General features: G+C 59.6%; 4 protein-coding genes and 1 long non-coding RNA gene across 18 annotated transcripts in view; 3 read left to right on the forward strand and 2 right to left on the reverse strand.

The window, feature by feature from the left end:
- LOC133233792 (uncharacterized) overlaps positions 1-7,054 on the reverse strand; it is a 17,704-nt gene extending 10,650 nt beyond the window's left edge. For 2 of the 12 annotated variants that reach the window (XR_009731867.1, XR_009731860.1), the window contains exons 1-2: positions 1,472-2,822; positions 696-819 (exon numbers count right to left, since the gene is read on the reverse strand). Coding sequence is in view for 1 of the 12 variants with exons in the window: in XM_061393913.1 (XP_061249897.1) it covers positions 696-1,123 (428 nt within the window). In the remaining 11 variants the exon portion in view is untranslated. Of the gene's footprint in view, positions 1-165; positions 440-695; positions 1,343-1,471; positions 2,828-2,868 lie in introns of those variants that run through there. The other 10 variants (XR_009731859.1, XR_009731861.1, XR_009731858.1 and 7 more) reach the window with 9 other exon arrangements.
- A 13,154-nt stretch (positions 7,055-20,208) lies between these two features.
- On the forward strand, positions 20,209-61,664 carry LPCAT1 (lysophosphatidylcholine acyltransferase 1). The gene is made up of 14 exons (XM_061393914.1): positions 20,209-20,436; positions 39,192-39,334; positions 42,939-43,153; positions 45,466-45,578; positions 46,801-46,861; positions 47,132-47,190; positions 47,824-47,858; positions 48,651-48,705; positions 50,443-50,525; positions 53,435-53,560; positions 54,102-54,255; positions 54,536-54,634; positions 58,409-58,547; positions 59,606-61,664. The coding sequence occupies exons 1-14, from the start codon at positions 20,302-20,304 to the stop codon at positions 59,788-59,790; spliced, it is 1,602 nt and encodes a 533-aa protein (XP_061249898.1). The 5' UTR covers positions 20,209-20,301; the 3' UTR covers positions 59,791-61,664.
- Positions 33,968-38,277, reverse strand: LOC133233795 (uncharacterized). The gene is made up of 2 exons (XR_009731868.1): positions 36,783-38,277; positions 33,968-36,443 (listed from the first exon to the last, which is right to left on the reverse strand). It is a non-coding gene; the product is annotated as an uncharacterized LOC133233795 (long non-coding RNA).
- Positions 61,665-74,822: 13,158 nt separating the features above from the next.
- SLC6A3 (solute carrier family 6 member 3) lies at positions 74,823-108,888 on the forward strand. Its single transcript, XM_061393915.1, has 15 exons — positions 74,823-74,887; positions 76,565-76,891; positions 78,146-78,277; positions 82,048-82,273; positions 86,028-86,166; positions 86,775-86,909; positions 90,445-90,548; positions 91,885-92,009; positions 94,524-94,636; positions 95,737-95,865; positions 96,935-97,034; positions 99,650-99,750; positions 100,648-100,815; positions 102,140-102,211; positions 108,773-108,888. The coding sequence occupies exons 2-15, from the start codon at positions 76,606-76,608 to the stop codon at positions 108,794-108,796; spliced, it is 1,854 nt and encodes a 617-aa protein (XP_061249899.1). The 5' UTR covers positions 74,823-74,887; positions 76,565-76,605; the 3' UTR covers positions 108,797-108,888.
- A 21,891-nt stretch (positions 108,889-130,779) lies between these two features.
- The window catches only part of CLPTM1L (CLPTM1 like), a 12,423-nt gene continuing 5,792 nt past the window's right edge, over positions 130,780-137,410 (forward strand). The window contains exons 1-8 of one of the 3 annotated variants that reach the window (XM_061393916.1): positions 130,780-131,138; positions 131,486-131,586; positions 132,556-132,745; positions 133,908-134,056; positions 135,066-135,144; positions 135,976-136,093; positions 136,284-136,378; positions 136,847-136,931. In XM_061393916.1, the coding sequence (XP_061249900.1) occupies positions 130,977-131,138; positions 131,486-131,586; positions 132,556-132,745; positions 133,908-134,056; positions 135,066-135,144; positions 135,976-136,093; positions 136,284-136,378; positions 136,847-136,931 (979 nt within the window). In that variant the 5' untranslated portion in view covers positions 130,780-130,976. Of the gene's footprint in view, positions 131,139-131,485; positions 131,587-132,555; positions 132,746-132,773; positions 133,825-133,907; positions 134,057-135,065; positions 135,145-135,975; positions 136,094-136,283; positions 136,379-136,846; positions 136,932-137,410 lie in introns of those variants that run through there. The other 2 variants (XM_061393917.1, XM_061393918.1) reach the window with 2 other exon arrangements.

The following is a 137,410-nucleotide window of genomic DNA, read 5'->3' on the forward strand; positions in this document are numbered from 1 at the left end:
ACGCTGCCCCTCCGTCCCATCCCGAGGTGTGAAACCGAAACCACAGAAGGTGTTCAGGAGGAAACAGGAGACCACAGCGCGCTTCCCGCGAGCCGTGGGGAGGGCCTGGCCGTCGGCAGCTCTGGTCTGTTTTATGAAAACTAGGAAACTCTACGGAGTCATTACTGCGCGGTTGTATCATCCTTGTTTTGACAGAAAGGACAGCTTCCAAACTAACGTCCTATTTAACTGAAAGCCTCCCACATTGGACCGTCCCGGAGAAAGTCACAGCCACGTGGATGCCACATGGCCCCGCTGGGCCGCCCCAGAGAGAGTCACAGCCACACGGATGCCACACGGGGCGGTCAGAAAGGAGTGGCCGGTGGGAAAATCAGCCGCCGTGGGGCCCCGAGCCCACGGGTGTTCTCACCAGCCCCTGGGGCGTTGTCTTCCGGGGAGCCTTGAAAACACGGTGAAAATCCGCACAGGTGTCAGAGTGGGGGGGCCCAGCCCAGTCACCCCACGGAGGAGGACTCCAAGGGGTGGGTCCCCAGCCTGGGGCAGGGGCATGCGGGGATCCCGCCTGGCCTGCGCCACGTCCCGAGGCTGGGTCCGCAGAGCTGCTGCTTGGCACGTGGACCGCACATCCATCACCCGCCTCCACAGGCTCCTGTCCTCCCCAGGAGCCCAGGTGGCCACGTTCAGGACACACCCACCTGCCTGCGGAACGCCCACCGATGTGCATCCAGATGAAAACACCTGAAAACCACGAAGAGCCGTCGTCCTGCACCCGCCCACCCCTCAGAGAGGTGGGAACGGGTGAAAGTAACTCCCTGAAACCTGGGATGGAAAGAGAAGAGGGAAGAGGAGGGCAGAGGCTGGCAGACAGCCTCAGCACCACCCCAGCCCTGGCTGACCACCCGCAGCTAGCTCTGCAGACGTGCCCGCCGGGCGTCGCTCTGAGGACAGGGAGCCAGCAGAGCAAAGGAAGCGCGCCCTCTCTTCTTGCTGCCCGGCAGAGCGGACAAGGGGGCCCCCGCAGCCTCCGCTGAGAGGAGCGCTGGTCCCTCCTGGGAGCCAAGCTGCGTTGACTGGACACCCGGACAGCCCAGAAAGGCTGGATGGTGGCAGACAAGACCCTCATGTTCCAAGGCCAGACATAGCAGGACCCCCTCCGGGAGCCAGCCGCACCCCACCCCCTCAGCCCACGTGTCCTCCCGGCTCTGGAGCCCTCCAGACACGCCCACCTAGTCCCTTGGGGAACGGCAGAGCTTCCTCCGCAGCCTTTGTGGTGGGCCGTGCCTGGGACCCATCACCATCACGGGCGGCCAGTCTCACCTGCTCGGGGTTCCGGGGGGGGGGGGGGGGGGCGGGTCCCTCCCCTCCCTCCCCTCCCTCCCCTCCCTCCCCTCCCTCGCCCTCCCCTCCCTCCCCTCCCTCCCCTCCTTCCCCTCCCTCCTGGCGCAGGGAAGAACAGGAGGCCCGAGCTCACTCAGCAGGTGGCTGAGGTCCACGCGCCCCTGGACACGCTCTCCTCTCGGGGTCAGCGGATCCCCACTTCCCTCCAGGCACCCTCCAAACGGCTCAGGTTTTGAAGACAAAAGAGGACTGAGAACTGAATGCAGCAGTCACACAAAACCCGCAGGGCTGGAGGTCTGCCCAGGCCATGCCCTGGTCCCGGGTCTGGGGGCCTCTCACAGCCGGCACACGAGTACTGGTCTGACTCAGTGCCGCCTCCCCAAAAACTCCGCACTGACGGAGCGCCTCAGGAAGGAAAGGAAAGGTGGTCATGAATTCCTAGGTGCTGGAGACAGTCATGGGGCAGGGTCTCCTCCTCGGGTTCACCCACTGAACCAGAAGAGGGTGCCCCCCCACCCCACCCCCGGGCTGACCTAATTACAGAGCTTTCTCTCAGGTCCATCTGCGAATCCGTCCTGCAGCCCAGGCCAGCCGGGACCCTCTCTGTGCAAAGACCGTTGCGAGGACAACAGAGGCTTTTTGTTGAGCCGCGGTTTCCAGGGCTGAGCCAGGCTCCCGCACTGAGGGTCTTGCTCCGCAGACCGTGGCAGCCTGGCGGGCATCCAGCGGGGGACAGAGGGATCTGTGTGCCGCGCTGGGTCAGCGTCACAGCCCAGCCTTGGCGGGAAGGCGGGGCGACCGTTCCCAGAGCCCTGGCTTGTGTGAATGAGGTTCCTTTTCCCAAAGTCGCCAAAATGTCAGTCCACACTGAAAGCTCACTGCCGGCCAGCCAGGGTCACCGCAAATTCCATCTAAAATTAAAATATCGCAGAACCAGGAGCTGGTTTTCTTCCTTTCCTTCAACAAAGCCCCATGGAATAACCGAGACCAAACCCTCCCCATTGGAATCACATTTGGCTGAGAACCGTCTGTGCCAAGTGTCAGCCTGAAATAATCCGTCTGCTGACACTACAAAGCCCGTGGAAGGCCGGGCACCACAGAGGGGCTGACGCCACCAGAAGCACGGCTTGGGGAAATGAGATGCACGTTCTCTTCAGCTTTACTCTGGAAGGGGAAGCGCCTGGCCACGGAGCTGCATGCAGATGCCGCGGGCCGTCAGACAGCCTGCCGTCAGCATCTTACCTTCCAACAGAAATGAAATCTAAGGGCGGAGATTAAAACTACGAGACACCATAGTTTCAGTATCAAAAGAGCAAAGCTCAGGGCCTGAAGTTCACATTCCCAGTTCCATACGGACCACGGGTGTTCTCAGCACCCGTCCTGGGTCAGCCCGCCTGCTCCCCTGTGCCCGGGGCCCAGCCTCATGCTGCCCACCCCCACCTCCCATCCGCCTCTGTCCCCACTCTCGGCGCACCCCCCCTCCGCCCCGGGGTCATTTACGTCCCTTCAACTTTCCAAACGGTGTCTCACCACCTCCTGTGTCTACTGGTCAGGATCCACTCCGTGTCTTAGAAGGATCCACTCCGTGTCTTAGAAGGACCCAAGTCCCGTCGGAAGAGCTGTTAGAACTTGGCACCCGGCCACTCCTCAGCACTAACGCTGTGACTGTTTCGGTGCTTCTAGAAAAGAGGAGCAGCCCTGCTCTGCTGCGGCTCCCCCACTCGGGCCCAGCACCAGGGCTCCGGGTTCCCTGCCTGACGGCTCAGGGCTTCTTGCCAGCATCTTCCCTCGCCACTGCCCTCCTCCAAGGACTCTCACATCTCACAGTTCCCAAACCAGACGCTTCTCTACCGAGGGCGCCTCTGTGTGTTCCTGGATTGCAGGGCAGTGCGTCTCCACCGACTAGGTGTCTGCATGCTGGCTCCGGAGGGCCCTTCCTCCCACCGAGCCCCACGGCCCGGCCAGCCGGTCAGACCCCAGCACCGCCCCATCAACCCCTCTCACACATGTCCTGGGGTGCGTCTCCTGCGCGTCCATGAGCTCCAGCATCTCCTCATCCCTCCTGCCCTGTGGGTTCCCCCTCCAGGCAGGGCCTGTGCTCACTTTTCTTTCCCAGAGCCACGCAGACAGTCTGTAGGCTATCACAGAGTGCGGGCATTTCCCACGATGCTCACTGTAACTATTTTTTTTTTTTTGCCGAGTTGTGGCTTTTATTTTCAGCCGGTTTACAGTGAAACTTTTAACATGCTGTCTTTTTTAATAGTTTGCTTCTATTCATCCATTTGGTTGTGCCAGGTCTCAGCTGTGGCGTGTGGCGTCTCGTTCCCCAGCGGGGCCTGAGCTCAGGCCCCCTGTGCTGGGAGCGAGAGCCTTGACCGCTGGGCCTGCAGGGAGGTCCCCACCGCGTACGACGCTGTCTCAGTGTGCTGGTGGCACTTTGGCTGGTGCTCCTGGTGGACTTACTCAGAAATCCTTCCCTACTCAAAAGTCATGAAGGTAATCCCCAGCTTTCAACTTCAAGGTCAGTAGTGGAGTAGTGTTAGACACTCAGTCTTGCCTGACTCTTTGCAGCACTCTGTGCACTGCAGCCCACCAGGCTCCTCTGTCCATGGGATTTTCCAGGCAAGGATATCAGAGTGGGTTGCCATTCTCTTCTCCAGTGGATCTTCGCAACCCAGGGATTGAACCTGGGTTACCTGCGCTGCAGGCAGATTCTTTACCGACTGAGCCACCAGGGTCACACTTGCCACAATTGGTCACTAATTCGCTTGTGGGTTTTTTTAAATTTCGGTAAAATAACCACAAAATAAAGTTCACCATTTTAACCGTTGTGAAGTGGACCGTTCCGGGGCGTTTGTGTGTTCTCAGCGCGGGACTACCATCACAGGCTCTCGTCACCCCCGCTCACGTGTCCTCTAACCCATTTCTTCAGCGCACCTGGCCGAGCGTCTCCCAAGGGCCTGGCAGACGCGGGAACAGCCAGTGAAGGACACACACACGCCTCCCTGTCCTCAGGGGCCCACCCCCGAGGGCCCCCCTCAGAGATGAGATGCGGACCGCACCCGAGGGCGGAGATTTGTGCCCCCACAGCTGTGAGGTGGGCTGCGGGGCCATCCCCCCGGCCACGTGGGGAGTCCTGACAGCCGCTGTCATCTCAAGGAGCCTCCCCCAGAGAAAAGCCGCGCAGAGCCGCTGGTGACAAAATCCGCTCCGGATGTTGGCGGTCATCCAGTGCAGGTTCCTGATTTTCTGGAGCAGAGACGAGAAGTGGATGAGCTGGTGAGGAGGCCCTGGGCAGGCAGGGATGGCCACTGTGCCAGCGCTGGAAGACTCACCCCAAGGGGGCAGGTGGGCAGTGACGGTCTGCTGGCCGGCGCTGAAGGACTCACCTCGAGGGGCAGACGGCTGATCGGTTGGAGAGTGGCTTCCAGGGTGTGGAAGGCACCCTGGCAGGAGGGCCAGCTGCCAGGACAGCCCGGCCCTGGGGTCCCGGGGTGGGGACCATGGGGCTGGGGGCAGAAACCCCGGGCAGCCTCTCCACCTACAGCAGGCACGTGCCCACGGCACAGCCTCGGGGACTCGTCCAGCGGGCAGAGGCTGACTCAGCCTCTGGTGAGGCCGCCCGGCTCAGGACATGCCCTGGGCAGAAGTGCGGGGTCAGGGGATGACTCAGGATCAGCTCAGGGAGCCAAGGAAGAGCCCATGCCGGCCAGCCCCCTCGCCCACACCCAGCCCGATTTCCACGTCACTCTGGCTGCCCCCAGGCACCGCTGTTTTTAACGCGTCTTCTACGCAGCAACGAGACCCGTTTGATGTTGGAGACAAAGCTATGGAGAAGATGTCCCCGCAGCAGTGGAGGCCTCGCACAACCCGTCCCACCAGGAGAGGCTGTCCAGGGTCCCAGGGGCCCCTTTACATGCCTGCTCTCAGGCCTGGGGAGAGGTGGCCGCTCCGTGTCTCATGGGGCCTGGCATTCATACAACTGTAGGCACTTTCTTAGAGATTCCCAGGTGGTGGTAATGGTGAAAAGACATGCCTGCCAACGCAGGAGACATAAGAGACACAGGTTCCATACCTGAGTGGGGGACATCCTCTGGAGAAGGGAATGGCAACCCACTCCAGTATTCTTGCCTGGAGAATCCCTTGGACGGAGGGGCCTGAGTCCTTTGGACTGCAAGGAGATCCAACCAGTCCATCCTAAAGGAAATCAGTCCTGAGTGTTCATTGGAAGGACTGATGCTGAAGCTGAAGCTCCAATCCTTTGGCCACCTGATGGGAAGAGTGGACTCACTGGAAAAGATCCTGATGCTGGGAAAGATTGAAGGCGGGAGAAGAAGGGAACGACAGAGGATGAGATGGTTAGATGGCATCACCGACTCGATGGACATGAGTTTGAATAAACTCTGGGAGACTGTGAAGGACAGGGAGGCCTGGCGTGCTGCAGTCCGTGGGGTCGAAAAGAGTCAGACACAACTGAGTGACTGAACAACACCGGGCTTTCTTTAAGGGAAAAGTATAAAGTTACGACAGTAGATCAGGGATGACACTGAACGTTTGCTGAAAATGAGCAAAGGAGGAGCAGCACGTCACGAACGTTTTAAACCCGCAGGACAAGGTCCGGATGAAGGAGGAGCCGCCGCAGGACAGGGTCCGAATGAAGGAGGAGCCGCCGCAGGACAGGGTCCGCCGAATGAAGGAGGAGCTGCCACAGGACAAGGTCTGAATGAAGGAGGAAACACCCAGCCCAGGCCACAGGGGCCCCAAGCCCGGCCAGGGAAGCTCCATTCTGCTTCGCATGCCCTGGGGAAGGGCTTCCCTCTGACCTCAGCTGTGCGACCTTCTCACCTGGCCTCAGATTCCAGCTCGGCCAGGTCCTGGGTGCCTGCGGGCAGCAGACAGTGCTTGCTTGGATCTTCCTCTTTCAGGGGGCATCACAGAGGCCTACGTGGGTCTGGGGTCTGGGAGTGAGGAGGTCCTGCAGCAACCAGAACCTCACCCGGGGAGGGGCGCCCCCCCCCCCAGTGCCCCCATACTGCAGAGGATGCTCTGGAAGAGGAGGGGAGAGGGGCCCTGAGGCTTGAGGGTGACTGTGCCGGGCATCCGGGGCGAGGACGCTGTCCCTGGCCGATGGACACGAGCGCCTCCCAGGGAGGCTGTGCCAGTGGGGTGGGCACCGGCCAGAGGCCGCACCCTCGGGGCCAGTCCCACGGCTTCCAGGCTGAAGGAGGAGGAAGAGGGCTTGCTTCTCCGACTGGGGCGCACTCTCAGCGCGTGGACGGTTAACGCGCAGCTGTCGGTGCAGGACGGCATCGTCGTCACGGCGGGGAAGACCTCTGACCCCCTGCAGCCCCCTCACATGCTCCGAGGCCCACTCCCCTCTGCTCACCGGGGACCCCAGCCCCTATGGGGCCATCAGGTCCTTCCTCTCGATCTCCTCAAGCTCAGTCCCAAGGGACGGATCGACCCCTGGGTCCAGCGCCAGCAGCCTGCTTGGGGGTAACCCCGTGTCCCCAACATCTGCCTGCTCCATCTTCCTCTCCGGGGCTGTGTCTCCTCTGTGAACGCCGTCATCCGCCCTGTATCATTCCATCCGTGTCCTGCAGCCAGACCAGACCTGCGAGCATCCCTTTCAGGCCTGGCGGAGAGGAAGCTCGCTGGCTCTGAGGATCTGAAAGGGACCAGAGGCAGCCTGAGCGTCCCTAACAGTAAGGAAGTGGTCATGTGCTGATGCAGAGGGTGAGATTCTGGCGGAAGCGTGCAGATCCGGGACTCCGCGGGCTGTTACTCAGCCGATCGAATCAGAACCTGCAACGCTGATGAAATGGTAACATGTCCACAGACTTCATATCCGATGGAATCTCTTGTCGCTAGAAACTTTCTTTACTGCTGAGCTAACAGAGTTTTTTTAAGGATTAAGAAATAGATTTAGGTTAGAGCCTAAGAAACGTGTCATATACAGCACGGCGGGGCTGACAAGCAAAGAAGAGGGACTGGCTAGGGTGTCACAGGGTGGACACACAGGGCGGCCCCTCTCACAGGGCCTCTACATTTGGACTTTGGAGACACCACAGGGCTCTGTCTAATGTCCCCTGCAGCCCCGAGGATCCCGTCACAGGCCCGTCAGCTGACGACAGGCTCCCTTCAGGAAGCCCTCAGGCCCGGGACTGGTGGCCACTCTCCAAGCCCTGACTCTGAAGACGTAATTGCTTAGACAACAGGCCCAGCAAGCCCCTGCTCTACATCCTTGGAGTTCAAACTCACTGGGCCCCCTCTGCGGGCGTGGGGAGACCCATTGCATTTCCCAGCATGGGAACCCCGTTTTCGCGCTTCATGCCCGTGAGGCTCGGTGGTGACTGCAGAAACGCCTGGGGGAGCAGACGGGCACTGCACGGGGCTCCCGAGCTTCAGAGGCTGGGCTCGTCGCCACGGCCCTGCTGGGATCCTGCAGGGATTCTTCATGGACACTGCTGTCTCTTCACAGCAGAGAACGTTAACTCCTGTGACTGAAAAAGACGGGACTGGTGTCAACTTGTTCCCACGGTGGAGTCACCACCGGTTACAAGAGTATTTCCGGGATAATCCTTTAATTCTGAACCTGGCAGGGGGTGGGGAGGGGTGACTTGCTGAGACCGATGCCAGAAGACAGCCCTGCCCGCACCGGGAGGTCCACCCTGGCCGAGCAGACGGACGCAGCCGGCTGGTGAGGAAGCTTTCTGTGCAGCCCGAGGACGGCGACAGCAGAAGGACCGGGTGTTCAGCACGTACTCCAGATGGAGGCCACTCTCAAGTCACAAGATGACACGGAGTACGTGTGGCTTCAACGCTGACTCAACGCACTTCTCGGCACGCCGGCTGCTCGCCCGGGCACGTGCTCCAAGTCCTGGCTCAGAAGTCCTTCCGCAAACACGGGAGTCACTTTCCACCTCTTGTCTCAGGAGCCACACCCCCTTAATGAGTCTTGACGATCAAGAGGCTCGTAGAAGCCCTCTGCTCCAGGTCAAGTTCCCAGCTTAGCAATCTAAGTGCTGATAATGGGAACCCAGATCCTGTTGTGACCGAAAGCCCGACGTCAAGGAGCCAGCTCGGGAGATGCTCTGAGACCAAGCGCTTCCACTCAGCAGGACACCCTGTTTGCTGAAGCAAGAGCCTCTTACACAAAGTGAACCCCAGGGCCACCATGGGCATCAGGCCCTGGAGAAGGGAGTGAGGAGGGCGGAGTGTGCAGGTACAGGTGTGCACAGGCTCAAGTTGTGAGCAGCACGTGCCGGGTGCACAGCTGCTGCGCCCACTCCTCCAGGCTGAGCAGGGAATATGGCTCCACCCCTCCCCCACCTCCCCGTGCAAGAGGCCTTGCTGAGGACCCGACGCCCCGCACTCACGCGCCTGTGAGAGGAGTACAGGGAGGGCGGGGGCCAGCTTGCATGGACCCCACCTCCACCCCCCGGGCCTGAGTGGACGGCGTCCTCACCTCCCCATTCACTGCCCTCCTCCTGGGCCTCTTTCCAGATTTCCTCAAGGGTCCACTCCTCCTCGGAGAACTCCCTGACCCGCCAGCAGGAGTTGCTTCTCCCTTCCTCAAGTTTCTGGACCTTTCCGGCTCCTCTTTCCCACACGCACCTGCTGGCCACCTGTGACGATGCAGGTGTTACCCCTGGCTGGGGGCAGACCCACATTCACACCCCAGGCTCCCCCTCCCAGCCAGAGCTTGGGACCTACTATATGCTAGTTAGATCAAGATATGGAGATACATGTCACTGCACCTTCCAGAAGAAACTTTTCGGGTCTTCGAGTGAAACTGTTCCTCCCTTTTTCAGATAATAATATTATATAACCAAAATATCTCAGGAGCTGAGAGCGAAGGTGGCATCTTTGAGATATGTCTCCTGAAGACTGACAGCGTTCTAGATCTTTGAAGTGATAAAAAGGTTCAGGAGATGTCAGACCAGCCAGGGCAGGAGGCCCTCCTTAAGGAGAGAAGGGTGGTCTTTGGGGAATGAAGTGGTATGGGAAGGGGTGACAGGAACCAGGCCAAAAGGTCTTATAGGAGCTGGGAAGAGAAACAACAAGGGGATTGGAGAGGAAGCAGGAGAAGGCATATTCAGAGGGGCTTAAGGGGCTTCTACATCAATGCACAAAGATCAGTACCTAGATCTATGTCCATACAAAAAGATCAAAAGCACATCTTGTAGGTTTTGCTCAGGCTTTGTCTGTGTGTGTGTGTGTGTGTTTGGCCTGGGGTTTTTTAGTCCAAGCACCCCTAGTGGCCTCTATATTCATTAGGATTAAGTTTATGTGCAAGTAACAGAAAAATCCCAAACAATAACTTAAAGATAGAGAAGCTTACTTCTTCTCACAACCATAACTGCCAGCAGTAGCCACAGAAGGTTGGGAGTATCCTTCATGTGGTCCAGGACTCAGGTTTCTTCTTTTGGATTGGTCTGCTAGCATGCCTTCCACTCCCAAAATTGTCTCATGTCCCAGTATGGAGGCTGTGGCTCCAGCCATTGCATTCACCTTCCAGCCAGCAAGAAGACACTCTCTCATTACATTCACCCTTCAAGTTCCACACATCTTGTGCCTACATCCCATCTGCTGCCAGAGCTTATACTGATCACAGCTAACTGGCAGGTGGGCTGGGGAATGCAGTCTATCCGGCTGGCCAAGCTTCCCTCTGAAATGTGTGTGTTCTATTGCTAAGGAGCTGAGGATAGATGTGGCCTGGCCTCTGCCCCCTCCTCACAGTGAATCGCCTCCTTCTGGAGCATACCCTTCTTCTGAAACGTGAGGTCTCTCTTCGCAACTTCGACTGTAAAAATATTTCGACACAGTATTTCTCAGTGCCAACTGGAAAGAATTACCGTAAGCAATTTTTCATAAAAGATCACTCCTTTGAGAATATGTTTTCATATTTTGCTTTTTTTGACATTTTGGGAAGCAAAATTACATGCAAACATTTGTTCTGCAATTGCAATGTGTGAAGAAGCTGTGCCTCTGAGTTTCAAAATCTAGTTTGCACCGAGGCCCACAGAAGAGCGTGTCATCTCGGCTCACGTTCCAAACCGGGGAACACTTGCTCCGTGCCAAAAACTGGAACAGGTGATGCTGCTAAGGAAGAGGGTGTGGTGATGACCAAATTCCCAGGGCCTGCGTCGTCATGAAAGGGGTTTCAGATCCCCAGCTGCAGCCTCAGGGTTACCCCACGTGGGCTGAACATTAAATGACAGCTGGAAACTACACATGAGGTGTAGCATCCCGTCAAGTATCTAGATACTGACTTGAGGTCCAGGGTCTTTATCTTTGAGGAAAACAATCTTGTCTGGAATCCACGTGTTGTAGAGATAGGACCTCTCTCTGGAAGGCCACCTGCAGAGACAGGTGACCCAGGACACGGACCACCCTGACTCGTCCACAGGAGGAAACAGCTTCAGTCTTCACTGGTCCCGGATCGGATCTCAGCCGCTGTCTCCTGTGCCGCGATTTTCCTGTCTATGAAATGGCTCTAACCTGGTCCAGGTGAGAGGGACGTGGAGGAGGGGCAGGCGGGAAAGAGAGGCCAGGAGAGACGAGGGAGACTGGGGAAGGTGCTGTCGGGGGTGGATGAGGCGGGGGGCCACCAGCCCAGGGAGGGTGGGCAGAGACTCCAGGGGCGTCTGGGGACCCGAGCAGGAAGGCTGAGAAGGAGGGGGTCAGCAGAGAGATGCCCTTGAGTGTCCAGGCGCTGAGGGACCGGGGCGGGCCGGGTGGACGGCAGGAGCATCTCTGGGAGGGCGGGCAGCCTGTGGCGGGCAGGGGGTTCAGGTGCTCCCGGGTACAGCGGCTCCAGCCTGTGGGGCCCACAGTCCAAAGAAGGCGCCTCCACCATCCTGCCGCCTCCAGAGCTCCCAGGACCGCCCAGGTATCACGGAGCAGCCGTGCTGCGGGCAGCAGACCAATACAGTGGGACCGAGATGCTGGTCAGGCCGGCCCCTCCCGGGCAGCCCGGCTCTGCCCGAGACAGAGGCTTCCCGGGCCCATCCTCATCTCTGCCAGGTCTGCGGGGTAGGAAGGGCCCAAAGGCCATCCACCCAGAACCTAGGAAACACCGAGGGAGCCGTGTCGTTTTAAGGAGACATCAGTTAACATCAGTTCCTTAGAGCACAGAAGCAGTGCTTTCCTTGTGTTTCCATAATGGATTGTGCTCTTGAGACTGAGTTGAGTACAGAGAAAACGCCTCTCTTCACCAAGCACTAGATGCTTGCAGATACGTGCAAGAATTCTCGGCTGGCTGACGTTTATGAGCATCATGTGTGGACAGGTGGCAATCCCCAAGTAGGTAATATTTTCTTTTCTTTTCTTCCTTCAGGTTGCATCAGTGTCGAGTTGAATAAGGAAGCACAAAAGGGGCTCCTTCAGAGCCTCAGAAGCACACCCGCCCACACCGTCCCCTTTGCCCCCTGCCCTGGGGAGGGGCCCTGAGGAGGCGTCCCCATGGCTCTCAGGGGTTTTGCCGCCCAGAGACCTCCTCACTCAGAACACAGCCAGGACAGGATGGCCGGTGGGTACCCGGGGCAGCTCGGCCAGCGAGACGTGTGGGTTGGAGAAAGTAGAAACACCGCTGTGAGCTGGGCGCCCGGGCATTTCACGGTCGGATGCGTATGGAAAACTCTTCCAAAGGGATCACCGAGGGAAGCAAAGAAGGAGAGGGTGTTTGGGGGTGGGGTGAAGCCGCGGTGACCCCAGGCCCCAGAGCAGGAGGGGACCCCAGGCCCACGGCAGAGCTCGTCCAGGGCTGGCGCGTCCTGTGACTCCCTGAGCCGCCCACAAGGGTGCTGGTGCCGAAAGCTCGCTTTGGGACGTGGGCATCTTCGCTGAGCTGCTTCCACTGAGGTGACAATGCCCAACTCACATGGCACAGAGTCCCAAGCCCTGACCTCGACTGGTGATGGAGGGGATGGCCCTAGGGGTCACGTGGAGCCAACACAGGCTGTAGTCCATCCTTAACATCTATTCATGCATTTTGCCAAAAATCACCCGAGATTAGCTGGCTGCAGTGGGGTGGACTGTCCCTCCTCCCACCCCATACCCCTGCAGAAAGACGTATCCGGGTCCTACACCCGGTACCATGGGACAAGTGTGACCTTGTTTAGAAACAGTGTCTTTCCCAATGTAATTAAGACATCAAGATGAGACCCCCCCTGGGTTTAGAGAGAGCCATACATCAATGACTGGTGTCCTTCTAAGAGAAAGAGGGAGATTGGAGACCCACAGACAGTACCCTGCAGCTGTAAAATAAACTGAATCCAAGTTAAAAAAAACACTCACAGAAAGAAAACTGGACACTCGGAGGGCTTCATGGGAAATTCCACCAAACTCTTAAAGAAGAGATGATGCCAGCTCCATATAAACGCTTCCAGAATTTCCAGAGAACGGAAAACCCTGTCAAAAGGCTGGCATCGCTCCGATCCCAAACCCAGACATGGATGTTACAGGAAAGGCAGCAACACCATTTGTGAATATGGATACAAACCTTTAAAATGTCTGCAAACAGAAGCGAACAACGTGACGACGACTGTGCGTCGGCCCACGCGAGGAACGACAGCGCCTCCACCGCCACCATGTCTACCCAGAGCCACACGCGTGGGCCCAGCGGTAGGAGAGGAAGACGAGAGGAAGGCGTGAGACTGTCTTCATTCGCAGAGAACACGGCCTTCTGTTAGGAAAGCACAGAACCTGTGAAAAAGACAGTGGCCTTTCAGGTGGATCCAGTCAGCTCAGGACACGGAACCTGCCTGAGAAACGGATCACGCTCCCATATACCAGCGATGAACGATCAAAGCGGACGTCTTTCAACGAGCGTCTCCTGTGCAGCACAGGGACCCACGCTCATCATCTTGCTTTGTAGCTGTTTACTCGCTAAGTTGTGTCCTGCTCTTTGCGTCTCCATGGACGGTAGCACGCCAGGCTTCCCTGGAGCTTGCTCAGATTCATGTCCATTGAGTCAGTGACGCTGTCCAACCATCTCATCCTCTGCTGCCCTCTTCTCCTTTTGCCTTCAGTCTTTCCCAGCATCAGGGTCTTTTCCAGTGAGTCAGCTCTTCACATCAGGTGGCCAAAGTATTAGAGCTTCAGCTTCAGCATCAGTCCTTCCAATGAATATTCAGTGTTGAATTCCTTTAGTACTGACTGGTTTGATCTCCTTGCAGTGCAAGGGACTCCCAAGAGTCTTCTCCAGCACCACAGTTCAAAGGCGCCGATTCTTCAATAATTGGGAAAAAAACAGAAACTAACACAATATTGTGCATCAGCTGCCATTGCTGTTCAGTCGCTCAGTCACGATGGGCAGGACAGTCCTGGAATAGACGCGCACGTGTGCAGTGGATACTGACAAAGATACAGAGGCAGGTCTGCGGAGAAAGGACGGCCTTTACAATAAATCGTATGGAATCATGGATGCTACGTGCAAAAAATGAAACATCTGTCATCACATAACAAACGAGCTCACAGGGACGTCCCCGGGGGCCCAGTGGTTAACAACGTGTCTTGCAATGCAGGAGACTTGGGTTTGATCCCTGGGCGGGGAAGTAAGATCTGTCAAGCACAGATGCTTTTAGGTGTGACATTAAAATGCATGACTCACTTAAAAATGATGGATTAAAAAAAATAACCACGAAGGACAGAACTCAAAATAAGAATAAATATGATCAAGCAGAGGCTTGTCCAGAAAAATGAGGTTGGTTTAAGGTTGGAATATCATCTCCTTTAGTTCAGCATATTCGGAGAAGGCAATGGCACCCCACTCCAGTACTCCTGCCTGGAAAATCCCATGGACGGAGGAGCCTGGAAGGCTGCAGTCCATGGGGTCGCTGAGGGTCAGACACGACTGAGTGACTTCACTTCCACTTTTCACTTTCATGCGTTGGAGAAGGAAATGGCAACCCACTCCAGTGTTCTTGCCTGGAGAATCCCAGGGACGGGGGAGCCTGGTGGGCTGCCGTCTATGGGGTCGCACAGAGTCGGACACGACTGAAGTGACTTAGCAGCAGCAGCAGAAGCAATTCAGCATATTAAGAGGACTGAGAAGAAAAGCTAGATGATAGATCTTTGACAAAATGACAAAAATCCCCAGCCAGCTCCAGCTGGGACTAGAAAGGAACGTCCTGAACTTCACTGAAGGTGGCTGTGAAGACCCGAGGCTGAAGTCGAGATGGGATGCATTTCCCAGGACTGTCAACAAGGCCCCACCTCTGCTCAGCATCGAGACCTGACGCCACAGTCAGTGAGGTGACAGAAAATAAGAACAGAAGGCACCGTGTTCGGAGGGGAATGTAAAACTACCGCGACCCCCAGGGAGCGTGACAGGGAACAGGGGAAGCCCTGCGAACACGCCGTCAGAAGCGGTCAGTGAGGCCACCAGGGCTGCAGCACACAGTAAACACGCAAGGTCCAGCTGTGTTTCTCTGTATGAGCAGAAAACTGGCAGAGACTGGAATTAAAAAGCAGCGCCAGTCAGGACTTCCCTGGTGGCCCAGTGGTTAAGACTCAGCACCATCACTGCTGGGGCCAGGTTCATCCTTGGTCTGAGAACTAAGATTTCACAAGCTGCAAAGGGCAGTCAAGAAAAGAAAAGAAAATCCCATTTACAAGGGCACCAAAACATAAAATACTTAGGGGCAGAATTAGAAAAACAGGCAAGACCTGTAAGTGATAAGCAAAAGTTATAAAGCACTGCTGAGAAAAATTAAAGAAAACCTAAATCAATGACATATATACCACATTCAAGGACAGACAACAGTATTACTCAGATGTTGATTTTCCAGATTAATCGGTACATTCAACAAAAATCTCCTCAAAACCCCCAGCAGATGTTTTGAGACATTAACAAATGGATTCTAACATTTATAACAGAAGTGAAAGGCTCTGGAAGAATGAAAACAACGCTGGCAAGGAGGAACGAGGTTGCAGGACCCACGTGATCTAATTGCAAGACTTACCACAAAGCTCCAGCAATCAAGGCAATGTGATAACAGCAAAGGCTGTTGGCGTACAGGTGAATGGGACACGGGGTCCAAAAATGAACCCCAGATTCACGCCACAAAGCTCCCAAGGTGAGTCAAAGGGACAGACATGGTCTCATCAAGAAACGGTGCTGGGCCCCCTGAGAGAAATGAACGTAAGCGTCTGCCTCCATCCTCTCCACGGGGCCTCACAGGATAGCAAAGCATGATCCACCAAAGACCCAGGTAAACCAGGCTTCATCAAAATGCAAACCATCCTTTTTGAGGAACGTTGTTGATGCTTGGCAACCACACCAGCACTCAGGGACTCACTGCTTCTCGGAAGGCTGCGGTTTTCCTGGGAGGTTTGTGTCCTGCACAGGCTGGGGTCCCTCACTCAGCTGCGACGGCGGGGGAGTGGGGGGCTGCAGCAACCCCCACAGGGCCCCTCCTCCCCTGACTAACCTCACTCAGTCTTCAAGATCAACAGTCAGTGCTGTTCCTTCATGTGAGTCAGGAACAATTAGAAAAAGGAATAAGAAACAAGATTCCTTTATTTTACAACTGCAAAATTACAACATATCCAGGAATCAGTCTAAGAAAATGTGGAATCTTTATGTAGAAGAAATTTAAATGCTACCAAAGAATTAAAAGAAGACCAATGTAAATGGAAGCACAATCATATTGGTGAAAGGTAATGCTTAAAATTGCAACGTGTCTTATCTTCTGCATTAATCACGTTTTAACACAAATACTTTGACGTCTTGTGGAGAAGGAAATGGCAACCTACTCCAGTATTCTTGCCTGGAAAATCCCCTGGGCAGAGAAGCCTGGCAGGCTACAGTCCATAGGGTTTCAAAAGAGTTGGACACGACTGAGCGACTAAGCACACTTTGATATCTCGGGGCCTGGCTGACCCCGAGGGACCACCCTTAGGCCTGCTTTCGTGGGGCTCATCCTTCCCATGCAGACGGGCCAAGCCAGAGTCCACACCCAGCCCTCCACCACGGGGCTCAGACTCCCAGCCGCTGTCACAGCCAGCAACAGTCCCCTGAGACGAGTGCCAGGAGCCAGGGAGGTGACCCACACCAGCCAACTCTGGGCCTGTTCACCCCACCTGGCCCGTGCCCGCCTGCGGGCACCACAGGGGAGGGGCTGGCCCTCACTTTCTCCTTGCCCTCGGCCTCCTGAGCAGCTGGCACTTCCCAGAGGCCCCGAGGCTTGTCACCACTCCTGTCTCTGGGGACCCATGGGACCCGCTTCTTCTTCCAAGCCCGTCTTCCTGTATCTGTGTATCTTACCAAATACAAAACTAAGTCCGGGTCCCCTTACAACACATTCTTACTGAAGTAACATAAACACTTCACGCACTTCAAAACAAAACCGTCAGTGGGAGTCTTGGGTGACTGCATAAACGGATTCTATGCTGTTCAGTAGCTAAGTCCTGTCCCACTCTTGGCGACCCCATGGACTGCAGCACGCCAGGCGTCCCTGCCCTTCACCATCTCCTGGAGCTTGCTCAAACTCAAGTCCATTGAGTCAGTGATGCCATCTAACCGTCTGTCACCCTCTTCTCCTCCTGCCCTCCATCTTTCCCAGCATAAGGGTTTTCCAATGAGTCAGCTCTTCCCATCAGGTGGCCAAAGTATTAGAGTCTCAGCTTCAGCATCAGTCCTTCCAATGAATATTCAGACTGACTTCCTTTAGGATTAACTAGTTGGATCTCCTTGCAGTCCAAGGGACTCTCAAGAGTCTTCTCCAACACCACAGTTCAGAAACATCAATTCTTCAGCGCTCAGCCTTCTTTATAGTCCAACTCTCACATCCATACATGACCACTGGAAAAACCATAGCTTTGACTATAGGGACCTTATCAGCAAAGTGATGTCTCTGCTTTTTAACATGCTGTCCAGGTTTGTTCTAGCTTTTCTTCCAAGGAGTAAGCGCCTTTTAATTTTGTGGCTGCAGTCATGAAAACGATTCTATATTTAGATGGAAAAACTAAGGTCTATGAATCATTAAGACAGCTCTTCTTTTTTAGTTTGGCTTCCCTGGGTCTCAGCCATAGCACGTGGGATCTTCTCCGCGTCACTGGGGCTCTTTCGTCATGACCTGCAGGCTCAGTTGTTCTGCAGCAGGTGGGGTCTTAGTTTCCCCAGCAGCGATCGAACCTGTGTACCCTGCATTGGAAGGCAGATTTGTAACCACTGGATAGTCAGGAAAGTCCCAAGACAGTTCTTGAAACACCAACTGGAATTCTTCCTCCTGGTGACCATGGCACAATATCCCACAGGTATAGAGATTAGAACAGTGTGGAACCAGCACAGGAGCAAACAGACCAATGCGGTAAAACAGAGCATCCAGAAATAGCTTTATATAAACACTTCTGCTTGTACCCAAAGCAGGACAACAGTAGGAGAGACTGATCAATGGTGTTGAGAGCGTCAGTGTATCACGCGGAGAAGGAAAATCTGTAGCTGGGTTAGAAACAACCCCGAAGGGCAGAACTAAAAGCAAACACTGGAGCAAAATGAAGGGCCTCTCTCCCTCTTCCTTAAATAATTCCAGACTCCAAACCATACACAAACCCCACCACCCCCACCAGCCAGGAGCAGGCGAGGCCCGCGCGCGCTCGCTGACCGGGAGCTGGAGGTGCAGCGCCTCCGTCTCCAGCCCGAGCAGGCGCGAGCAGACAGCGGCAGGTCTGAGCTGCGTCCCCGGAGCACAGTCAGCACCCCTGGGTCCGAGGGTCCTGGAGGTCCCAGGCGACGGGCTTCAATGGTTCAAGGACACACCAGGAGGTTTCACCAAAATCAAGAAGTGAGGGCCCAAAGATAGCTGAAGCCTTTCTTCCTCGTCCACTGAAAGGAGCTGCTGTAACTGCCCACCAAGAGCAGCTTCTCCTGACCAAGCTTCTGCAACCTTCCATCTCATCATGAAAATCGGAGCCAGCCTGGGAACAATGACCAGTGTGAACCAGTGAGCTTCCAGGCCCCCGCCCCTGCCCCACCCAGTTCCCAGCTCCCTCACGGGGGACCCTCGCCCCCAGAGGCTCCCCCCAGACCCCGTCCCCTGATCTGGGACCCTTCAGGGTTTCCACCTCCCTTGTAGGGGGCTGGCTTTCTGCCTCCTGCGCCCAGACCCTCCCTAGGGAGCCTAAGCCCCTGGATCCTAGCCCCCTCCCCAGGCCTCCACCTCCCTCCTGCTCCTCCAGCCAAGCTTCCCCACTGCCCATGGCAAGCGGGTCTCCACCGTGTCGACAACCACGGAGTGGCCATCCCAGCTCTATCCTGGCCGGTCCTCCCAAGGGAATGACCCCAGACGCACACCTCACTCCCCAGCCCAGCTCTTCCGGAGGACGGCCCACCACCCTCCCCAGTCACTGGGGGCCAAGCAGGCTTCGGCCTGTGGTCAACAGGGATGCGCCTCCGCTCCCTTCCCCTCCGCCTGCCCAGACCATTGCATGGTCCCACCAGCCCTCCACGCCGTCAGAACAACAGGCAACTTAATGTTCAGGAGGTCAGCAGAGGGCCGGTGGCCTCAGAGAGTTTCCCGCAGCACACAAGGTCTGGCATGGCGCCGGGGGCGTTGGTGTGGTCGGTCACTGCTCTGCCGGCCTCTTACAGACGTGACTCCTGAGATTCTGCGGAGTGGTCACTCCCCCAGGCGAAGCGTGAGGCTTCGGAGAAGCCTGCACCCAGCCTGCACTTTGCCTTCTGTACTAACAACTCCTGTAGGACGCCAGAGACTTCGGGGGGACCCTCTCCCCCCAACGTCTCTCCATGGAAACACAGAAGGGCCTTCAATACAGCGAGTCTTCACCAGGTCACCTGGTGACGGCATCCGCTGGGTCATCAGACGGCCGACCACTCCCTGACTCACCGCCCAGGCCCAGAGTGGCCCGGAGCCCAGGCCTTTGCAGAAGGCCAGCCAGGCAGGGCTGTGGTTTCAGGCGTACACATGCCAGCTGATCCTTGCTCAGCGGACACCCACGGCCTGGCCCTCTCCATCTCCTGCCGTCTGGGCCGCAAGGACAGACCCATAGAAATGTAGCTGTTCGTGACACTAAGGGTTCGAGGCGGCTTTGAAATGGATAGATTTTGAACAGGGTGCACTTCCATTTGCCCTAGTTAGCACTGCGCCCACCACGAACCAGAGACCCCAGTGTCCCCCGCTTCGCCCACAAGGCCACGCCAAGAGCCAGAGTCATTATCCCCTTCTCGAACCACTGGGTCCCAGTCAGCAAACGCCTGGACCCTGTGATCGGGGTGGACCCCAGGCGTCTGGGATGAGGCCTGCCCTTGCGGCCGCTGGTCCCCCGCCCAGAGCCTGGAGGGCAGGACCAAGCAGCGCGGCGGGGCGCATCTGAGGAGGACCGGGGTCTTCGGCGGGCACGCAGTGGACCCTTACACACGCGGCGTGGCCAGGCGCGGCCCAGCGGTGTTCCTCGGGGTCTGAGCGGACAGCCCGGAGGCTCGGCGCCCCCAGCCCCGGGAGCGAGTGCCAGACGCCCCGGCTGCCCCCACGTGGCTGCACGGCGCCTCCTCTCCCGGCCGCGCCCCTGCTGGGCGCCCTGAGCAGCGGAAGGGGACAACGTGGCGGGGACCCAGGGGGAGCGTCCCTGTGGTCCCGCCGCCGCGACGGGCTCTCGGCCAGGGCCTCGGCGCCGCTCGGGACCCGCCCCCAGCGGTTCGCTGATCAGACCCGGAGGGGGGCGCCGGGCGCAGCGCGCGGCGCGGGGCGGGCGGGGCGCGGGGGCGGCCTCTCGGCGCCCGCGGGGCGGGGCCAGCACACGCCCCTCCCCGGCCCGCCCGCCGCGAGCCCCCCCCGCCCCGCCCGCCCACGTCATGCAGCCGCCCCTCCCGCGCCTGCGCGGCCGCGCGCCCGGCCCGCTCCAGCCGCCGCGCATCCTCGCCCAGCGCCCCGCGCCCCGCGCCCCGCTCCGCACCCGGCCCGGCGCCCCGCGCCCCTCGCGGCGGGCGGCGCGGCCATGAGGCTCCGGGGACGCGATCTTCGCGCCGCCCCCTCCTCCAGCGCTGGGGTCGGCGACGCGCGGCGGCAGGCGCCCCCGGGGCGGAACCCTTTCGTGCACGAGCTGCGTTTGGGCGCCCTGCAGAAGGCCCAGGTGGGTGTCCGCCGGGAGCCCAGGCCGCCCCGGGCCCGGGGCCGCGCCGAGGCTCGGGGATGCGCGGCCGGAGGGGGCCGGGAGGGGGACCTTGGGCGCGGCCCAGCTGAGCGCTCCCTGGGGCCCGCGACCGCCACCCTTCCCTGCGACCCGCAGCGCTCATCCCCCGCCGTCCGCGCCCCATCCCCGGTTCCCGCCGCCAGCGCCCAGAACCTGGCTCCGCATCCCCTTTCCCCAGGTCCTCGCACCCGGCTCGTCCCCCTTTCCCCGATCCCTGGAACCCCGCCTCCCGCCCACCCCCGTATCCCTTTTCCCTAGCCCCTGCATCCCGGCCTCGGAGCCACTCCCTGGTGGATGGGCGCCGCGCGGTCCGCGGTCCGGGCGCCCACTCCCGCCGTGTGCAGGCCCCGCGCCGAACCGCAGCGGCTCCCTCTGGATGTGAGTTTGTCACTTGATGCGCTTCGTGTGTGGGACCTCGCTGCTCCCCAGAGTCAGTGTAGCAGCGGTGGGGGCGGGCTCTGGGGTCCTGGGGTAACGGCATAGGGGTTTTGGGGGGTTTCCGGCCTGCCCCGGTTCAACTTGTTCTGGGGGATCTTGGTGCTTATCTAGGGCCTGAATCGGTTACTCACAAGCAGGTCCCGCCTGGTGAACAGTCCAGGCGCCTGCTGTCGGGCATGCTCTGTCTGTGGGATGCTCTAGCCCTGACTGGGAGGCGCTCGGGGGCGCCCCTCTCCGTCTGTCCTGCCTTCCGCTGTCCCTGACCTGGCGGGCTGCTTCTCTGCCCTGGTGGGACCCCTGAGTGGACCGCGCCGACTCTGCTTGTGAGCTTGTGAGTCTCTGTAGGACTGCCCACAGGCCGGCCTGTCTGTGACTCCAGAACTACCTGTAGGAGGAGCAGAGAGTTCCTGGTTCTCCTGGGTGGTGTGGCCCGTGGGGAGCACACCTCCGTCTGTGACAGACCTTTTGTAGGGAGATCGGGGTTTTTAACGTTAGAGTAACTCATCTGAAGTCATGTTAAAGCGAAAAGTTCTTGAAGTCAGTCTACGGTTGTCATTTCCCCGGACGCCTGCCTTTTTCTCTAAGTGCCAACTCAGCGGGCCTGGGCACTGGAGGCCCGCCCTAGCCCTTCTCACCGGCACGTGGCTGAGGTCAGGGAAGAGCAGGCGGGCCGTGTTCTCACCACCGGGCAGGGCAGGGATCCTTTGTGCGTCCCTGGTCGCCAGGCAGGGTTGGGGCCAAGTCCATGTTTCTGTCCAGAGGCCTGTGGCGCCAGGCCTGACGCGGGGTGTGCGGTCGCGGACTGTCCCCGTGCCAGTCCGCAGGAACGTTTTGCTTTTCACCAGCAGCGTCTTGCACAGCTTCTCCCCTTCATGTGCTTAGTTTGCAGAGCCGACTGGCCTGTCCACGCAAGGGCAGCCTTCCTCTCGAAATCAGCACATAAACGGACCCCTCGATGTCCGAGACGATCCAGGGCCACTCGGAAACTCGCCTCCCTTCATCCTGAGTTGGGATTGACCAGTCTGGTGCCTGTGTTTACCTGTTGGCCTTTGCTGGGGGGGAGGGGCTGGCGCCTATCTGGGGATTAATGACCCCTGGGCCCATCTGTCATTTAACGGCAGATTTAGTGAGGAGCTTAAGCATCTCTTGGGACAGAAACCAGCAAGTTGAGATCCAGGAGCTGCGACTCCTGGGCCATCGGGCCTGCGCGTGGAGATGGTGCTGCTTCGCAGTTGGGCAGTGGTCTCCTGTCCCCCCTGGGTTTGGGGACTTCCCGCTGGAAGCCCCGGGCCGAGCACACCCCGCAGCTCTGGTGCTTCCCCATTTCTGAGCCCCTGCACCGATGTCACGGAGAGTTTACTTCCTGGACAGCAGCCTGGTTTCCCGAACACCCTGGAACTGGGCCGCAGGGGTCACCAGGAGGGTAGGTCCAGGGACAGGCCTGTCCAGGGGGCCTGCGTGCAGCCTGATCGCCCAGAAGCGGGTGGTCTTGGTCTGCTGACAGAGCAACAGCAGGCACCTGGGGGCTCGTCGGGATGCAGCCTTAGTTAGGGGGGCTCTCCGGGAGGGGGCAGGGACGCTGCCGGCCGCTCACGAGGAGAAGTCTGATTCACATCTGTGGTTGCCCCAGTGCCCTGCCCCGCAGGCACACAGACCAGGCCCCACCCTCTCCCCCACGTCTGGGTGCTCCTTGCACCCACCCTGGGCAGCCCTTCATCCAGCCCCTCCTGGGACCCACAAGCCCTGCCTGGTGGGGCAGGGAGGATGGGTGAATGGGGAGGTGGCCTGGCCCGAAGCCCGTGTTCTCGGGGGCTGGCAATACCACAGCTGGGAGCGGATGCTGGGGGCCCTCCGAGAGCGCGAGTGTCCCAGGGCAGGACCAGGCTCGGCCCGAGGACCCTGTCACCTTCTGACGGCCAGGAGCGCAGCCCTGGGACCCGGGCAGGTGAACAGCCAGGCCGTGTCCCCGCATCCAGGCGAGGGGCCAAGGCCCAGGCCCCGTGCTGTCCCTGGACTCCAGGCCACGTGGGCTGGCTCCGGGTGGATGTCTGACCTACCCGCTTTCTCCTCCGACCCGCCGGGAGCCTCCTGTGACCCTAGTGTCATCTTCTGGAAGGGTCCGCAAGTGAAACTGAGCTGTGGTTAATGATGGGGACTGAGAAGGGGGTTCAGGGTGGCGGGCCCCCTCCGCTCTTTCTGTTTATAGACATTTATTTGGCCGTGCTGGGTCTTGGTTGCAGCCCGTGGGATCATGTCCCCACCCAGGGCTGAACCTGGGCCCCCTGCGTGGGGAGCGTGTGTTCCCACCCAGGGCTGGACCTGGGCCCCTGCGTGGGGAGCGTGGAGTCTTAGCCTCTGGGCCACCAGGGAAGTCCCGGGGCTTTTCCCTAACCACGCTCTTCTGTCCTGGTGATGCGCACGTGGACACGGTTTTCTCTTACCCCTGCTCTCATCTCTGAGCGTGGAGCTAAGCACAGTCCGCCTCACTCCTCATTGATAAAGCAGGATTTTGTCCCCAAGAGCGGACCCCGCCCGCCCGTCCCCGCAGGCAGGCCCATCCGAGGCGGTGCCCGGGGGTCTCGGCAGGGCCCCCACGAGCCCGTCACCCAGCTGGACCCTGCCCCCCGCCCCGGGACTGTCACCACACAGACAGGATGGGGCCCCCCGCCTCAGGGCCCTCAGCACACGGATGGAACAAGGGCCCCCCACCCCGGGGCTGTCACCACATGGACAGGACAGGGCCCCCCGCCCCGGGGCCGTCAGCACACGGACGGGACAACGGCCCCTTTCCCCAGCGGCCAGGCCCGAGCGGAGTCCTCGCGGGTTCGCTGCGGCCTCAGGGCGGGGCTTTCTGTGTCCCATAAATCCCTGACTCGGTGTGAGTTACTCTGAAAGGAGCCCAAAGGCAGTGTGTGTCTGGAAACCCCTTGTTGAGACATGGTGTGGCTGTGCTCCCCTGAAGCCCGCCTCGCCGCCCAAACGTTCATGCACATTCGCAGTGTTTTGCTCATTCACACACGACTCTGAGTTTTAACCACCTTCCAGCCTGTGAGCCAGTGTATGTGTGCCTGTGTCTGTGTCTGTGTGTCTTTGTGTGTGTGTGTCTGTGTGTCTGTGTATCTGTGTCTGTGTGTCTGTGTGTGTGTCTGTGTGTGTGTATCTATGTGTGTGTGTTTGTGTATCTGTATCTGTGTGTACGTGTGTGTGTCTGTGTGTGTATCTGTGTGTATCTGTGTGTGTGTATCTGTGTCTGTGTGTGTGTGTGTGTGTCTGTGTCTGTGTGTGTGTGTCTGTGTGTCTTTGTGTGTGTGTGTCTGTGTGTCTGTGTATCTGTGTCTGTGTGTCTGTGTGTGTGTCTGTGTGTGTGTATCTATGTGTGTGTGTCTGTGTATCTGTATCTGTCTGTGTGTATGTGTGTGTGTCTGTGTATCTGTGTGTATCTGTGTGTGTGTGTGTGTGTGTGTGTGTGTGTGTCTGTAACCGTGGCCGAGCGCCCCCCTCACTGCGATCTCGGCCTCCCGCCTCTGGGTCTCCCTCCTTGGGCACCGTGTCCTTTGTGGTGCTCTGCAGGGGTCCTGGGCGGGGGGCGGGGGGGGGCACGTCCGGTGGTCTGGGGCCTTAACAGTCCCCGTTTCGTCTCAGAGATAGAGGCTCTTTTTTTTCTTTTTTTTAATATGTTTATGTATTTTAATTGGAGGCTAATTACTTTACAATACTGTAGTGGTCTTGCATACATCAACATGAATCCGCCAAGGGTGTACACAGGACTTCTTTTCTCTAAAAAGTTAGTTGCCACTCCAGACTTGTTTAAACACTTTTTTCCGGACCTTCCCGTCCCCGGGGGTGGGGACACACAGCTGGGCTTCGCCATGGGGGGCTGTACTTGGGGTCCCGAGGTCTGGAGTGGGAGGATGGGCCACCCAGCGGACCCCAACCCCAGCCACCCTCGGAGCCCACACTGGCAGAGCAGCCTTGGTGCCAGGACCACAGGGTGCTGACAGGCGGCCAGCCTTAGGTGGGGGCCTCTGCTCTGGGGGTCCGTTTGCCGCCCTGGCCAGCCCCAGAGGACGGCAGTCCCCCGTCCAGAGCAGGTGGCGTGAGCCCTCTCCGTAGCAGGTGGCGCGAGCCCTCTCCGTGGCAGCGGGCGCGAGCCCTCTCCGTAGCAGGTGGCGCGAGCCCTCTCCTTGGCAGGTGGCGCGAGCCCTCTCCGTAGCAGCGGGCATTTCTCCCCAGCGGGGAGTCCCTGTCACTGCTCTACCTGTGACTCTCCACCTGACCCCGCCCCGGGCCCACCAGGCCCTCCAGCTGGACGCCTGTCCCCCCTCCCACCAGCTCCCTTCATGCTGCTGGTCGGGGGGCCTGCGATCACCCAGCGTGGAGCAGCTTTGTGGGACACGGGAACCCCCCCTCAAGTTTCCCCACTGTCCACAGAGGATTGACCCCCTGGCCGGGGCACAGACTGCCCGAACACCTCTCTCCTCCCGCGCCCGTGACCAGGACCGCAGTGTGCCCAGTGGGCGCGGCGCTGCCTGCAGCCAAGAGGGCAGAGTGGGGACGTTAGGTGGGGGGGTTCTGTCTGCTACTGGGGAAGTCCCGGCCTGGGGGTCACCTTCACCCGGAGGGGGTGTCCCGCCACTGCGATCAGAGCCAGGATGTGGTTGGGGGGAAACTCCTTGCATTTGGGGGGTGGGGACAGGATGTGGGCCTGAACCCAGAAATTTGGTTCAGGGCCTCTCCAGCTTGTGGGGGTGGGGTTGAGCTGAGAGGTTCGGTGAAGGGGACTCCCGGTACCCGAGGGTGGGTTGGTGTAGGAGGTGCCCAGCTGGGAGCCCGGGCCCCCACCCCTGCCCTCCTGCTCTGGGCAGGTATTTGCTAAACAGGTGAAACCCGCAGGAAATGCTGCAGGTCTTGAACTTCGAGATTCTTTTACTCAAACCCTGCAGTAAAGGGCCCTGTGGAGCAGGCATGTCCCGCACCCCCCTAGCATGGCCTGGCTCTGGGCGGCTCTGAGATGGGGGTGGGGGCTGGTCCGAGCTTGTCAGGCCCCTCCTCTGCAGGCGGCCCTGCTGCTGGGCTCTCTCCGCACCACCCTCCCCACCCCCCATTCCCATGGCTCCTGCTGTTGCTGGCCACCTGCCAGGGCACCCGCTTCAGACCGTGAACGTGTGGAACGCGTTCCTTAGAGCCCCGAGGGCAGGGCTCCCGGGACACTGCCAGGGCCTTGCAGGTTGGTAACTATGGCCTCTGGCACTCAGACCCCGAGGTGCCTCAGCTGCCCCCAGTCCCCTGCTCCTGTCCCCCCAGGGAGACGATCCCTGAGGCGGCGGGACACCCAGAGCCCGAGCTTCTGACCTGTCTGTAAGAAGTGTGGCCTCCTGCGTCCATTTCTGCAGGTGAGGTGCTCGGGACCATGGGCTTGCTATTCAGGATGTCCCAGCCCCACCAGCCAGCTGCCTATGGAAGCAGCTCAGTGGCTGCTGCATCTCTGAGCCCCATCTCTGGGGGACCGTCGGGCTCAGGAAGCCATCTTCCTGGGCACGGGCAATGCTGGGCTCAGGGGACCAGGCAGCCGCAGGAGGGCTCCAGCCTGGGGTTGGCTTCACTGCGAATGTCACGCCCAAAGGGGACAGGGGCTGAGGTCACAGTCACCAGGACCCCGGGACATGGGTCCTGAGAACCCAAAGGAGCTGAGATTTTGTACAAAACTTGAGTGATTTGGGAGAGCAAGAAGGCCTGAGAGGTTGCAGGCAGAGCCTGGAGGCCAGCCTGGTGGCCGCCCTGCCCACCCACTGGCCCACCCGCTCCTCCAGGCCCAGCCCCACGTGGTGAGCTCTCCCCTTGCTCCTCACATGCTTCCTTCCGTCTTCGCTTAAATCCTACCCACTATAATTCTAGAGGCCTTTCCCAGCTGCCCTGGAGATGTGGAGTCCACGTGGCAGGCTGCTGGCTCGCGGTGCCTGAGGGTTCGCCCCCACGCAGGCTCCTGTGTCCCGAGGGTCTGCCAGCCCCTCCGTGCGTCCAGCGCTGCCGTCTCTGCTGCAGTCCCCCGGAGGGCCCCAGTGGTCCCACCACGCTGACCACAGGCCCTATTGTTGCTTTCCTGACCCCTTCCCCTGTGGACCGTGGGCCCTGCTGCCCCCGGCTGCCTACGGGGTCCAGGAACTTGGGACCTGTACGCGCTGGCCCTCTGAAACCGTCGTTGTGGGGGCCGTGGGCCAGAAGGGCAGGATTGGCAAATGTGAAGGTGTGACCCTCCCGCCCCCTGCCCCAGACCGGTGGCCGTGCAGAGTCTCAGACTTAGGGGTCTGTTCCCCCAGGTGTGATGACCAGGGCTGCCCCTCCACGACCCCACCATCAGCTGCCATGTGCCAGGAGTGGTGCGTGTGGTCATCCGGGAAAGTCGCTCTGTGGTTTTCTCTCCTGTGGGACAGGTTTGTAAACTTGGTGAATTACTGAAAGACACCCGTTCTGTGGAAGCCTGCAGCCTCAGCGATCCGCGCTAAGATTTGAGTTGAAAGCTCTTGAATAGAGACCGGGATGGTGGGGAAGTTGAGCCTGCCTCATGGTTTGAAAGAAAAAAATAGCTCTTTTAGAAAAGCTATATTTAATTTTAGATTTGAGTGGGAGCACTCAGAAGAAACAGCTTCTGTATGCAGTCAGCATGGGCTCTGAAAGGAGAGTTTTCCCAAGTGGAGGCACAGGTTATCCCCGTAGACACACAACAGGGAGGAAAATCCAAGGTCAGAAGACACTCACACGTTAGTAAGAAAAAGTCAGTGAACCCGGTGTGAATTTGGGCACAGGATTTCCCTCAATGCCAGACCCCAGAGGAAGCCCAGATCCCAGCAAGCATAAGGTGCCCCCTTGGCAGGGGGCGGGACCGGGATCTCTGGAGCCCACCGGCCCTCCCAGCGGCCCTCGCTCACTACTGACCCTGGGCCTCTGGCCACACGCGGCGTGTTGTCCGACAGCAGAGAGGAGCCTTACCTCGTGGTCAGGCGTGTATGACGAGGTGCAGCCCGCAGCCGGGGTTCCGACGGCCTGCTCTCCCTGTTTCAGTCTGCTTTCGCGTCTGAACTACTCGAGCTACTTGTGAGAAGGACTGCTTGTTTGCTATTTGAAGATGGTGTACGGTTTGGACCGAAAGGCATTTTACCTTTCATAAAGGTGTTTTTGCAGATGGGGCAAGCGGAGGGGAGGCGTCTCCAGGTCGGTTGGCTGGGTTTGCACCTTACTGCTGGGCCCCCGGCTGGTGCTCCTCCTTTGCTGCTATGAATTCAGGGGCCTGGGGCTGGGCAGTGCCAGCTGGTGGGACCCATGGGACCATCACTGTCACTGTGCCCCCTCTCAGGAGAAAACAGGTGAGGTAGACGTGTCGCTCTTTTCTCACTGCTGCAGAAGAGTGTTTCCCTGAGGCTTTGCCCACCTCCTGCCCCGCACGGCTGGGGTGCAGCCCCCCGCTGCCAGGACATCAGTGTTGCCTTGGCACTTCCAGTGTCTTCTGCCCACTCTGAATCAGGAGTCTCAAGGACAGCTGGCTTCATCGTTTTTGACTTGTTTTTTAATATAAGGTGAAAGTGTTAGTCTCTTAGTTGTGTCTGACTCTTTCCAACCCCATGGACTGTAGCCCCCCAGGCTCCACTGTCCATGGAATTCTCCAGGCAAGAAGACTGGAGTGAGTAGCCATTCTCTTCTCCAGGGAATCTTCTCGACCCAGGGATTGAACCCGGCTCTCCTGCATGCAGGCAGATTGTTTACCATCTGAGCCACCAGGGAAGCCCTTTTTATTATAAGTGACAGCAAAAAAAAGAGGTGGATTTCCAGATGAGGCTCGTGTGTTTGTCCTGCGTGCCTCAGAGATCTTTCTGCGGAATTCGTGAGTCTCGTGTCTAATCTGCTCCTCGCGGGACAGCCTGGAGGTGCCCACGACCGGCTCCCGGGGAAGTGCATGGTCAGCCCCGGAATCCACAGCTCCCTTGCCTTCAGCGCTGACCCCTGACCCCTGGTCAGGTCTGGGTGACCTCTGCCCAGACCACAGCCCATCCGTGTGGCGGGTGGAAGGCGACTCCTCTGGTGTTTGGAGAAGGGCAGGGGCCAGGGGTCTGGCCCCTCACACTCTGGGGGTCTGGCACGGCCCTTCCCTGGAGCTGATGGGTGTGGGGGTTGGGAGCCCCTGTGGCGCTTTGGGGAAGACATCCCCTGAGGAGGTACCAAGATGGGGGAGGGGACCTGGGGCCTGAGGGTGACTGCAGCTCTGCATGCAGGGTGGGGAGGGGGCCTGGGCTGCACCTTGGGGTGGGGGCATGCCGATTCTGAATTTGGGGGCAGAGCTGGGAGGAGTAGGAAAAAAGGGTATTAAATATAGATGCCCAGGTGTGTGTGTGAGGAGCTGGCGGGGAGTTGGGGGGCGCCTAGGATGCTGGTTTGGGGCGGGTTTTCAGTGACCCCATTGATGCAGCTGGAGCCCAGGGCAGCTAGGACGGCAGTGTAGGGGCGTGGTGCCCATCTGGCCCACACTGTCCTGGACGTGCGAGTGCTTGCTGGAGGGGGTGGGTCCTGTCCTGGGCTCTGCCGGTGGCCCCTGCTCCCCAGGGAGGCCCCTCCTTCCCCCTGCCGCTCCTCAGACCCTGGCTTGTCTCTGACTAGCCTCCCTAGCTGGCCTCAGTTTCCCTGCCCGTCGGAGCCCACGCACTGTGGGTGCTTAACCATGAGGGTGGTCCACACTCCGCCTGCCTGGAAAACCTGCCTCTGAGCCCTGCTCCCCCTGTGGCCTGCAGCCTGGGTGGGGGCCAAGCCTGCTTGCCTGCGTCGCGCACGTGGTGCCCTCACCGTGTGGGAGCGGGGGACTGACTGGGGTCTCCTGGTGCCCGTGCCCTGGGGTCCTGGCCTCCTCCTGGACTGGGGAGACCATGGGTCAGGACGGCTTCTGTCCCCCGCGCCTTGGAGCCAAGCACCCTGGCGGCGGGCTCAGTGTGTCCCGGGCCCTGTGCTGCCTGTGCAGGTAGCACCCCCATTCATCCCCCTCCACCTGCCCGCCCAGGGCCCGCCCGGCCACCCCCATTCATCCAGGCTCCACCTGCCCGCCCAGGGCCCCCCGGCCACCCCCATTCATCCAGGCTCCACCTGCCCGCCCAGGGCCCCCCAGCCAGGAGAGGTTGGTGCCCTCTCTGCTTGTCCACTGAGGTCTGCTGTCCTTGTGAACACCAGTCCAGGCTGTGAAGCCATCCAGCTGGCTTGCAGAGGTCGGTCCTGTTTGTCTCTTACCCGTTCCCCCAAGTGTCACATCAGGGGGTGTCCTCTGAGGCCCATGTAGCTGGTGGCTCCTCCCCAGGCTGGTCCCTGGCATCCATCATGCGGGTGACGTTCGGTGCACCTGGCCAGGTGCCCATCCCGAGATCTCACCTGCTGCACAAAGGCCCCAGGGTCCTCGAGCCCGGGGCCGGCCCTGAGATGCTGCTCCTGGAGCCCCAGGAACACGTGGACCCTGGCGGCGGCTGTGGCCCCGGCTCAGCGCTCGGCGTCCACAGCGAGGCCGCGTGAGTCCAGGGCCGGCATGTCTGTGGTCCACACCCGCCTGTTGGCTCGCGGACCTGACCCACCGCCCGAGGATGGTTTGTGGTGACCATGGGCAGATCGAGTGCCCGGCACGTCTGCTCCTGTTTCTGTCACATGCCGCTCAGAACCGCTGAGTGCGGAGGGCCGGGGACGTGAGCCGAGTACCAGTGTCCGCGGCCATCGGGCCCGCGTGTGGTCTCGCTGATGTTTTCCTCTCATCGTGGGAGGAGTGAGTGCATTTCCCTCCAGCCTCTTGGAGGTGCGTTTCCCTTGGGATGGCGGGATTTCCCTGCACGGCCATGGCGCTGGGTGGGAAGAGGCCTTCGGGAGAGTCTGCTGTGCCCACGGTCAGCACGCTGACCACCGTCTGGGGCGGCGCCGGCCCCCCCCCCCCCCAGTGCGTCCGGCCCACGCATGTCCTGTCAGGGTCCTGCGCGGCTGACTGGGGTCCCCAGGGTGGGGGGCAGGCGCTGGAGGACACAGGCCGCAGGGCGCCCTGGGGCCCGTCCTCCCCCAGGACAGGGCGTGGGCCTCTGCAGAGGTCTTGGCTCTTCAGTAGCACGCGGGTGCCTCCATGCTGGTTGTGAAACACAAGGCACTTGGGCCGGTTGCACCTGGGTGATGCCAGTGACCCCGGTGGCCTGGATGGGGCGGGGAGTGCTTGCCGGGCAGGTCTGAGCCTGGCATCGGACCGCGGGTGCTGCACGTGGAGCGCTCCAGACCCGTGGGCTCCACACGCTCGCTGTGAGCTGGAGAGCGTTTTCCGTCCAGAACCAGCGTTGCCATTTTCATGGTTCTTACCACGAGATGTTTTAAACACAGCCAGTGTTTTTGCTTGGGCTACCGGATCGAAGCGCCGCAGGGGGGTGGCTTCAACAGCAGGAGTTCATCCCTCCGTACTCTCGAGGCTGAAGCGGAGAGCCAGTGTTGCAGGCTTGGCTCCTCCCGGCCTGTCGCCTGGGCGCAGCGCTCAGCTGTCTTCCCGGGTGCTCATGCGGCTGCCCCTCCGTGCGCGCCCCCTCCATCCGCGTCCCCTCCGTGCGCACCTGCTTGCCAGTCACATGAGATTAGGGCTGGCCCCGTGACCTTGTTTGCCTTAATCTCTTCTTTAAAGACCGAGCTCCAAAGACTGTCACATTGTAAGGTGCTGGGGGTCACAGCTCAGCCCCTAACACCCCCCACCTCCACAGCCCCCCCGATGGCCTTTCTGGACCCACTGACCCCGCCCCCACGTCCCCTTCCAGCAGTGATCCGGAAGCAGTGCGCAGATGTCATCACTGAGCCCGTAAAGATCCATGTGTATCTGCATCTCAAGGACAAGAACATCTAGCGGTCACCATGCGGGCTGTGTTGCCCTTGAAGGCACAGTCTGCTCCTTGGCACTGGGGGCGGGCGCTGGGCTCAGCCATCAGGTGCCCGGTTCTGGGTCTTGGCTGCGTCTGCACCCGCCTCCACCTGCACGCACACTCTGACCAGAGGGTTTGATTTTTATCTCGCACTGAGTTTGGGGTGTCTGTGTTTGCTGGTGTGTCCTGTCTTCTGTGTCTTCTGGAAGCTGGTGGCCTGACCTAGAACTGGAGGGCTTCCGTTTCTGTCAGGCTATGGGCTGGTCTGGAGGGAGGGCTCTGGACGCCCATGCCAGCCCCTCTCGGGCACGTCTGCAGACACGCCCCTTGGCTGGTGCCACAATCAGAAATGAGTCTTCTAGAGTCGTCCAGAGGCAGTTGGTGAGGCTGGGGTGCATGTGTGTGGGCGTGGGCGTGTGCCTGTGTGCTTCCCCCAACACGTGGACTGTTCCTGTGGCTCCATCTGCGTGGAGCCCTGGGTCCTTTCGGTGGGAAGCGGGGCACCGGGCTTGGACAGATCACTACTGGGACCCGCTGTGCCGGGGACTCATGGTGAAGTGTGCTGGCTGAGAGCGGGTGGCGCGCCTACCACTCTGGGTTAAACGACTGACTGACAAAATGGACGTGCTGGGAACACGCACGCCCAAGTCTGTTCTTGTTGAGCCCATTTTGTTCTGTTTACACCAAAACCATTTTGTATCAGGGTGTAGCCGCTTAAGTGTTGCTCGGGTGAACAGTGAATGGACTCAGCCATCCGTGTGCATGTATCCATTCTCCCCCAAACCCCGCTCCCATCCAAGCTGGTACATAACACTGAGCAGAGTTCCATGTGCTGTACAGGAGGTCTCTGTTGGTTATCCGTTTTAAATACAGCAGTGTGTACGTGACATTTGGATGGTTTCTCGTGAGCGACCTCTGATAGTTGCACTGAGTAGCTCAGCCCAGAACCCTGAGTGTCGCCCTCACGTGGCCTCCGAGAAGGGTGACCACACAGTCAACCTGGCACTTTTGAGGATAGTGGGCTCCTGATGATGGCGGCGGGGGCGAGACTGTGGGCTGTGTCTCAGGAGGGAGGCGGGTCCTAGCTTCTCAGGAAGCCAGGCCCTTCTGCACCCCGTGAGCTCCAGAGGTGCCCGCCTCCTCCGGGCAGCCTTCACAGCCCAGCGTGCTTCCTTCCTGCCCGACCCTCTGCGGACCCCGGGCAGGTCTACAGCTCAGGCCTCGTTCTCTCTGCACCTGCCTGTCCTTGTCTGTGGGTCAGGGCTGCGTGATCACTCACACGTGTCCTCCCCCTGCTGGCTGCAGAGCTCAGACACCAGGCCCGTGTCTCCGGGGCACACAGAGTGGGCACAGGGTGCGTTCCCCAGGGGGCAGACACGGTCACGTGTCACGTCCATGGGAGTGACCGGTGAGCCCTGTTGTGTTCAGGATGCTGTCCGCTCGTTAACCTGCAGCTTCAGCGGTGGTGCTTGTCCCAGCTTTGGGGCTCCCCCTCCAGGCCTGCTCACCACTCCCTGTTGGCGCAGATGGACTGAGGTGCTGCCTCCGAGCCCCTTCAGCCTCAGTCCTCCGAGGCCTGGGGCGGGGCACTGGCCACTGCTGCTCTTCCCGAGCTGCGTCGTTCCTCTGTCACCTGGAGGAGCAGCCGCCCTGGGCGTGTCACTGTGCACCCGTGAGCGCTCTGAGCGTGGCGGCCCCCACAGCTCCTGTCCACCCCGCTGTGTGCTTGTGCTCTGACACAGGCAGCAGCTTGAGTGCCGGGGTCCAGCCCCGGTGGATCCAGGGAAATTCGAAGGGGAGACGGCTTCGGCGATCAGGATACGATAGCTTTAATTAAATATTAATTAGAGATATAAAGAGTAATAGAATAAGGATAGTTCAGTAGGAAAATTCAGTGGAGAAAAAAGGCTGAATAACTTGGTTTATGTGGAAAGCTAATAAAATTCCAAAATAAGGAATTTACGTCACCTAGCCGCAGGCGTCCTCCCGTTCTCCCGAAGGAGAGGAGACACTAAGGCCTCCCCGGTCGGATCTTAGAAGCCCAGGCAAAATCAGTAGGCTTGACGAGCCTCCATGCTCCAGATGGGAATTCAGCCAGAAGGTGAGAGAAAAACGACATGGGGAGACCAGTCTTTCGAGGAACTGATCCCAAGTCTTTATTTTCCAGGGTCTGTTTTTATACTGAGATGTTATACAAAAGTCACGCGGGGTCAGCAGTCCTGACTTAATTAAAATCAGGTGCTTCATACAGATGTATACAGAGGTCTTAGGGGTGTTACATCATCTTCTGGCCAGGGGGCCTGCTGACAATTTATGACCCTCTCCTTGTGACAGTGGTCAGTCAACACTTATTTCTCTGTTTTGTTCTTAAAACAGACGCCACCTTCCGAAGGTACCAGATAAAGTTACATTCTTATAGGGTGAGGGTGTAGTGGGTTTTAATTAAGGAAAGAATTTGCTTAGCCTAAGGTCTAATGTGATTAATATCAAGGGTTAATACTTATGTCTCTTATATGTTAGTTATATTCATTAATGTGTATAAGGGGCAAGGGATATGGAGATGTAAACATTGGCTCAACAAATGAAAAACCCTTCACCAATACAATTTCTAATCAGCCTACTATACTATACTAATAGTTTTCTAACTTCTCTAAAGAACCTGTTTTTAGAAGGTTTAAAGCATCTCGTGCCTCTCACAGTTGGGAGGATGTGAGCAATTACATGTGGCCAGACAAGCCTGTCAGGCAGGCTAGAGAACCTTCAGAGGAGTTTGTAGGTTGAAACACTCCTATCACACCCAGGAATTATTATTAACTGGAGCTCTAAGTTAACTGCTTCTTCGAAAGAGGTGGTGGGGGACAGCCCCTGGTAAAGTCAGAGGTGTAGGTGAGAGCACAAAGTAGTAAAGTAGGCAGGCTCTGGTTATGGGGGTAGATGCTCGAGAATTTCCAGGGGGACTCCTGAGGCTCGATCCCGCCTTTGCGTATGTCGAGCCTTCTTCCTCATGACCTTTGCCACAGGCGGAGCTCCTCACGCCGGCTCCCGGCACTTGAGGGTCCATTTGTAGGGACACACAGGGGACTCTCCCTGGAGGGGCTGGCAGCCACAGGCCGTAGGCGGAGCAGGCTTGAAGCACGGTCCCTGGTGGGCCCTGGACGGTCTTCTAGACAGGCAGCCTGAGAGGTGGGGCCAGCGGCCGAGGAGGCGGGGTGTCTGCCCTCTATTTCTTTGCAACAAAGTTACAAGATAATAGTAAGAGTTCAAAAAGATATACCATTTAACCTAAATTTTAACAGGAAGGAAAGGCTATGTTTTAAACTGCTGCTGTTGCTGCTGCTAAGTCGCTTTAGTTGTGTCCAACTCTGTGCGACCCCATAGACGGCAGCCCACCAGGCTCCCCCGTCCCTGGAACTAGTGGAGTTGAATTTAAGTACTTATAGAAAGCGCTATTCTCCGTGTGAATTGGGGGAGATAAGGTACTTCTGAAAATAACGCTCCAGGCTCTTCCCTCAAGAAGTTAGAACAGCAGAGTAAACGCGAGTGGAAGAGAGAGGCGCCTGTGAGATCCAGAGTTCGTGCGGCTGAACGGTCCCAGCAGGGACGAGCGACAAACTGCACGGGTGGCTCTGTGAGCAGGTTGGTAGAGGAGGGGCCCGTGTGTCCTCTCAGCCTGAAACATCTTAGAAACACAAATCACGCGAACCGCACCCCGGGCGTCAGGGCAGGGTTCGTGTAACTCCAGGCCAGTGGCTTCACGTGATGACCCTGAAGGTGAATGACAGGAAGTCCAATGGGAAGAGCGCCTACCAAGGACCCCCAGAAACTTCCTCCCAGGCGAAAACGCAGGCATAGCTCCAGAAGGTGGGAAACCCAGGTAAACAATCTGAAAGCATGGGAACAGCCATCAGAAAGCGCCGTAGGAATTCCCCCAACAAGGTGGGCTGGTTTCTGGTGTGGTGTCCTCGCTGCAGGACTCCCCTGAGGACGGCAAGGTGGAGGTGGTGGCCAGGCTGGCCTTCCAAAGGCATGTCTACAGACAGACTCAGCGAGGCCTTCAGAGAGGTGCTTCCCACTGCTGGAGCCGAGGCTGTGATAGAAAAGCGTGAGTCATGAGGACTGGGTGACAGACGAGCACATCCTCTCCCCGCAGGACACAGGGATGAGGTGTGGCAACGTGACCCCTTCATGTTGACCCCAGAACAGGACCCTTAGAAATCCGGGATGGGGGGGCACCTTCTCACCAGCATGGTCCTGGAGTGGGACACACACCCCCGCTTCACAGGAAGCGCGTCACGACGGAGCCGGAGTCGCGGCCCCTGTCCCACCCTGCGCTAAAACTGGAGGGTCGTCCTGGGGACCCTGGCCCCTGAGGGCAGGGGAGGAGAGACAGTTCAAAGTCGTGTGGTTACCGAGTGCAAGTTACCATGCCTGCTTCTGTTGTTATGAAACAGCGGGGAGGTAAGGAGGTAAAGTGAAAAGGCCAGTAATCTTGCAGACATCTCCTGGCAGGGCCAGCCTTGGGGAGGGCCATGTTAATTCCTTCTTTCCTGTAACCTTCCACAGGTGGGCAGGGTTCTGTGAGTCAGGCCCTTATCTATGGACAGAATCCTTTTAGTGAACAAAAGCAACAGGAAGCAAAGGTTAAAGTAATAAAACAATTCCAACGAGGAGTCAGGATTGGCTCCCAAAACAGCAGTGTGTGGAGACGGCCCACACTGGCCGCGGGCAGCATAGGCCACCATGGCTGCATGGCGTGTGTGATTGAGATGCGCTGTGTCTGGATCCCTGGACGTGACGGGGGAGAGAGTAAAGCGGCTCATGCACTTTGTCCTGAGTGCTCAGATGATGGAATTTCAGGGGTGTTGGCTTAAATTAACTGCTTGCTGAATTGGTTTCATCACCTTTGTGTTTTTAAATGTGGCTGCAAGAAAATGTAAAATGACTCACGTGGCTCGCGTTGTATTCCTCTGCTGGCCTTGATGGAGACCTCAGGGATCAGGGATCCGTCAGGCTGCGGCTCTGCAAGTGGCAGAGACCAGCGGGGGCGGGGGTGGGGGCCAGCAGTGAGCTGCTCAGACCTGGCTCTCTTCCTGTCTCTGTCTCCTGTGCACCAAACCTATGTATCTCATGTGTGTATTCTTGCAAATCATCAAAAACTGCACCTATTGGTCATGAGACTCTGTGAGTCTTGAGTCTTTTCATCACTCCGCCCCCTCCCCATTTTCTAATCAGCCCCCCCCAATTTCAAGTTCATCACAAAACTCACTGGTCCTGAGCATCCCCCTCCCCCCACCACGTGGAACCAGAGCGTCTTTTGTACTGGGCCTCCCGCACAGCTGCCCATCCACTCGGCCTCCGCTGACCCCGTGGGTCCACCCTCACCAGCCCCCACAGACTTGTGGCTGTCCCCCTCTCCTGCAGGGCCTCCTCTCCCCACAAGCCCGAGCCAGCCTTCCCTGTTGCCGGGAGCCGGTGAGGCATTCCGCTCGTGACAAAGGTCATGAGGAAGGAGGCTCGGCATACGCAAAGGCGGGATCGAGCCTCAGGAGTCCGCCCGGATATTCTCGAGCATTTTCCCCCAAAAAACCAGAGTCTGCCTACTTTATTGCTTTGTGCTCTCACCTCTGACTCTACTGGGGGCTGTCCCCTACCACCATCTCGCTCTCTCTGTCAGAGTTAACTTACAGCTCCAATTAATAAAGTTCCTGGGCAATTAGGAGTGTTTAAATCCAAACCCCTCAGGTGGCTCTCTAACTCACCTGACAAGTTTACCCGGACTCCTACAGCTGTGCATACGATTGTTTACAGTCTCCCAGCCTCAAGAGGCACGGGAAGCTTAAGATATTCAAATAGCTTAGAGCCTCTCAGAGAGTTAGAAACTGTCAGAATAAACTAGTAAAGGATTTCATTGATGAGCCAATGCTTGTTGCCAAGTTTTCACATCCCCTGAATTGTATCCTTGAATATGTATTAATTAATAGTTGGTATGTAGAAAAAATAAGTAGTGGCCTTGGTGTTAGTAACTTTAGACCCTTAAGGCAATAAATTCTTTTCTTTGTTGTAAACCCATTACACATCCGCCCTATAGGAATGCAATTTTATCTTCGGAAGATGGCGCCAAACCTTAAAATAATTACTCTTAGAGAAAATAAGTCTTTGTTAATAAGTCCTTGTCAAGAGTCATAAAATGTTAATAGGCCTTCTGGCCAGAAGATGATGTAAATCACCTAAACCATTTGTATACGATAAATTTGCAGGAAAGAAACCCTGGTTTTTGATAAGAATCAAAGACTGCTGACTTTGCATCCCCTATTATCCTCTATGTGTAACTTAGGGTATAAAAGCCCCTGTTAAAAATAAAGCTATGGGCCTTGCTCACCAATGCTTGGTCTCCCCATGTCATTCTTTCCTTTAACTTCCAGCTGAGTCTCCATCTGGAGCGTGGATATCCTCTGCGACCACTTATTTGCCTGGGCTTCTTAGACCCACTTGAGACGGTGTCTATTCTAGACACCTCTAGACGCTATTCTAGAGGGCGCCTGCGGCCTCCGTGGTCAGAGCTAACCTGGTGTCACGGGTTATATTGATTTTCCGCGTAAACCAAGCTACTCAGCCTCTTTTCTCCACTGAATTTTCCTACTGAGCTATCCTCATTCTATTACTCTTTATATCTCTAATTACCATTTGAATAGGTCGCCAACGCCGTCTCCCCTTCGAATACCCTGGATCAGCCGGGGCTGGTCCCCGGCACCCTGTGTTCTCTGGACCAGACCTGTGGCTTTGGACACCCCATCCCTGACTTTCTGGGGCTGGGAAGTCCTCGGGTCCCCCTCTCCTTGCGGTCCAAGCCCAGTCCTGGCGGCTCTGTGCCTCCCGTGGCAGGAAAAGTGTGCCCATGTGGGGGCGCTGGGAGCAGGGGGCTCCGGTGGGCTCTCTGCTGGGGTGGACGGGGCTGTGTGCTGGGAGTGGGCGGGGCTGTGTGCTGGGGTGGGCGGGGCTGTGTGCTGGAAGTGGGCGGGCTGTCTGCTGGGGTGGGCGGGGCCGTGTGCTGGGAGTGGACGGGGCCGTCTGCTGGGAGTGGGCGGGCTGTCTACTGGGAGTGGGCGGGGCTGTCTACTGGGAGTGAGCCGGCTGTCTGCTGGGGTGGGCGGGGCCGTCTGCTGGGAGTGGGCGGGCTGTCTACTAGGGTGCTGGGAGTGGGCAGGGCGCCGTCCACCAGGAGAGAGCCCCCATCTCCAGGTCGTTCCCTCGGCGGCTGCAGGAGGCACCAGGAAGGGGTCGGGCAGCTGGGGAAGGGTGGGCCTGGCGTGAGGAGCCTGGGGGACAGCCCCCCGAGTGACTGTGCCCTGTCCGCAGGTGGCCGTCATGACGCTGACGCTCTTCCCTGTCCGACTACTGGTCGTCGTCCTCATGATGCTGCTCGCCTGGCCCCTGACGCTCGTGTCTTCGCTGGGACCCGCCGGGCGGGAACCGGAGCAGCCGCCAGCTTTGTGGCGGAGGTGAGTCTGTGTCTGCGGAGGCTCCGGGGTAGTGGGGGGGTGTCCCAGGGCCGTTTCTCCGTGGCTCAGTTCTCTTCCCTGTCCCAGGCACAAGCCACCTTCCCCCTCTGCACCCCTGCCGCCCCTGCTGCTGTCCTACTCGGAGGCTCCTTCCAGGGCTCCGCGAGCCACTTGACTGCTGTGCTGGGTCCTGAGCACAGGCTCCCGAGTGTTTCCCTGCCCCCAGCCCTCGAAGCCGTGTGTCGGCCTGCTGCCCCGGGTCTGCTCTCTGCTTTTACGCCATGGACAGTGATAAACCATGGCTTCGCATAGATGGATGTGTAAATGCAGCTTAACTAAAGCTCCCAGAGGGATCCGGCAAAACCAGATGAAGTCACAGCCTTTTCTTGTGTTAAGTACCTAATGCTGTTCCTTAACTCTCTTTGCTGAGCTTCCCTGGTGGTTCCCCGCCTGCAGTGCCCAAGCCACAGGTTTGATACCTGGGTCGGGAAGGTCCCCTGGAGGAGGAAATGGCAACCCACTCCAGTATTCTTGCCTGGAGAATCCCATGGACAGAGGAGCCTGGCGGGCTACAGTCCACGGGGTCACAAAGAGTCAGCCTGAGTGCACACATGCAAAAGCTATTCTTTAACTCTTTGCTGTTAGTGAAGGGAAGTGTTGAGCCAGTGGAAGGACTTTCCTGGGCATTTTCAGTGTCTTAAAAGACACTGTTCCTGTCCTAAAACCAGGGCACTCATAATCTGCTTTGTCTACATCTCTGATCCATCCTGAGGGCCCTGGGATGGTTTATTCAAAATAGAAATGTTATTAGTTTAGTTCGGTTTTATCATTAACTAATAATAAAAATGTTACTAGTTTAGACGAGCCCACAGCCCAAACATGCTGCCACCTGTTCTGTGAAGGAGGTTTTATTTGGATGCAGTGCTGCCCATTCATTTGTGCACCAGCCTGGGCCGCTGCTGGGCATTGAGGGTTCCTGTGGCCGAGGCCAAGGGCCCACATGGCCTCAGCTGCCTGCCGCCCCGCCTCCAAGGTCTACAGACCAGCTCAAGGCGCCCCCTCTCTCCTGCTGTCCGATGGCGCCCTCAGAGGCTGCAAAACTGGCATCCCTCCTGGGCCGTGGTTTTCTGCTGCCCACGTGCCATGGTCAGAGTGGCAGTTACCACATGCAGGCAGAGAGAGCCGGCTACTAGGCCAGGGTTTCCTTAGCCGTGGGTGAGCACTGCGCCCGGGGGCCCCTCACTCCCTCACGGTGTTTCTCATCCTCAGACCGTCCCCAGTCTCTAGTGAACCATGGTCATTGTTCCTCCCTCAGAACCGGGGCGGGTGTGGCCGGCTCCACGGATGTGTCCCAGCACAGCTGGGTCACGGAGCCTGCCTGGTGTCACGGAGTCTGTCCAGAATGAATGAGCGGGTCCGTGAGTGAGTGAGCGAGAGGGGACAAGAGCGAACCAGAGGGTCGAGGGAGCTGGGCTTTCTACTCTCTTTGGAAATCATACTTTACCTCGAAAGATTTTTTTAACTAAAATATGAGGGAGTAGGGAGTGAAAGTTGCTCAGTTGTGTCCAGCTCTTTGCAACCCCATGGAGTATGCAGTCCATGAAACTCTCCAGGCCAGGATACTGGAGTGGGTAGCCTTTCCCTTCTCCAGGGGATCTTCCCAACCCAGGGATGGAACCCAGGTGAATTTGGTACCAAATATATAATGAAGGAAAATAAATCCAGGCCAAAAAGGAATCAGAATTTCAGTTTCTCTGGATTAAGAACCCACAGAAAGCAGAGATTTTGTAGTTTTTACCCAGGAGGAGTGATTTGATAAAAGTGTCTCTATTCCCTGTTCCCTCCCTCTGCTCGGGCTGGGCTCCTTTCCTTCCTGTTCTCACCCGTGAAGAAGGAAAGCTCGCACGGCCTCCGACTCTGTCTTTTCACACAGGTGACCTGGGGCTCCTTGGATTTCCCTGTTCTGACTCCTGTGGCTTTTCTTGTCTGCAGTGATGCACTTGATCTCATCGGGTGATAAGTGGACCACAGCAAAGTTTAGTTCCAGCGGCCCACTTCACAGAAGCATCGCGTGTGGTGTGTGCATGTGTGAGTGAGTGAGAGAGAGAGGGAGAGACAGGCACACGACGTGTCCCACCTGCAGAGACATGGGGTAGTTTCACGGGAGGTCTGGGCGTTCGTGTCCACAGAGACTGAGTGTCGTTCTGAGTGTATGCGTGCGTGTACACGAGTGTACACGAGCGTGTACAGATGAGAGTGTGTGTGTGCGTGTGCATGCACGCGTTTGTGTACTGGCGTGTACCCCAGCGGCACACACACCCACCTTGTGTGGCTCTGCCGTGGCTTCCATTGCCCAGGGAAGGAGTCGGCCTGTCGGGGTCAGAACCCAACCCTGAGGGGCGCTGGGTGGCCGGCGGGTCTGGGGCCCCGGCTGGGCGATGCTGGCAGTCAGGGTCACCATGGGCTTCCCTCACACGTGGCTTCTTGAAGTCACCTGCAGGTCTGCCTGCTGTGTGAAGTCCGACCTTTACTTCCTGTATTGTCTTTTTCCGTTTTATGGAATTTCCAATTTTATGTTGCCTTTTATGAATAGAATGATGAGCCCTGAGCGTAGCCTCAAAATTCTCTGTCCCTGAGGTCCCACGCCGCGGCCTGGGGGTCGCTGTCCCCAGGACCTGGGGCCCTGATCCCACCCGGGGTGCATCCCTCCTCTGCTGCTGTCTCAGGCGTGGTCTGCACTTCCTGTTTGCTTTTTCCTTTTGTTTTTCATCCAAGATTTTCTGGAATGTCGGATTCTCATCTCGGAAAGAAGATATGCGGAAGGAACTCACTCCCCTTTCGTGTCTGGAAGTGTCTTTATTCTGCTCTGTGCATTGGTGGGTAGTTGGGTTAGGTGCAGAATTGACTCAGCGCTTTCGTGACGCGCCGCTGACTACCTGCAGCTAGATGCTAGAAGCCCACTTGTTCCTCTCTGGAAAGTTTTGAAGTCTTTGTTGTTGGAAATTTGAAAACTTTTGAAAGGAGATTGCATGAGTATTTTTTTTTTTTCTTAACAAAATACATTGTGGTCAGTGCCTTGACATGGTGCCGGGACCTGTGCCTTCCTTCAGTCTGAGAAGCTGTTTTCTTCGTGTCTCATGGTTCCGTCCGGGCTTTTTCCGGCATGTTCTGGGCGATTCCCTCTCCATTTTCCAGCCTTTCTGGGGCGCTGGCATTTCTGCAGGAGACAATTGATTTTCACACATGCTTTCTTTTTCTTGTTCTCTGGCCGATCTCAGAGCACCTGGCTCCGTAATGTACTGACGTGGGTGGGTTCTTCCACGTCTCTTCTGATGCCTGCCCTGGGGTCTCGGACCTTCCTCCTCTGCCCACACGCCTGAGTCTAAGGTGTCTACAGTGTGACGAAGGGAGGACGGTGGGGGGAGGGCGGGCCCCTGCCCTTGTAGATCTGTCTCCCAGCCCCGCTCCCTGGAAAAGCTCTGCGTCTCCAGTGTCATGGGTGCCCTTGCCCGTGAACAGGGGTGCTGGCACCATCTGGGGTCGGTGTCGCCCCGACGGGCGTGGGCCGCAAGGCGCTGTCCCGACGGCCGCGCGTCTGTTGCAGGGTCGTGGACGTGCTGCTCAGGGCCATCATGCGCACCATGTGGCTCGCCGGCGGCTTCCACCACGTGGCCGTGAAGGGGCGGCGGGCACCGCCCACCGAGGCTGCCATCCTCACCCTGGCTCCACACTCCTCCTACTTCGACGCCATCCCCGTCACCATGACGATGTCCTCCGTCGTGATGAAGGCAGAGAGCAGAGACATCCCTATATGGGGAAGTGAGTGACCCCCCATCCTGCTGGAGTGACCCCCAATCCTTCTAGGGGAGTGGGCCCCGTCCTGCTGGGGGAGTGGGCCCCATCCTGATAGGGGAGTGACCCCCATCCCTCTGGGAGAGTGACCGCCATCCTGCTGGAGAGTGACGCTCCATCCCGCTGGGAGAGCGACCCCCATCCTGCTGGAGAGTGACCCTCCATCCCGCTGGGAGAGTGACCCCCATCCCGCTGGGGGAGTGACCCCCATCCTGCTGGGGGAGTGACCCCCCCCAGTCCCCTCATCCTTGTGGCAGTGATCAGCACCCCCCATCCTGCAGGGAGTCAGTGAGCCCCACCCCTTCCATCCTGCTGGGAGAGTGACCCCCATCCTGCTGGAGAGAGTGACCCTCCATCCTGCTGGGGGAGTGACCCCCATCCCGCTGGAGAGAGTGACCCCCATCCTGCTGGGGGAGTGACCCCCCCCAGTCCCCTCATCCCTGTCACAGTGATCAGCCCCCCCATTCCTGCAGAGAGTCAGTGAGCCCCACCCCCTCAATCCTGCTGGGAGACTGCCCCCCATCGTGGTGGGAGTACTGAGCCGCCCCCCATCCTGGGAGCACTGACACCCGCCCTGCTGGCTGGTCCAGGTCACATGACGGTAGACACATCACAGGTCCCACCCACGCGAACTAGGCCCTGGACCTTGACCTCTGTGTTATGATTTCTTCTGATATTACAAGTACCCTCAACTGTGAGGTGTCACAGCGCTCCTTTAGCTCACAGAAGCGCTGGAAGCTGGGGCTAGCTCAGTATCTGTCCCGGAGGGTAGTTGCTGGGCTCTACTGGTTGGTGGGCTCCCCTGCCTCAATCTTCCGGGTGGTTCCACCAAACGTCCCTATCTCCTCATGGTCCTTTTTAGTAGCGTCAGGAATAATCCGGGAGGAAGGAGGAAATCGTTTCAATTGCATGAAAAAGCAGACAGGACAAAGTGTCACTGAGAGCCGCCTCGATTTTCTGAGCGCCGTGGATCCAGCTGGGAGAATTGTATTCTTAAAAACGTTCTCTTTTCACTTTTGTAAGACCTCCAGGAAATAAAGGTCATGAAATTTTATTGTTTACAAGTCGCAAAATGCTCAGAAAAGCAGCTCACAGCCCATCTTGGGCCCAGTGAGGACTGGGCCTGGGGCAGAGCAGGTGGACACCCACTGCTGTGGCCTCACCAGCCCGGAGGGTAACCGAGTGCCACGGCCTCCGCGTGCCATCAGGTCAGAGTTTTCTCTCCTAAGAAGTATCTTCCCACCTTTAAATGCTTATTCAAGGACCAGCGTGTTGGTTGTGGCCGTCAGCTGTGGTCGTGGGAGTCCTGAGCGTCCCCCGCCTCACACCCACACACACACACACTTGCTGGGGGCTAAGAACGGAGTCTCTATTTCTTTTGTTTTTAACCACGCAGCTTGCAGGGCTGTAGTTCCCTGACCAGGGGTTGAGCCCATGCCCTCAGCAGTGAAAGCACAGAATCCTCACCACTGGACCCCAGGGAATTCCTAAGAAGGGGGTGTCTGTGTCCTGAGTGGTGACCAAGCATCGCACAGCCTGGGGTTTAAAACAACCGAAATGCATATCCTCTCACTGTTCTGGGGGCCAGAGTGAAAGGTCCAGGTGTCAGCAGGTTGGTCTTGAAGGAGAACCCGTCGCAGGCGCCCCTCCGGCATCCAGTGTTCCTGCCCTCCTGGGCCCACCCCGGCCGTGGCCATGTCCCCTCGTCCCTGTCTCTGTCATCACCTGGCCATCAGTCCTCCTTAAGAGGACACCAGTCCCTGAACAGGGCCCACCCCGTGCAGCGTGACCTCATCTTGACTTGGCCATATCTGCAGAAGTCCTGTTTCCCAGGGAGGTCACCCACAGGTCCTGGGAGGTCAGCCGCGGGCCCGGGGAGGTCACCCACAGGCGCAGGGAGGTCAGCCGCAGGCCTGGGGAGGTCACCCGCGTTTCCGGGGAGGTCCCCCACGTTTCCGGGGAGGTCACCCGCGGGCCCAGGGAGGTCAGCCGCGGGCCCGGGGAAGTCACCTGCGGGCCTGGGGAGGTCAGCCAGGCACCCTGGGCTCTCTGGCTCTTCCCCCAGTGACACAGGTGACCGGCGGGTCAGCCCTGTCTCTCTCTCCTGACTTGTCATGGGTGGTCCTGCAGGTGGGGGGCTCCCAGCCGTCCTCTAAGACTTCAGTGCTGTCCCTTATCCCTTGTGGTCGGCACCCACGGGGAACCTCTGGGGGGCTCACCGCACCACGGGCAGTGCCCATCGGCCCCACCCCCCACGAGCACCCCGCCCTCTCTTTCAGCTCTGATAAAGTACATCCGGCCGGTGTTCGTGTCCCGGACAGACCAGGACTCCCGCAGGAAGACAGTGGAGGAAATCAAGAGGCGGGCACAGTCTGGAGGGAAGTGGCCACAGGTGGGCGGCCTTGCTTGTGGCCTGTGCGGATTTATTCTGAAAGGCATGAACGCAGGGGTCAGAGGGGAAATAGAGCCCTGAGGGCCAGAACTTGGCTTCCCTGGAGACACTGTGTTTCATATTATTTTTGATAAATGCAAATCCAAAAATGTGCTTATATATCAGGTATTTTTGGTTCTGGCATTTTAAAATAAGAAATGGGGGAAAATAATTTTCACATGCATCTGAAGTTCCCAAGTAATCTTTTAAGTTCTGCGTCAGAACTAGCGGGCTGGCCTGGCTCCGGGGTCAGCGGTGTCCGAATGCTGCACAGGGCTGCATCCCCTTGCTTCTCAAAGCTCGAGCCTGCCTGGCACGCTTCGGTTCCCTTGGGGCCCCAGGAAGGCTGGCCTGGGCTGTGGGGCAGAGTCCTCACCCAGCGGTAGCGTGGGTGTGGTGTGACCCCTGCTTTTTACATACGTAGTTTTTCTTTTCTGTTGAGCCGCCTTGAAAAGCTGGAACCCCACAGGACTCTCTGGGTTCTGGCTGCTCAGAAAACAGTGACGGCCTTGCTGGTGGGCCCCCTGCCCATGGATGGGCAGCCCCTGGGGGGCTGTGCTTCCAGGGTCCCGGCTGCCACCCCCACAAGAATGGCATGACCCCCCCTCCTCCATTCCGCTCACCTGCCCAACCCAGGGTTGGACCCAGCCCCCTGGAGCTGGTCTTTCCTCCAGGGCCCGGGGTTGAAAGCAGCCTATGGGCGGGATTTTCCAGCCCGGGGGGGAGTTAGCTTCCACCCCCTGCCCGAAGTCGGTACGAGTCCGAGAGACGGGAGATCCCGGTGACAGGGTGTTCACTCCGCTGCTGGTTCCGAGGGTGTCTGCGTTGTGGGCCTGGCCCCGGCCCACGAGGCCCCGTCCTCAGCCTCACGCTCCCCGCCCGCGCGCCCCTGTCCTGCCTGTGCCCGTGGGCTGGCCCATGTCTGGCCCACGCGGCGGCTCCAGTGGGTACCGCGTGCCCGTTACCAGAAGGTGCCTGCTGTTTGTATTTCTGCCATTTCCAGAGTTTAGTAAAACCAGCAGTTAGAGGGGGATTCATGACGCTTCTGTCTGCCTCTTACCTTTCTCCACTGAATGTGTTTGAAGTGCCTGAACAACATCGGGTCCAGAATAAGCAGGTTGGGAAGTTGGCCCCTGAACCTGCACTTTGATGCTGACTTTTTTTTTTTCCCTCTCATTTCAAGATAATGATTTTTCCAGAAGGCACGTGTACCAATAGGACCTGCTTAATCACCTTCAAGCCTGGTAGGTAGTGTCTTAGTTATCTCTCTTTCTCTGCAAGAAGGTGGAGGAGCCCCTCACCCCCGGCAGAGTGCCTTGGCCTGGAGTGTTCTCCTGTCTGTCTCCTGCGACCCTGGGGTCTGGTCTGAGTGTCCGTGGCCGGCACGGGGTGTCCACGGCCGGCGCCCAATGGCCTCTGACCGGGAAGCCCACTCTGTTCCGAGACCCAGCTGGGCCGTGCGGGCGGGGGACGTGCCACTGCGGAAACGAGAGGTGTCCCTCCTCCCTCCACAGGTGCCTTCATCCCGGGGGTTCCCGTCCAGCCTGTGGTTTTGCGGTACCCGAACAAACTGGTGAGTGAGTTCTCCCGGGCACGCAGGTCCAGCGAGTGTTCCAGAGTGTCCCCCCGTACTCGCTCCTGAAGCCCTGCTCTCGTGGGTCACAGAGTCCTGGCCCGTCCTTGAGCCGGGCCCACTGGTGTGAGACCCCCGTCTCCTCAGCCTCTCTGCCGCCCGCTCACACTCGGGACCTTTTAAAACCGAGACTAAGCCACACCGAGCTTCCTCGGGAGCCTCGGCATGATGGGGCATGGCGGGGGCGGGGGCTGGCACAGACACGCTGGGATCCCTCTGACGTCTGTGGGCCCCAGAGGCTTTCGGCGCTCCTGCTTCCGAGCCGGGTCCATGGGCCCCAGGTCTGTATGCTGAGCCTGTGCCTGCCGGTGTGGATAGACCCAGGGCCTGAACGCCTGTAGAGCCGGCAGCCACGTGGGCTGGTGCAGCCGTCCTTACGGCTCTGAAGAGGCGCACTCCTTGGCCGGTTTCTGAGAATGAGGATCCGTCACCAGCCTGTAGAGCTCTAGATTTCTCCCTCTTCAGTTTGTTCTGTCAGCTCGTTTGAAGCAGGGCACTGGGCGGCCCTGGGAGGAGGGGGATTGTGGGGACGAGGGGCTCTGTGGGGACTCACGGCTGCTCTCCTGCCCCCAGGACACCATCACGTGGACGTGGCAAGGCCCGGGAGCGTAAGTCAGAGCCCGCCCTGTCCTCCCCTCCAGGGGCCCCCGAGCTGCTTACTTTAGGGGTCGCCACGCCAGCCAGCAGTTCAGTTCAGTCCAAGGAGTCCAGCTGCATGAGGCAGCCTTCCCTGCACCCAGGATCCCGGGACTGAAGTTGATGGTCCTCCCTCAGCCGGAGGGGAACGAATTCCTCTTCTCGCCTGTGTCTTGTCCACTCAGCGATCAAGTGCACAGCTTGACCCTGGAAAGGAAGGGGGCGTGTGGGGCCCCCACCCCTGCAGCTGCAGGGGCACACGGGGGCCCAGGTGCCGGCGTGTGTGCTGGTGTTTGGGGGCGGGGTGGTCCTCCCAGGGCCCCTGGCATGCCCGAGTGGCAGGGGTGGCATCGCCAAGGCTGGAGTGGGAGGTGAAGAGCCAGGGGGAAGCTGGGAGAGGGTCTGGGAAAGGGGTCCTTCAGGGTCCTGGCCAGCTAGGCTTAGAGCGGGCCATGAAGAGGTGGCTGTTGGGAGGGGTGCCATGACCTCAGGCCTGGGGGGCCTGGAGGGCCCTGATGCTGCGGAGACGAGCCGTCCTGAGCTGGAGGGCAAGCAGGGCTGCGGCCTTGGGCCACAGCAGGCAGGCAGGGGCGTCTCTGATGAGCTCAGCCTAGTCCTCAGGGCTGGGTCCAGGAAGGCTCAGCGCCTCCCGGAGACCGGCCTGCTCAGGGGTGCCCTCTGCAGGGGAGCGGGGCGTGGAGACTCGGCTTCAGAGCTGCAGCGAATTGAGACTTAACCATGCTGTAAATCTGCTCATGTTTAAGGTTGAAAATCCTGTGGCTCACGCTGTGCCAGTTTCACAGTCAAGTGGAAATTGAGGTTTGTCTAGATGCGGCGTGCGCGTCTTGCGGGGTCTCTACTGGCGCGATGTTTCACGGTGTCAGGCCGTGTGTGTCGATGAATGCTACCTATGCCCCGTTAGGGCCTCCATGGGCAGCGTGTTACCAGGTTGATGTCTACACAGATGCAGTGTTATATCAGATCTCTGTGGACGTGATGTTACACAACATCCTGCTGGTATCTCTACAAGGTTACAGGTTATCTGTCTTGCTTTGAACGCTGCGTTTCTCATGGCTTCTTAGAGGGCTTCCCAGTGGTTCCGTCACTTTGTGTCTCTTGTATGACCTTTTATCCGTTCAGATGGAATTTTAAATCTCAACAGGAAGCTAAGCCCATTGTTCCCTAATTATGGTTAGTTTAGCTTAAGAGCATATAAAGTTCGCACACAAGCAATTAATGATTCTCTTGGCTTGTATTTTCACCTGATGCTCACACAGCTGGCATCGTACTACCAAACTTACCACACTCTTGTCCTCTGCTGAATACCCGCTCAGACAGGCGGACTGCCGGCCAGTCTCCAGCCCATCTCCAAAGTCCCAGTACCCGTCCTCTCTGCTCAAACGTGCCACATTCATGCAGCCTGTAAATTTAATCGAGTAGATGAGGAGTAGTCTGTTTTCTTAAAAGTGGAATTCACTTGCTACTCCTACATCTGATAAATGAAAGGCTGGTCTTACGCAACGTAAAGCTTTTCATTTGCTGCTGCTGCTGCTGCTGCTCAGTCGCTTCAGTTGTGTCCGACTCTGTGCGACCCCAGAGACCTTCCAGTAAACGCTGCAGAGTAAGGCTGGATTTACGCGTGGTCCCGGCCTTCAGCCAGGCTTTTCACTAGAAATAAGCCACTGAGTAAAGGACTGAGCTGAAAGGGCCGTGGCCCGAGTCCAGGGGCGGCCGGCCCACAGCCCAGCACGTCTGCTGTGGCTCATCTGCTGGTGGCGGGAGGCAGCAGCGGGGCGAGACTCCGGGGAGGATGCCCTGTTTTACACTGGCTCCTAATTAAGAGTTGAAACTGTGTGGCTTTGTGACGTCGCTCTGAACTCCTTCCTGTGTCACCCCTACAAGGCGCCACTGCTGAGGAGGAGCTGTTGCTCTTGCAGAGTTTTTAGAAAGGTAGCAGTGAGTGAGAGACCAGACTTATCTGATGAGAGTGGATAGGGTGGCGGGCATTCCTGTATTCTTGAGTATCCATGTTAAAAGGGTGCAGTGATGTTTTTTTCCTTTTCTGCAATGGAGCCTGGCCCGAGGTGTGGGCCTTACGTGCATAAAGCACTGTGTGAGCTTCAGTCACACAGACACCCGAGTTCCTAGGGCGATTTACCCTGCCCTCCAAATACAGTAGCTGTCCAAAAGCTGCTGAGAGCCCCTCACGGGAAACAGAACTGAGACCGTGAGAAACGGGAGCACACGTTTGATTCTTCTGCATCTAAAGACTGAGCCCCTGGGTGAAGTTACCGCTCCGTGCCCTGGCTCCGGCGTCGAGGGAGTGGTGCTCCTGGTGAGGCAAGGGGGTTTGGGAGTGTGCACACGTGTGGGTGTGTGCATCTGTGTGTGCACACATGTGCCCCTGCTTGAGCAGGAGTGACAACCCCAAAGACAGTTCCTGTGGAAGGTGCCCTGACCGCCCTTGATCTGCCAGGGTGGAGGTCGCGCTGTGGTGACGGCGGCGGGGCGGGGGGAGTCCGCTCCTGCAGGTGACCGGCTTCTCTGTGTCCGCAGTTCCTCCCCGTGTACACGCCCTCGGAGGAGGAGAAGAGGGACCCCGCCCTGTACGCCAGCAACGTGCGCCGTGTGATGGCAGAGTGAGTGAGCCCCACGCCCGCCCCGCCCCCAGCGCAGCCGGGTGGGGGTTCCCTGGACGCCCCAGTGCCCTTGGCCTCGCCAGGCACTCATTACTCGGTGTCCTTGTCCGCCGGTGTCCTGGCCTTGCTGTAGACCAGCCTGCAGCGGGGGGAGCTGGGTTTGAACCAGCCTGGCCAAGCGTCAGCCAGACTGTGCTTGGCCGCGCACTTTGTCTCCCGGTCCCGCTGGAGGACGCCTCTGCTTGTTCAGCCTTCGGAGGACGGGTCGCTGCCCCCGAATTCTCTGCATTGCAGCCTTGCCTGTGAGCCAGCAGTGCCTGCGGGGCTGTGTCCATGCGTGCCCCGTGGAGACAGGCAGCGGGACCGTGAGCAAGAGCGCGCTGGAGGGCCTGGGCCGGCACGTCCTGGCTGCCCTCCCCGAGAGCGTTACTGAGGTTCTTCCTCTGCTGAGCGTGGGTTTTGTGCACTTAATCCTGTGTCGCTTATGTGATGGCGTGCCTGCAGCCAGGAGCATCCCCCCCTCAGTTTCCCTGTGGCTCCTGGCTGGTTTCAGGCCCCGGCAGCCTCATCCCAGACCCCAGGTGTTCGGTCTGCCCACGTGCCTCAGAGCCTTGGTGCTGGGAGCAGAGTCTGGGGGGGACACGCCCCACCCCACCCCAACACTGACTCTGGGACAGAGCCGCCGGGCAGCAGGAGGCACTCGACTCTCACCTTTTGGGTAGTCAGGGCGGTGAGGGACCCTGACCAACTGCTGGACAGATACACTGTCCACAGAGTCAAAGGCCTGACAGTTTGCATGTGATTTTTTTGTTGTTGTTTAGTTTATATTCAAGTAAATTAACTATTAAAAATCTTGAATATGTGCCCTAAGGAAACTTATGCTGTCACACAGTTTGTATCGGCCCAGTGGGAAAAGACAGATACCCATGGGGTCTCCTCTTGCCTCACGGGTGCAGGAGGATTCCAGAACCATGAGGGTCCCACCCAGGGTCCCACAGGCCTTGCAGGCGGCCCGGGGACACTCTGGACCTCCTGCTGTGGCTCTGGCTCCCATCCCCACATGGCCAGACTGCAAGCTCTTAAGGGGAATTGAGCAGCCGTGGAACGGAGCCTTCAGGGTCATCGCCACGGCAACCAGGAACCACAGCCGTGCCCTCCTACCTGCCAGGGACTAGGTCCAGGGCCCTCAGAGACCAAAGCCCAGGAGGCTGGAGCGCCTCGTGTGTGGTGGTCTTGTGTGCTGCCCTCCGTGTCCTCGGGTGTGGAGCCTTGGATCCGGAGGGCCGACTGTCCCGCCGAGACGAGTGAAAGCCCACTCGGTTATGGAGACAGGGTTGGCAGGGTCGTTTTCGATACCTGGTAAATTTCCTACCATGAATGCACTTTCCATAAACGTCAGGAGAAGGGTGTTTTCCGTGAAATCTGAGACAGCCTGTGGGATGACCGGTCTTGCCTCCCTCTGACCTCAGGGCAGTGCCAGCCTGGAGAACAGGGTGCCCTGCACCTTGAGGGCGGCCTCCTGTCCCTGAAGGCGGCTGATGCGGGCTCCATCCCTCATGGGCAGAACTGCAGAGGTACCAGGCTGGCCCGCAGCTGGGCAGCCCCAGGCCCCCAGTCACTGAAGTCTGCGGTCAGCTGTTCAGCCTCTGTGTTTAGTGCCGAGCGTGGTACTTACTATCATTGCCATTATTTTGTATTTTGGCTGCACTGCTTGGCACACAGGCTGGTTCCCTGACTAACAATCGACCCCAGGCCTCCACAGTGAAAGCGCCAAGTCCTAACCTCTAGGCTACCTGGGAGCTCCCTGAAATATGCTCTTTAAACATCAGCGGTTTACATGCCTCGGCATCCAGAGCACTCAGCGCCCAGCTGCTCCTGTTAAAGGCTCCTACGTGGAGGTGGTGGGTGTTTGTGGGCTCCACGGGCACCCTCATCCCATCCTGCAGGCTTGGGGGAGCCCAGGGGGAGGTCAGGGGCTCCCTCCTCCCTCCAGACCCTGCTCAGGGCCCCCCAGACGTGGCTTCTGGGGGGAACTGACAGGAGGGGCCTCAGTCCAGCAGGGCCGGGGGCAGGCCTGCGGCTTCTCCCCGCATCACGCGCAGGTGGGAACGGCCCGGGGAAGCCGAGCCTGCCCCTCTCCGTTGGGTGGGAGGACTCACGGGGCGCTGCCTGTCCTGCCTCCTAGGCCGGGGGCGGGGGGGCCCCCCCAGAGCAGCTGGTCCCCTCACGCGTGTGCAGACTCTCGTCCGGCTTCCACACCCTCTGACGCTTCGGGGCTTTGCCCCCCGCATCCCTCCCCGAGGCTGCATGCCAGCAGGAGACCCCGAGCCGCGCGGACGTGCCCGGGGCTCTGCCGGTGAAGCCGCCTGTTGCCAGCAGGAGACCCCGAGCCGCGCAGACGTGCCCGGGGCTCTGCCGGTGAAGCCGCCTGTTTCTCTAGCACCCCCGTGCCCCGTGTCTCACCCAGGGGGTCGCTCCTGTTCTTGGGGAGCTGGTTCTCTCCATGACTCCCCTCCACCCTGAACGCCACCTGTATCCTTATCAACTTCTACTTTTAATGTGTAACTAAGCTTCACTGAGGCTGCAGAACATGGAAACCTAAGCAGAAGCACCACTTACAGGGCAGACAGCTTGGGTCGTGCGGAGGGCAGTCTCTTATTAAAAACGCACACGTTCGGGGGACAGACCGCTTCAGGGCGCTGCACCCACAGGTCCCGGAGCAGGAAGTAGGGCGTGTGACTCGGCAGGCGTCACTGTCGCATGGCTTTCTGCCGTCAGAGCTGAGCCTGGAGCGAGAGGGGCCAGGACTCGGGGCCTTCGCGTGTGACGCCGCTGTCTGGCCGCTGCATTCCTGGGACAGTCACCCTGCTGCCCTGGGGGCGGCTGACCCGGCCCGTCCTCTCCCGCAGGGCCCTGGGCGTCGCTGTGACGGACTACACGTTCGAGGACTGCCAGCTGGCCCTGGCGGAAGGCCAGCTCCGTCTCCCCGCTGACACCTGTCTTCTGGAGTTTGCCAGGCTTCTCCGGGGCCTGGGGTGAGTCCCCTGGCCCTTTGCTCGTGGGCACTGAGTTGGGACGGCCGTCTCATGGGCACTTGGGGCAAAGGAGTGAGACCTTTCAGCGGGCACAGGTTTCGTGTGGGCCCCGCCTGGGCACTGATGACAGCCCGGAGGTTGCAGGCGGAGGACAGCTGAGACAATTAACGGTGCTCCTTCTGAGGTTTCGGGGTTTTTCTTTTTCAAACGCCAGCGTCATTCCACGCACAGGTGTCTTAAACCCTGAATGGCTGGCCTGACTGTCTCCTTATGGACGGCCTCTCCGCCCCCCAGCCCCGCCCCGCATCCTGGGAGGGCCTGTCCCCGGGTGGGCCCGCACGCCACGGGGTCCCAGCGCTTGCAGAGGGCACAGTCGGCCCTCGGGCTTCCAAAAGAGCCCCTCTTCCCGAGGACTGACTGATGCTCCATCTCGGAATCACCTTCATGGTTTGCGGGGTCTTAAGACGTAACAGTGAAGCTTCCATTTTCAGCATTCCGTGACTTTATTGAAAACAATCTTCCCCTCATATTTTTTCTTTAGACTAAAACCAGAAAAACTTGAACAGGATCTGGACAGGCACGCAGAAAGCGCCAGAATGATGCAGGGCAGGAGGGTGACGCTCCCCGAGTTCGCGGCGCAGCTGGGGGTCCCCGAGTCTGAGTCGCTGGAGGACCTGTTCTCCCTGTTTGATGAGGTAGGAGGTGGGGTGGGGTGGGGTGGGGACAGCTGTTTTTCCCTGGGGGCGATTTTGGAAGCAAAGGAGAGACCAGCCTTTGCTGCCCGTCTCCCTAGCCACCTGTCTTTCGGCGTGTCTCCTGAGCTTCTCAAACGCAAATAGAAATCTGGCTTTTAAGTCAGTGTTTGCCGACCAGCGCGCCTGTAGTTGGGGAACTGAAGCTGGTCGCTCGAAGACCCCTGATGCCACCTGTGCCCTCGGAGGCGGCGGGGCCCTCGCTGAAGGCGTCTCTCCCCAGGGCGGCGGCGGGGAGGTGGACCTGCGCGAGTACGTGGTCGCCCTGTCTGTCGTCTGCCGGCCGGCCCGGACCCTGGACACCATCCAGCTGGCGTTCAAGGCAAGTGCGGTGCTTCTGCCACTTTAACATGTGGGGTCGGGGAGACACAGGCTCGTCTGACCTTGATACACTTAATAGTCCCTTAGGATGCTGGGGAACTCAGTCGTGCGGCAGCTCCTTTCACACGAGCTTGTACCAGCCATTGCTTGCAGAAAGGCCCAGAAGTGCCTCTGCCCGGCTCCTCCTAGATGAGAGTCCCCGCTCCCCTTCCTGAGTCCTGCTGGTGCCGAGCAGGGCCGCTGGGCTGTCTCTCCCCACATGGCCTCCCCGTTGGCTGCTGACCAGAAGGAAGCAGGGCTTCAGGACTGAAGAGCCACCTGCCCCAGTGTGACTCCGAGCCAGGCTGCTCATGAGGGGGGCAGTGAGTCTGGGAGGCGGGGAGAGGGTCATGCTGGAGTCCTGCCCCACCCAGATCCACCCAGCGGTCCTGAAGGCTGGTCTCGAGGGGTCAGTCCCCCAGGATGGAGCGAGGAGGGCCTTGCCCGGCAGGGTCAGTCCCCCAGGACAGACCAAGGCGGGCCTTGCCCAGCAGGGTCAGCCCCCCAGGACGGAGCGAGGCGGGCCTTGCCCGGCAGGGTCAGTCCCCCAGGATGGAGCGAGGCGGGCCTTGCCCGGCAGGGTCAGTCCCCCAGGATGGAGCGAGGTGGGCCTTGCCCAGCAGGGTCAGCCCCCAGGACAGAGCGAGGTGGGCCTTGCCCAGCAGGGTCAGCCCCCCAGGACAGAGCGAGGCGGGCCTTGCCTGGTGGGGTCAGCCCCCCAGGACGGAGCGAGGCCTTGCCACCAAGAGACAGGCTCCATCTCTCAGGTACAGCTCACATGAGCAAGACTCACGGGCACCTACTGTGTGCAGGTCAGGGGACCCTTGTCCCTCAGGGGTGGAGAACGCCGCCTCTGCCTTCCAGCCCCAGCAGACCTCCCCACGGCTGGGAGGGTCCCCCACGGCACAGGGTGGCTTCTGCTAGTCACAGCAGAGGCATTAACGGGCGGCATCAGAGCTTGGTGGACCCAGGCCGGAAAGCCTACCCGCGTCCTCCGGCCTCGGCAGGCACCTCTCGGGGCTCATCGCCCCTGTGCCAGCCTCGCCCTGGCAGGCGGCCCAGCAGCAGCTGCACGGACACCACTGGGTAGAATCTGCCGTCACGATGGCGGCTGGTGGGGGGCGGGCGACCTGCTTTCAGTGCAGCCGCCGAGCACAACCATGAACGCCAGGGTGCCCACCCAGATCCAGGCGCACCGGCCGGCGGGGGCAGGGCCGCCTGTGCAGTTGCCCCGAGGCTCCCGGTGCTTCTCCATGATGGCCTCCCCTGCAAGAACCGCCCCTCATGGGCCCCCCAGACAGTGGGCAGCCCCGTGTCCGGTGTCCCCACAGGGCGCCCGCATGTGCTGCTCATGTGGACGGGCCGCCCCACCTGACGCTGACGACTCACAGGCTCTTCCTCCGTCCCCACCCGCAGGCCAGGGTTGTGGCGCGCTTCAGCGGGTGCGGGCAGGTGGCCCCGAGACGCGGTGTGGGGGTTCTGCACCGTGCCCTGCCCGAGGGGTCCGTGAGGTGCCCTGCCCGGGGGTCCGCGAGGTGCCCTGCCCGGGGGATCTGCGCAGTGCCCTGCCCGGGGGGTCTGCGAGGTGCCCTGCCCGGGGGATCTGCACGGTGCCCTGCCCGGGGGTCTGCGAGGTGCCCTGCCCGGGGGTCTGCGAGGTACCCTGCCCGGGGGTCTGCGAGGTGCCCTGCCCGGGGTGCAGACGCACCTGTGCCTTCCTCACGTGCTGGTCACAGTCCTTCCGGGCCGATGGTTGAGATGCAGCATTACCGTGGAGTTCAGGCTCCCAGAGACCCGTGCTGACCTGGGGCTTCCCCAGAGCGGTACTCGCGGGCAGCGTAACGTACTTCTGGGTCCCTCGTTTCCTCTTTCTCTATTGCTGTCAGTTCAGTTCAGTCCAGTCGCTCAGTCGTGTCCAACTCTTTGCGACCCCATGGACTGCAGCACACCAGGCCTCCCTGTCCATCACCAACTCCCGGAGGTTACCCAAACTCATGTCCATGGCGTCGGTGATGCCATCCAGCCATCTCATCCTCTGTCGTCCCCTTCTCCTGCCGTAAATCTTTCCCAGCATCAGAATCTCTTCAAATGAGTCAGCTCTCTGCATCAGGTGGCCAAAGTATGGAGTTTCGGCTTCAAAATCAGTCCTTCCAATGAACACCCAGGACTGATTTCCTTTAGGATGGACTGGTTGGATCTCCTTGCAGTCCAAGGGACTCTCAAGAGTTTTCCCCAATACCACAGTCCGAAAGCATCAGTTCTTCGGCGCCCAGCTTTCTTTATGGTCATCATCATGTGACCTGCAGATACGGTCGTGGTGCAAACACCATCAGCTCAGGAAGGTGAAGGGGGGAGCCCCGGTGGCTCCTGGCCTTTCTCAGACAGACAGCAGGGTCGTCTCTGGATGTAGAGACAGGTCCCCTCACTTTTGGCATCACAGATTCAGGCCTCAGGCCCGGTCGTCTCCCCAAAGCGTCTCAGCGCTGGTGGGTGGGAGGCGCCCACGGGCTGGGCTGGACTGTGGGGCTCTGGAGCCTACGAGAGAGGTCTGTCTGCAGATAACCTGGTTTGACAAACGTAAAGAGGAAGCGAGATACGAGGGGATTCGGGAGCTGTCCACCCCATAGCCCCAGGCCGGGGACGGGGAGCGGGCTGGGCCCCGGAGGCAGTGGAGGCAGCCCCCCAGCACGGAAACCTGGTGGAGGCTGCTGGAAGCGCCTGGTGGCAGGTTTCCCACTTCCGGAAAGCTGTGCGTGCAGGTGGCCGGTTCGTCTTGCTGACAGAATTCAGTGAGCCCCCCAGGGCGCCGGGCAGGGCCTGAGCTCTGCCCGACCCGGGGAGCAGGTGTCCTGCCCTGGGGAGCCCGCCTCCAGGCAGGAGGACTGAGTGGATACTCCAGAGGTCATGGGGTCAGGGAGCAGCTGGGCCTGGGGGCCCCCAGGTCACAGAGTGGGGAGCGGAGCCCGCAGGAGGCACGGGGGTGGGCAGCCCCCAGCTCTGCCACAGCCTCGGGGGGCCAGGGGGCCTCCTCCAGAACCGGGTGAGAGGGGCGGCATTGGGAAGGTGGGCCGCACAGGGACAGGGGCTGCGGGTGGGTCTCAGCCCGGTGGTAACCAAGGCTGTGGGTGCACCGGCCCGTGTGGCCCCACTGTGGTTGCAAGACTTCAGCAGTGATGACCGTCAGGGACCCCTGAGAGGACAGGCCTGTCACTCACAGGTCCTGGAGGGCCCACAGCGCCCCCGCATAGCAAGGTCACTGGCAGAGAGTGGATTGGGCTCTGCCTTTGGGGGGGTGAGGGTGGGGCCTGGGGCTTCGGGGTTCACTCTTCAGCGGTGAATTCAAAGCAGAAGGGGGAAAGTTAGAGAAGGAGGGGAGAGGGGATCACTGCGGTGGCCCACTGTGTGGGTCACCAGGGCTCCTTGGAAGGGGACCTTGGGGGCTGGGGGCCGGCCTTGCTCCTCACCCTGCGGTTTGCCAGTGACCACAGGTCACGGCTGTGGTGTGTTCACCCAGGGGGACGTCTGAAGTGGGCACCTCGCAGGCAACGGCCGAACGCCAGGCCATTGCAATGCAGTGTCCATAGCACCATGTCTGGTGGATTTAAGACGTAAGAGCAGGGAGTTCAAGGCCCGAGGGCTGGGTCGTGGACCTGGGCTCCTGCCCAGCCTGAGAGCGGAACAGCCGCGGACTGTGTGGCAGGGGAGGCCTCTGGGTGACGCCCGCCCTGCCCCGCAGATGTTTGGGTCACAGGACGGCAGCGTCGAGGAGCACGCCCTGTCCAGCATCCTCAAGACGGCCTTGGGGGTGGCGGAGCTGACAGTGACCGACCTCTTCCGGGCCATAGACCAAGAGCGGAAGGGCAGGATCGCGTTTGGTGAGTGGCCGGGAGCCGGGGAGGACACCCCCGCGCCAGGTGGGGCGCCCCGCTCCCCTGCGCCACCTGGGGCCTGGCAGGGCTGAGGCGGGGCTCCCAGTCTCCTCTGTGCGGTGGTTCACTGCATGGTCTGTCTGGCAGTGAAGCAGACGCCCTCCCCAGGGGCTGCCTTTGGGTGGAGATCAGGGCCCCTGGGGCCAGGAGGGGTTCCGCCCTGACTCCTAGGGCACCTCCTCTCCGGGGGGCTTGGCCCTGGCACTTGTCCCCCACACGGTGGGACGGCTGCGCGCCTCGGGCGGGAATCCACCCTGACGAGGGCAGCAGGAGCCCCGAGGGCAGCCGGCTCATCAGAGGATGAGCCGTAATCTCCCTGAGATGAGCGCTGTGTTTGCTCAGGAAAGGTCACCTTGTTTGGCTGTGTTTTAAAATCACATCCAAATGTCAGGAGGAGCCGCCACGCCTCGCTTTGGGTGTGCACGCCTGCGGTAAAGGGGCCGCGGGGAGCCAGGGCTACCGCTGCTCTGAGCCCCCAGACTGCAGACCCTATGGAGGCTGTTCCTGCCGCCCGAGGGAGCACGGGCGCTTCTCTGCAGCCGCCTGGAGCCTGCGGCGCCCCGACCTGGGGCTCAGAGCATCGCCGAGCCCCCAGGGCACCCCCAGCAAAGCCCCAGGGCGTCCCCCACCCCGAAGCCGGGTCTCAGAGTCACCGGGAGACACAGCACAGGCCCCGCGAGGGCTCAGGGGGACCCTGCACTGGGTGTCCCCAGGGCACAGCCGAGTCCATCTCAGGACACTGAGCACTCAGGACACACCACGGACTTGACCCTTCAGTTCCCGGAAGGGCGTGGCCGAGGCTGCGTGGCGGCCGCCCAGGTCTCCGCGGTGACTGGAGCGCCACAGAGAAAACGCGCGGGGCCTCCTGGGCGTGCACGTCGATCCTCCTGGGCGTGCACATAGATCCCAAGACGCCCCTGGGTGTGAGGGGGGCGCCCGGAGAGACGCCAGACTGGAGACCTTTGCCCCCCACGCTCTTAACCAAGGTGCCCGTGTCTCTCCAGCCGACTTCAAGAGGTTCGCGGAAGCGAACCCCGACTTCGCGGAGGAATACCTGTACCCCGAGCAGACGCGCCCCCGGAGCTGCGCCCGGACGCCCCCGGCTCCCACCCCTAACGGCTTCTGCGCCGACTTCAGCCCCGAAAACTCGGCCACTGGGACGGAGCCTGTTCGCAAGAAGCTGGACTAGGGCGGAAGGGTCTGGAGAGACCAGGCCCGTGCTCAGCCGCCAGCCGGCCTCACACTCCCGCGCGAGCTGCCTGTGCCCTGCCCTCGGGCCGGGTCCTGGGCGGAAAGCCACAGCAGCTCGCGGGGCCGCTCCGCCCGCTTCCAGGCGGCGCTCGGGGCCCCCCAGTTGCTTTGTCCTCACCTCGAGCCTCGGCTCTGCCCCCATCCTCTCCCTCGGGCCCTCCGGTCCGGTCCAGGCAGTGCGGGCCGGCGGCCTCCACGGGCACCTGAAGGTGTGACTCCCGCCCGCGTGTCGATTCCAGCAGTCTCCGCCGCCCTCCGCGGAGTCCGCGGGCGGGGCCGCCGTCGGATTTTTAAACGTTTCTATATTTGCAGGAGCTCATGAGTCTTTTGTAAACTTCATTTAGATACTTCAGGAAACATTCAGCCTTTTTTTTACCAGAAGAGAATCGTTTTTCTACTTCGTTTTCCTTTGAGGGTCGGAGGATATTTATTTATAGGCCCTTTTTTGGTAGATCCTGGGGCTCTTTGGGGCTTTGAGTTGACCTTCTCTCCAGCCCCTTCCATCCGGGCTGCCCCCTGCCCCGCCCCTGCGTTGGGGAGCCACAGGCGCCCCGTCCGGAGCCGCCTTCCTGCCGCCTCAGCCCTCTTCAGCCCCGCTGCTCTTACACCAGCTTGGGGTTTCTGTTTCGGGGTGACCGGATCCACTTCAGCGAGTGCAGGCTGGGACCAGAGCCCAGAGCGTGGGGAGGGGAGTCCGGCCGCGGTGGAAACCGGCGGGGGCTCCTGTCTCCCCGGCTGGCACCCTGAGGGCACAGTCAGTCCCCAGGAGGCTCCGCCAGCCGCTGACTCCCCCCAGCACCCTCCTTTGCCCCAGGTTTCCCGGGGTATCAGGAGCCAGGGGAGCCTCAGGGAAGGAAGGTGTGGGGAGCAGGTGGTGGGGTTCAGGGAGACCTGGGGGCTGGGGTCCCTGTCTATGCCCGGAGGTGGGGGGCGGCAGCTCCGGGCTCAGGGAGGGGCTCCAGGGGCCTTCTTCACGCTCACGAAATGACCTTGATTCATTTCCTCAGGACGTGATTAGAAACGTGTCCTCAAAGCACAATGACAACCACACAGTGTGTTTCTGGAGCAAAGCTTCTGGGTTTGTTTGGGATTTTTTTTTTTTTTTTTTTTTAATTTCTAAGGCGATTGGATTTTGTCTTAGGGCCATGGAAAGTGGCCACCAGAGCTGGAATTGCAGAACAAATATTTACTGACTTCCTGAGGCTCGGAGACCTACATGTCGACAGACAGAAGGACAGGCGTCAGGAAAGGAAACCCCCTTCACTTCCGTTCATTCCAGAGCCCCTCCCGCCCCGTGTGGGGCAGGGGGCACCGGACATCATTCCAGGGCGCTGGCCTGTAGGACACAGAACTTCTAGCACAGACTTGGCAGCAAACAGGACTGAGGTCATGACCATAGAGTGCATGAAGGTTCATCTTTACAAGACAAAGCCCCGCGCCCGGCCATGAAGGAGGTGAACGAGCCGAGATGTTCTGAGCAGGGGCCTCGGCCCGCGTCTGTGGATGAAGGGGTTTTGAATGAAACGCTGCTATGCGTTTTCAGGAAAAAATCTCTGATAAACAGACCCTGAATGGATGTTTGTTCCTCCTGATTCTCTTTTCTCTTTCGTAGTGACTTAGGGCCGTGGGTTCAGAGCTGTGAATGTACAGAGCTCAGGGGTGAATCCCCCTTGGGTGGGACCAGGAGCTGCGAGGGGCCCACCGCCTGCAGGGGCCCCGCAGGGTGCTGGGGGTGGGGGAGGGAATGGGCAGCTCCAAAACAGCCAGAGGTTTTCAATAGAACGAATAAAACATAGCGTCTTAAATGCTTGAGATTGCGTTTTGTTATGTGTGTTTTTTTATTAGAAAGGCAACAGCAGGCGTGACTCAGCCTGTCACAGGAGCACCGTCTGCATGGTTTCTTGCTGCTTTTCTAGGAGGCTGGGAAAGCACAGTCGTTGAAATTCCGTAGGAAACACTTTCTGGATAACAGGAGGGTCTGGATATTTCATGCTCACATAGACAGCAGCTGACGTTTCCCAGAACTCAACCTCCCAGGCTGTTTGCAGACCTGTGGTGTCAGTTTCTGTTCTTTCTCAGTGAAACCCATACCTTCCTCACACGCTGTTGAGCAGAGACCAGCAGGGATCTTGAATTCGGGCCCATCGACTCAGTAAAGGATTTAGAAATAGAAGGAAGAGCTGAGGTACTGCAGCCCCAAAAGCCGAACGTCGTGAGTCGTGAACACAGGGTTCTGCTGAGAGCATCGGGTGGCCAGTGACCACACTGTCCATCCCTGCGGCCACGCAGTGTCCATCCTGACCTCCCTGTGAGACAGTGACTCCCATGATGTCATGACCCCTCCTCCACGTGTAGCTTCACTTCCGAGAAAGTGGGGTCCCACCACCTCTGCTTAGTTCTAGTGCCAGTGGACATCGGATGCTCTGTCACGTGGGAGACTAGGTGGTGAAGTTCCCACTCACTACCACTGCCGTCCCCACTGTAAAGCAAGAGGGGGTGTACATACATGCATGCACACACGTATACATGCATGCACGTGTACACACAGGCACACGCACACAGATGCAGGTACATGTGTGCATGTGCACACACATGTATACACAGGCATGTGCACATGCATGCACATCCATGCGCATGCATACACAGGTGCGTGCGTGCATGCACGTACATGTATGCACACACGGACATGTACGTGCACATGTGCACGCGTGCATGCATGTGCATACATGTGTGCACGGGGACATGTGCACATACACCTGTGCACACGTGCACGTGCATGTACGCACACACTCATGTCCATACATGTGTGCACATGTGTGCGCGTGCATATGCACATTTGTACACGCATGCACGTGCATGCATACATATGTGCCCACATGCATGTGCATACATGTGTACACATAGGCACACAAACATACATACACACATGCCAGTCAGGAAGGCAGTCGCTAGGGCACCTCAGTCCTGCCTCCCGGGGCTGGTGTGCGGCTGAGGCTGGTATTCTCTGCTTCCTTCCCCTCCTCCCCACCCCCAGGCCACAGTCCCCACATACCTTGACCAGTCGGGTCTTTCCCAAGAGAAAGGAGTCACATTTTGTTTCCAAAGCACCTGGAGCCTTTGTGGTCTTGCCTCCACTGGTCACGGGATCAGCTAGGAAAGAGCTGAGAGGCACCCAGAGGGTCCCCTGCCCCCTCTCTGCTGTCATTAGCATCTGTAACAGCACCCCATCCTGCTACCTCACTGGCAGGAGGACCCCTAACAGCTGTGACCACCTAAGCTTGCAGGGCAGTGACTCCACTGTGTCCCTAAGTAGGAGCATCCCATTCGGGGGAACTGAGCCCTTAAGACAGACAAGCCTGGAGCAGCAGAGAAGTTTCAGGGCAGTGACAGGTGACCCCACTCACTGTCCCCAGGCACCCCCCAACCCTGCACATCTCCGCGTCCCCATGCCCATGTAGCCCCTCTCCTGGGACCCGCCAGGCAGATGCTCGGGGAAGAGAGAAGATGCTGATGCTTCTGCAGAAGTACAACGCCAGCCCCACTCACATTTCCCAGCCACTGTGCGCCACCTGGCCCCCAAGTCCCACAGGCCAGACACGTGTCCAGCGGACAGCGAGCCAGGACATCCCCAGACACAGAGCCACACAGGCCCCCAGGGTCACCAGGCGAGGGTGAGAAGAGCTTTCCCTCAGCTCCCAACCCCCCCCCACCCCGTGTCACAGACGTTGGCCCCGCCGAGACCAGCTCGACACACATCCGACGTGCCACGGGCACCCCATTAGGACCGACCCTGGCACTGAGGTGGCAGACACTGACCCTCCATCCGTCAGGCCAGTGCTTCTGGTGGGGACTTGCTCAGAGTGCCAGGCTTCCCTTGCAGTGAACCAAACCCCTTCTTGACGTAACACGAGGTGGGCGGTCAGCAGTGGTGAGCTCTGCCCTTGGTGCTGGTGGAGACTCGGAGACAGGGCAGGGGAGGGGGGAGGGTGGACAGGGACTGCATTACAACAGAACAAGCCCTTCCCCTCCAGGACGGGAGGGACCGGGGGGGCAGGCGGGGTCTGGCCACAGCCACGCCAGCCTTGGCTGCTCCTGGCTCGGCTCTGGGTGTGTCCCCCTAACCCTTCTGTCCCTTGTCACCTTGTACTCGCTGGGTTGGCTGGAAAGAGAGGCCACAGCTACCACCCAGGTCCCACCCCGGACGGGGTACCTGAGATGCATGCTGCAGAGCAGACACCATGAGCCCCCTCCTGTAGCCACATGCGCGTCCGACGGAGCACACACGGAGGGGAGGCCGACCCAGAGCGGCACTAAGGGTCCCATCACGGAGATGCCACTCCCAGAGGGGAGCACAGGACAGAAGAGACACCGAACAGACGTTAGCCAGACTTCTCCCCAATCTCTCGGCTCAGACAGCCAAGAAGCTCCATTAGCCACAAACAGAAGAAACATAACAAAAATACCGTAAGGCTCATCACACAATGTTCTGGAAGCTGGTAAAGAGAGCCTTAAAGGCAGCCAGAGAAAAAGAAAATACTGCTGTGGAAAAAGGTAAGAGCGCGACGCATGTGGGAACCTGACTGCAGAAAAGTGTTATCTGAAGGGAGGCTGTGAAAACTTAAAAATGTATGGTAAGCCTCCAGAGAAAACAGAATAAAAACACAGAGGTAGGGCTTCCCTGGTGGTCCAGTGATTAAGAATCCGTCTGCCATTGCAGGGGACATGGGTTCAATCCCTGATCGGGGAAGATCCCACAGGCTCTAGGCAACTATGCCCATGCACCAGGAATACTGAAGCCCGTGCTCTAGAGCAGGCTCTGCAACGAGAGAAGCCAGTGCAGAGAGAAGCCTGCACGTCCGACTCGAGACCAGACCGCTTGCCCTGACTCGAGGGCGGACCCGCTCACCCAGACTCAAGAAAAGCCTGTGTAGCAACAAGAGACCTAGCACAGCCAAAACTAAATAAACAAAAAATAAATAATTTTTTAAAAACATAGAGGTATAACTAATAAGCAGCAATAAAATGGAATGCTTTTGGATAATAATTTCATCCAAACTAAGCAGGACAGTAGAGAACAAAGAACAGATAATACAAATCGAAGACAAACAGCAAACGGTAAAATTAAATCCAACGATACTAGTGATTACATCAAATACGGACCCAGAACTCCTAAAGGACAGTCGCTCGGCCAAACGAAAAAACAAACAAAAGATTCTAACTATATGCTGTTTAAACACATGCTGAAAGTTAAAAAACAGGAAATATATGTAATATGCAAACACAACTCTGAGACAGTAGATACGGCAGGATTAATACCGCACTGTGACCTTTAAGACAAGGAGGATTACGTGTCAGGGCAAACACTGCGGCTGACTCGGGGTTCAGCCCCCCCAAGGACCAGCCATCTCCCGTTCAGCTCCCCCGTCACGCAGCTCGCAACGTGCTAAGCAAACACTGACAGAACGAACAGGGGAAGCAAATAGATCAGCAAAGAGAGCTGGAGACTTTTCACACAACTCTCTCAGTAATCGATAGACCCACCAAGGGCAGAAGCGGAATTATGCAGATAATGTGAACAACCTTTTTTACCAAACTGACTTAATTGCCATTAAAAATGCACAGAAAGCAGTTGACAAAACAGACTCTTTGCCCGGGTCAGGGCAACGCTCAATAAACCCGAGACGTTTACGACCGACGGTGTCTGTCCTCTGATGCGGAGGAAGCCTCCTGTCCAGGGGCAGAGCCCAGCTCCACGCTCCGACTGCACGAGGGTCTGGCCGGGTCTGCCAGCCGAGGGCCGGTCTCTGTCACAGGGTCATCAAGAGCTGCTCAGGCTCTGATTAGTTCTTTTCAACTTAACAAAAGTTAATGAGTCCATAGTTTCACTTCTGGTCAAGATGGAGGCATAGTGGCTGGTTTCACCTCTGTCCTGGAAAGTGTGATCAGTGCAAACTCAGGTGGGCTTTGCCCGAACCATGAAGAAATCATGGCCCCTTGGCCAAACACAACACTGGCCCCAGTACACAGAGCTCACAAGCAAGACCTGAAAGAATGACCAAACTCTTTGCAAGGAGCTTGCCTGCAGCCCAAAATTCCAGAACATTCAGAGGGATATAAAACTACCCAGCACCCAAAGGGTCAAGTTCACAACACTGCCTCCCATCAGAGGTCACGTAGGTGCAAAACTCCAGGAAAGATGACCAGTCATCAACAGAAACAGACCCAGAAGTGACTCGGATGACGGAATTAGCAGATGAGAGCATTGACGATCACTACGCAAAATCGCTGGACTCCGTGTTCAAACGCCAGCTGGAAGCAAGGCTGCCCATGAATGGTGGAGATGCAAAAGGTGTCTTTTAAAAGACACAAACTGGACTTCCCTGGCAGCTCAGCGGTAAAGACTCCACCTGCCAACGCAGAAGATATGGGTTCCGTCCCTGGTCCAGGAAGATCCCAGAGGCCACGGAGCAACTGAGCCTTTGCACAGCTATTGAGCCAGTGCTCTAGAACCCAGGAGCTGCAAGCACTGAAGCCCTAGAGTCCATGATCCAGAACAACAGACGCTCCACAAAGAGACTGACATCACAGAAGAGATGGCAAGTGAACACGAAGGGCAGCAGCAGGAACCACCCAAAACAAAACAGAGACAAGAGACGAGCGACGGTGGGGCTTCAAGTCGCCCGCCAGCCCTGCCACTGGAGTCCCCCCGGAGAAGGGCGGACCGAAAAACATTCGAAGAAATACTTTCCCAAGTTGGATACAAACTATAAACCCCTGGGTCCAAGAAGCATAAGGATTCCAAACAGGAGTGCCACGGAGGAGACACACCAGGAGCATCGTAATCAAATGCTCAGACCAGACGAGGAACAGAGTCAGCAGAGCAAAGGGCTCAGGGCAGCAGGGTGAGCAGAGGGCAGAGCTGTGCCCTGCAGGGTCCACGGAACAGAGGACGCTTCACACAGCAAAAACATCTCTTTTGCAGTGTGTATTTTCTTTTAATTTTAATTTTTTTTAACGCAAAAAAAAAAAAAAACCCCAAAGGGAAACAACAGTGTTTCTAAGCTCAGAAGCTGAAGGAATTCATCGCCAGCCGGCCGGCACACCTCACAGCACAGTGAGAATACAGGTCCTTAAGCCTGAAAGGGGCTCCGCTCTGGACCCGGGCCTGCGGGGCTCAGCCGGAACCACATGGGGGAACGGAACCACTGCTGCTCGTTGTTTAGATCTCTGTCCAGGATGATTATCTGACGCAAAAGCGACGACGCATCCTGGGATTCGTGACACAGAGGTGAAGACGGTGCGACGGTGGCCGGGAGGGGTGACGAGCAGCGGCCCAGGTCGGTGCAGAGGCAGCGGGCAGCAGTGTGCATCATGCGAAGGAGACACCAGAACAGCACAGCAAAGGGACACGGCTCAGAGTCCAGCAGAGGAGGCGGACGTGGACTCAGAAACAAAACCCCCGGCCTGCAGGTCGGCAAACGCCGCTGAGGGGTGGAGGGCACGGTGCGGTGCCTGGGGGACTGAACCCAGGCATTTCAGCACCACAGGGAGCGACCTGCAGAAACCGTCAGACAGGATGTAAAGTGAGACCTGACCCCGCGACACCAGTAAGCACACCAAACACGGATACAACGGGCCGAAGGGAAAGGGCGGTGCTAACTCCATCAGGAGAAGGTGCGGTGGACGTCAGTCTCAGAGCCCAGCTGGTCAGCGGGTCTAAGCGAGGTCATGCATGATGAGGATGTCGCTCCCGGGAGGACGTGGTGACCCTAAGGCGTGCGGCTGACTAGAGGGCTTCCCGGTGAACGACACACGTCAGCAGGACCCCAGGGACGCAGGGGCCGCCCACAAGGCTGTGCCCCAAGTTCTCAGCATGTCTCTCTGCGTGACCCACAGGACAAGGGAATGAAACCGACCTACACTTTACACCATGGGAGTGTAAAATGGGTCCCACACACAAGGCGCAACCTAAAACTTAAAACTCTTAGAGAAAAACTTTAGGAGAAAAATTTTTGCGATCTTGGGTGAAGTAAAAATTTCTCAGATACAGCACTAAAAGCAGGATTCATTAAAAAAACTGGTAAGTTGGGCTTCATCAAAAGTAATAACTTCTGTTTTTCAGAAGACTCAATTAAGAGAATGAAAAGACAATCCAAGATTGCAAAAGATATTTGCAAGTCGTCTATCTGATGAAGGACTTGTATCCAGAATATACAAAGAACTCTCAAAACTCAACAGTTGTGTAAGAATCTAACACAATGAGTGGGCTTCCCTGGTGGCTCAGATGGTAAAGATTCTGTCTGCAATGCGGGAGACCTAGGTTCAATCCCTGAGTTGGGAAGATTCCCCTGGAGAAAGGAATGGCTATCCACTCCAGTATTCCTGTCTGGAGAATCCCATGGACACAGGAGGAGCCTGGCGGGCTACAGTCCATGAGGTCACAAAGAGTCAGACACGACTGAGCGACTAACACTTTCTCATAACATAACAAACAACCCGAATGTGCAGAAGATTTAAACAGCCACTTGACCAGAAGTGATGAGGATGCCAAGCACACACGAGGACTGCAGAACACTTCAGTCACCAGAGAAACGCCATTTAATCTGTCACCAGATTCTACCACACTTACCACAATGGCTAGCATGTAAACATTGAAATCAAGGGGCCATTCTAAGTGTTGACAAGGACACAGAGCAAGAGAAACGCTCACACACACTGCCCATGGAAATGGCAAATGGCATCACCACTCTGCAAAACAACTAGTTTTAAAAAGCAGTTAAGCGCACATCAGCAAAATGGCCCAGCCATCCCACAGCTAAGCTCTTAGTCAAGAGAGGTGGAAGCGCGTGTCCACACAGAGACTTGTGTACAAGTGTTCACAGGGGGTTTATTTTAAGATCCAAATGTCCATCAACCGGTGAAGGGGTGAATAGATGATGCTCTATCTATACGTGAAAAAATAAAGTGAAGTCGCTCAGTCATGTCCGACTCCTAGTGACCCCATGGACTGCAGCCCGCCAGGCCCCTCCATCCATGGGTTTTCCAGGCAAGAGTACTGGAGTGGGGTGCCATCGCCTTCTCCACTGATGGGAATATGAGTGCAACAGCACAGATTCAGCTCAAATATGCCGGTTACGGTGTGGTGCCGTTAATGTACAATTCTAGGAAGAATGAAGGGATCTATGGCTGGCAGACAGGCCACAGGCCGGTGGGGCGGGATAGAGAAGGCTCTGCAGGGGCACGAGGAGGGTCTGAACACAAGGAATGTTACCCTCACGGGGCGCGTGTTCTGTGACCACAGAAACCTCCTAGACGGCGCTCTTCACATCCGTGCAGTTTGTGGTTCATCGATTAAACACCAATAAAGCTGTTCGTAAAGCAAGGACACAAATGGCAAGATAATGACAGAAAAGAAGATCAGCTTTATGTGGGAGGCGGGGCCACAGAGTGTCCTGCAATCTTGTCTTTTCCAGCAGTGTTTGGCTATCCTGGGTCCCTATACATTTAGGAACCAACTGGTTGAGGTCTTCAAAAAAGCCAGTTAGAATTTCAGTTTGAGAAGCATTGGCATCTTCATGACACTAAGACTTAAGATCATGGACCTGGTCTCTCCACTTCCTTCAACCTTTTAGTTCTTCAGCAATGTTTTCAACATTTGTCTCTTGCACACACATGGCAGTTTTGGAACCTATTCTAAATGAAATTACTATGAGTTTTATTTTACGGTAGCTTGCTGCTGGCGCACAGGAACACAGCTGATGTTTGTACATCCGGTGCCCTTCTAACTTCCCTCGTTAATGCTAGCGTTTGTCTTCTACATTCACTCAGATTGTCTGCATAGGTGATTATGTCATCTGCAGGTAAAGCTCTTATCATTAATTTCTCAAGTTTCTGTGACATCTCCACGATACACTAGCCAATGGGCAAGAATCACTGAGGCCCGCACCTCTGAGCCTCCCCACTTCTCAGCTCAGGGTGCCCTGCTGGGGTGTCTGCCCCCCAGGAAGATTCCCCTCCCTTCTGAGTGTAGCTGCTTTGATGGCAGGGTCGGTACACTGTGGTATCCATATGCTTCTGCGGTCATATGGTCGTGGGACGTGCCCGTGATGCCCAGGAATGGGCTAAGGGAGTGCCATGGATGGGGGCGGGGGGCACGTGCTCCTCAGCTCACAGAGAGTCTCTGTAGGAGATGGACAGGTGGGCGAGCATTATAACTGACGGGGCTCAGCTCACCTGCGGACGGGGCTGCAGCTCGGAGCATACTCACCCCAAAGGAGAACATCGGTTTTCTCAAGAATGTTTGGTTATTCTCCAAAACCCCCCAAGGTCTGCACTGAGTCCCTGCAGGGCTGCCAGAGGCTCCATGCAGCACCCCTGTCTTCCAGAACCTTCCACACCCCATGGGCCCAGCCAGGTCTGTGCTTCTCAGAGTGTGGTCCGGGGACCAGCCGCAGCTCATCCCCCGGGAAGTTGTTAGGAAGGCAGGCCGCCACCCAGGTCTCCCCAGCCCAGCTGACGGGTTCTCAGGGTGAGCCCCGGCTCTGCACTCAAGGTGCAGCTGGGGTTCACGCAGCCCCCCTCGGGGCGAGGGGGGATGCTGCTCTAGACCACGGTGCCCTCTGGGGGAGCCGCTGGCTCCGGGCTCCCCTCAACACTCAACCTTGGGAATAACTCGGGCATGTACCCACCCACCCGCCTCCTGTGTGGTCTCCGCAGCTGCCCGCATGCACTCGGCCAGCTCTCCACCGCAGACTCCAAGCCGGGCCTCCTTGAGCCCTCGGGAAGCGTGGTCCTGGGCTCCCAGCCTCCTGCTGGGGGCGCCCGGGGTGTGGGGGGCTACGGCGCGGCTCTTCCTTCTTTGCTCACATCCCTCCGTCCCCACACGAGGGGCAGGTGGGCCTGGGCATCCGGGAGCCTCCGAGGGCGGAAGGCTGCTGAGCAGAGAACCCCGCGGCGCCCTGAGGGTCGGCGCCTGAAGCCGTGGCTCTGTGGGTCCTCTTTGCACTGTGTCAGGGTGGTTGGTGAGCAGGGGGGCGGACAGAGGCCAGGACACTTCACGAAGGCCTTGCGACCCCGTGAACCTGGGATCGGGCCTCAGGCGGGCACCCAGAGTCTTGCCAGCCCCATGAGCACCGACTCTTGGGGCAAAGGGTCAGGAGCGGGGGGGAGCCACGCACAGATGACCCAAGGGCTCCGGGCCGCAAGGAAGGTGCGGCCACAGAGCTGCTGGCCCCTCACATCTAAAGCGAGGCTGGAGGGAAGGAGGCCTGAGCTAGGGCCCTCAGGTCCTGCCAGCGCCCTGGGAGGGGGCATCCTCTTCTGCCCTCCACAGGCAGCACCCCCGAGAGTCCTCTCTTCCCTGAGAACATGGGCTCACCAGAGGCCAGCTCTCCTGCACCGGCTCTGTCTGCACGTCCTGGCCTGAGCTGCGGGACCACACGCCCTGTGTGTGTGTGTGTGTGTGTGTGTGCGCGCGTGCACTTAGTCGCTCAGTCAAGTCCGATTCTTGCAACCCCACGGAACGTAGGAGGCTCTGACGAGTTCTGAGCTGCTCCCCTGGAGAATGGGCTTCTTCTTTTTCCTGTTCAGTCGCTAAGTTGTGTCTGACTCTTTGCAACCCCATGGGCTGCAGCACGCCAGGGCCTGGTAAGGTTCCTCTTTGTTGTGCGTTGAACTGTGCCCCCAAATTCAGATGTCAAAATTCTAAGCCCCAAGACTTCAGAATGTGGCCTTAATTGGAGATGAGTTCTTTACAGGGGTTGTCAAGGTAAAAGGAGGCATTAGGGGAGCCCTGATCCAACATCACACACACACATGCACACACACACGCACACACGCACACGCACACATTATACCTTGTGAGAACACAAGCGGAAATGGGGTGATGCTTCTACAAGCCCGGGACACCAGCAAACCCTCAGAAGCTGCAGGGGTCTGGACCAGACTCCCCCTCAACCCTCGGAAGGACGCAGCCCCTCCGGGACCTTGATCTCAGACTTCTGGCTCCAGAGTCAGCCCTGGCGGCCGGAACAACCCCGTCACCTGCGTGGTGACTCCTGAGCCCTCCAGCTCTTCCTACCGAGCTTGAGGACACACACGTCCCTCCAGCCAGGCTCCTGCTGGCCTGTGTGGATCGCCCTGCACTGCTGACCTGCTCTGCTCCATCCCGCCCCACTCCGCCAGCCTCCCCTGCAGGCGGCTTTCTGATGCTCAGATAGAATGCTACACTAACCCACCAGGGCTCCAGCCTCTCGGGAACCTCAAAGGCACGACCCTGATGTCAGCGCGTGGCCTTCGTCCTCTTGTGGGTGGGGCAGCTGTGGGGGACATGCTCGCAGCCCCCTGAAGTTGGGGTGCTGAGACAGGGCCACACCCAGCGGCGACCTCCAGTGGGGCAGAGCCACAGTGGGGACAGCAGCCCGGCCACGGCTCCCCCCGAACCCCGCCCCGGACCTGCGGCTGCAGCTGGTCCACAGCGGACAGTGAGCGACCGCTCGAGGTCAGCAGGACGGAACTCAGTCACCATCACCAGTGGAGGCCTCTGAGCCAACAGCAGCCACTCTGAAGAAAAACCCTGGGCCGAATTCCAAGCCGGTGAAGGCTGGCTGTTTAATCGGCTCTGAACCCCATAGGTCCTACCTGCACAGGTGCGGGCCGGGGGGAGCCCCGCCCAGGATGATGCAGGCGCACCAGCGTCAGGCAGCCGGCTTTCTCGGGCTTCTGGCGGCCAGGCCACGGGTCCAGCTCCCTCGGTCTCTGCTCTCCAGCACCCCTGGGTCCCTCATCTTGAGGCCGGTGGGGGGCAGCACCCCTGGATACCCACAGCACCCTTCTCCTCGTGCAGGTTAGTGATGCCGTGATGGGCCGCTCCTGTCTGGGTCTGTCTGGCACGGAGGCGGCAGTCCCGTTGGGGTGGGCTCGGGCCATGGCTGGCCCCTGCGGGGACCGCCTGCCTTCCCAGGCCTTTCCATCTGGTGTGTGTGCTTGCAGACATACACGTCTGAGCTGGCTGGTTCCACTCCGTGTTCCTATGACACCGTGCATCGAGCCCCGACCTAGTATGCCTCTTCTTTCTCGAAACTCACAACGTGGAGCGTCTGTGGGCAGACAGCCTGCTGGGATGGCCGCTGGTCCTCACGGGTTCAAGGTGGCACGTCACCATCTCGTGAAATCCCTGTCACCTCCCTGCGTGCACGTCCCCAAATCCACGCTGATGCCCTCACCCCGCCCCGGGATGGTCCTGGAGGGTGGCTCTGGCAGGTGATGAGGCCCCGGCGGGGGCTGAGCCCTCAGGAATAGGGCCAGTGCTCTTTTAAAGGCGGCTCCAGAGCACTTCTAGGCTCTTCTGTCCTGTGGGCACTCGACTTTGTAAGCCACCCAGCCTGAAACATCTTTGTTACAGCAGCAGAGAGGCTGGGACATTGAGTGCTGGGCTCTTCCCTGGACCCCAGTCCTGCCTGGGACGGTGGTTCCTGCCGGACACCAGGTACCAGCCCCTGGTGGGGAGGCTGTGAGACAGGCAGGGAGGTGTGGTCTCCGGAATAAAGCTGGAGCCCTGGGCACGGTGGTATTGAGGAGCCAGGGTGGTCTGCAGGCCCTGGCAGAGGGACACTGCCAAGCATGTGGCTCAGAGCAGAGAGTGCGGTGTGGACCCCCTCCCCCCCCCGCAAGGGACGCAAGGTGGGAAAATCAAAGCTTATACGGGGGGGGCCGGGAGGGCTGCCATCCGGGCTCCTCCTTGTGCAGAGCCAGGGTGCCACCTACCTGTACACTGTCCTGCATCTGAGGGTCCTGGGCCTGCTTGGTGGCTTGGGAACTGCATCCCTCTGCGTCCCGAATGTACAGTCTTGCAGGGGGTCATCTCGGCAAAGATCCCAGTCCGCCTGGTCAGGGAGCGGGTATTGACCACTGTGGTTTCCGGCCATCCAGGGAAATCGTTTTCCAATGCGAGTGTGATTCAAGCCCTTTGGTTCCAATCGATTTGCGCTCCAGGTCGGCAAAGCGCCCGGACGCTTTGCTCCTTGCCCGACGCTCGGACCCTGGGTCCTGCACAGGCGTCTCTCGGGCCACAGAAGGACGCGCGTCTCCGCAGCCCGGACCCAGACGAGGATCGGGTACCTCGCTGCCGCCCGGGCGCACAGCCGGAGGAGAGAGGACGGAGACCGGGCGGGGTCTGAAACTGCCCACCAGGGCGAGGCCGGGGTCGCGGCAGGACCCCCGCTCCCAAGCCGCCCCAGCTCCTGGTCAGGGAGATGTCCCCAGAGCCCCAGAGAGACCTCGGGAGGGGCGGCTGCGGGGGGAGGAGGCGACGGAACCGACGAGAGAGTTCCAGACGACTGGTCTGGGGAGCGGGGTGGGTACAGCGTCAGGGTGGAGGTGGCATGGAGGAGAGGAAGCGGAGGGAGGCAAGACCCGCCTCGATCCCCGCCCGCCGCGCACCTCCTTCCCGTCGCAACTGCCCTTCCCGGGCTTCACTGGGGCGGAGCAGTGGGTGGGCCGAGGGAGCCCCAAGCTCCAAGCAGATGCCGGTGCTCGGGGCAGCTCTGGGGTGCAAGCTGGGGTGGGAAGGACACGGAAAAGAGCCCTTCCTGGAGAAGGGAACGGCCACCCACTCCAGTATTCTGGTCTGAAGAATTCCAAGCACTGTATAGTCCGTGGGGTCGCAAAGAGTCGGACACACTGAGCGACTTTCACACTTGGTCTTGCGAGGCCTGGGACCAGAGGCGTCCCGGGTCCCACGCGCCCCAGGCCCCAGGAGCGCTGGCACAACGCGCTGCGGGCGGGGGACTGGCGCCGCAGCCCCGACTCTGCAGGGGTTCCCGGGGGCGGGGTGCCGGGGCGCGGGGCGCGGCCCCGCTCACCCTCCGCCCACCCGGGGCGGCCCGGAGGCGGAGCCAGGGTGGGCGGGCGCCCCCGTCGGCCGGCGGGGCGGGTCCGGCGACAAGATAAGAGCCCTGAGCGCCGCGGGCCCGGAGCTGGAGCTTTGGCGGACGCCGGGTGGCGGGTCTCCAGCGGCGCAGAGGCCGGGCGCGCAGGTGAGTCCGGGCCACCCCCGTGGCCCGCGCCGCGCACCGGCGTCCCCTGAAGTCTGAGGCCGAGGGCGCGGGGCCCGGGCAGGAACTGTCGGGGCGGGGTGCGGGGGAGGCCACAGGTAACAGTAGCCGACAGTTGGGATGCACAGCGCTCTGCAACAGGGCAGCTGCCCATCTGAAGGTGAGGTGGCCGAGAGGTGTGAGCCTGAGACGGGGCGCGGGGATTGTGTGTGCGTCCCGGTGTCCCCTGCCCCTGCCCTGCCCCAGGCTAGGAGAGGGCGCTGGGCAGGGGGCGGCTGGCCCTGGCTTCCCTGCCCAGCTGGCCCTGTGAGACTGGGGGCTGCTTGCTCCCTGTTGAACTAGACCTGTGCCTGGTGGGGACCACTTGGGCAAGCGGCCCCCAGATCCAACCCGGGTGATTTTCTCAGTGTGGCTTCTTCTCGCAGGGCTTAGTCTTTGCTGTCTAAGATGGGGCAGGATGCCCAGGAAGGTGGGGGTGTGTGCAGGCTCTGGGCATTCAGGCTGGCTGTGGGGCAGACTGCAGCTCTGCTTCTGTCCTGGGCTCAGAACCACGCTGCCCAAGCAGCACGTTTTGCTTTCTGTACCCAAAGCTGGCCTGTGAGGCCGTGGCTTCAGGCATGAGGTGGGCTCACCCCACATGCTGAGCCGGGAGTCCCCAGCAGGTGGTCTCCGGCCCGCCCTCGAGGGCTGCCGTCAGAGCCCTGCCCGCGCCCCCGGACGCTGCCGCAGACCAGTTCCTCTGCTCCTCCCCCAAGTCCCTTCTGTGCTTTTCATTCGTCTCAGGAACGTGCTGTGATGAGTCGTGTTGTGAGTTTCTGTTCAACTCGGATGCAGAGGAAAGTCACCCCGTTTCCGCTGCCTCCTGCTGCCTTCTGCTTCAGAGTGTGTGTGTGTGTGTGTGTGCGTGCGCGCGCACACCTGCGAGCGTGTGCAGTTGAAACATCCAGACGCCAGAAGTCATGTTTGAAGCTGCCCACAGCCTTGAGGGCCCACCTCGCCCTCCGGCGTGACTGTGTGATTTCTTCCGTCTTCCCTGATTGCACTGCCCAGAGTGTCGTGAAGGTGACTAGGAGGTGATTTCCCAGATGAAGCGCTCCATGCAGAAACTAGTCCTGTGAGCTCCCATCCCTGCCTGGGCCGTCCAGGGCCCGCAGTGGATGTGGACATGCAGCCGTTCCTTGAAGGAGGCTTTTGTAATCACTACTTTGAAACTCTGAATTCCTGTGGGTGACCCTGGTTTTAAAATTTTGCCTCTGACTTTGGTTGCTGAGTGTAAAGAATGCGTGTGCACTGTTGTGGGAAGCCATTTGAAGATCGTCACATTACGACGGCAGAGGGGAGAGCGTGGAGGTAGTCTCTTGCGTTATGACTGAAACCACATTAGAGGCGATGTCACCCTGCAGGTTACGGAATGGACTAGGGGAGGGGGAGCAGGGCAGGGGCCTGAGGTCCCCATGGCCTGTCTCCCAGCCCCACGAGGAGCGCAGGTCATCTGCTCATCCCAGCTCTGTCTCCTTAGGTGCTGGGACAGCTTGTGTTCTGCCCCCACAGAAACGTCTGGAAAGCCACCCCTCCCTGCCCACGCTGCCCGGTGCACCACACTTCTGGCTGCTAAACCTGTGCATCCCTGTGTGTGTTTATCTTTCATGCTGGCTGAAGACCCAGAGGGCGGAAGTACAGGTTCCTGAGTCCAGGAGGCCATGAGTGAGGGCAGGTGCTCTGTGGCCCACATGTCTTCCGTGGTGGCTCCGGTCAAGGAGGCCAATGCCACAGGCCCGAAGGCGGTGGAACTCGTCCTGGTCAAGGAGCAAAACGGGGTGCAGCTCACGAACTCCACCCTCCTCAACCCCCCGCAGAGCCCCACGGAGGCCCAGGATCGGGAGACCTGGAGCAAGAAGGCCGACTTCCTCCTCTCCGTGATCGGCTTCGCCGTGGACCTGGCCAACGTCTGGCGGTTCCCATACCTGTGCTACAAAAACGGCGGCGGTGAGTCTGTCCCCCTGCCTTCTGCCCTCCTGCCTGGGGCCCCGAGGGCGCTGGAGGCCGGGCTCCGGGGGGACGCGGCGGAGCGGAGCGCATGGACGTCCCGGAACCTTGCGTGGTAGCACTCAGAATGGTCTCCTCCCCTGCTGGTTCTGTCCGGGAGGACGCCGAGGCCAGGAAAGCAGGGGCGTGGCTGGAGGCACCGTGACTCTGCCTTCTGCTTCCCAAAGTGGCCTTCACTTTGGAAAAGAAAATTCTCCAAGGCCTGGAGAACAGTTTCTTTGACCAGCCTGCCCAGTGCTCACAAAGTGTGCGGCAGCCCCTGTGCTTGGAGCCCCAGGATGTCCAGGGAATGTGTCTCCGCGCCTCCCTGGCCCCGCCTCCCCTGCACAGCCAGCCCTAGAACTGCTCCATCTGCATTCAAGGCAGAAAACTAAGAAATGGGCCCAGGTCACCCCCCCAGAGTCCAAGTTGAGAAGCCAGTTAGATTGGTGCTCATTTCCTGTGAGTCTCCTAGACGCTGCCACCCCATCGGGGTCACTCCATGCCCCGCATTCGGGGCTTCGGGAAACTTCCTTGGGGAGGGCCTGCCCATGAGCAGCTGGGCATTTCTGAGCAGGTACAGAAGTCGACCCAAGACAGGCAGCCCTGTGGGGTCTCCCTGCCTCCCCCGCCGGCAAAACACCGGAAGAGCCATGGCAGAACCAACCTCCCATGAGGCAGAGCGAATCGGCTGAAGACGGCTGAGCTGGTGGGGCCCCGATCTCTGTGCTCAGTGCCGTAGCCTGGAGAGACCCCAGCCGGGGGCGGCACCTGCCAGCAGAGAGCTCTGCTGCAGCCCCGACGGAGGCAGGCTGGCGTCCTGGGGGCCAGGCTGCGTTGGACCCCAAGGATGCACGGCTCACGAGGACAGACATCCCCATGGAGGAGAGAGAGGGGACCCAGGGCTGGGCAGGCGGAGAGCAGACAGCAGTGAGGAGCAGAGCCGCCCCGGGCTGGGCTGGTCCGCTCTGCTCTCGGGGCCTGCGCGTCCCTGCGGGCAGGGGGTGACCGCGGTCCCCAGAGGGGTGTGTCAGGGTGCGGTGACAGCGGGAGCCGGGCACAGACGCAGGAGGCCCAGCCCCCAGCCTGCGCGGAGCTTCGAAGAAGGGCGACAGCGGTCGTGCCGGGACGCGCGTGGACGGCGGCGCGCTTGCTGGGATGACGCCGGGCTGGCGCGCCCTCGGGTCCGGGCTGAGTGTGCTGTCGCGTCCCCAGGCGCCTTCCTGGTCCCCTACCTGTTCTTCATGGTCGTCGCCGGCGTGCCGCTGTTCTACATGGAGCTGGCCCTTGGGCAGTTCAACAGAGAGGGGGCTGCAGGCGTCTGGAAGATCTGCCCCATCCTGAGAGGTAACGGGCGGGGGCGCCCCACGTGCCTGGCAGAGTGTGGGCCAGGGTCCGGGGTTGGCTGGCATGGGGAGGGGTGGGGCGTGGGCCGGGGCGGAGGGCAGGGCGTGGGCTAGGGCGGGGCGGGGTGTGGGCCAGGGTGTGGACCGGGGCGGGGCGTGGGGCGGGGGCGGGACATGGGGTAGGGACGGGGCTGGGGCGGGGCGGGGCGGGGCGGGGGCATGGTGTGGCCAGGGCGGGGGCGTGGCGGGGGGCGGGGGCTGGACATGGGGTAGGGGCGTGACGGGGGCGGGGCGTGGGGTAGGGGCGTGGGCTAGGGCAGAGTGTGGACCAGGGCGGGGCGTGGGCCAAGGGGGCGGGGGCGGGACATGGGGTAGGGACGTGGGCCGGGGCCGTGGCGGGGGCGGGCCACGGCTGGGGTGACTGCACAGCAGGTCAGCCCCAGCCGTGTGTATCCTGTGCTGCTTTGCTGGGTGTCTGGGCCCTTGAACACACCCTTTTAATGCCAGTCCTGCTCTAAAGACCTGTCATGACCGAGGGTTTGCGAGTGTGTGTCCTTGCTCGCAGCCTGCAGTTCCTGGGTGGTGGTGTTTCGTCAAAGTGCTAACACGGTAGAAAAGATAACAGCCTCCTGTCCCTAGTTCTGTGGTCTACTGTCTGTCATCTAGGTTAGTTTGCTGGGGCTGTCATACAGAGCGCCACAAACAGAGTGGCTTAAATAACAGATGTTTGTTGTGTCGAAGTTCCAAGGTCTGAACTCAAGGGTGCTGGTTGGTTCCTTCTGAGGCCGGGGGGAGGGGCGGGCCTGCTCCCAGCCTCGCTCCTGGGGTCGTGGGGGGCCGTCTTCTCCCTGCGTCTTCATGGGTATCTCTTCATCCAGGCTTCCCTTTTGATGGGGACATCAGTCGCAGTGAACTAGGGCCCACCCTGACTTGATTTTCCTCTGTAAAGACTCTGCCTTCAGTAAGATCACATTCTGAAATACTGGGGATTACTAAAACTTCGACAAATGGGTTTTGGGGGCCACAGTCCAACCCATAGCGCTGTCTCCCACCTGTGTGCCCATCCATCACTCTATCCACGGGTCTGCCTGTCATCTGTCTGTCACCTGTCTGGCTGTCACGTATCAGCCGTCTATCATCCGCCTGCCTACCTGACTTACCACGTCTATCGATCTGCCTTCTGTTTCCCTATCTGCTGCCTTTCTGCCTCCGGGCAGCTGTGCTGCTGCTGGGGGCAAAGCCCACGTCCCCTGTGAGCCGCGTCAGCCCCAGGAGCCCTCGTCACTCTGCTGTGACCATGAGCAACCTGGCCCGCCTGGGGGCTGGCTGTGCACGCAGCCCTGGGGTCAGAAGGACTAGAGGCTCAGGCCTCTCTCCCTGGGACACGGGGCTGGATCTGCTCTGGCGTTTGGTCAAAGGCGGCTCTGAGTTCCCCAAGCCACAAGCGGAGGATTTGGTGTACAGAGTTGTCACCTTCCAGAGATTTCCAGCAGCCACCTACAGCCAGCTCATGGCCAGGAAGCTTCTGAGAGGCACTCGGAAGCCACGGCTGCCCGACTCTGCGGCTGCCGGACGAGTCCACCGTGAGCCAGCTTCTCCTGGGGAGCGCAGGGGACAGAAGTGCAGTGAGGAATTATTCCCCAAGGACGGGGTCCACCCCAGAAGAGGCCTTCCTGCTGCTGAGCATGTCTTCCAAGAGGGGCCGTGTTCCAGGACCTGTCTGTGCCATGTGCTGAGTCACTCCAGTCGTGTCTGACTCTGTGCCCCCAAGGACTGTATATAGCCCGCCAGGCTCCCCTGTCCGTGGGATTTTCCAGTCAAGAACACTGGAGTGGGCTTCCATTTCCTTCTCCAGGAGATCTTCCTGACCCAGGGACGGAACCCAAGTCTCCTGTGGTTCCTGCATTGCAGGCAGATTCTTTACCGCTGAGCCACCAGGGGAATCATTCCTGATACTAGAGCTGTTTAATGTCTGCGCGTAAGTAACCTGGAGTCACTCTCTATCTGCTTTCAGGGTAGGAAGAGAGTTTTAATGAAGTGTCCTGAGCAGGAAAATAGCTTCTCCTAAGGGTCAGAAAACCTATGACAAACCAAGACAGCTTACTGAAAAGCAAAGAGATCACTTTGCCGAAAAAGTCCCTATAGTCAAAGCTATGGCTTTCCCAGTAGTCATGTACGGATGTAAGAGTTGGACCGTAAGGAAGGCTGAGCACCAAAGAATTGATGCTTGAGAGACCCTTGGACAGGAAGGAGATCAAACCAGTCCATCCTAAAGGAAATCAGTCCTGAATATTCACTGGAAGGACTAATGCTAAAGCTGAAGCTCCGGTACTTTGGCCACCTGATGTGAAGGGCCAACTCATTGGAAAAGACCCTGATGCTGGGAAAGATGGAGGACAGGAGGAGAAGGGGGAAGCAGAGATGGTTGGATGGCATCACCGACTCCATGGACATGAACCTGAGCAAACTCTGGGAGATGGTGAAGGACAGAGGAGCCGGGCGTGCTCACCGTGGGGTCTGAGAGAGTCAGACATGACTTAATAATTGAACAACAACAAACAAGGAGGGCCAGACCCACAAAAAACAAGCCAACGCACTCCCTGCAAAAGTCACCGTGAAGACAAGCTCCTCCTGGCCGCAGGCGGGCAGGACCGGGCCTGTGCCCACGAGCTTCCAGCATATTGATGCCCAAGCCAGTCCCAGCAGCAAAGCCGGGAAAGGATGTGGAAATGAGGGAAGTCTGTGTGGAGCTGGGTAAACTGAACCGCAGTAGCGGAACGCAGCAGCGCTTGTCCAGCACCGAACAGGACAGAGGCCTCACTGCAGACCAGCCGTCCACCACGGTCAGGGTGGCATGGCGCCAAAGACTGCGCGGCTCTCCGTTCTGCCCCAGCGGTCAGGAGCCCCTCAGTGGCTCTCCCAAATTCCAGGTCCTGTGACCCTGCACAGGGCACTCTGACAGGCCCAGGGGGCTCTGCGTGGTCAAGCATGGTCCTGGGTGATGTTGGGTGGACCCAGATGCCTCTGTCTTCCCTGGCTGGGCTGGGGGAGGGATGGTTAGTGAGGTGGCCATGAGTGGCCTTAGGTGGCTGTAGGCAGCCCAGCTGGGTGGGGCTTGTCTTGGAGGCCTGGCTGGTCCTGGATGAGCCCGGGGGGCTGGGGGCGGCCATGGAGATCCTGGCCATCCTTTCATGACTGTTAGTGGTCCTGTTTGGCTCTGGGAGACACGGAGTATTCCTGGGTGACCCTGGACAGCCTTCAGGGCCCTATTGGCAGGGTGGCCTGGGATGTCCTTGGGTGACCCTGAGTGGCTTTGGGTGGCCTTCGTTGACTTGGTGTTTTGTATCCTTGGGTCTTCCTAGATGGCCCTGGGTAGTGGTGAATTTTTCTGATGGTTTTATTTGGCTGGTGGCCCTGGATACCCCTGGGTCAAATTGCCCTGGTGACCCAGGGTGGTCCTAGGTGACTTTTTGCGAGCCTGGGCGACCCTGACTGGCTGTGAGTGGTGGTGGGCAGCCAAGGTGGCCCTCGGTTCCTCCACGTGTCTGCAGGTGACCTGGTTGTATTGGGGTGTCCCTGACTGGCCGTGCAGGTCTGGTAGGCCTTGGATGGTGCTGGGAGGGGGTGGCCCCTCCTCAGTGACGGCGGGACCCACCCTCTCCCTCGTCTCCTGACGTGCTTAGAGGCGCTGCCTGGTTTCAGGAAGCCCTGGGGCAGCTGCATCCCGTAGGGGGCGGGGCAGGGCGACACTGACGGGCGTGCTCTCCCCAGGCGTGGGCTACACGGCCATCCTCATCTCGCTGTACATCGGCTTCTTCTACAACGTCATCATCGCCTGGGCGCTGCACTACCTGCTCTCCTCCTTCACCACCGAGCTGCCCTGGACGCACTGCAACCACTCCTGGAACAGCCCCCGCTGCTCGGACGCCCGCGCCCCCAACGCCAGCTCGGGCCCCAACGGCACCTCGAGGACCACGCCCGCCGCTGAGTACTTTGAGTGAGTGGGGTCTCCTCGGGGCCAACGTCCGTGCGAGGGGAGGGCGCCGGCCCGGGTCACCCGCCGGCCTGTGCTGCCCCTGGGCTGTGTCTCGTCCCGCTCCCCAGGGCTCTCGAGGGGCCTCTTTCTGACCCCACCTCCAGCAGCTCAGCTCTGCTCCTGGGGGGAGACCTCGCAGGAAGGGGAACTGGACAGGCCCCCCCAACCCCGGGTCAGCTGCCCTTCCCCACGTCCTGACAGAGGCCACTTCTCTTGAGAAGCGCATTCGCAGCGCCTGCCGCGGACTCCTGGAGTTCCCGGTGGCTGCGATCTTCCTTTGGGAAAATCCTGGTTGGGCACAGTCTGCTGTGTTTCTGGGTGGAAGTGAGTCCACCGACAATGTAGAAGACTGAACCTCAGCCCAAAATATAATTCCGGTTTTAATCGCAGGTGGGCACAGTTTCAACACTTGCTTTGAGGTAGGAAACCATGAGCATAAACACGAAGGCCATCGCACTGTGAAAGTCACAAAGTCGGTCCTGGAGGAGGTGATCACACGTCCGGGGGTGTGAGCAGAGCCGCTGCCCGGCTGGCAGAGGGGCTTCCAGAGGACGCCTTTTATCAGCAGCCGGCGGCCCGGGGTGGTCCTTGAGGGGTGGGCCCTGTCCCACAGAGTCAGCGGAGCTGGGTGAGACCCCAGGTGTGCAGGGTGGGACCGAGCCCTCGGGAGCCGGGAGCATCTGTCGTGTGGGTGTCGCAACGACCCCGCCCAGGGGACAGCGAGTCCACAGAACCTGCGGGCGTCTAGGGTCTGAGGTTGTGTGTCCAGATAGTTGGGGTCTCGTGCTCAGCTCTGGGGGCCCCACGTAGGGAACGTGTCTCTAGGACCGGCCGCTGCAGAAGGCCACAGCGATGGGCAGGGACACAGTGCCAAGGGTTTAGGTGGGGGGCGATGTGGGGCTGCCAGAGGGGACCAGGGCCTTCCTCAGGAGTTTCCAGGAACAGCGTGGCTAGCACGCAGCTGGTGTGCGGTGGGACCTGTTTAGTTTTTCATAAGAGACTCCTTTTGGTAGTTTGGGATTAGCGGGTGAAGGCGTCTGGAAGGAGGGGAGGGGTGTCTGTGATGGGGAGGTCAAAGGGCTACTGAATGCCTGCCTGCTTGGAGGAGGGGGCTCCAAAACAGGGAGGTGAGGGCCTGGTCTCGGGAGCTCTCAGCAGCGGCCAGTGGGTTTCAGAGCAGGGCTGGAAACGGCAGTCCACTTGGGGTCGGCCCCATCAGATCCACCTGAGAGACGCCAGGGCGGGCATCCCCGTGGGAAACGCAGACCCAGTACCCTGTCACCTGAGTGTGTGATCAGGACTCAGAGCTACAAGCAAGCAAGAGGCGGTAGATTCATCCAGGAAAGGACGGCAGAGCTTTCGTCAGTCGCTCCGCCCCCTGAGCAGCTTGCACTCGGCCAGCTCATTGCCGCGGGTCCCAAACTTAGGAGCTTCTCACCCACAGGGCAAGGCCTGGGCTCCACGCGTGCTCCCCCACGGTCCCGCTGAGCCCTGACCCGGTCCAGCCTTGACCTCAGTGTTAGCCTGTGATGGGAGAGAAGGGACCAGAAGGAGAGAGGGAGGGGGCCCTGCACCAGAAGGGGGAGAGCAGACGTGGCGACAGGCAAGTCCTGGGGCGCCCCCAGCGCCCCCCATCCCACCACTCACAGGTGTCTGGAGACGGCTCTCCCTAGACCTGGGTTTGTCATTTCACCAACAAAACCGCGGCTAAGTTTCCAAGCCGGGTTGTTTTCTACAGTTCTAAGGTGGATTTTGGTGCCATTTAGAACGTTCAGAAAGCTGTCAGAGATGTGGAATGTGCCAGGTGAGGCCATCTGGGGACACGGAGGAGAGGGGCATGGCTACCCACTCTAGTATTCTTGCTGGAGAACTCCACGGACAGAGGAGCCCAGAGGGCTATGTCCATGGTGTTGCAAAGAGTCGGACATGACTGAGTGACTAACACTTTCTTCACTTTCACATTTTGTTTGGGAGGTCTGGAAAAACTTGATTTATCTTAAGGATTTTCAGATAAGAAAAATAGAGGGGGAAAAACTGACCAGTCAGTGATTTATTATTAAGAATGCTAAAAGGAAAGAATATATGTGATAAATGGATTTTTAAAAAAAGAGCTGACCAGGGCAGTCTGCTTGGAACTCCCATCTGGAAGAGAAGGCTTGAGATGGAAGGCTGCCCGCCCCTCCCTGGGAAGGACTGTCAGCAGGAGCAGATGTCCAACCGTATCTGGAGGTGACCCCAGGACAGAGGCGCGGCCTTTGAAGGTTTACAACGCAGTCAAAGATCGTTAACGACACAATCAATTATTAAACTGTGCCAAGAACACCCCCAGGTGATTCCACTAGCAGTGAAGACTGAGTTTCCCTGAGACAAGCTCCAGTGACTGTCAGGTCTGAAAAGCTTTTCTGGAATGTAAACTCACTGTATAAAGCCAGATGGGCTCCCATTAAGGCCAAGATAGCTATTAATACAATCACGAAGTTGTAAAGCTGTAGGTCCTACCAAGTGCAAGCAGACTTCAGAAACCCCAAAATAAGCCCATGTAACTCCAACCCCATAAAGGCTTACATTTAAAACCACCTTCACCTACTCTCTAATACACATTTGTTGCTGTTCAGTAGCTCAGTCGTGTCCAACACTTTGCAACCCCATGGACTGCAGTGCGCCAGGCTTCCCTGTCCTTCATCTCCCAGAGCTTGCTCAAACTCACGTCAGTTGGGTCGGCGATGCCATCCAACCAGCTCATCCTCTGTCGCCCCCTTCGCCTCCCGCCTTCAGTCTTTCCCAGCATCAGGGTCTTTTCCAGCGAGTCAGCTCTTCACATCAGGTGGACAAATTATTGGAGCTTCAGCTTCAGCATCAGTCCTTCCAGTGAATATTCAGGACTGATATCCTTTAGGATTGAATGGTTAGAAAGCTATATATTTAAAGCTACAAACTAGCCTCTAAGAGACCACTTTAACTGCCTCCCTCATGTTTGATACATTATGTTTTCATTTTCACTAAAGTATCCCCTTGTCTGCCTTGTGATTTCTTCTTTGACTCACAGGAGATGCTTAGAAGTTTGTTCTTTGGTTTTGAAATATTGGGAGATTTTCTAGATGTATTTCTGTTACTGACGTGTAACTTAAGTCTGACTTGCTGAACTAACATATTTTAAAACTTCGTTATTTCTAAATACACTGACGTTTGTCTTATCGCCCAGTGTACGGTTTATCCCTGTGTGTTCCACATACACTTAAAAAGAATGTGTATCCTGCCGTTGATGGGTTGGAGAAAGAAATGGCAACCCACTCCAGTATTTTTGCCTAGAGAATACCATGGACAGAGGAGCCTAGTGGGCTGCTGTCCATGGGGTCACACAGAGTTGGACATGACTGAAGCGACTTAGCATGCATGCATGCGTGCCGTTGATGGGTGGACGTGTCAGCTAGGTTGTGTCTGCTCCTGCATCCTTATCCTCACCTTGTTCTGTCCGCCACTATGAAAGGCATGTTGAATTCTGAACTGTAGCTGTGGATTTCCCTGTTTCTCTTCACAGAGAGGGTAGGCCTGTGTCTCCACCAGGGCTGGGGGCCTGGCCTTCCTGGAGCGGGGGACAGGGGTCCCCAGGCCGTCAGGCCAGGTGCTGCCGAGCCTAGCGGGGGAGGGCAGGTCTCTGGGCCAGCCAGCCGCCGGGTGGAGAGGCAGCCCCCGGGACCCACCCCTCCCTCTGCAGGCGCGGCGTGCTGCACCTGCACGAGAGCCAGGGCATCGATGACCTGGGCCCTCCCCGCTGGCAGCTCACCTCCTGCCTGGTGCTGGTCATCGTCCTGCTCTACTTCAGCCTGTGGAAGGGGGTGAAGACGTCCGGGAAGGTGAGGGGCAGGGCTCGCCATCTGGGGAGTGGACGGGGCCGTGGTGGGTTGGGGCGGGTGGCTGTGGTTGAGGAATGGTGTCAGGAGGGTGGCTTCAGCACAAGGGGAATCACAGCAAAATATGTGCTGATGAGGATGTTTCGGTCACTGTCTGGGTGCCCGAAGCAACGATGGCCCAGACGCACCCCCGCTCGGGCCGCACTCGCAGCCACGCCCCAGCGCCCGGAGGCCCCCAGCGGCTCTGCCCTTGCCTGTGACCCGGGGCCCGTCTGTCACACCTGACCCCCAGTGCACATCTGCACAGTCAGTGAGATGCAGATTGCTCGACTCTCACGCACCGGAAGTCCCGCCACTGGAGCCTACAGCCATGGCCCAAATGCAGACAGAGGGCCCCTGCCCTGCCAGACTGTCCTGCTTCAATCCCTGGGGAGACGTACAGGAAAGAGGGTGCTGGGCGGGCCCACTCCGGGGGGCATTTGCCGAGCTGACGTCGGGACACTGGGCTTACCAATCCAAGGCCCTCTGTCTGAGCACAAGCCATCAGGGGGCCCTGAGCCCAGCCCTGCCCACAGCGGCTGGTGCGGTCGGGCGACGCGTGCTCTCCCCAGGTCGTGTGGATCACGGCTACTATGCCGTACGTGGTCCTCTTTGCGCTGCTCCTGCGAGGCATCACTCTCCCGGGGGCCATGGACGGCATCAGAGCGTACCTGAGCGTGGATTTCCATCGGCTCTGCGAGGCCTCGGTGAGTGCGCCCTCCGCTCTCGGCCCATCCTCCGGGGCTGGCAGGTCGGGCCGTTGTTCTCTCTGCATCTTGGGCAGGAAACACTTCACGTGGGGTCACCTGCCCTGCCCAGCAGAGTTCACTGTCCAGGTGAGAAGGGACCATGTGGGCACAGCATGGGGCTGAAGGGACCAGGGTAAGAGGATTAGGAGAAGGAGTCGCCCTGGCCTCTGCAGGGAGAAGCCAGGGCAGCTGCCCCTCGACCTCCTCACCTGGGCCGTCCACTCCCTGGAGGAGTCCTCCTGGGTCCTCAGACAAGCACCTGAGGGTGGGGGTGGGGGCGCCAGAGTGTGCCCAAGGGTGTTGGCGCCCAGCTGGACCAAAGCCCAAGCTCTGGCCACAGCGTATCCTCAGAGCTGGGCTGAGGTGCTGGCTTGCATGAACCAGGCCTACCTCAGGGAGCCAGACTTTGTAGTCAGACACCCCGGTGCCCACACAAGGTGCTGATGTGACCATCTCGTGGACAAACTAAGTCCACTGTCCGGCTGCAGGTTTCCTCAGCAAAGAGAGACATCATCTGGGTTGAAATAGCAGGACTTGGCAGGGCAATGGAAGAGGGGTGGGCGGGGAGGAAGAGAGAGAGGAAAAGGAGGCAGAGCGGGGGTGAGGGTGGTCACTGGAGGGAGCAGGGGGCCATTGGAAATCCAGGCGGACCACACTGGAGCAGCCTAGACATGGGGCCCCAACAGCCGCCCGGGGAGGCTGGGTCACTGGGCGGAGCAGTCCCGGCCGGGGTGTGGGGGCCCCGACGCTGCCAGCCTGTGAGTCGGGGGCAGCACTCATGGGGAAGGAGGAGGTTCCACAGTGGGGAGAGGGGTGGGCAATGGGAGCAAAGTGGAAGAAGGGGAGGTTGGCAAGGCTGTGAGCCCCCAGGAGCCCCAGGGGAGGGGGAGTTGCAGAGCAGAGGCCGGACACTGAGCAGCAGAGAGAGGAAGGCGCCATGGCCACGGGCCCACAGCGCACAGGGGAGGGCAGCCGTAGAGCCCGCCAGGCAGCTCATGGAGGACCCGTGAGACCGTGAGAGCCACACACGTGTCTCTACGGAGCCAAGGGAGATGGACACGGATGGCTAGGGGAGCTGAGGTCAGTGGGGATCCCGGGGCCCCACCGCAGATCCGGGCCCAGGGCACTGGTGAGTCAGCAGAGTGTCGTCCTCAGGAAAGCCCGTGGCGGGCGAGGTGTGCTGGTGGGAGGAGGTGGCTGTGGCATCAAAGGCCAGGTGGGGCATGACCCGGAAATCAGAGAAGAGTCAGGTGTCAGGGGGAGGAATGTGCAGAACAGCTATCAACCGTGTGAACAGATGTATCTGTGAAGCAGAAGGAGGTGGAGACCAGAGGTTGGCACAGGTGAGGTTGCTAGGCAGACGGATGAGACAGCAGAGTTCAGGTGGATGGATGGCAGGTAGCAGACAGGCAGACTGTGGACGGTGGATGACAAGCGTCGGTGGCAGGCAGTGAGGAGTGCCCTGGGTGTCCCCTCCTCTAACGTCCCATCGGCTTGGGCAGGAAGGGACAAAGTCAGGAACCGCTGGGTTCCTGGGAGCCTTTGGGCCCAGAGGCTGGGCCCCTGCGCCCCCAGCTCAGAGGGCAGAGCCGTTCCTGTCCCTCCCATCAACGGCAGGATACTCCATCCTGAGGGCCATTTGGGCCATTTGTAGGTCTTCGTGGGGACGAAGGGACCCTCTTTGAGGTCAGCATCCCTGCCCTCGGTGGGGTCCAGTCTCTTGGCCGTTCATCTGCGGCTCTTGAGCCGCCTTGCCGGGCAGGTGGGGTCTGGGCTGTGACAGATACAGCAGGGGGAATGAGGCCAGGAAGTAAAGGAAGGGCCGGTCTAGGTCGGCCCCAAGAGGCTGCCCAGTGGGTCTCAGGGTGGGCTGTGGGCAGGACCCGGGCTGGGGCCTGGGGCAGCGGTGAGCAGAGGCCTGGACAGATGGCGGGGAGGTGCCTCTGGGTGAGTGACCCACACATGCAAAGGCTCTGGGGTGACCACTGGCCACTGAGAGGACCTGGGACTGCAAGGAGGCAGGAGCGCCCTCCCCCCACGCCACCAGCCCCTGCCTGCAGAAGCCTGCTGGCCAACGACCAGCACCTGGACCCCCTGCCCACCCAGCCACTCCAGGCCTCGAGCTAACGCCTGCTCGTCCTGTCCTCAGTGCTGGGGTGACCCAGAGCCTCTGGAAGTGCTGCCCAAAGGACTGAGCCCCCCTGGTCCTGGTGTAAGGGCTCCGTGTCCAGCCCCCTCACTGGCTCATGGTCAGGTCAGCTGCCCTGTGCCCCCAGCTGGGGACTCTGGAGTCACGGCTGGGGAACCTGGCCCACAGGCCTCATCTCAGGCTGGGGGACTTTGGGAACAGCCCCCAGGACCCTCCCGTCCCCACTTTTCACACAGCGGGCCTGGCTGCTCCCCCAGGGTGGGTGTCCGCTGTCCTCATCGCCGCCCTAGGCTGTGCAGGGCCCAGGGGCGCCCACGTCATCATCACCGGGTCGTAGGGCGGTCTCTGCACCACCTGACCCGAGCAGGTCGTGTCCGAAGTCTGAAATAGCGCCTTGGTCCAGTGTCGACCGCACGGCCCATTCGTCATGTGTCAGCCGCCCGGGATGCGCCTGTGCCACCTCCAGCGAGTGCAGAGCTTTGGAGCCACCGCTGGCTCCATGGGCCTTTCTGCGTGTGCCGCGGTGGGCTCCCCGTGCGCTCGCCGTACGCTGCCGCAGGAGGGGTGGGAGGTGGGTGTGGAACGGAGGCACCATGTCCCGCAGCACCGTCACGGTGCCTGCTCTCCCCGGGGCACGGGCCCATGGAGTAACCTCAGGTCCTGCACCAGGACGCAGCCCTCTTCTCCTCAGGCCCCTCAGGTTTACTCCCTGAGGTGACATTCGCTCACTGACAGTGATGCCAAGTTTAAGTGTGACTCTGTTCCTCAGAGCCTGTGGCACTGAGGGCCCAATCCACGACCCTGCCTCTCCCCAGGCTGGCCATGCCCCCACAGGGACCTCTCCCCACGGGGACCACTCACCCCCTCTGTCTCCCCACGGGGGCCGCTTACCCTGCTCTGTCTCCCCTCAGGGGCCGCTTACCCTCTCTGTCTCTCCCCTCGGGGGCCGCTCACCCCGCTCTGTCTCCCCTCGGGGGCCACTCATCCCCTCCGTCTCTTCCCTCAGGGGCCGCTCACCCCACTCTGTCTCCCCTCAGGGATGTCTCCCCTCGGGGGCCGCTCACCCCGCTCTGTCTCCCCTCAGGGATGTCTCCCCTCGGGGGCCGCTCACCCCCTCTGTCTCCCCTTGGGGGCCGCTCACCCCCTCTGTCTCCCCTCGGGGGCCACTCACTCCCTCTGTCTCCCCACGGGGACCGCTCACCCCGCTCTGTCTCCCCTCAGGGATGTCTCCCCTTGGGGGCCGCTCACCCCCCTCTGTCTCCCCTCGGGGGCCGCTCACCCCCTCTGTCTCCCCTCAGGTACCTCTCCTTGTGGGGAGCGCTCACTCTGTCTCTGCTTCTGCAGGTCTGGATAGATGCGGCCATCCAGATATGCTTCTCGCTGGGCGTGGGCCTTGGGGTGCTCATCGCCTTCTCCAGTTACAATAAGTTCACCAACAACTGCTACCGGTGAGTCCCGGCTGAGAGAGGCCTGTGGCGTCAGGCGGGCTGGTGTGCCCCTGGGTGAGGGCAGGGGACAGGAGCCGTGCTTACAGCCCCTTAACCGCACGTGAAAACGAGACAGGGAAGCGACAGGCCAACGCTCATTCCTGCTTAAGGGAGGCTTTGAGGCAGGAAGACGCTGCCCCCTCCCTGGGAGGAGGCCCCTCCTCTGCCCGGCTTGGCCACCCCGTCCTCCCAGCATCCGGGGTCAGGCTCCTCACACCTGTCTCCCACGAGGAAGGACCTGTGCGTGTCCCCACCTGGCCTTCACTGAGGGAGCGGGGGCCCCAGGCGCGCCCTGGCCCCACGGAGCCCCCCGCAGACTCAGCGCCAGGACAGGTGGGAGCACGGCCGTGCCACGTGCCCAGAGCCCCAGCAGCCTGCCCGCCGGCGCTGCCCGGCCCAGGAGGACCTGAGTGACCTGCAGCCCCCTGCCGGCCCGAAATGTCGTTCTAAAGACAGAGAAAGGGGTTTCCTCCGGGACTGCTTCCTTGACCTTTGAGCCAGTGTTTGTTTTCTTTCATATCATGAGGATAAAAATGCGGTTAAAAATACAAAGGCGGTGTGCGCAGCAGAATGGCCCGACCGACCCTACCCAGAGGTCCACACAGAGCTGGCGTCTGGATGGCAGGCCAGACAGCGGCTCCCGAGCCCACCCTGTGCCCATCTGAGTCTGTGAGGGTCCTGCACTCAGGCACCCCAGAGGGCTGGCCCCGCAGCCCCTCCTCCGTGCTCTGAATTCTCGGCCCTTAGAGCGGGGTCCCCGGGCCAGCAGCCCTGGGCCCCCAGGCACGTAGGGGAAACACAGCATCTGGGCCCCACCAGACCCACCCCGTCAGCACCTGCATCTTAATAAGTTCCCCGGGAGGCATCTCCAAGCCCTGCCTGGCAGCCCTGTGGGTCAGGGTGGGGACCCCGTGGTCACTGGGCTGCCCACCCGAGCCTAGCTTTGCCTGTGGGGTCATCTCGCCATCAGTGCTGAGTCGAGAGTCCCAGGAGAGAGTCCCTTGGTCCCCAGGCAAGCGCAGATGGCTGGTCACCGGAGGCCTGACCTGGCCAGGGCGTGGCCAGTGCCCAGAGCTGCTCAGCAGGGGGTGCAGGTGGGACACTCACCACTGTCAGCGGGTGCCAGCCTCCCTCCCGCAGGGCAGCCTGGGACAGGCTCTGGGGTCACAGGAGGGGCCGGCCTGCCTGTCTGGGGAGCGCCCCCAGCCGCCGGCACCAGACACAGCCAATTACGAATAATGACGGGAAATTGCAGTGGCGCCCAGCCGGGCTGGGACAGTGTGTCTTGTTCCTGCAGAGACGCGATCATCACCACCTCCGTCAACTCGCTGACGAGCTTCTCCTCCGGCTTCGTGGTCTTCTCCTTCCTGGGGTACATGGCCCAGAAGCACAGTGTCCCCATCGGGGACGTGGCCAAGGATGGTGAGTGGTAAGGTCCCCACGCGCCCACTCCCGGGCCGCCCAGTTCTAGAAGTGTTTCCCTGCAAGCTGAGAGGGAAGTGCACGGGCACCCAGGGCCCTTCCCGGGAGCAGCTGACACGGCAGAGAGCAGGGTACCTGGGCACAATGCACCCACCGCCTCCATGCACTCCCAGCTCCTGCCCCTCGGGCCCTCCTGCTGGACGCCAAGGCCAGGTTGAGGTTGGCCCTCGGCCCAGGGCTCCTCACGGAAGCCACTCGGGCTGCAGGACAAGGGTCCGGTCCCCCTCACCTGGTGGGGAACGTGCAGCTGAGGGCTCAGAGTCGTTCCAAGTGGCACAGATGGCCAGACCTCAATGTGGTCAGCCAGAAAGAGGCTGGGCTGGCTTGGACGCCAGCAGTTACTCTGTTCCGAAGCTTTTCCCCCAGCCCTCCAAGGGCCATGGCACATACACGTGGGAGTGGGGTAATAGCGGATAAACCCCCGGAGTCTCTGGCACACGGTGGCAACAGAGACCCATGCTCCCAACCTGCTCACCAAGCCAACGCAGACAGGAGTGTCTGCAGATGAGGACTCAGAGGCCGGGAGCAGGCAGCAGAAGAGTGGGCACTGGTGACATAGAGGAGCAACCTGGGCCAGCAGGAGAGGACTAGGGGCCCTGGCCCAGAACAGGGTGCTGGGGAGCCCTGATTGCTGCACCCCTGGGCATTCCGTGCAGGGGGAGGGTCTGTTGGTGCTAGATCCCGGGTGGAAGGCGTGGCTGAGGCAGTCTGGAGCTGGGTCAGTCCAGGACCTGGGCCCCAAATCGCTGCTGGCCCCACCGGCCTGAGGGTTGTCCTGCGCCTGCGCCTGGAGGAGCCCCTTCCTCTGAGACCATCCCGCTCAGGGGCGGCCCCTCCTTCCCCCTCACCCAAGTTCCTCTCTTCCTGGGTCTTCTTACTCTCGAGCGGGAGGATGACGTTAGCAGAGCAACTGAGGAGCACAGAGGGCTGACCCCACTGGCGCCCTGAGCTCTCAGCGGGTCAGCCCATCAGTCCACCCGTCGAGGGTTGGGAGCCCTGCTTGGAAAGCAGGGAGCTGAGTTTGGAGCCGGCAGGACAAGCCCCTCCAAGTCTGGCAGGAAAGCTGGGGACCCAGATGAATCTCCACGTGCTTTCAGATCCACTCTTTCCTCCAGGAAAAAAAATCCAATCAAGGCAGGAAAGGGAACCTAATGCAAATAAGGACGGGCAGTGGAATTTACTCACTGTCGCGTTCATGCATTTTCACTGGGTTTTGCCCTTTATTATGATAAATAGCAATAGTTTGCAAGAATCCCCATTAACCCCAGAAAGTTAGCTGACCCTCTTCATTGCATTTCCCAGAAAAGCAAAGTAAATGTCATTTATGGCTCTAATTCTCAAGAAAACGGTGGGGGAAATATTAACCCAGGAGCAAAGATGAAAAGTGAGGATACTGGCGCTACTGATGGGCGTCTTCCAGGTCCTGGCGCTTAGATTTCAGGGCTTTTCAAACCATCTGCCCCTCCTGCCCGCATCAGAAACCGTGCTCCTTCTTGGAGTGTTGGGAGTCCCAGAGCCCAGGTCAACACTAGGGCCCCTGACAGATCCTGGAGGTGGAGGCTGGCTCCGGCCTTTAATTCTCTAGAAGCATCAGTAACTGCCCCGTTCCTGTCCCTACCGGCTGGTGCCTGACCCAGGCCCCGCTGAGGACGGGGAACCAGGAAAGTGCTAAGTTGTACATCCACGAGCAAGCTCTCAGAGGCCGTGCCAGCGAGCTGCCTGGCACTTCTTGTAAAAGTAACCCTGAAAGTGATCAGCTAGCAGCTTCCTGTGGGGATATTCTTTACTTTGGGGTCATTTGCAGTCAAAGTGCCTGACCACTCCCACCCCTCCCCACCTCCACCCAGACCCCACCTGCTGGGGTGGGGGAGCTGGCGTGGCCCCTGTATCCCCACCCCCAGGAGCATGTCTGGGAGACAGTCAGAGGGGACAGAAACACGCGCGTTGCAGGGAGCACGTGGAGAACGCACGCTAAGTTGTGGCGTCTCTGTAACAGCACGTGGCTTTTAAAGATCACACTTAAAGAGTCGTACGCTGGCACAGAAAAGCATCTACCATGTAGGCTGCCTGACCACAGCAGCGTGCGTGAGTGTGTGAGTGTGAGTGTGTGAGCGACAGGCACAGGAAACCAACCAGGAGGCCCCCAGGGTCTGGAGGCAGGAAGCACAGGGTGCCCCCCGGGAAGCCCGTCCTGCTCTCTCCCTGCTGGTGTGCCCCCTCCTCTCCTGGGCCCCCTCCTCTGGGGGCACGGGGTGTGGGAATGGCCGAGGGCTGGGGGACGGAGCAGAGCCCTCGCCCCAGGACCTGGCTTCCCTTCTCCCAAGTCCTGGGCCCTGAACTCAAGGACGGAGGGCTGTGCAAGGAGAGCAGTTTTTGCACCGCCTTAGGGCCAGGTTGTGGGGGTGGGGAGTACCTGGAAGGTCTGCCCAGGGTAACCGGAGGGTCTGCTCTCAGGGCCGGGGCTGATCTTCATCATCTACCCCGAGGCGCTGGCCACGCTCCCACTGTCGTCCGTCTGGGCTGTGGTCTTCTTCGTCATGCTGCTGACCCTGGGCATCGACAGTGCCGTGAGTGATCTTTGCATGCTCTGGGCCCCCGCCAGGGACAGCCAGCTCACCCACCGCCCTCGGAGGCTGGCTAGCCTGGAGACGCCCGGGGCCCACACGTACATGTGCCTGCACAGAGCCCCCGAGTGGGAGGGCGGCAGGGCCCCACAGTTCCTGGGGAGGGCTCTTCAGACCAGCTCTGCCCTGCCGCCCCTGAGGGGCCTGGCGAGTCCCGGGCGAGGGAGGCGGGAGTAGGGTGCTGCAGGAAATGGGGTCCACACAGCACCCAGCGAGGCCGGGCCTGACTCCAGCTTTCCCTGCCCCACAGCTGCCGGCGGGAGTGGGTGCCCTTTCGAGGTAGCAGGGGGCAAAGCCTCCCGCCTGGCCCACTAGACATCCATTCTGTGGTGGCCCTGTGGGCCCCTGGGAGGCAGACTTCCTCACGCTCCTCCTCCACGCGGCCTGCTGGAGACCAGCACCTGAGATCTCAGGTCCCGTGTCTGCGCCCCCTGAGCCTCCTGGAAGAGGAAGGAGCCCCCAGTCTCTCCCCTGTGAAAGCTGGCCACTCCACCTGCTTCTCCCAGTCCGCCTTCCCACCCACCCGTGGTGGATGAGTCCCGCCAGCAGCACTTCCCAGAGGACGTGGTCCCAACCGAGCAGGGCAGAGGCTCCTTGGAGGCCAGGCTTCCTGGAGACACCCTCTCTGGACAGTGCTGAGAGCCAGGAAGGCCGCGTCAGTGGGGACACGGCCAGTGGCCAAGCCAGGCCTCCTGGGAACAGAGCTCAGCTGTGCAGTGGGGCAGACACTTGCTTAGAGAAGCCGGGCGGAGCTGAGCCTTTGTGGTGACTCAGGAGACAGCGCGACTCTGGCCGTGCAGCTCCCCACCAGAGGGCAGGACGCCCACCCAGGTCCTCCGTCAGCTCCCCACCAGAGGGCAGGACGCCCACCCAGGTCCTCCGTCTCCAGTGGCCATGCCGGGGGAGCAGCCCTTGCTGGGGGTGTCCTCTGCCCCCCGGGACCCCGTGCGGCTCCCGACTGAGCACGTGGGTGGAGACGCCACACGCGGGCCCCCGGGGGGGCAGAGGGCCGCCCCACAGCTCCCCTTCTGTCCCGGCTGCAGATGGGCGGCATGGAGTCCGTGATCACCGGGCTCGCGGATGAGTTCCAGCTGCTGCACCGGCACCGGGAGCTCTTCACGCTGCTCGTCGTCCTGGCCACCTTCCTCCTGTCCCTCTTCTGCGTCACCAACGTGAGTGCCCACATTGCCCCGGACACTGTCTCGTTAGCACCTGCTGCCATCAGGGCAGACAGAGCAGGGGCGCCCCCCACCCCCACAAACAACCCGTGACCTGTAACGACACACAGGTGGTCACACACATGGTGGCCTTGAATCAGGCAGGATGGCACCAACGGTCACTCAGAGTCCCCGCGGTCACACGCAGCACCTGGGCACGTGAGGGCTCAGTCTCCAGTGTTTCAGCACCTGGATAGCTCCCTGCGAGGCGCCCTTGGGTTTGTGGGGCAAGAGGGTTGGGGGGCTTCCTTGGTGGCTCAGCTGGTAAAGAATCTGCCTGCAATGCAGGAGACCTTGGTTCAATTCCTGAGTCAGGAAGATCCGCTGGAGAAGGGATAGGCTACCCACTCCAGTATTCTTGGGCTTCCCGGGGGGCTCAGCTGGTAAAGAATCCGCCTTCAATGCAGGAAACCCCGGTTCGATTCCTAAGTCAGGAAGATCCCCTGGAGGAGGGCAAGGCTACCCACTCCAGTATTCTTGGGCTTCCCCGGGGGCTCAGACAGTAAAAAACCCACCTCCAATGTGGGAGACCTGGGTTTGATCCCTGGTTGGGAAGATCTCCTGGAGAAGGGAACAGCTACCTATTCCAGTATTCTGGCCTGGAGAATCCATGGACTGTATAGTCCATGGGGTCGCAAAGAGTCAGACACAACTGAGCGACTTTCACTTTCACTCAGGTTTGGGGGAGGTCTGTCCGGGGTTGGGGTGGGGGTACAGGGCTCAGGGCCCCCTCCTCACAGAGGTTCTGCCGTGGTCGGCATTTCCTGGCTTTCATTCCTAACTGTATCAGGAGCCCTGGAAAGGCGGGGAGAGGTTGGTTTTTTTGTAATAGCCGGGTTCCCAAGTGGCTGCTCGTGGACTGAACTTTAGTTTCTTTCCTGAGTGACGCTCCATAGAGAGTAGAATAGAAGGTGTCTGTAAGCTGGTGCCTCAGGCCAGGCTGATATTTGGGAAGAGCAGTTCTGTGGGCAGGCATGAGAGCCAGGCACCCTGAGCTCAGCGGGTGTGCCCTCCTTCCCCCCAGGGCGGCATCTACGTCTTCACGCTGCTGGATCACTTCGCGGCCGGCACGTCCATCCTCTTCGGGGTGCTCATGGAGGTCATCGGGGTGGCCTGGTTCTATGGTAAGAACGAGTCCTCCTTGGGATGGCGCGCTCCCACCGGCAGGACAGAGCTGCTGTGCTGGCATCGTGACCGATCAGGCCAGCATCCTCGGGGTTGGTCACTGTGGCACCCAGTGGCCCTGCATTGTGAGCACTGTGGCACCACAGAGCGGGGCTTGGCCACCGCTGCTCGGTTGGATCTGTGAAGGCAGTTAGCCTGGACAGCACCCTGAAGTCACCCCTGTGGTCAGGGCACTCAGTGTGGCCACGTGACCCTGGGCTGGCCTTGGAGGAGAAGGGTGTGCTTGGCTCTGGGTGCCGCCAGCTGGTGGAGGCGGTCTCTGCGTCCCGCTAAACAGAGTCCCGGCACCAGGGAGGCAGGGGAACTGGCCGAGGGGGCATGTCTCTAGGGCCCTCAGCTGATGGGAGGGAAGAGACAGGAATGTTTGGTGAGCGCACCACCGCTCAGTCTCAGGCCAGAGCTCCCGACTCCGCACGACGGCCCCACCAGACTCCGGACCCCCCTCACCCAGGTCCAGCACTCGGGCGCTGGGACTGGGAGCCCCTCAGGGTGGGGGGCCAGCTGGTTGGCAGGTGGTCCCCAGAAGAGGCTGGGCCCAGCCTGCGGCTGTGTGCCCCTGCCCCTCCTGCGTGTCCACGTTTCCCAGCATGTCCTGATTCAGGTCTGACAGCAGCAGAAGGCCGCCCTGCAGAATTCTGCCGTCCTTCCCGCCACCGTACCGCCCCCCCCGCCCCCCCCGCCGCCGTGCTAGCTCTCCGTGTCTCTCCTGGGGCTTGGGTCCTGGTGTTGCTTGGCTCACCTGACCAGGCGTCCTTGACGACGCTCGCCGTGAGGGCCCGATATAACAGGCACACTTCTTGCACGTGTGTGTGCTCCAGCCAAAGCCAGAGGTCTGTGCTGTTCGAGAACCGCAATCTTGAGACAGCCCTGGTGCCACGTGAGGGGTCACGGCCTCTGCTTCAGCCCTGAAGTTATAACCTGAAAAGCACTCTAGCTTTGAGAGGCTTAACCGACAAATAGCTCGTATTCCAAAAACATTTTTCCAGTTACATTTCCTTTTCTACAGAAAAGGGAAGTATCAAAAAAAAAAAAAAAAGAAAAGGGAAGTATCAGCCTGTCTGTACTTTCATTGGCATCTGGAATGAATACCTAGTCCACGGTTTTAGATTGTAATCTCCCCAAATCAACCCTGAATATTCATTGGAAGGACTGATGCTGAAGCTGAAGCTCCAATACTTTGGCCATCTGAAGCAAGGAGCTGACTCACTGGAAAAGACCCTGATGCTGGGAAAGATTGAGGGCAGGAGGAGAAGGGGGCAACAGAGGATGAGATGGTTGGATGGCATCACTGACTCAATGGACCTGAGTTTGAGCAAGCTCCGGGAGATGGTGAAGGACAGGGAGACCTGGTGTTCTACAGTCCATGGGGTCACAAAGAGTCGGATATGACTGAGCGACTGAACAACAACAACGTCCGAAAATAAAACCTCAGAGAAAGAGAGAAAGTGCCTCAAATGTATCCAGCAGCCATGAACATCACAGAGCTGGTGGAGGCCCAGGGGAGCTGGCCTTGCGGCGACCACGCGCTCCCCAAAGCCTCTGAATGCAGAGACCGTGCTTCCTGCAGACAGCAGTTCACACCAGAGCACGCCTGGCCTCTCAGTGCCCTGAGGCCCCTGGTCTCCGGATGGGCCAATGTGGGAGGGGCTGCCTGCCCCGGAGCTGCCCAAGGGGCCCCGGGGACACCCCGTCTCTGCGGGCTTTTAGGTTCAGCCTCCACCCCGCTTCCTCAGTCTCCGTCCGATCTGAGGTCTGGTGATGGGGCTGAGTGTGAAGAGGGAATCCTGCGTGGAGTTGTCTCTCTGATGTCCCCACATGTAACATGAGACTCAGGCGGCCAGCCATCACCCGGCCTCAGGGTGGGAGAAATGAGCGTGAGACCTGGAGAAACTGGCTCATCCAGCTTCTAGCAGGAGCTTTCCCTACAATATAATGACTATGTGCATGTGGGCATAGTTTAGCCCTAAAAAGTGGGACACTCGGACACCTGCTCCTGCCTGGATGAGCACAGAGGACGCTGTGCTTGGGGACATGAGCCAGGCACAGACAGACAGATCCCGCGGGAGTCCCTCAGGTCCCTGGACAGCCAGGGTCACAGAGGCTGGAAGCAGGATGGGGAGGGCTGGGGCCTCCGCTGGGGAAGGCGAGGAAGGCCTGGGGAGGGTGGCGGGCATGGCTGCACAGCAGTGCGACCCTGCTTCAAGCCGCTGGGCTGTGTGCTCGCAGCGGTCAAACGGAAAGCTTCACGTGATGTATGTTTCACCATGATTTTTGCAAAGAAGAATAATGTTCATTACAGAGGGGAGGCAGGGGTGGCCGTGGGCCTCGCGGAGGAGGGTGGGAGCCCCACAGGCCCTCCCTTACGGTCGTCAGTGATGCCAGGGTCACCCTGGGGACGTGCACGGGCTCCAGTCGGCATGACCCCCCGCTGTGGCCTGGGCAGCACCATGCACCCTGGGCTCCAGGGGGAGCCGGGGGCGGGGGGCAGGGGGTGGGGTGAGAACCGCATCTCCAGGCGGGCCGCACTGACGCCCTGCCTGGCCCTCTGCTGCAGGTGTGTGGCAGTTCAGCGACGACATCAAGCAGATGACCGGGCGGCGGCCCAGCCTCTACTGGCGGCTGTGCTGGAAGTTCGTCAGCCCTTGCTTCCTCCTGGTGAAGCCCCCCGCCCCCTCCGCCCCGCCCTCTACCCCGCCCCGCCCCGCCCCAGCCGTTACCTGACCGGGTCCCTAGGGGCGGGAGTCAGCAGGTCACGGGCTCAGCCGGGAGGACAGGCTGGCCCCCCAAATCCTCGGGTCTCCTGGAAGCATGGCTCCCACTTTGGGCCCACCGAGACACCCACGTGGGCGGCAGGGTGGTCCTCACCCGACAGTGCCTCTGCCTGGAGGCCGCGGAGGGAAGTCAGCCTCGGGGTCAGCGGGTGCTCGGCCGTGAGGCGGGACGGAAGTAGACAGGGTTCACCCACAGCACGGGCCCGGGGCTCCCCGGCACGTCCAGTGGCTGCTCGTGGTCTGGGCTGGGCAAGCTCTGGCCGGTGGGCAAGTCCACCTGCGGCCTGCTGTGTTGGAACCCGGCTGTAAGTCCACTCCACGGCTGCAGGGCCGCGTGGGCCGTGGCCGAGTCCCAGTGGCTCAGGACCCCTGACTGTCCCCCCTATCCAACGGCCCCGGCTGGCTGTTTGGGGCCTCAGCACCCGCCTCCACCCAGCCAGCCCAGCCCCCCGTGTGCGAGTAGGCGCGGGCAGCCCCGACCCCCAAGGGCCAGCAGGAGAGGAAGTGGAGCCGGGGCGAGGCTTCTGGTCCAATCCCGCTCAGGGGCTTCTGGTCACCCCTCCTGCCTCCAGTCAGTGAGGTGTCCTGCTTCTCCTCACGTGGTAACCCGGGGGTTTGGAGGACAGCGAGAGAGCCCCTCCCATCAGCCCTGAGACTCAGGGGCATGTGCCCCCACCGCGGGGCCCGCAGCCTCAGGCCATTGTGTGGGGGGCCCTCCCCCAGAGTCGCCGCTCGGGAGCCCCTGGCCCCAGCTGCCCCTGACCCTGCCGCTCGGTTTCAGTTTGTGGTCGTGGTCAGCATCGCGACCTTCAGGCCCCCGCACTACGGAGCCTACGTCTTCCCCGAGTGGGCCAACGCGCTGGGCTGGGCCATCGCTGCGTCCTCCATGTCTGTGGTCCCCATCTACGCCGCCTACAAGCTCTGCAGCCTGCCTGGCTCCTCGCGGGAGGTGCGTATCTGCACGGGGCCCCCTCTCCTGCCCTTCTGCCCAATGCGAGGCCGCCGGCGAGGTCAGGTGGGAGTCCCAGGCCTGCTCCCACCGGCTCGTCTCGGACCAGCAGGAGAGTCTGGATGGGCGGTGACTGTGCCAGGCACGAGGGCTGGGTGTGTGTCTACACGTGTGTGTCTGGGCGTGTTGTGTGTGTGAGCCTGTATGTTCTCACGTGGGCATGCACGTGTGTGCTTGCCAGCGGGTATCTGGGTGTGAGCTCGCCTGCTGTGCACCGTGTGGACGCCGTGGTCTGAGGGTGGGGGTGGACTCGGGGGACCAGGCCCACCCGGGGCTGAGCCGGGGCAGCGGGGCCGCCAGGCAGGACCCCCGTGAGGGCGGAGGTGGCTCCGGGCCTCCGAGTCAGGCCCACTGCTGAGTCCCCTGTGAAGCAGGCGGTGGGGGGGTGACCTGTGACCTGAGCACAGGGGCTCCCCCCTGCCCCCATTGCGGTGCTGGGATTCCCGGAAAAAGAGATGGAGGTCGTAGCCCCGCACGCTCTCCCGGAGCCCTCAGACATTGCTTGATGCCCGATTCCAGTCTCTCAGGGGAGCGAAGCCCCTGGCTGTACCCCAGCAGGTCCAAGCATCCCCTGAGGGCCACGTGGCGTCTCTCTGGCTTGGACGCAAAGGCGGGGTCCCCTCGCAGGCTGGCCCCCAGCCCGTCCCTCAGCATCAAGCAGGCCCAGCCCAGGCCAGGCCCTCGCGGCCCCCAGCAGAGCTGGACGGTGTCAGGCAGTGTAGGCGCCGCTCACAGCCCCCGTGCTCACAGCCTCCGGGGGACAGCCCTGCAGACAGCAGGCGACTGCTGGCCCTGGGAGAGACCCCTCTGTGTGGGCTGGGGAGGGGGCCTGCAGGGCCTGGACCTCCCGCCAGCCAGACTCACTCCCTAGAATCTCAGCGCTCAGATGGGGGTCAGTGACACCTGGGGGGGACGCCTGGCCCCAGACAGTCCATGGGCCAGCTGCTGAGAGGCCGGGGGGGAGCTGTCCGAGGGGTAGGGGGAGGTGGTGGGAGGGAACCAGCCTCCCCTCTGGCTGTGAGAGACAGCGGGACCTCCCGGACCCCCACCCTGCGGGACCCGCAGGCCCTGCTGGAGCATGTGGGCTCCCCTGTCTGCAGGGCCCGCCACCGAGACTCCACACCCAATCCTGTTCCCTCTGGTCGGCCTGGACTTTGCTCCAGGGTCTAAGGAGACCTGGCCGTCAGCCCCCACCTGTGTGGTGGTCACCCTGGGCCCACCCACCACGCCGGGCCGGCGCCCATGGCAGCCCCTTCTCTTCTAGAAACTGGCCTACGCCATCACGCCCGAGACGGAGCACGGACGGGTGGACAGCGGGGAGGTGCGCCAGTTCACGGTGAGTGCCGCGGGGGCTCCTCCCGCCCTAGGACGCTAGCCGTGGCCACAGGCGCTGCCTGGCGAGTCCCCCAGCAAGTGGGCACTGACTCAGACACCTTGTAAGGGGCATGGCTGGGCGGGGCTAACGGACAGAGAACTTCCGCTCTGGAGACTGAAGGGCCACTGACTTGGTGCAGAACACGCCGTTCGAGCTTTGCCTTCTGTCTCCTTCCTTCCAGCTCTGATGTCTTTATTTCTTCTACTTTCATTGGTCTACTCTGTCACACCTTAACTAACTTCTTAATTTAGACCCTGGATTGTTAATTTTCAACCTTTCTTCTTTTCTCACATGAGCATTCAAGGCTAAGAATTTCCCACAGAATACCCTGGTGGCTGCATTCCATAGCTTTTAACATAGCGTTTTGTTTATTATTTAGTTTTAAACGTGTTTTAATTTTCTTTGTGACTTCTTCCACCCACGAGTTGCTTGTAACTCTGAAATCCCTAAATACATGGGGATGTTCTATTTTTTGTTATTCGTTTCTAAATTAATGGTATTGTGTTCAGACACCTTTTTACCCTTCTTTGAAGTCTCTTGATGCTCCTTTGTGGCCAAGTACCTACCCAGCTTTTATAAGTGTCGCTTCTATCCTTAGATGAGATGTCTTCCCTAATTGTTGACACACAGTTCTCCTTCTGTCCATTAGATCTGGCTGGTAACTATGCTGTTCAAATCTTCCACGACTTTGCCCGTTTCCGCTCTGTTCAGCCATCAGTAATCAGGGGACGTGTGCGGGATAGCCTACCGCGCAGGAGGCGTGTGCAGGATAGCCTACCGTGAAAGCATATTTGTCCGTTTTCCCTGTAGCTCTACTGGATTCCGCTTTATCTGACCTGCGCGTTTTCTGGGACTCGTACGAGCTCAGGATGATCAGTCTTCCTCGTAACCCAGCCTGTCCTCTTGCCTTGAGATGCTTTTGCTCTTAAAGTCCTTTTCATCTAGAGGGCTACAGCTGCACAAGCTCTCTTCAGAGTTTACCTGAAACGTCTTTTGTCATCTTTTAACTTCCCACTTTGCAGCCATCCTAAAGTTTAGGCGCCCTTTGCAGTCCTCGAATACACTGAAGTGTTTTAGTCTGGCAATCGGGCAGACTAATCTGCTTTACCTTTGTTGGGATCACTGATACAGCTGGGCCTGATTCTGCGACCTTTTTAACTCTGTTCCACTTTGCGATGCTTATTCTCCCCCCTCTGTTGCCTTTCATGACTCTGCTCCGCTTTGCGATGCTTATTCTCCCCCCTCTGTTGCCTTTCATGACTGATTTTGGAGGGTTTGTTTTCTTATTCTACTCTTTCTGTTTGTTTGGAACTTATGTGCTTTATTGGTTTTATTCTTGTTTTTAAAATTGTACTGTGTGTATTTCTTTTAAGGTTTTTTGATGCTGACCATTTTTTAAGTATTTTTAAGTTTTTAAATATGTATTTGGCTGTGTGTGGCCTTTAGTTGCTGGCGCAGCTCTGTCACGTGGGGTCTTTGACTGCAGAGCACGGACTCTCTGGTTGTGCCAGGTGGGCTCCAGAGTGCACAGGCTCAGCAGCTGTGGCCCCCAGGTCAGTTGCTCCACAGCCTGTGGGATCTCAGTTCCCTGACCAGGGATTGAACCATGTCCCTTGCGTTACAAGGCAGATTCTTAACCACTGGGTCGCCAGGGAAGTCCCTGTACCAAGCATATGGGGACTTCAAGTATAAAGTTAACTTCAACTATGAAGTTAAGCTTTATGTGAACCCCCATCCTGAATATCACAAGGACTTAATTTTCCTGCTATTGATTAATGATACTAATAATTAATAATTTTGTTCTTTAGTCGCTAAGTGGTGTCTGACTCTTTGTGACCCCATGGACTGCAGCTCACCAGGCTTCCCTGTCCTTCACCATCCCCTGGAGCTTGCTCAAACTCATGTCCGTTGAGTCGGTGATGCCATCCAACCATCTCGTCCTCTGCTGCCCTCTCCTGCTTTTGCCTTCAACCTTTCCCAGCATCAGGGTCTTTTCCAGCAAGTCAGCTCTTAACTAATAATGAGCTATTATTAGCCAGTGTTGCATTTATGTCTTTTTTAACCCACGAATTAGGCTCCGTTACTACTGTTGTTACGCTGTTCTCTCCAGAAACTCCCTGGACGAGCTCGCGTCCAGTGTTCACTTGTTCACCGCACTTTTTGGCATCTGCATCTTTCCTGGAAAGATCACTTTCTTGACTCTCAAAAAGTATCCTTCAGACATTGCTCTAAGGGAGTGTTTTTTTAATCTGTTTATTTTTAATTGAAGCATAATTGCTTTACAGTATTGTGCTGGTTTCTACCAACTTTGTGTATCTGTGAGTGTCTTTGCCCTCATTTATGACAGAGTTTCTGCAGGCACGAGGTTCTCTGTTGTCACCGTCTCTCGGCATGTTGACGACAGGGCTTCTCCACCTGCCGCCCCACAGTCCTGCTGGGACGGGAGGTCCTGTGGGGCAGGGTCTCCTGTGAGCAGGGTCTCCATGTCCTGTGGGGCGGGGTCTCTATGTCCCGGGACCCGTCCAGCTTCCTTTACCTTTGGGGCTGGCTGCAGTCTCCCTGTGTCTGAGCACAGACTTCTGTTATTTGTATTATTAGAAAACTGTTATAAGCAGTTTTATTTACTTACCCCTCCCAGAATATTTTGTGTGTCCGGGGTCTGTAAATTCTTGTTTTTAGTGAGTTCTGGGAGTTGTGCAGCTGAGAGTTAAAGCTCGCCCCTCGCCTCTGCGGCCGTCCTGGGCTCTGTGTGTGCTCGTCGCCCTCCAGGTCTCACCCTCTGTCAGGGGTCTTTTCAGGCTCTGCGTCCGGGTTCTCCGTTGTGCATTGGCCCACGCGTGGCTGTTTCTCATTTATTTAACCACGTGACAAAGTACACCCTTGTGAACGACCGTACAAGCTCCGCCTTGACAGCGGTCACATCCGCCTCCCCGTCCGCCTTCCTCCTGTCCCCAGAGTCAGCACCGTCTCGATCCAGCATCTAGCAGCCTTCTCTGCTGGGCAGTTTTGTGGCATCTACGCTGCTGCTGCTGCTAAGTCACGTCAGTCGTATCCGACTCTTTGCAACCCCATGGACTGTAGCCTGCCAGGCTCCCCCGTCCCTGGGATTCTCCAGGCAAGAACACTGGGGCGGGTTGCCATTTCCTTCTCCAGTGCATGAAAGTGAAAAGTAAAGGGAAGTCACTCAGTCGTGTCCGACTCCCAGCGACCCCATGAACAGCAGCCCACCAGGCTCCTCCGTCCCTGGGGTTTTCCAGGCAAGAGTACTGGAGTGGGGTGCCATTGCCTTCTCCTGTGGCATCTGTAGGTACCGCTAAATTCCTGAGAAGGACTGTTTGGTTTCCGTCGTTTTGAACTTTATGGAAAGGGCTTCACGCTGAGTCCTTGAGCTCGTCTCTCCACTGTGTGTGGTTACGCACCAGGATTCGTGCTTCTTATACCCACAGTCCCCCGAGCCTCTTGAAACTGAGTTTACAGTTCTCAGTGTATTTGGAAATACTTGCTGTTGTTCCTTCCATTTTTCCTGCCTCATCACCTTCAGGGGTTCCGGTCACACAGTTTAGGCTCTTTAATGCTCTTCTGCGTTTTATTTTTGTGTGCTTTCTGCTGCTTTGTTTAGTTCATTAATTTTTCACCTCAGCAAAGCCTAATCTACAGATAAGCCCACCCAGCGGATCTGTCATTTCACACACTGCAGTTTTCACCTCTAGAAGTCCACGCGGGACATTCTGTCAGTCATGCCTCAGCTTACCTGTCTGGACGTGCAGTGCAGTAATGATCCCTGTGCAAGGCCCCCATCTGCCAGTGTCAACATCTCTCTCTGTTCTGGGTCAGCGTCAGTTGACTTTTCTCATAAGATGTTGACTTTTGCTGATGCCTTGCGTGTCTAGTCATTTTTAACTGAATTCTAGACATTGTGAGTTTTACCATGTTAAAGCCTAGATATATTTGTGTTACCTTAAATATTCTGGGGGCTTCCCTTGTGACTCGGTGGGTAAAGAATCTGCCTACAATGCAGGAGACTTGGGTTCAGTCCCCAGGTCGGGAAGATCCCCTGGAGAAAGAAATGGCAACTCACTCCATTATTCTTGCCTGGAGAATCCCATGGACAGAGGAGCCTGGAGGGCTACAGTCCCTGGGGTCACAAGAGTCAGACACAACTTAGTGACTAAACCACCACCAGATATTCTGGAGCTCTCTTCTGGGTCATCATTGAATTACTTGGAGACAGTTTGATTTCTGGGGGACTTGCTTGTGAAGACTTGTTAAGTTGGGACCACAGCAGCATTGGGTGTGGGACTCACCGCGCTCCTGATGCTGGAGCAAGACCTTGGGGAACACTCTAGTCAGCTCCCCGAGACCCAAGAGATGCTCCTGCCTGGCTGTGGGGCAGCCTCAGCTCCCAGTCTCTAGGTTTGGGGAATGTTCCTTGAATCCTGCTGGGAGGGTCTCTCTGGACTCGAGTGCCTGACCGCTCAGCTGGACCCTGGGTCCCCATGTACATACTCAGAGCTCTGGGTGCTGCGCCCGCCCCTCTGGAGCTCCGTCCTGTGAATTGCCACGCCCTGGGGCTCTCCCACGCTCACCCCATCTCGCCAGCCCCAGGCTTCACCACCTGACCTGGGCTCCACGCCCCACGCTGCTGCTGGAAAGTGGGTGCGAGTGGGGCAGCTGGATGCCTCATCCTCCTGGTCTCTCTCAGGGTCTCTGTCCTTTGTCATCCAATCTCCTGCTGTCTGAAAATGCATTATTATGTACTTATTGTTCATTTTAAGTGGTTTTGAATGGTAGAGTCTATTAGGCCCCCATCACTCCATCTGGACCAGAACTATCATTGTTTTTCCTTGTTTTCTGCTGCAGTGTGCAGCCTACGGGATCCTACTTCCCCAACCAGGGACTGGACCCAGGCTCTCGGCAGTGAGAGCCCCGGTCCTAACTGCTGGACCGCCGGGGAGTCCCTGGCCCAGAAATCTCTTTGTCTGTCTCTCTGGCACTGCCCTGCCCATGCCCCTGTAGCCCCTAATTATGAAAGCTCTATCACCCACCCCCTTCCTGTGCCCCCTTCACTGACAGGGACCTTGTTCGCTTCTTCTCAGGAAGCAGCCTTTGACCTTTGAACTGTGCATCTCTGTGGCCCGTGTCCCCTTCTAAGCCATTTCTTACACAGCTGCCCAGTAACCTGAAGGTCTCCACCTCTCTGGTCCAGGGGCCTGGACTGGAGTTTCAGGTTCCTGCTGACCACCGCTGTTTCTGGTCTCCTGGTCGCCAGCTCATGGCTTGAGCTTCCCTTGTGGGACCTCTGAGAGAGGCCTCCTCTTCCTCCCGAGAAGGTTGCCTTGGGCTCGTCCATGGCTGGGACAGAGGGCCGCTTCACGCCTGAGCTGGGTCCCAGCTGGGGTCCCCGGTATGCCCCCCGCCCCAGCCTCAGCACTGGCCTGAAGTCACCACGCAGCCACCACCCCGGGCCCCAGCCCCTGCTGCTCCGGCCCCGCCAGGCCCTGCCCTCCAGCTGCCCTTGGGGGCCGTGGAGTGTGTCCTAGGCAGGTCCTCGGGGGGCAGGGCGAGGGAGAGCCTGCAGGGGAGCCACCCCACCTCCCCCCCACCCTCCTGGGGGGGCCGCCTTCCCCCCATCCCCCCAACCCCAGGACGGCCGCCTCCCCCCCACCCCCCCGGGGGGGCTGCCTCCCCCGACCCCCCTAGGGGGGCTGCATTCCCCCCATCCCCCCAACCCCAGGACGGCCGCCTCCCCCCCACCACCCCGGGGGGGCCACCTTCTCCCCATCCCCCATCCCCCCAACCCCTGGACGGCCATATCAAAAACAAGCCCTGCACATCTTGCTTTGGAAATGTTTACAAACACTCGGTTCTTGCCATTTAGTGCGATCGAATGGCTTGTGCTCAAAACAGGCTGAGCTAACAGCTGGGTAATCACAGGCGATGACACCTGTGGACAGCTAAATAGGGGCCTGTCCACCTCGTCCGTCCCCCAAGCCGGGAACGAGGCCACATCCGCACCTGCGGGGTCGCACAGAGCAGCTGGTGCCGCAGGGCGCGGGGCTGCCCCGGGACAGGATCAGAGGCCCCAGGAGTGAGGCCCCAGGAGTGAGGCCCCAGGAGTGAGGCTGTGGGGTGCGGGGCTGCCCCGGGGCAGGATCGGAGGCCCCAGGAGTGAGCCCGCCAGGGACCGGGGGCACTGCGGGTTGCGGGCAGGCTGCGGCGTGTGCTCTGGGACCCTCCCAGGCCTGCGGCGTCCAGTGTCTGCCCAGAGCAGAGGCCACAGCACCCGGGTCCGCGGGGGCCGCTGGGCTGCGTTCTGGCCCCTCGAGGCCGCCGTGCTCTGACTCTGTGACGCGATGACTTGCCTCCAGGAAGCGACTGGGGCATCAGCTCTGTGGTGCCCAGGAGCTGCGCTGGTCCCCACCTCCGCCTGCCCCCGGCTTCGGCAGGGCCCCCAGCCCGGGATCCGCCTGTATCCAAGGGGCACCTCACTTCGTGTCTCAGCAAAGCCTGTTTCCTTTGCAGCTCCACCACTGGCTCGTGGTGTAGGCGGATGGAGGAGGAGGAAGAGCTGCTGGGTGCCGTCGCGAGGACCAGGGCGAGGAGGGCCCCCCACCCCCAGCCCCCGCCTCGCCGGACACACACGCGCCTTTCCCTGGACGGGAGCGCCCCCTGTGCCCCGGGAGCTGACCCCACCGTCCACGTGTCGCTGTGTACCTCCCCTAGTCTGTGCTCATCCCGCAGGTAGAATCAACTGGGCTGTGTTCCATGTATTAGAGCCGCTGCCTGCCCTCCACCCGCATCGGCCCACCCGGGCCCCTGGAGCTCGGGGAGGCCGCCGGCCCGCGTGTGGAGGAGAGAGAACAGTAATTACAGGTCACAGGTTCTCTGCCGAGAGCCCCGGCGCTCGCAACAGCTTCCTACACCCTTTGTTTTGCCCCTATTAAAAAGCCAAGTGTCGCGTTTGGCCTTCTTGTACAGCCGTGAAATGGAGGAGGCCACACCGAAGGTGAAAACGCATCCCCACGTCAAATGGGCCAGTCGAGCCCCAGGGGCGGGCGGCCTGGGGGCAGAGTGCTGCCTGTTTCCTTGTCGCTGAGGGAAAACGGTAAAATCCGTGTGGGCTGCCACTGGTCCCGCCCGACGCGGGTCCCTGTCAGCTCACGGTCCCCTCACCGCGGACCCCCAGCCACAGAGAAGGCGAGCTTGCCAGGAGCAGGGGTGCCCCTGCGGCTTAGCCTGGACCCCCAACCTTAGGAGGGAGGCCCCGCCGGAATCTCGGTTCTCGGAGGCGCCCATCTCAGCAGCCGCAGCTCTGGTTTCCTTAGGAAATGGCTTTCAGAGCCGCGTTGACCCGGGAGTCAAACCCGTGCTCGGAAGGCGGGGCCGGTTTCTGAAGCCCGTTGGCCAGTGTTACTGAGGTCGCTGCAGAGGATATTAGCCTCTGGCGCTGCCGTCCGCAGGGCTCGTGGCCGTGGTCCGGGGACGCCCTGCTGGCCGTGTGCCCAGGGCCACCGGGAGGCTGCCGGCCAGGCCCGTGCAGCCCTCGCAGCCGCACTGGGAGCGGCCCTCAGCCCAGGCCCGTGGAACCGGCTGCTCAGGGCAGCCACGGGTGGACTGGGGCGCGGGCGCGGGTGTGGCTGAGAGGAGTCGGGCCCCGTCCTTCCCGGGAGCGCTGAGCACTCGTGAACAACGCCGGTGGTGTCCGTGTCCGTCTGCGTTCACAGTGGTCTCTCGTGTGCTTGTCCCCAACAATAAAGAAACCCGCGGGGAGACGGCCGGGGCTGTGTGGCCACGTTCCTCCCCGATGGTGTCTCGTCCAGGCGATGCCTCGGGCACCCAGACCCCTCCCTCCAGACCCCCCTTCACTCACCCCCGCCCGCCACGAGCACACGCAGCCCCGGCCGCCCAGGTCTGCCAGGCTCAGCCCGACCCACCCGTGGCCCCGTGGGTGTCCCCCCCAGTCCTCCCGTCTGTCTTTCCTCTCTCTCAAGCCCTCCTCTGCCCAGCCAGCTCCCCTGCAGGCTCCCCGGGGGCTGGGACCCCGGCCAGGCGGGCTGACCGCAGCTCCTGCCCAGCCCAAGCTCCTCTTCTGGGGACACGACACCAGAGTCCTGAGTGGCTCCTGCCCTTGGTCCCTAAGGATCTCTTGTCCACTCTGGAGAAAGAGGTCCTTCTAGACACCCATCAGCTCTGGCCACAGCCCAGAGAAGAGCCCTGTGGTTTATCCTTCTGCTTGGATGCCACCTCTGGGAGTCTGCTCTGACCTCTGCTTCTGGGCTCCACCCCTGCTCAGTGCTCAGGAACCCCCACTCTCCCCAGCAGGTTCCCATGGAAGGGAGAGTGCTCACTGCTCCCCAGTTTGAGCAGGAGCTCCCCCGGGAGCAGGGGCTGAGCTCGTCTCGTGTGTTTCTGCCAGTGTCTTAGAGCTGGCACGCAGTGGGCAGTGGCACTCAAGTTACATTTACAGATGAGTGAGCCAACAGGGAGGGGCATGGATGGGTGGATGGAGGAGGAAGTGGAGAAAGGAGGAAGGAAGAGAGGAAATGGGTGGGTGGATGGATGGATGACAGATGAGGGAGAGATGGAGGAATGGATGGATGGAGGGCTGATGGGCAAGTGGTTAGATTGATAGATGAATGTTGGATGGATAAATGATGGGTGGGTGGATGGATGGATGGGTGGGTGGATGGAAAGGTGGATGGGTGGGTGAATGGAAGGATGGATGGATGAGTGGGTGGATGGATGGCTGGGTGGATTGGTGGGTGGGTGGGTGGAGGGGTGAATGGAAGGATGATGGATGGGTGGATGGATGAGTGGGTGGATGGGTGGGTGGCTGGATGGATGGAAAGGTGGATGGGTGGTGGATAGGTGAGTAGATGGATGGATGGGTGGGTGGGTGGATGGATGGAAAGGTGGATGGGTGGATAATTTGTGTGCATGTGAGTGGATGGACAGGTAGGTGGACGGGTGGCAATAGGTGGTGGGAGGTCTTGTGTCGCATCTCAAGGCTGTCACTCCGGCCCAGGCTCACACACCCGGTGCGGCCACCGGAATGCTGTGTCTGATGTCTGTTCTCCAAGGGGAGGCCACACTCTTTAATACAAGTGAAATGTGTTGATTTTGAAACACCTGAGTGCATGTTTTCTTCCCGCTCTGACCGGGTGCGGAAACCAGCTCCTGGGGGGGAAGAGGCCGCCTGCGCCCCAGGTCTGTCAATGGGGGCCTCGGCTCCTCCATCCACACTGCACGTTGCCATCGGACAGATGCTCTTTGCCCAGTGACCTTTAGAAACAGTCTAGGTGTTACAGCCCAGGAAAGCCATGTGATTTTTCCTTTGAGAGGAGCATTTCAATAAAGGCTTGGCAACAGTGAAATAAGTGATTTAAAGGGTAAACAAATTCCTCCGTGTTTGGCTTTCCTTGGTTTTGCTCCACAATCCCCACTTAATCTCTGTAGACGCACCCGACCAGCATCTTTACCCGTCTCCTGGTCATGGACAGCAGGAGAGGTCACCTTTTCTGAGACGGTCCGTGGTCCCCCCCGGAAGATGCTGCCACGTCCTGACCTTGGGAGACCTGCCTGCTTCCCATCTCCCTCATCCCTGAGGACCTCCAGGGCCCCAGCACCACCAGCAGAGCCTGAGGCACCGGAACCTCCCAGCTGCCCGGGTGCCAGCTGGCCATACTGAAGGTCCATTCACATCTGGGAAGACAAAGTAAGAGCTGACGGTCACCCGGCCACCTCCCCACCCTCTGACCTTGGGTGACGGACAGGGCCAGGCAACTGGGCTGCCCCGCACGGGGCCGCAGCCACTCCACAGGGTGGGGACATCGAACCACTCCAATTTAGTGGCTCTGGCTTCACTGTTATTTTTTTTCATTTTAACAAAATAGAAAATACCAGAGTCAGTGCCCCTGAGGGGGCGAGTCCTCTTTGTGAAACGTGTTCAGGCGTGCACCGTATCTCCCCGATGGAGCATCAGAGACAGAGGTGGGACGGGGAGAGAGGCAGGCCCCGCAGGCCAGAGTCGAAAGTCGGGGTCCCGCCCTGGGCAGGGGTAGCGACCCCCGCAGTCACCTGCCCCTCCAGGAGGGCCCTGTCTGCAGCCCCCTGCGGTCCCTCTGCGGCCCTCCTCGAGGGATGGCGGGCAGCTTCCATGTACACGACAGAGCTAAAGAATCGAGTCCGTATCGACTCGACGCTGAACACATTTACCTAGAATTTGAATAATTTTACTTATTCCAGGAGCTAAGTTCCTCTTGTATGTACTAAGGCATTTCAGTCATCCTAACTCTTTGTGACTTCACGGACTGCAGCCCTCCAGGCTCCTCTGTCCACGGGACTCTCCAGGCAAGAACACTGGAGTGGGCTGCCATGCCCTCCTCCAGGGGACCTTCCCGACCCAAGGATCAAACTCCTGTCTCAGTGTTTCCTGCTTCGGCAGGCGGGTTCTTTACCACGAGTACCACCTGGGAAGCCCAAGTTCCTCTTCTCTCCAAGTCATTTGTGTAGGTGAGAGTCCTGTCAGAGGGGACATTTCTCTGGGTTAAAAGCCACCTGCTTCTGTATTTACACAGCAGTGCGCTTGACTGGCTTGATCCTGCTGGATCAAAGGTTAATATCTGGAGCAGTCTTTCAAGAAGCATATTCAGAGATGGTATTACGATTCCTCAGCTGCTAAATGCTCTGATATCCTTTGTTCACACAGAGAGACTAAATGTAAAGTTCTAAACCGTTCTATAACACAGAGAAACCTTGGAGACGGAGGTCTCCTGCAGGTCCAGCTCCCCGCGGAGCCAACGAAACCCCCAGGAGGATGACCCTGTTGGCCTGGGTGCTCCAGGCTCCAGCTCCGGGGATGGGACCAGGCCAGCTCACCCTTCACCTCCCAGGCAGGGACCGTGGCTGTTTGAGGAGGAAGCTGGAGATGAAGGTGAGGGTAGGGCTGCCCCACCACGCAGCCCAGGTGAGGGTCCTGACCTCCTGGGCCTCAGTCTGCCCACTTGCTGCAGGGGCTCCCCCTGCCTGGCTGGGTGGCCGCCAAAAGGATTAAAGTGTTAGGATGAGGGAGGTGCTGAGGAGCTCGGCCTGAGCGTGGCTGGTGGGCAGCATTGTTTCCTGCGGCTCTCAGTACCCCAGACGGTGAGGCGACGCTTTCTAACTGCTTCCCGGTTATGGCAGGCACAGAGAAAAGTTGTTTTCCATCCAGTCAGTAGTTTGCTTTTATGGTTCTGTCTGATGCCGGAAATTCTAATGGATCCAACCTGTATCTGCCGGTTCCCCCCGCTCTGAACACAACACCGCTCCCTGTGGGTGTGTGGGGACGCCAGGTACTCTGGCGGCATCTGTGGTGCCCGTGTGGACGCAAGGGCTGGGGCCTTGGGGGCGAGGGCACAGCCTTGGACAGGAGGGCCCTGCCCATGCGTGGATCGTCCCCAGCGACTTCCAGGACTGAGGAGGAGGGAGCAGGTGAGGCCAGGTGCTCGCGGGTCCAAGGCACGGCCCCCACTCTGCCCTGTGCTGAGAACGCGGACACTCAGCAGACTGACCACTCACCGCCTTGCCTCCAAGAGAGCACCCCTCACACCGTGACCGGCACTAGGAAAGGCCCGGAGGTGACGCCGGGGGCAGGACGCAGCGAGCCCAGCCTGGGTCTCCAGCCCCGAGGCACCCTGCAAGGCCTCTGGGCCCAGGTCTGAAGTCGGGTTTAAACACCCGCTCTCTGCGCTGAGACTCTTCAGCTGGGAAAAACCTGAGACCTCCTGGTTCTCTGATGGAAGAAAATATCCCTGTGTTTGGACTCAAGTCAGGAAACCTCCTTGTTTTAGCAAAACAAGAGACTTTTACCGGCGGGGGGTGGGGGGGAGGCTTTCAAAATAAAACTGCACAAAATGAGATTCATGTGAAAGCAAAACTAGAAAATTCCAGGGGACTCTGGGCTGGAAACAGGCTTTACGTTAGAGCCTCGGACGAGGCCCCCAGCCTGCACAGGCCTCCCACCCAGGCCCAGGAGCAAACAGGGTGGAGAGCCGGAGCTCCCCCGGAAAGGCCCTGGTTGTCTCCGAGCTGCCGACCACCGTCCAGCCGCTGGGGTCCCTGTGTGGCTTCTCCTCACATCACCAGACTCGACACGCACCTACCTGGCCTGCCAGGGGCCTCATCACTGTCCCCCCAGGAGGGAGTGGCTCCCACTGCCCAGGCTCCCCCACCAAGCCCCCGCCCCAGCCCTGCAGAGGCCTTCACCCTCCCAGGCCAGGCAGGCCAGGCCCGGCCTCCCCACACCGCAGGCCTACTCTGTTCCCAGGGGTCCCACCACCCCAGGAGGATCCACAGACTGACGGTTTGGCTTGCAGAGACATCCCGCCACACAGACGCCCCGGCCAGAGCCATCCTGGGCAGGGCGGGCGGCGGGGACCGCGAGGTCCATGGCGGGACCCAGACATTGGCCCAGCGCTCAGGAGCCTCTCCCAGACACCCCCCAGAGGCAGGGCTGCCCACCGGCCCTCCACCCTGTGGGGTCAGCTGCCCCCAGATGCAGCCCAACCCCAGGACAGGGGGACACGTCACCCACCCCCTGGGACCAGCGGGCTGCCCCAGGCTCAAGGTCGAAGGCCAGAGGTGCCCATGAGACCTGCTCCCTGCAAGATGCCCACACCCCACCTCCCGGAGCTCATGCCCTTGGGCGACCCCTCTACCTGTACCCCCGTAAGATCGGTCATTGTTTGTTCAGTCGCTAAGTCACGTCTGACTCTTTTGGGGCCCCACGGACTGTAGCCCGCTGACCCAGGGCTTGAACCCGTGTCTCCTGTATTGGCAGGACACAGCAAAAATGAAGGGACAGACCACTGAGGCCACGACGCCCGTTTTCCTGGAATCTCCTCCACGGTGAGAATGGAGCTGGCCCAGGGTCACAGGCTGGTGGGCAGCCAGCGCCAGCAACCAGCAAACCGAGTCCTGAGCCCCCTGCTCCGAGGGCAGCCAGGGGGCTTGGACACGGTCCTTCCCCAGCAAGCCTTGGCCTGAGGCCCTCTCCTGCCCCAGCCCCCAGCCCTCCTGAACAGCAGCAGACAAGCCACAGACCAGCAGCTGAGCTGGCCCCCAGAGCTCTGGGGAGGCTAGCTGGGGTGCTCCGAGTCCAGCAGGGGAAGGACTCCCGGGGCAGGAGGGTCGTGCCTTTGAGGGGACCCAGGGGGGGCCCGCGACCCTTCCTGCACGTGGGCTCAGGGACAGGCTGGATCCTGAGAGCACGTGAGCCCCTGGCCCAGGGACTCAGCACGCAGTGGGTGTATGGAGCTGGGGCTGAAGAAAGACAAGGGGCCTTGTGGAAAGGTGGGGCCTGGACACTGGCTTCCCGGGATTTCTAAGACCCCGTCCCCACCTCTAGTCCTCCCCCTGGGGCTGCGCTTGTTCCCCCAAACTCGTCTTGAGGACCGAACCCCCGGCACCCGGGCGTGTGGCCTGTTTGGAAACGGGGCGTCTGTGGCTGGACCTGGTGAAGCTGAGGCTGCCCTGCAGGGGCCGGGCCCCCGTCCAGTAGGATTGGTGTCCTGTGAAGCCGACGACTGGAGACACACTCACAGGGAGACGCCATGGGGAGGGCTCAGAGATGGCGATGCTTCCCCGAGTCCAGGCACCACCAACGCCGGCCAAGCTGAGAGGCTGGAGGGGACCTGGGCTGGAGCCCCCCCTCGGCCGCAGAAGGAAGCCGCTGCACGGACACTGTGGCCTCGGACTTCCAGCCACTGGGACGGGACACCCACCCCTCATCCTTCTGTCCTGGGAACATACACGACCTCCTGCCAGGCGCCAGGCACCTGCGAGGAGCTGCAGAGACGTCGGGGCCACAGACAGGCCCGGCCAGGCCCTGGGGCTCAGCAGGAAGACCCTCAGCCCAACAGTCATGGCACACGTACTCACGCTGGTGTGCAAAGAGGCCGATGGACTTGCAGGGTGGCAGGGGGCTCCAAGGACAGCAGGCGGGCCCAGGACGGGATGCTGGAGTGACCTGCTGAACTGAGAGGGACACCAGAGTGCAGAGGCCGCGCTGGCGCTGACACGGGGCAGGTGTGGCCGGCACATCCCCTCCTGCCCGCCCTGGGAGCCCCGCTGGGAACACGCAGGCTGCGAAGCAGGGGTCGAGGGCTGTGTGCCCCGGCCTGCAGGCATGGCCATCAGTGGGTGCAGGAACCAATAGGAGGGCAGCGACTCTTTGAGTAAATTAGAAAACGCCACGTGTGCTCGTGCACGAGGTAAGGTCATTTCAGGAGACTTCGTTCAATTACCCACACGCAGGTCCTGCGCGCACCAGGCTGAGAACTAACCTGCTTCCTGGCAGGTGCCACCAGGCCCTGGCCCTGCCAGGAACCAGGTCAGCGTGACTCACGCACACATCCGTGTCCTTCCTGGGACAGTGGCTGCACCTGGGCCCAAGACGGTCCCAAAGCCTTTCACAGCCGGTGGGGCCAGAGCTCTGGAGCCACACGGCCACTGTCCTCCTGAGCAACGGCACAGGGCTGACCTCAGTGTGCAGGGTGTGTGTACACGTATGTGGATGTGTGCTCACGTGTGAGCGAGGGTGTGCACGTGAGCGTGTGCAGGTGTGCGGGGCGCGTGTCTGCACCGCTGTGGTGCCGACTAGGGGGTAGAGGTGCTGGATCTCCTCCCCGTGGGCCTCGGAACAGCAGCCGGAGAGGGGCCACGAGGCTGCACAGCACTCACTGGGCGTGAACTCCGGGGGAAGCGGGGCCGGCCCCTGAGGTCCCAGCATGCGGGGCTCCTGGCGGCAGGCGTGCGCAGGGGGCCGCGTCTGAAGCTCCAAAGCGCTGGCCTCCGCTCCCACACCGTCTCCGCAGGGGCCGGACCCAGAAGGTCCTCGGACCACCTGGTGCTCACCCAAGGCTGAGTCTGGACTATGCTCTCGGCTCCCTTTCTGCCGCCCCCCAGGGGCTCCCCTCCATGCCCTGAGCCCCATGGGGAACCCCAGGCTCAGTCGCACATCCATGTGCCCCCCCCAACAAGGAGCGTGCAGACAGCACAGACCACCCAGGCCTGAGTCTGCACAGGACGTGCCCACGAGGAGGGAGGACCTGAATCTTCCACAGATCCCGCCCGCGGCAACGGGCTGGACACACGGCCACGCGGGCCAAGGGAGCCTCCACAGAGCCGCCCAGCGGGGCAGGCGTCCAGGCAGTCACGTCTGAGCCTGACCAGGCTGCCAGCCGCTGGTCCGGTGTGGGGGTGCCGCACTGCCGTCTGCCCTCAGTCCACTGAGCTGCTGCCACTCGGCGAGGTGGTTCAGTTACAGCTGAACGGCCTGGCTGACCGGGTGCAGGTGAAGCACGGTGTACGCAGCCCGGCCATCAGCCCGGAGCCCAGCACCTGCTCCCGCCCCAGCAGATGGGGGCCAGCACCCCCCGACCCCGGCCTGAGCCCCGCTCCGCGCCCCTCCCTGCAGGGCTGGCTGACCGTCCACCGGGCTGAGGGCATGTCAGGCAGCCCACAGGGTGGGTGGGTGGATGGACACCGGACTCCGGCCAGCCCGGGTCTCTGCAAGACGGTGTTTTGACTGAGAACCAGAAGACGTAGAACTGCGCCCTAGTTAGGCTGTTTGTTTTGCACAGAGATGAGTTAGCAACCCTGAAATTGCCCGGCGTTTATTCTAGACTTGGGAGAGCAGGGGTAATCAGAATGGCTGCATAATTTGCAGGTTCTGTACAAAATGAGAACACGGGGCCCGTGTTCAAAACTTGTTAAGAATTTCAGGATGGTATCAGCAGAGCTGTGAACAGGTCCCTCCGAATGCGGCCCTGGACAATCCCTGGATAATGAGAATCTGGGGATGGGGCCACAAGTCAGGCCTGGGGAGGCATGGGGACAGGCTGCGGCCCCGCCTGGGGTCCCCCATGTGCTCCGGGTTGTAACACAGACACGTGTGTCCACACACGTGTAGGCGGGACGGACCTGGGCCCCTGTGTGGGGGGACGCATATCTGAGCTCTGGTCTGAAAGGCTTGGCACCCAGTTGGGCCCTGAGCCTTCCCAGAGCTCAGGCTGCAGATCCAAAGGCGCCGGTCCTGCGAGAGGCCTCAGGGCTCCCTGGAGAAACTGCCGGTTATGGAGTCCAGACGCAGGAGGCGTCAGCGAGTGGGAGTGTCTCGTGGGGCTGCAAAGGGGAGGCGGGCTGGGGGAGGGACAGAGCCCCCCAGAGAGCTCCCGAAGGCCAGACATGGGACAGATGACCGAAGAACCACAGTAATGACCATGGAAACGATGACCCTCTGACTCAGCCCAGGCTGCCCCAACAGGCCTGCCCAGGCCCATGTCCCCTACAGCCCCTGGGGGTCAGAGCCTCACCTCGTGGGGTCAGGACTCACACCCGCGTCCCCTACAGCCCCCAGGGGTCAGAGCCTCACCCCACAGGTGCGGGGCTCACACCCGCGTCCCCTACAGCCCCCAGGGGTCAGAGCCTCACCCCACAGGTGCGGGGCTCACACCCGCGTCCCCTACAGCCCCCAGGGGTCAGAGCCTCACCCCACAGGTGCGGGGCTCACACCCACATCCCCTACAGCCCCCAGGGGTCAGAGCCTCACCCCACAGGTGCAGGGCTCACACCCACATCCCCTACAGCCCCCGGGGTCAGGCCTCACCCCACCGGGTCAGGAGTTAACGCCGTCATTCCCTACAGCCCCCGGGGTCAGGGCCTCACCCCACGGGTGCAGGGCTCACAGATACCAGCTGGGAAAACATGCCAGACAAGGAGAAGCGCAGCCCACATCCCGGCAGCAGAACTGTGGCTCACAGAGAGGGGCCAAAGGACGCAGAGCAACCGCTTGGCAAACACTACAGCAATTGCCTGGGGGAAAATGACACTGAAAAGTGAGATGGGCGTCGGCCTGGCCTACCCACGTGACCGTCAACGGGGAGGGAGGAGCTTCGAGGGAGGGAGGGGCTTCGAGGGGAGCAGAACAACCCGGAGAACCGTCTGCGCCCCTCGCCCGTGCCCGCACAGAAGGGAGGCCCAGGAAGGCCCCGCAGCACCCACGGGTTCCTGCGTGACGGGCGCGTCCTTGGTGTGGCTGCGGGGCGGCAGCGACGAGCCCCGGCTGAGAGGCTCGGTGTCCCCGAGACGTGAGGAGAATGAGGAGCCGTCCCGAGGTTAAGGAGCCGTCCCCTGGGAGGAGGCCCGGGAGACGTGAGAGCTGAGCACCACCGGTGTCCCGCAGCGGGCCCTGCTCAGGGAAAGTCCATCAGACGTGGCCGCGTCGCACGGCGCCTCCCCTGTGTTCCCGGGGCCGGGTCTTCCTCCCTGGGGCGCGCCGCCGGCCCCAGGACTCGCCAGCACCAGTCTCCTGCTTCTTCGGGGGTGAGAACACACCCTCCAATCATCAACAGCGGGAGGACGCAACCCTTGCCAGGGCCATGGCCCCCTCCGAGGGACAGAGAGGGCCTCCCCAGGGACCCCTGGGGCCACCCCTCTCCGTCTCAACACCGCTCCCTGCAGCGGAGCCGTGAGCGGTGGGGCCTCTGATGGCCACCAGCCTGGCCCTCAGCTGCCCAGCCTGGCCCCTGGGTCACGTGATACCCTCCCTGTGGGGAGGGGGGAGCCGGCCTGGCCCCAGGCACCTGGGGACAGGGGTCCCGGTGATGCCCTGAAGCTGTTGGCTCTGCAGCATGAGGGTTCCAGCACCCCTCAGGTGCAGTAGCTCAGGGGCTCAGCTCAGCAAAGCTGGCCTGTGACAACCTGCAGTGCAGGGGAGACAGATCCAGGGCCTGAGGCCAGGAGGAGTCCTGCACAGGGAGGACACGCCTGGGCGCCCAGGCCCAGCCCCGGACACCAGGGTTTTTCTGGGTGTAAGCACGTGGCCCCAGAAGCACAAATTGCTCTCATCAGGGGCACATTCCAGGGCTTGGAGTCAAGGGCGGAGGGCCAGACCTCACTGGGGCCAGACAGGCCGTGCCGTGGACGTCGGCTGACCGCCTCGGTGTCCACTACGTGCTAGACCCGGAGACGCTGCCCCACAGAGACTGCGGTGTGGACAGTCCTGTCAGATTCTCCGTTAATTCAAGTGAGGGCGAGGGACTGGCCCCTGGGGTTTCTGACCTTCTGGAGGAAAGACAGTAAAATCTGAGACATTTGGCTCCACACAAGAAGGAGGGGCCTTGAGTCAGCTTCCAGGGAAGCAAAACTTGAGGTCAGATTAAGAGAGAGGTGAAAATGGGGGGCCACCAGGGAAGAACTGTACAAGCTCAGCCCTCAACTCAGCCTGGAAAGAGAGACTTAGGGAAAGCTAACCATTCAGAACGAGATGACTGCGTGGCCAGCGGAGGGGACTAGAGATGCCGGTGCAGGGGCGGGGGTGGGGTGGTGGAGCATCTGGTTAGGAGTGGCTGCACAGAGCAGCCTCGAAAGTCCAGCAGGAGGAGCATGGCTGCAGACAGCAGGAAGGCTGCCCGGAGGAGGTGGTGAGAGGCTCCCCAGGTCGCCGGGCCTCTCTTTGCTTGCAGGCCCAGCACGGAACGAGGTGCTTCTGGAGGCCCAGGCCCCACCTGAGGCGTGTGGTTGAGCACAAGCTCGGATGGAGGTGTGGCTGGGTGACGTGTCTGGGGACAGTGCCACACAGATGCAGTTTATTCAGAGAGAATTGTGTTTATTTCGTGAGCAGATTGTCTCCGGCTCCAAGTTCTGAATGTCGTATGAAAGGATTGAAGTAATGTTTATGTCCCGTCCCCTGCACGCACACACACACACACACACACGCGCACACACACACACACGGTAAACCCCGACGTCCCTGGAGACTCAAAATCCGTCGAGTGAGGGCTGCATCCTCTCTGTGATAAGATGTGGACACGGACCCGGCCTGACTGGCCTGGGGGAGAGCCCTGCTCACGGCTCTAACGGGCTCAGAGCCGGCCCGGCCTGGGGCAGCACAGAGGCCAGGAAGGGATGTGTGCAGGACCACGCCCACCCCGCTCCAGGAGCCCTGCTCCAGCTGCCAGGCGGTCCTCGCTGTGCCCCCCACCCCGTCCTCTACTGGCAGGCCCCCACCCCCCGCCCCGCATAGCTCCCTCTTCCGTTGGGGATCTCACGTGGGGATGCCGCTGCCCCAGCCGTGCTCGCCGGGGCCGCTGCCCTCCACTGACGCCCCGTGTGCAGGGCCTCTTGTGCCCAGGGACCTGGGACCTGTTGCTTCACCCCCTGGGGCGTGGTGTGTGCAGCCCCTCCTGTGCCCTGCAGGGCTGTGTGCAGATGGGAAACCCATAGGCCCATAGCCTGCGCCTGCCAGCTCTGAGGGGCCCACTGCCTCAGCAAGTCCTCAGATGCCTCCTTCCCACCTTCGCCTTCCTCACAGGCCTGCCTGGCCTCCGCCACCCAGCCCTTCACACACCGGGCGGGGAGGGGGGCGGCGGGCGGCACGAGAGCCACGTGGGCGGCTCGGGGTGGGCAAGCGCCCGGCCTGCCGCCCCAGGCACCTCTGGCTTCCATTTCCTGGTCAGCATGTTGCTTCTCTCTGGGGCAGTTGTGGGTGTTGAGCTCGTTTATGTACACCCACGTCCCGGGGACGGCGTCGCTGGACACACTTTCACCGTTTCAGCCAGGGCCGTGCCTGTTCGGGCCCCCAGCCTCTCTGCACTCAAGCCCGGCTCCCCACGCACCGGGCTGGTGTCTCTGCCCCTGCAGCCCGCTGCGGGGCCACCCTGTCCTCTCCCGGGCGGGCTCTGCACCCCTGCGGCAGACTTTCCCCAAGGAAGGTCGGGGCTGCGATGTCGGCCTCGGTCAGTCAGGGGGGTGATCAAACAGCAGCCAGGCACAGGCCTGGAGCTCGGACAGAACGCTGGAACTCGGGGAGGCAGGCAGGGCACCAGACTCGCCACCTCCGAGCGGCCTCTTCCTGCTTCCCCCTCAAACTTCTCGGCCTTCAAAAGCTGCTGGGTTCCCCTCGCATTCCAGGGAAGAGAATCTATTATTTGCTCAAAAATAGGTTTCCAGTACTGACCCGGGGCGTGTGAGCCGCTCACCAGGGGGGGCCCGCCTGGCTTTTTGTGTGATAATAACAGAGCTGAGTGCACCCGGGCTGAAGCTTGTCATCGCATCGGTTTTCCAGCTTCCTGGGAAGCTGGTCCCGCGATGAGGGTTCAGCCAGAGTGGACTGCCAGCCAGCGCCTCCCTGGGGGCAGAGGGGTCAACCAGCCCAGCCCCCAAGCCCCTAAGGACACGCATTGTCCTCCCCAGCTCCCCACCCGGCCAGGACGCTCCCTGCTGCCCGCAGGTGGGGACAGCCCCCCGGGGCCAGGGCCAAGGCAGCGGTCAGAGGAGCAGAGGGCAAGAGCGGCCGCTCCGCTGGCCCACACCCTTCCTTGACCCCAGGCCCCTCGTGCCGGCTCTTCTAAGCCCCAAAGCAGCAGAGTTTGGCCGAGGATGCGCAATGGAGTTGGAGGAGGGCTGCACGGGATGAAATGCTTCCCTCCACACTCCCACGTGGATGCCCCAGCCCCCAGACTCAGGATGGTTTTTGAGAAGGTGATCAAGCTGAACAGGTCATCAGGGAGGGCCCTAATCCAGCCTGCATGCTGTCACCATAAGAGGAAGGGGGCAGGACACCGCCAGGGACAAAAGCTGGGCGGGTGTGCTCACAGTGAGAGACGGCCTCCAGGACTCAGCCCAGGAGCGTCTGATGTTGGAGCTGCCACAGGGACCCAAGGCCCTCCTGACACCGCCTCCCTGGGCAGCCGTCCAACAAACCGTGGTCCGACACCCGCTCTCCCTGACAGCTCCCCAAGCAGGTGAATGACCCCGATCCCACCAAGGGCACCATGAGGAGGGGTCCCACGTCTCCCCTGGTGCCCAGCATCCGGGACTGACTGGGCACGGCTGCCCGCTGACCCTGCTCACTGCGCCAGCTGTCTCGCTGTGTCTCACTGTGCTCACTGTCCGCTGCACCCAGGCAGGCAGGGCGCGCGGGGAAGCTGGAAGAAACCGCGAGGAGCTGTGGGAACCAGACACGTTTGTTCTCTCTGGGCTGGCACGTCAGCCCAGCAGACACGCTGTATTCTCTCCTCTCGTGGTTGACCCAGCGGACACAGCTGTAACAGCCTCAGTACCACAATGCAGCCACGACATAGCCTCAAGGGCTTTTTCAGGTGGAGCTTATACACATTCCCAGAACAAAGGTAGCCCATGGCCAAGCGAGTACCTTGTGACCTGCACTCACAGTGCTCCAAGCAATCTTGGTGGTTACATAACTGTGTATTTGCAAAAACGTGGGGCCAGAGCGAGAGGCCACGGGGTGAGAGAGCCTGAGCACTGCCATCTTGGTTAATCTGCTCTCTCCCGACAACAGCCAGCCTCACCCTTCTGGAGGTCACCGCACCCAGGAACAGGAGCCGACCTACTGCCAGGGCAGGAGGAGCCCAGAGGCCATCGCCGCCCTGTCACCCAGAACTGCTGGGTGCCTGCTGCTCCCACGTTTGCCCGTGGCGGCGCCTCAACCGCACTTCTGGGAGTTTCTCTTCATTTTTCCTGCAGGGGCCTTGCACAGTTGTCTCTGAATTGCTGAGCTGAGTGGGTGCAGGGCGGGGCATTCCCTGAGCTCAGGAAACACCCGAAGGTCAGCATAGAATGGGGCTCAAAACAGCCACGGCTCTGCTCTAGCAAGCGCATCATCCTTCCTCTTCAGAGAAACAGCCACAAAAACTCCCATTGCACGACCACACCTCGCCCACCCCACGGGGACCCCGGACCCTGAAGGCGGAGCTCCAGAAGAGCAGGCAGGCTCACCCAGGTGCTGGGGGTCTGAGCAGGGAGCTGCCAGGAGGGGATGAGGCTGCGCCTGGTGAGAACACCCGGCATTAAGCATCTGAATCCACGCCACCAGCTCCTACAACCCACCTCAGACACAGTCAGGAAACATGAGAAAATGCGGGCTCAAGGGTGCACATTACAGCCCTTGTTTCAGTAACTGAGGGCTGGAGACAGCCCAACTGTCTGTCAACACGTGGAGACCATTGGGCAAACTGTGGTGTATTCAGAACCACAGAACGGAGACGTGTGTGGCTGTGAAGAGATAGAAGGGCTATCACTATTTGCTGTAGGGTGTTTTCTCCAGATGCAGGAAAAAACAACTCACTGGCGTGGATGGAGAGGAAGACTCAAGAGGGAGAGGACATGTGTATACCCCTGGTTGATTCATGTTGATGTACAGCAGAAGCCAACACAGCACTGTGACGCCACTACCCTTCAATTTAAAGAAAGTTTTTAAAAAATCAATGGGACCTCTAGAGGTGAAAAATATAACATTTAAAATGAAAATTCACAAGATAAGCTTAACAGCGGTTTGGAAACATCAGAAATTTATCAAGAAGCTTAAACACATAGCTTTCAGTTCAGCTCAGATGCTCAGTCATGTCTGACTCTTTGTAACCCCATGGACTGCAGCATGCCAGGCCTCCCTGTCCATCACCAACTCCCAGAGCTTGCTCAGACTCATGTCCATCTAGTCGGTGATGCCATCCCACCATCTCATCCTCTGCTATCCCCTTCTCCTCCTTCCTTCAATCTTTCCCAGCATCAGGGTCTTTTCCAGTGAGTCAGTTCTTCGCATCAGGATTGGAGCTTCAGCATCAGTTCTTCCAGTGAATATTCTTCATTGGACTGATTGCTTAGGATTGACTTGTTTGATCTCCTTGCAGTCCAATGGACTCTCAAGAGTCCTCTCCAATACCACAGTTCAGAAGCATCAATTCTTCACCACTCAGCTTTCTTTATGGTCCAACTCCCATATCCATACATGACCACTGGAGAAAACAGAGCTTGGATTAGATGAAACTTTGTCGACAAAGTAATGTCTCTGCTTTTTAATATGCTGCCTAGGTTGGTCATAGTTTTTCTTTCAAGAAGCAAGCATCTTTTAATTTCATGGCTGCAGTCAACATCTGCAGTGATTTTGGAGCCCAGGAAAACAAAGTCTGTCACTGTTTCCATTGTTTCCCCATCTATTTGCCATGAAGTGATTCCAATCCCAAAGAAAGGCAATGCCAAAGAATGCTCAAACTACCACACAATTGCACTCATCTCACACGCTAGTAAAGTAATGCTCAAAATTCTCCAAACCAGGCTTCAACAATACGTGAACTGTGAACTTACAGATGTTCAAGCTGGTTTTAGGAAAGGCAGAGGAACCAGAGATCAAATTGCCAACATCTGCTGGATCATGGAAAAAGCAAGAGAGTTCCAGAAAAACATCTATTTCTGTTTTATTGACTCTGCCAAGCCTTTGACTGTGTGGATCACAATAAACTGTGGAAAATTCTTCAAGAGATGGGAATAACAGATCACCTGACCTGCCTCTTGAGAAATCTGTATGCAGGTCAGGAAGCAACAGTTAGAACTGGACATGGAACAACAGACTGGTTCCAAATAGGAAAAGGAGTACGTCAAGGCTGTATATTGTCACCCTGCTTATTTAACTTCTATGCAGAGTACATCATGAGAAACGCTGGGCTGGAAGAAGCACAAGCTGGAATCAAGATTGCCAGGAGAAATATCAATAACCTCAGATATGCAGATGACACCACCCTTAAGGCAGAAAGTGAAGAGGAATTAAAAAGCCTCTTGATGAAAGTGAAAGAGGAGAATGAAAAAGTTGGCTTAAAGCTCAACATTCAGAAACTAAGATCATGGCATCTGGTCCCATAACTTCATGGCAAATAGATGGGGAAACAGTGGAAACAGTGTCAGGGGTTGCAAAGAGTCGGACATGACTGAGCGACTGAACTGAACTGAACTGAACTGATGGGACCAGATGCCATGATCTTCGTTTTCTGAATGTTGAGCTTTAAGCCAGATTTTTCACTCTCCTCTTTCACTTTCATCAAGAGGCTCTTTAGTTCCTCTTCACTTTCTGCCATAAGGGTGGTGTCATCTGCATATCTGAGGTTATTGATATTTCTCCCGGCCATCTTGATTCCAGCCTGTGCTTCGTCCAGCCTGGCATTTCACATGATATACCCTGCATACAAGTTAAATAAGCAGGGTGACAATATACAGCCTTGATGTACTCCTTTCCCAATCTGGAGCCACATGGACTTTCCAGGTGGAGCTTACATATGCTTATGGAAGATTGCCCGTGACCAAGCGGGAACATCGTGACGCACACGTGCAGTGCTGTAAGTGATCTTGGCTGTTACATAATCATTATTTACAGAACATGGGCAAGAGGAAGAGGATGTGGGGCGGGAGAGCCTGACCGTGCCATCTTGGCTAATTTGCTCTACCCTTACAAGAACAGACAAGGGAAACTACTACAGCAAATTGCTGAAAGTCAGCGACTTGTTATATACATTCTAAAAGCAGCCAGAAAAAATAGACTGTGCACAGTTAAACAAACATAGTGATAACCGCCAATTTCTCATCAGTAACAGTGCAAACTGGAAGATAATAAAACAATATTCTTCAACTCACTGGAAGAATGCCCATCGACGTAGAATTTGATACGTAGTGAAAATCTTTCAAAAAGGTGAAGGCAGATTAAATTCAGTCTCATTCAAGCAGTGGTTGACAGAATTCACCACCAGCTGATCTGCCGAACAAGAAAACCCTAAGAAGTTACTGGGGCTGAAGGAGTAACCAGCAGCGAGAAGACAGGCTTTCCGCAAAAGAGCGAAGAGAGCAGAAGTAAATTTACTTCAACAATAATGGACTGTTGAAAGCAAAAATGATGGTGGAGCTGATGGGGTGCCTAGAAGCAAGTGAGGACCGAGGTGGCTTCTCTCCTTGAAGGGGGCGCCCGCTGCAGGGAGCCCGGGTCCACAGCCTCCACCCTGAGCTGCCCATGGTATTCATCCTCATGGGTGGTGGTGAGTAGTTCTTGGGGCCAAAAAATACGGTAAAAACTTGGGATCACACCAAGAGTCCTCTCTGCTTGGGGCTGACCGCGAATGAAGTATAGAGAGGCCCCTGGGGAAGCGGGGCGCTCCCTGCGGCCCTGGATGGCTGCAGCCTCCCCCTTTTCCCTGGTGACCCCACCCCCATGAGAAGCCAGTGCAGAGCGCCAGCCCCTGATGGTCTGCGTGGCCGGCACACGCGCAGAGGAGTTCTGATCTCACACAGCACCCGGAGCCAACATTTGAGGGGCCCTGAGAATGAGCCTCACTCTGGAGAACGGTTTGCATTCGAAGGACCCACCCAAACGTCCAGGCTCACCAAGTTCCTTCTCCAAATATCACCAGCTTCATTCTCCAAATATCACCTACGAACCAGCACCAGGAGATGCTTAGATACATAAGCGCTGTTATCAATGATTTTCCAACAGTGGGCATTTTTCTTGGATGGGAAAGAGAACCCTGTGGGAACCACATCCTCACCAGAAGGGCCGGGCATCAACACAGGGCATGACCTGGAGTCTGGAAGCTGAGTGGCTCCCAAGCTCCCACAGGCCATAGCTGACGCACAGACATCAGGACACCTAGCTGTGCAGGACAGCTCTCCTCCCTGCGTGCCAATAACTAGCTCCACCTCGGATGAGACTCGGAGAGGGCTCTGAAGCTGCACCCAGAGCCCATCCCCAAGGGCCGCCTGCATCCCGGGCTTTGGGGGCCATGAGCCCTGCCCCGCTCTCCCACCCACCCCACCTTGGGCTTCCACGGCTGGTCTGTGTTCCCCGCAGATCACAGGTCTACAGTGTACCTCCTCCTACTGCAGAGCAGTGTGGGGGCAAAGCTTCGGGGTGGGGAGCAGCCTGGCTCTGCAGGGGCTCCCCCAAGTGTAGCAGAAGCTCAGGGCATGACGGCTGGGGCACAACTCGCTGCTAAGGAGGATGGATTTTATACTCGGCAACAGGGGTCAGCAAAGGGTTTCCAACAGGCGGGTGGGTGTGCTGAACAGAGAGCAGGCTGGAGGGGAAGACAGAGAACAGGGTCTGGCTACATGCTATTCCAATGGCTGAGGCCAGCAAGGCCACCAGCAGATGCTACATGAGTATATAAGAGAAAGGGAAAAGTCTCTGACGTCCTCAGGGTCCCTGGCCCGTATCCCAGGGGCATGGCTCAGAGCCACTGCTGTGCTCCGCCCTGATGCCTTGTTCCTGGGAGGCCTCCAGCCCTCCACTGCCCCTGATTCAGCAAATAGCTCTCCCATCCACCTGCTTCTCTGAAACCCTGAGCAATTCACCCAGGCTTTAACAGCAGCTACCACTTCTGTAGGACATGGAACAACAGACTGGTTCCAAATAGGAAAAAGAGTACGTCAAGGCTATATACTGTCACCCTGCTTATTTAACTTCTATGCAGAGTACATCATGAGAAATTCTGGGCTGGATGAAGCACAAGCTGGACTCAAGATTGCCGGGAGAAATATCAATAACCTCAGATATGCAGATGACACCACCCTTAAGGCAGAAAGTGAAGAGGAACTAAAAAGCCTCTTGATGAAAGTGAAAGAGGAGAGTGAAAAAGCTGGCTTAAAGCTCAACATTCAGAAAACGAAGATCATGGCATCTGGTCCCATTACTTCATGGGAAATAGATGGGGAAACAGTGGAAATAGTGACAGACTTTATTTTGGGGGGCTCCAAAATTTGGAAACAGTGTCAGACTTTGTTTTGGGGGGCTCCAAAATCACTGCAGATGGTGACTGCAGCCATGAAATTAAAGGACGCTTACTCCTTGGAAGGAAAGTTATGACCAACCTAGATAGCATATTCAAAAGCAGAGACATTACTTTGCCAACAAAGGTCCATCTAGTCAAGGCTATGGTTTTTCCAGTGGTCATGTATGGATGTGAGATTTGGACTGTGAAGAAAGCTGAGCACTGAAGAATTGATGCTTTTGAACTGTGGTGTTGGAGAAGACTCTTGAGAGTCCCTTGGACTGCAAGGAGATCCAACCAGTCCATCCTAAAGGGGATCTGCTGAGGCTGAAACTCCAATTCTTTGTCCACCTCATGTGAAGAGTTGACTCATTGGAAAAGACTCTCATGCTGGGAGGGATTGGGGTTAGGAGGAGAAGGGGACGACAGAAGATGAGATGGCTGGATGGCATCACCGACTGAATGGACATGAGTTTGAGTGAACTCTGGGAGTTGGTGATGGACAGGGAGGCCTGTCGTGCTGCGATTCATGGGGTCGGAGAGTCGGACACGACTGAGCAACTGAACTGAATTGAACCGAACGACTTCTGTAAATGGTTAGCAACGTTTTTGATCGTCTGAGACAGAAGGAAAAGAGAGAGAGTAGATGTGAACAGGAACGCAGATGGTACGCTGTCACAGGGAACTGGGCATGGGCAGCTCCAGCGAACCAAGGGTCCTGACTCCACAGGCTCTCAGATGGAAACAGCAAGAACACATGCCCTTCCAGAGGCCATCAGGGCAGCTCTCAACAGGAAAACGTGAGCACCATCAAGCCTGGACACCAGACAAGTTCCCTCCCTCCCTGGAGCCCCAGCTAGACTGTCCCTCCGGCAGGCGGTGGGTTCTAATGGGAGCTCTTGAGGATCAGGTTCAGCCCTTGGCGACGGCGGCTCCCAGGACGCAGTGGAGAATGATTTTTTAAAATTTCTTCAATGCTCACATATTGAGATAAAAGAGGTCACTCTGGCTTATACATCAATTCACTTGAATTTGATCCTAACTAAATAAAATGCCCTATTTGTGGTCTATCAAACATACATTGTACACTTGCTTTAATTATTAGAGAGGGACACACTGACCAGAAGGAACGCCCGTGTTAAAAGTAAAGATTAAAAGCCGCTGCTCCTGGGACCCGGATGGGGACCTTCTGTGGTAAGACTCCCTTCCCAGATGCAAGGCCAGGTTGACGCCGTCTGCGTGCTAGCCTGTTTTTGTTTGTTTAAACCTTAAAGAAATGTATCCCTGACTTGTTTAACGTTCTTTGCTTTGACAAGATGTAAAACTGTGCTGAAACCACGCTTCTCCGGAGCGGTTTCTCAGAGAAACCTGGGAAGTGGGCCTCCGGCCTGGTTCTCAGTTTGGCTCAAACCAAACCCGTTTCTGATTGTAGACTGTTTGTTGTTGGTTCTGACGGGGGCCCCCGCCTCTCTGGAAAGGCCGCGTTCTTCACACGACGCCCATCTGGGGGCTCATGTCTAAAGACAGCGAAAAGAAACACGAAACGGTCGCTGCCTTTCGCGCGCCTATTTTTTTCCGCCTCCGCCTCTCACGTCGTCCACCCAACCCCAGACTCAGGCTGAGGGACCGCGCGCTCTCTCGCGGCTCCACGCCACTCGGCGCCAGCCCTGGGCCAGGTGTCTCGCCCGCTCCTCGGGAGGAGGCGGCGCGCAGCCCGGCCCCCAGCCCCGCAGCCTCCCCTCTGCGAGACAGCCCTCGACCCGCCGGAACCGCGGGGCACGCCGGGAGGACGGCGCGGTGGGTGACGTCACACCGCGCCCCCGACGCAGGCGCGTGCGCGAGGCCGGTGGAACTACCCTTCCCAGGGGGCCACGCGGCGCGCCCACTTCCGGCGGACGGTGCGGGGCCCGGAAGCGGCGCGGCGGCGAATCCCGCGGCGACAGGTCGGCGGCGGCGGCAGCGGCGGCGGCGAGCATGCGGGGCAGCCGGCTGGGCGCGGCGCGCGGTGCGTTCGTTCCTCGGCGGTGGCGGCGGCGGGCGGCGGCTCTCGCGTGAGCGGTGGCGGCCGGAGCGTCCGGCAGGGCGCCGGGCGGGCGGAGTGCCCGCGTCTGCGAGGCGGCCCGGCCGGGCCCGGCGGCGGCGCCATGTGGAGCGGCCGGAGCTCCTTCACCAGCCTGGTCGTGGGCGTGTTCGTGGTGTACGTGGTGCACACCTGCTGGGTCATGTACGGCATCGTCTACACCCGCCCGTGCTCCGGCCACGGCCGCTGCATCCAGCCCTACCTGGCTCAGAGGCCCAAGCTGCAGGTGAGCGCCTGCCCCCCGCCCGACCTCCACCCTCGGGCCGGGCGGGCCGAGCCGGGCGCCAGACTCTGACCCAGGTGAGGCCGCCTCCCCGCCCCGAGCCCCGACGACCCTCGGCCCGCAGCTGGCCCCTGTGCCCCGCCCCGTCCAGCGGCCAGCCTCAGGCTCCAGCAGGTGTTCCTCTGTGGCAGGCCTGGCCCTCACAGCCATCGTGTCACCGCCGAGTCCTGTCCCCTGAGGAACGGCAGGCACCTTCCCTGCAGCGGCCGCTCAAGTCTTCCTCTGTCAGCGCCCTGCGCTTTCTGCCAGGGCCCTCGCAGGCTTGATTTTCTTGACGGTCCTTTTTCCAGCTCAGTGTGTATACCACCACGCGGTCTAACCTGGGCTCTGAGAACAACGTGGATCTGGTCTTGAACGTGGAGGACTTTGACGTGGAGTCCAAATTTGAAAGGTACGGATGTGGGCAAGGTGAAAGGCAAGCCCCGTGGCCATTGAGATTGTTGAAGAGTTAGTGTGTGTGTGTGAGAGAGAGAGAGAGAGTGTGAGAGAAGTGCACCGCAGAGAAGTGGCGTTACCGACCCTCTCGTGCACGGTGAAGTGTTTCAGCTGCAAACGTGTGAAACGTAGGCAGCAAACTTCGTTTCAGTTGAAAGGACCAGCTTTGTCACTTAGGAAGTAGCTCACCCAGCTTCTAACAGTTGTAGGATGCAGCTCGGCCCTGGGGAGTTTCCGGAGGGGTGGGGATGGGTGCAGACGACCTGCTGAACAGAGCTTACGCAGTTCCGACAGCAAAACTTGTGTTTTCCCACCAAAACTTGTGTTTTCCCAACAGAAGTGATTCAGTTCTGTTATCTAGAAGGGAAAAGAGAAGAATGGACGGAAGAATTTAGCAGAAAATCAAAATTAAGTGAAGTGTAGCTTTACAGAAAAGAGCAAGCAGTGTAAATATGGAAGTATGTAGTGCGGCTCTTTAAAGCTGCATGTAACTGATGATTCTAGGTTTTTAAGTTTCAAGAAACGTAATTTTAAAAGCGATGTGCTCATCACGAGTCCTCCTCTTCCGTCTTTGTTGTCTGGGAGGCGTCAAGAGGAGTACTGGGGTGTGTGACTCGGCAGAGCCCGAGTCCTGTGGGAGAGCTGCTGTGGGGACGGGTGGGTCACGCGTGCCTGGGGCTGGCCTGCGACCTTAGCGGAGGGGATGCTGGCTTCGCAGCAGCCGCCCGTGCCTTCAGAGTGCGTTGCGTAAATGTACGTTTGGGACTCCAGTGACATCTAGGCAGGTGGGTTTCACTCTTAGTACTTCTCAGCCGACAGTAATCGGTTTGGGTTCAAAACGGCATTTTCTGTGGACGTGCTCGCGTGGTCTCCACTTCCCCAGAACAAAACGCTCACGGCGTTGTCGTTGGTTATGTGGTTTCAGGACAGTCAACGTCTCTGTCCCCAAGAAAACGAGGAACAATGGCACGCTGTACGCCTACGTCTTCCTCCACCACGCCGGCGTCCTGCCCTGGAATGACGCGAAGCAGGTGCACCTGGTGAGCCCGCTAACCACCTACATGGTCCCCAGGCCGGAGGAGGTCAGCCTGCTCGCCGGGGGACCCGCGGCACAGGTGAGCGGGCCAGCGGGAGGCAGCCTGCTGGCCCCTGGGGTCCACACGCGTCTGCACGTGCCGTTATCTGTGTTGAGTTAGTGGTGCGCAGTCTGAGTGTTCGGTGACTTTCTTCACCTGGATTCCTTCTCAGGTCACCGGGCCTCTGAGCCCTGGGAGCGTGTGTGCAGGGCAGAGAGTTGGTGCGGGGTGGCCCATCTCAGCTACAGTCAGACTTGGAGCTGGTGACGCTGTGCTGGGGCAGGACAAGGCAGCGCTGGGGCGTTGATTCTAAGGATGTGACCTAAATTAGGAGAAAGGCAGGAGTACAAAGTGTGGCTCGTACGCCTAGAAAACCACACGTTCAGGGAAGGCTGGTGGGCACACTCTTGGCCGTGACCGCAGGGGAGGATGGAACAGAGGTAGCCTGGTGTTCGGGGCCGTGTGCCCTGGAAGGAGAGCCCTTCACGGCCAGGGGCGGCAGCTCTCCGGGAGGTGTCCACGTCGTCTTCTCTGTGTCCTTGGAAAGGCCCCGGGTTCCCGTCCCGTGCAGACCGCACAGCACTGCCTCAGGGTCTTCCCGGGGGCCTGCGGAGGGTGGAGGGCGGCTCTGGATCGTGCGGGTGCTGAGTCAGCGTCAGCTGTTGCTGCTTCTGGGAAGACGGCTCTGGTGTCACCGCTAGAGCTGAACTGGAGCTGGAGGGCGGAGATAAATAGAGCGTCGCTGTCTGTTCATGGGGCTGCTCAGGTCCAACGTTACGGTCTTCCCGTCAGGAAGGGTTTGTTCTGAATTTAGTGGATTTAGGCTTGTTGCCCAGGCGCGGACAGACCCCTTCCAGAAGGCTGGGCAGAGCTGCTTTAGAAGCGTTTCAGTTCAGGCTCCTTGCAGGCTGCAGGGCTCTTACCTCCAGACTGCCCCCGCTTCCTGTGACTGTTCAGGGCTCGGCCTTCCCGGGGCAGGAGTCCGTGAGACCCAGGATCACGAGCTCTGGAACAGCAGGCCTTCGGCTTCTGCCATGAGCAGGCTGTGGGGAGTGAGGGTCTGGGCGAGGGCCGCCGGGGTCCCTCTCGGGCCGGCTCGGGGCTGCACTCTCTCCCAGGTAAGGGTTCCGCACCCCGCCCCCAAGACCCGCTGGGCCTGCCCCTCCCGGCCTCTCCTTGCTGAGTCAGCGCTCATGTTCAGCAGCAGATCGAGGCCGAGAAGAGGCCGACGAGTGCCCTGGATGAGCCCGTTTCTCACTGGAGGCCCAGGCTGACCCTAAACGTGATGGTGGACAACTTCGTCTTTGACGGGGCCTCCTTGCCTGCGGACGTGCAGCGCTACATGAAGATGTAGGTGCCGCTGAGGCCCCGGGGCAGGCCCGCTGCAGGTCCCGCGCCCAGCTTGAGCACCACTCGTGCACTCCCTGAGCGGACAGCAGAGGGTGGATCCGGTGGGTGGGGGAGCCCCCGGGATCGTGGCCAGCCACAGTCCAGGAGCAGATGGGCTGCACCTGCACCCCTGAGACCTCTGTAGTAGGGAGCCGGGGGCTGCCTGGAGTGCCCCGGCCATCCTGCCTCCTGGAGGTCTCGCTGATCACAGCTGCCACCACGACCAGGAGGGAAGAAGGGAACAGCGGGTGTTTGTCTCAGAGGGACAGTGGGGAACCTGGTTGGGCCGAGTCACCCTGCACCCTCGAGCCAATCCCCTGTCTGTGTCCTGCGACCTCACACGCCACTCCCTCAGCTTAAATGCTGGTCGTTGGGTCACTCTCTCTCCGTCACTCGCCATCAGGAGCATAACCGTTGAAGCCGGCTTAGGGCACCCCGCCCTAACCCCGACTCTGGCCCAGTCCCAGGTCGACACGTAGCTCCCGGAAACGCGGATGAGAATTGTCGCCTCCCACACTTCTCAGCGGCCCCTCTGGCGCGCTCACGACACTCTGCCTTCTGTCAAGTTCTCATTTTTTAATGCTGGGTGCGTTCGTAGTTGGGAGTGTGAGGGCCGCGGGGCGCGAGGCCCCTGCCCGCCCCCTCCCAAGCCTGTGGCTCTCACGTCTCGCCGCACCCCGGACACTCGTGTGGGCGCACGCACAGCCCCTCGTTCTGTGTCCTGAATGGCGTCCCGCTGAACGCCCAGTGCCCAGCCTCACTGCGTTTTCCAGTGGCAGCTGTGAGGGGGGAACGTGGCGCACGGGCCCCTCCGCTCCCCATGGGAATGCGCGTCCTGGGCCTGCTGGCACCCAGAAGCGCTGGGGTCACGGTTGGGGGAGCGGTCTGTGAGGTAGACCCAGCATCTTGGGGTTTCCGTCCTCCTGGGTGCGGGAGCCCCCCAGTGACCTGGAGACGGCTCTGCCCCCAGGATCCAGCTGGGGAAGACGGTGCAGTACCTGCCCATCCTGTTCATTGACCAGCTGAGCAACCGTGTCAAGGACCTCATGGTGAGTTGGCTGCTGCCGCCGACCCCAGCATAGCCTGCATACTGCGGGCAGCGGGTCCCACCCGTGATGAGCACGGAGCCCTGGGAGGGCTGCTTATCCCTCAAGTGGCTGTGGCCATGGCTCCACGGGGGCCCGGGATTCTGGTGGGGAGGCATCTGAAGCAGAGCCTGCCTCTTCCAGGCTGGCGCCCGGTCACCTGCTCCCCCGGGGTGGGCTGGGCTGGCAGCAGCACTAACAGCTGACGCCTGAGGTTGCTTACCGCTGCAGGCACCGTGCTGGGCACCTCGCAGCACCCAAACCGCTGTGTCACCATGTCTCCGACCTGCAGGGCCTCACTTAGGGTCAGGGAGGTGCCCTCTCCATGGAGGCCTGCTGTTTAGCGTCTCTGGGCAGAGCTCAGCTATGGGGGCCACAGGGTCGGGTGTCATGGGACACCTCCCCTCCACACACAGTCACACGTCAATTCCAAGTGTCCTCGAGGGCCCTATTGAGGGGCCACCCCTCCCTGCAGCTCCCGCCGCCCCCGTGAGTGTGGCTGCCCCGCCGTGTTCTTCTCAGGGCAGCCTTGGCATCTGGTCCCCGGGCAGGGGCTCAGACTCCCGTGGGCCTCTGCTCGACTCAGCTGCCAACGTGGGTCCCCGTGCCTGCCCAGGAGGCGCCGGCGCTGGGGCTGTGGTCACAAGAGACACGTAGGGTTCGGGTGATGGAGAGGAGCTTGAGGAATGAGGACTTCCTGGAGGAGGTGCCTGCAGGTCCCCAGAGGACGGTGTGGTGCCGGGCCCACAGGGTCCCAGCCTGGCGCAGGGCCGGACCGCCACCGCTCCCCCGCAGGTCATCAACCGCTCCAGCACTGAGCTGCCGCTCACCGTGTCCTACGACAAGATCTCGCTGGGGCGGCTGCGCTTCTGGATCCACATGCAGGACGCCGTGTACTCACTGCAACAGTTCGGTGAGGCTGCCGGGCGTGCCCCGGGAGCGGGGAGTCAGGGGAGCCCGGCACTCGGCGCCCGTCCGCCCGTGAGGCTGTCCCCCTTGGGCCCTGTGGGGTCCGAGGAGCTCCTTTGCAGACGAGGTGACCCCTCGGGGCTCTGTAGCATGGGTCCATGTCGCCCCTCACTTGGGTCCTCGGTCCCCTTCAGGATTCTCAGAAAAAGATGCTGACGAAGTAAAGGGGATCTTTGTCGACACCAACTTGTATTTCTTGGCGCTGACCTTCTTCGTGGCTGCATTTCACGTGAGTGCTCCTGGTTTTCCAGTGCAGCCTCCTCTCTCCCCGCCCCGCAGGAGAGGGGTCTACACTCAGGCTTAACTAGCTGAAGGGCTAGGTTTCGTCTGTTTGGAGCCGTTTTGAAAACAAATCAAAATCAATGAGGTTAGCAAAATAGGTGTTGCCTTGTGTGAGGTCTGGCACGGTGATTCCAAGAGTTACGGTCAGGTCCTGCCGGGAGGGTCCCCGTTAGACGCAGTGGCTGGCGACTGCCAGAAAAGCCTGCATGGAGCTGTGCTCAGGGCAGAGGGCGGGGGTGAGGCCCGGCTCCCGGCCGTAACAGTGGGTCCACAGGCCAGGGACCGGCCACCAGAGAAGCTAGAACTTGGCAGGGCCGCGCTGGGGCTGAGGCCTCCCTGAGTGGGCAGTGTCTCCAGTCGAGCCCGTGCTCGCCCACACAGCATGGGGGCTCATCGCTGTCCTGTCCTCTTCCAGCTACTTTTTGATTTCCTGGCGTTTAAAAACGACATCAGCTTCTGGAAGAAGAAGAAGAGCATGATCGGCATGTCCACCAAAGCAGGTAGTGGCTCGGGACTCGCTCGTGTCCTCCCGCTGGGCCACGTGGGCGGGTGATGAGCTCACTTTGACGCCCACAGGGGTCTTCGCCCGGGACCCACGCGGCTCTTGCTTGGGACGGGCTTTCAGGTCCCCGTGGGAGCAGCCTGGGAGGGTGAGGGCAGCCTCCTGGCCGTGGGGAGCACCCCGTACACCTGGGGCAGGGGCTCGGGGGCCGGTTCTCGGCACTCGTCTGCATGGGCTCGTGCTCCCGCGGGCCGCCGGGCTGGCTTCCCAGCAGGAGGTGGCTCTTCAGCTCCCGTGGAGTCACTCTGAGGGCGGGGCCTGGGGTGCTTGGGTGGCCCCTGCGTCCAGGTCCCAGGTCTCGGGGTCTTCTGTCCTCGCTTCTGACTTTCTCGAAGGGGAGGACGCCTCTGAGGCCCTCCGCTGGCCTCTGCTGTTGTGGCGTGAGCAGCGTTTGTGGGGCCTGGGGCCCGCGTTCCT

Source organism: Bos javanicus, chromosome 20, assembly GCF_032452875.1.
Source record: "Bos javanicus breed banteng chromosome 20, ARS-OSU_banteng_1.0, whole genome shotgun sequence".
Lineage (NCBI taxonomy): Eukaryota > Metazoa > Chordata > Mammalia > Artiodactyla > Bovidae > Bos > Bos javanicus.

Bases quoted from the DNA above. Each gene is read 5' to 3' on its own strand.
- LPCAT1 (XM_061393914.1), top strand. From the start codon at position 20,302: ATGAGGCTCCGGGGACGCGATCTTCGCGCCGCCCCCTCCTCCAGCGCT. The intron at 48,706-50,442 runs GTTTGTCTAGAT...CTGTGTCCGCAG, and splicing joins ACAGTCAAGTGGAAATTGAG to TTCCTCCCCGTGTACACGCC. The intron at 54,635-58,408 runs GCAAGTGCGGTG...CCTGCCCCGCAG, and splicing joins CCATCCAGCTGGCGTTCAAG to ATGTTTGGGTCACAGGACGG.
- SLC6A3 (XM_061393915.1), top strand. From the start codon at position 76,606: ATGAGTGAGGGCAGGTGCTCTGTGGCCCACATGTCTTCCGTGGTGGCT. The intron at 90,549-91,884 runs GTGAGTCCCGGC...TTGTTCCTGCAG, and splicing joins TTCACCAACAACTGCTACCG to AGACGCGATCATCACCACCT. The intron at 92,010-94,523 runs GTGAGTGGTAAG...GTCTGCTCTCAG, and splicing joins CGGGGACGTGGCCAAGGATG to GGCCGGGGCTGATCTTCATC.